Source organism: Lutra lutra, chromosome 7 (genome assembly GCF_902655055.1).
Source record: "Lutra lutra chromosome 7, mLutLut1.2, whole genome shotgun sequence".
Lineage (NCBI taxonomy): Eukaryota > Metazoa > Chordata > Mammalia > Carnivora > Mustelidae > Lutra > Lutra lutra.
The window spans coordinates 132,335,797-132,457,692 of NC_062284.1; the positions used below are offsets into that span (position 1 = coordinate 132,335,797).

Sequence of the window (121,896 nt, forward strand, 5' to 3'; positions counted from 1 at the left end):
AGGCTCGTAGGGGAAAGGGCGTGTGGGGTGGGGCACGCAGTGTGCATTTGGCACGCAGTGGTGGCAAGCCCTGGGCCAGGCTGAATTTGGAGGACTGTGGGACTCCCCATCATTTATGGTGCCAGTCTGCGTGAGGTCCTGGAACACATTCTTGAGTCCCCCTTCAGCCTCGTGCTTGGCTTTGGAAGCAGGAATGATTCCAAGTCTTTTGGATCCAGTCCCAAAAGATAGTGGGATGAGGTACAACAGCTGTAAACTTGGGCGGGGGATGCCTTTCCTCATTAGGCACTAAGGGGAAGCATATTAAAGATCTTTGAACCACAAATTTAATTTCATTTGGAGTCAAGAGTTTCCCACTTACTAAAATCACCACCATTAGTAGAATCAGCTCCTCCTACAAAGGGAGTGTCCCTAATAGGCTTTTCCCTAGGGGTGTCCCAAGGGTACAATCATTTTAAGGTTTGAAGTTGATGAGAGAAAGCAGGGGATTCTTAGGGCTGCAGAAATAGAGAGCCAGGAGAGCAGAGATGCTCTCATCAGCCCACTACCCAAGGAGCAGGCAGCATCGAGGTCTGCATGGCACTGGGTCTCCTCGGCCTCATGTCTTTTCTTTCTTGTGGGTCTCTCTGGGAATGCAGGTCCCAGATTGCTTCTTGGAAGTTGCCAGCTTGACGTTACAGGAGTTCTTCAGGGCTGTCTCCACGGGGAAAGACTCAGATCCTTCCTGGAAGAAACCCATTTATAAAATTATTTCGAAACTGGACAGTGACATCCCAGAGATATTCAAATCTTCCAGCTATCCCCAGGAGCTGTTTCGGAATTAAGATCCCACAAAGTGTGGAGCAACTGGCCAAGGTTTCCTAGATTTGTCTTAAATGACAGTCAGTATAGTTGTAGTCATAGAAAAAAAAAGGGGGGGGGAGCATAAGGAGAACCCCCCACAGGTAACAATGGCCATTTCTGATCATTTATTTCCTTTTTCAGAATCCTCAGAGTCTTAAACCTAACCATAAAATATATCAACCAAACGTAATGGTGTGCTGGTAGCATATTATAAAAGGGACACAACAGTTTGCAGTTGGAACTGAAATCTCCATTGTTTCCCGGTGTTGGGGACCTTGGGACCTTGCCAGCATTCTGCATCTGCAAAGCCAGGTCGTGAGGACGAAAAGATATTCTGACCTCAAGGCCTCTGTGAACTGTTACTCACTACACAGGTGTTAGTTTTCTCCCCCTTGGCTTTCAGATGAAGTTATCTCGTGTGTGTTTTGTTTTCACACATTCCCAGTTCTAGTTACCTATTTATTGAGCTCCGCCTGTTGGCTAGACATGTGCAAAGACATTATCTTTAAGCTTTCCAGTTGGAAAAGGAGATGTTATCTTCATCTGAAAGATAACCGAACCCAAGTTGGAGAGCTGTGAGGCAGCTTGCGGAAGTATAAGGCTCGGGCGCTTGGGTCGGCGGGGATGGTCAGGAGTCTGGAGGAACCCGAGCCCTTCTGATGCCGGACTATATGCAGGACCACCTCATGCTGCTTTTTGTGATCTCAAACAGGCCACTGTCCCCAGGAAGCATCCAGCACTAATGGGGCACTGTCATCTGACACCCTCTGCCTAGTACTCAGGAATGCCTCATCAGCCAGGATTTCCGCTGATCGTGCCAGCATGCAGAAAACAAACTTTCTGCTGCCCTTGAGCTCTGCTGTTCATTCATTCGTTGGCTGCGAGTTTATCAGCGGGACAACCCAAGTAGGTGCTAGAAGACCAAAGCAGTTGATGCCCCAACCTCTTACATGCAGAAGAAACTGAACGTCAGACCTGGGAGCTGGAAGGGGCCTTAGGAGATCATCTGGCCCGCCCTGCCTTAGTTAGGAAGGAGGGAACTGAGGTCCAGACGGGACCCTTGCACAACCTGTGCAGAGTCCCACAGACGATGAAAGGCATAACTGGGAAGAATAGAGCATGACACATGGAAACAGAAATTCTCCCACTCCATATGGAAACTATGGTCAATCTTTCAGATGAAAGAATTCATGAAATCAACATTCCGCCCCTACTGGCCCAACACAAAGTGCGACTGATTCCGAGTGTCTAGGCAAGACCTGTGCAAAGCTGAGTCACTGCACCTGTCTTCACCACTAGGGGGGGTCAAGTCTTGTAAGCACTGCAAAGGTGTGCAAGCTGGGGTGGGGCCACGCAGAGCTCAGGGCCTGCCCTTCTAAGGAATGTCTGTGACTTCATTAGCTTACTTCTTCCCCATCCACACAAAACAACTTTCTCTATTCAACTTCCCTGACTTTTGTGGGGGGTGGCTGGATCAGAGCCAATAAAATCCCTAAACTATTGCTAGATGCATCAATGTAAAAAGGTATGAAAATTGACTTTCTTCTTTTGAATTTTCTCTTACTTCAAACAGCTTGGAGGGAAACTAAAAACAGGTGGATTCAGCCCAAACCAATCTTTTCAGGTTGCTTTAAGGTTATTTGTAAATATCCTTTGATACATCCGGTTGCACTCAGATTACCTTTGCCATATTTTCTCCCATAATATTCCCTTCAAAAATGAAGCAGTCTCCGAATCTAAGTTTTAAAAGCAGGCAAGCACTGAGTACCCCAAGCAAGGGCAGTTACCAACGGTTGGAGATGGCAGAAGGACCCACTACCCAGACTGGAATTACATAGTTCCTAAAGATATTCATGGGAAACAATTCCAAGTTCACATGATTGTCTGATATGGGGCAGCCATTTCTGGGACATTTCTGTCCCAAACCTGAAATTCATTAGGGTGTTTGAAATATTAAGCCAAGCCACTCCAGGGCAGTGAACCTGGTCCCAGGGACCAATTAGATGAAACGTACAAGCTCAAATTGAAAACATTTGTGTCCTACGGTCCTTCCAGGAAGCGTTCTCTACCCACTGACCTAAACACAGAAGAATGTATAAATACACATGCTCTGCCAACAGAAGAATTCTAATTTTTTATATTTTTGTTTCTACCAAGTATATCTCTTTCTCTGTTGGGAACACATTCTGAGCTGGTTATTAAGTTCTTTTAGCTGTCCTAACATTGCCGGAGATCTGGCCATTCTTTCCATTAAGGTCTATGTGGGCACTATTCTCTCCCAAATCAGACATTTTCCAAGTCTGGTCAAACACTGCATAATTGTCTAATCCTTTAATAGTAGACAGTAGGACCTGGACTGGGGTTTATGACGATGGCACTATGAGGGAGTTAATGCTCAGTTAGTAACTAAAAGCAGGTAGCTAGTTGGCATTGCACGCAGGAAAATGTTCACTAGGAATCTTATTTCAAACATGGCTTCATACAGGATACACAGCTCCGAACCAGATTTGCACAGTGAGGAGGACAAAGGCACTTCCTGGGCATATGGACGGAGCCTGCCTGAAGTCTTTCCTTTCTTTCCAAGGAAGGGCAAGGAACCCAGGGCAGAAGGAACAAAGCCCTCTTTAATAGGATTTTGTACCTCAGCCCTAGCCCTTTATGGAAGCCCGCGGGTCCACTCTAAAAAAACCTTTTGTTTTTAGTAACAAAATACAGAATCATCAGAAAAAATAATTTAAAACGAGACTTCTATAGCATAACTTTATACGTATCTTTAGAAAATATTTCTTTTAAAAATCCTTGTAAAATTATGGTAATGAGTTTCTTGAAGTCCTATATATTCCAGATTTTCATAATTTTTGATTCTAGCTCTTTTCTTTATAGTTTTGACTTTTTGCACTGTAAAATAGATACAAAGTTTCATGATACCTGCATTCAAAACAAAATGGAAATTTAAAAAACCCTTTGATGTTTTTTATACACACTCTATGAGGCATTGGCACGTAATGCAAGATCATTTTCTCAGGACTGAGAGAATAAAAAACAATAATGAAAGTGTGATGGGTAGGGCAGAGAAAAAGAACAGGTTGGCTAAAATAAGTTACAGTTCTATCAGGCTGATGTTTAAATTATGCACATTTAAATTAGAGGGGTGCTCTACAATTCTTAACAATTGCTTCTGGGCTTGATGCTTTGGGGGAGAACATACGCTTGTGAAAATATAGCAAATATAATACGCATGAAAGTATAAACATATTCTTGGCCAGATTTAAGTATATATGACACACACTGTAACGAATGAGCTCTGGTTACCTATTTCAGAGTATTAATAATACATATTGTATCTCAGAGGTCGATCATGGTACTTACAATTGAAAATTATGTATTAAATGCTCACCTGTGGAAAAAGATAACTCATGAGGAGTATTTTTCAGGGGTACACAATTCCTATAGACCAAGAAGGAACTCTTCCAGACTATAGAAATCTAAGTATGCAGGAGTTGAATGCTCAGTCATATAAGACAACAAGACAACAAGAACCCCCAAGCCCCAGATGTTAGCCTCCAGAAGAAGGGACTGTCTGACGAAACGTTGAGGGCAGGTAGACATAATGAAAACAGTAAGAGAACATCTATCCCAAGTCTCACCAGCTCACACATCTACCCACTCTCTGAGGAATCTGCCTTCTCCTTCACCAAGAGTCTTCCGTGCTGTTTGGTTTCTCACAATTGTACCCTTTCATGCTCACACTTTTGTTATTTCCAAATTCTCCAGTCACCCCTCACACACACACATCAGGTCCTAGTCTTCCCTTTGAACCCCCTTCCCTTCCATTTACTGATTTCTGTGGCTCAGACTCTTATTCCTTGATAACCACTTCTGGCCTGGAAATTGAGCTTTGGTAAAGAACGCTGGCTCTAACCTAACCTTTTCCCCACCTTCTCCTCAGGGATCTGATCTGTCACCCCCAACCCCTTCACTTTCCTCTCCATCAGTACCTTTCTTGAGAAGAGTTCTGCAGTTCAGTGCATGAGTCCTGGAGCCTGGTTTCATCCGGGCTCCAGCACCTACCAGCTGTGGATCTCTGCAAGTTACTCAGCTTTCCCCCCAGTAAAAGAGATAAAATAAAATAGCTCCTACCTCACAGTGATGTTCAAAGGTTTAGGTAAAATATGCGTGAATTTCTCAGCCCATTCCTAGTGCACAGCATGTTGTTAGATATATTATTACTTAGCAGCCCTGAACTGTTAGAGTCAGGAATTTGCACAGCTTTACAGTGGAAAAAGAATTCTTAGCTTAAGAACGACACTCATGTGTGATGTTATGGATATAAGAAGTATTCTGAATTTTGTTTTTATTACAACCATGCAATAAAATGCACAAATACCTGTGGTGACAGCATAAAACTAAGCTTTAAACTGAGATGTTAACATTTTCTGAGAGGGAAAGAAAATCCAGCTAAAAAAGCCTTGTGCTATAAAGTCCATATGCTTTCCCTCATCTCCTCTTTACAACAGTCCTGTGTTGATGTGTCTACTTGGCACATGACATAACTACTGTCGCTATTTGCTGGTTGGTTACTAAAGGCTTGTCTTTTACAGGCTGATACATTGTAGTCGGACACCCTCTTAACCATAAGCTTAGTGACTAACGAGGTATTTATAAAATTATTCAATTTGCCATCTTTAACAACTGTGTATTGAATAGGCTGTATGGCTTGAATATTTTCTTGATTAACTCCTGGATGGTTGTTCAAAACATTTTTGCAGTTGTTCCACTCCTTAGAAAGTTGGATGGGAACTTAGCGGGATCCTATACTGACACAACCATACTTTCCCTCTCCTCATGTTTAAAATCCATGCTCAGGATCACATTTTCATAAAGGTAAGCTTGCTTTTTTTTTTCTTTTTTAAAGATTTTATTTATTTATTTGACAGACAGAGATCACAGGTAGGCAGAGAGGCAGGCAGAGAGAGGAAGGGAAGCAGGCTCCCTGCTGAGAGAGAGCCTGATGCGGGGCTCGATCCCAGGACCCTGGGATCATGACCCGAGCTGAAGGCAGAGGCTTTAACCCACTGAGCCACCCAGGCGCCCCGTTGCTTTTTTTTTTTTTTTCCTTAAGAATTTTATTTATTTATTTGACAGAGAAAGATCACAAGTAGGCAGAGAGGCAGGCAGAGAGAGAGGGGGAAGCAGGCTCCCTGCTGAGCAGAGAGCCGGATGTGGGGCTCGATCCCAAGATCCTGGGATCATGACCCGAGCTGAAGGCAGAGGTTCTAACCCTCTGAGACACCCAGGCACCCCAGCTTGCTTTTTTATTACAAATAATCTGGTCCCTTTTCTGTGTGTGTGTGTGTGTGTGTGGTTTGTTTGTTTCATCTTATAGTCATTAATGTTGATCTCCCTCCTCTGCTTTTTCATGGATGTGGGTTGGTGATGATCTTTTTCAGAATATTTAAGACTCTTAATGTTTTTTGGCCACTCTGTTCCTAAATAAATTGACTTTTTCAAATCCAGTGTTATGAGACATTGGGATTACCAATTTGATGCTTTGCTGAATTCTTACTATATTAAATCCCTACAAAAACCCCACAGTTATGCCTGGTGGCATGTATTCTTTACCCCAAAGCTGCTTTTGCTCAAGATGATTATCTTGATGTTTAGACACTTTCTCATCGCATACCCCATTACTTCATCAGAGATGAGCTCACTGGACCAGCCGGAATTTTCCAACCAATCAAGTCCGGAACTCTTCTCTCCTATAGAACTCTGGCTAAAAATGGAGTCAGAAATGGGTTTCCAAGAAAGATTGGGGTGCAGGTATTGGAACAAAGCATACCTATAAGCAGTTTTGCTAGACTGTAGATTTATCAGCAAATCCTGGGAACAAAAGGTTTAATGACATGGAATTTACATTCCTAAACACCTTGGTTTTTATATACTAGGTGCAAAGACAGTTAAGATCCTCATGCCATGTAAATGGTAGGATTATGTATCCTTAAACTCTGGAGACGGCAGTTACCAACAAAACCTAAGTGATGCAAAGTTTAATATACTGACAGTGCTTAGAAGATGGTATTGACTGTTTCCATTTCCTTATTACAGAATCATACCTGTTCACTTCAAACACATCAGGGGTTTCCCTCAAACAATCTTCTGTTTGAGGAACTACACGTGTGCACCATTTATTGAGCAAGTCTCAAATGCTCTAAAGCTTGGCAGAGAAGGAACTTTCTAGCATTCAGTCCATTGCTGTTGTGCCAGAATTGGTGGATTTGCCCCCAAAGTAAAGACCAATAACAGATGTTTACATTCGGGGGTACAAATTTTTCATTTCACGTCCTTCACATAAAGTGACCATGATTTACCTCCTTAAAACACAGTCCTTGATGAATACATCTTTCTTGATGATCACATAAAGAGAAAAGTCACTTTCTGTTGCAAAAACTAAGGTACCTACATCCAAAAAGCAGCAGTCCCCCAAAATACGAAGTCCTGAACTCAGGATGATGATGGGACTACAAGCAAAGTGACTCATTCCACACCCATTAATAATTCTTCAAACCCCACATGGAGCACAGTATCTTGACCACAGTGGTGTTACATGAAGCCATGTAGTATAACACTTCACAGAACACCCCCCCACACACACACACACTTTTAAAGCTGTAAAAATCTGGGGCGCCTGGGTGGCTCAGTGGGTTAAGCCGCTGCCTTCGGCTCAGGTCATGATCTCGGAGTCCTGGGATCGAGTCCCGCATCAGGCTCTCTGCTCAGCAGGGAGCCTGCTTCCTCCTGTCTCTCTGCCTGCCTCTCTGCCTGCTTGTGATCTCTCTCTGTCAAATAAATAAATAAAATCTTTAAAAAAAAATAAAGCTGTAAAAATCTGAATAACCTCTGTGGAGTATTCCAATGTCAGTTTCTTAGTTTTGAGATATCTCTGATTTATAGATGTTACCATAGGTGCAGACTTGGTGAAGGATGCATGAGAACTTCCCTGCACATTTTTTGCAACTTCCTATGAATCTGTAATTTTTTCAAAATACAAAGTTAACACACACACACACACACACACACACACACACATATAGAATTAGAACCTTTGATAGAATTCTATTGAAGGACTGATGTAAGAAGCAAATAAAAGTCCATGCCACCATAAATGAGTGCTTTTATAAGGACATTTAAAACTACAAATAACATTATCTTAAATACCAAAGCAGGTTAATTTAATAAAGTACATTCTAGCTTCTTGTTTAAATACTAATTTTCATTTTGTTAGGGTTTATTTGGTTTTGTTCTGCTGTACACAGATAATCAGAACTATCAGCTAATTCTGCTCTCCTCAGAATCAGAAGAGTCCTAGAAAAATACCCTGTCCTGCCTACCCACAGCACTTGTCTTCTCCCAACTAAGATCTCTACACATCAGTCTTCTCTAAACTTTCCAGTTTAAATAACATTGTACCACAACTCACTTCTATTGTTAGGAAACTTCACCACAACTGGAAAGGCTGTGGCTTGTTTTTAGGCCCAGGGGCACATATGTGTTTCACATTAAAAGACATTTTAAGTCTTGGCTTTATTTGTTCCCAGGAAGCCAGATTCTCCATCTGCCTAGACAGTTTCTTGTCTAAAGCATCTTTGGAAACTGCATTAACTTTCAGGCTATATGGATTTTATTTTACACTTAAAGAGTTTCATTAATTGTTATTGTTATTAACAAGTATCTTTCCAACATCTCCAACATCTTCCACACCTACAAAGTACTAACACACCAGGGCCTTTGGAAGTTATGATTGCTGAACTTATCTTTAGATGGAGATGGAATAAAATTAAACATCTCCTATAGCCCTCTGGTTCTCAAACTTGGCTGCACAATGGAACTACCTGGTGGGCTTTAAAAATTACCGATGTGGGGGTGCCTGGGTGGCTCAGTCAGTTAAGGGTCTGCTTTTGGCTTAGGCCATGATCCCCGGACCCTGGGATCAAGCGCCGCATCAGGCTTTCCACTCAGCAGGGAGCCTACTTCTCCTTCTCCCTCTGCCTGCTATTCCACCTGCCTGTGCTCTCTTTCTAATAAATAAATAAATCCTCAAGAAATAATAAAATCTTTAGGGCTAACTTGCATTAAAAAATATAAAAATTACCAATTGGGGGGGACTGGATGTCTCAGTCAGAACATATGTCTCTTGATCTCAGGATCATGAGTTCAAGCCCCCCATTTGGTATAGATATTACTAAAAAAAATAATCTTTGAGGGATGCTTGGATGGCTCATTTGCTTAAGTGTCTGACTTTGGTTTGGGTAATGATCTCAGGGTCCTGAGATGGAGCCCTGCATCAGGCTCCCTGCTCAGCAAGGAGTCTGCTTCTGCCTCTCCCTCTGCCCCTCCACCAACTCATGCTCTCTCTCCCTCAAATAAATAAAATATTTTAAAAAGAAAAAACTTAAGGGGGCACACCTGGGTGCATCTGCCTTTGGCTCAGGTCATGATCCCAGAGTCCTGGGATCAAGCCCTGCATCAGACTCCCTGCTCAATGGGGAGCTGCTTCTCCCTCTCCCTCTGCCTGCTGCTCCCTCCAACCTCACTTGTGTTCTCTCACTCACTCTCACAAATAATAAAATCTTAAAAAAAACCTTAAAAAACATTTTTTAAATTACTGATGCCCGAGTCCCATCTCTAGACTCTTAACTGTTATGACTACATGTTATGACTCTTAACTGTTAACTACATGTTACATGTAACTACACTTAACTTTTAAATACATGTTACATAAGTACATGTTACATGTAACTACATGTAGTTAACATGTTAACATGTAGCTTGAGCCTTGGGAGTTTTAATAGATTCCCCACATAATTTTTTTTTAAGATTTTATTTATTTATTTGACAGACAGAGATCACAAGTAGGCAGAGAGGCAGGCAGAGAGAGAGGAGGAAGCAGACTCCCTGCTGAGCAGAGAACCCCATGCGGGGCTCAATCCCAGGACTCTGGGATCATGACCCGAGCTGAAGGCAGAGGCTTTAACCCACTGAGCCACCCAGGCACCCCTCCCCACGTAATTCTTAGATGTAAAGTTTTATAACTAATTGCTCTACCATAGAGCTTTTCGCATGGAGCACTATTTATATTTCGCCATTCTACCAAACACGCATGCATAGAGAGTACTCTTATGTTCAAGTGCTAATGGAATCTAACCAATTATTCAACTAGAACCTTACCAGCTCTTGGTTTAAGGCCACCATTGCCAATACGCTTCCCTGACAAACTTTAGGAATGCCTTCCAGATCTTGCAGAGTCCCTATCGACACACTCAGATTCACATCTAGTGAAAGCACAAGGCTCTTATAAAAAACAGAACATCCTCAAAGTATATCCTTAAAAAAAACAAACAAACAACCCAGACTGAGTCATGTTGGGTTCATAGCAAAATCAAGCAGAAGATACATAGATTTCCATATATTACCTGCCTCCATATAAGCACAGGCTCCTTCATTATTAACATCCCCACCAGAGTGGTGTATTTGTCACAACTGATGAAAGTACATTGATACGTCAGCATCACTCAAAGTCTATAGTCTTCATTAGGGTTCACTCTTGGTCTTGTACATTCTGAGTTTGAACAAGTGCAAATGACATGTATCCACCATTACAGTATCATACAGACTAGTTTAACTGCCCTAAAACTCCTCCCTTCTCACTAACCCCTAACAAGCACTAATCTCTACTATCCTCATAGTGTTGCCTTTTCCAGAATGTTGACATTTTCCACTTTCTCAGATAGTTGGGATTATATAATGTGTAGTATGTGCTTCTTCTTTCATTTGCCAATATGCATTTAAGTTTCCTCCATGTCTTTTGATGGCTTGAAGTCTCTTTTTTTTTTTTTAGTGTTGAGTAATATTCCATCGTTTTGATGTACCACAGTATACTGATTCTTTCACCTACTGAAGGACATCTTGGTTACTTTCAGATTTGGGTAATAAATATTTAAATTTAGGGTTGCTATAAACACCCATGTTCAGGTTATTGTGTGGCCATAGGAGTGTGACTTCTGGATTATATGGTAAGAATATATTTATTTTTCTAATAAACTGCCAAACTGTCTTCCAAAGTGGAAGTATTCATGTTGCATTCTCATCAGCAATGAATAAGAGTTCCTGTTGCTATACATCCTTACCAGCATTTGGTTTCATCAATGATCTAGATTTTAGCCATTCTAATGGTATATGTTGATACCTTGTTGTTTTCATTTGCATTTCTCTGGAGACATATGATATGAAGTATCTTTTCATATGCTTACTTGCCAACTGTATATCTTTTTGATAACCTACCTGTTAAAATCTTTGGCCCAATTTTAGGTTGGGTTGTTTTCCTATTCTTGAGTTTTAAGTGTTCTTTATACATTTTGGATAATAGTCTTTTATCAGATATGTATTTTGCAAATATTTTCTCCTAGCCTGTGGCCTCTTAATTCTCTTGACAGTGTCTATCATAGAGCAAAATTTTAATTTGAATCAAGTCCAACCTACCAATTCTTTCTTTCATCGGTTGTCTTTGGTAATCAAAAAAGTCATCACCAAACTCAAAATCATTTAGGTTTACTCCTATGTTATCTTCTAAGAGCTTTATTGTTTTATGTTTTACATTTAGTCCTATGATCCATTTTGAATTGATTTTTGTGAAGGGTGTAAGGTCTGTATCTAGATTCAACATATTTGTACACTGATGTCCAGTTGTTCCCACACCATTTGTAGAAAATACTATCTTTGCAGGCACATGGGTGGCTCAATTGGTTAAGCTTCTACCTTCAGGTCAGATCATAATCCTGGAATCCTGGGATTGAGCACCACATCAGGCTCCCTGCAACAAGAGTCTCCTTCTTCCTCTCCCTCTGCTCCTTCCTCCGCCTGTGCGCTCTCTCAAATCAATCAACCAACCAATCTTCAACAAAAGTACTCTCTTTGCTCCATTATATTGTCTTTGCTCCTTCGTCAAAGATCAGTTGATTATATTTATGTGAGTCTACATTAGGATCTCATTTCTGGTCCCTTTATTTCTGCCTATTGTCTATTTTGTCTGTTTTTGTCTTGAGTACCGTAGCTCTATAGTAAGTAATGAAATCAGGTAACATCAGTCCTTCAGTTTTGTTCCTCTTCAATATTGTGTTGGCTATCCTGGATCTCTTGCCTCTCCATATGAACTTTAGAATCAGTTTGTCAATATCCACAAAAAAAGTTGCTGGGATTTTTACTGGGATTGCAGTCAATCTATAGACCAATTTGGGAAGAACTGACATCTTGACAATATTGAGTCTTCCTATCCATGAACATGGATTATCTCTGCATTGATTTAGTTCTTCAATTTCTTTCAACAGAATTTTGTAATTGTCCTCATATGGATGTTGTACACAACTTGTTAGATTTATACTTTAGTAGTTTGTTGTTGGGGTGCTAATATAAATGGTATTACTTTGAATTTGAAGTTTCACTTGTTTATTGCCAGGTACATAGGAAAGCAATTGACTTTTATACATTAACCTTGTATCCTGTAAACTTGCTATACGTATTAGTTCCAGGAGTTTGTTGATTCTTTTGGCTTTTCTACATAAATGATAGTGTTTTCTCCAAACAAAGGTGGCTTTATTTCTTCCATTCCAATCTGTGTATCTTTTTTTTTCCTTTACTTGTCTTGTTGCATTATCCAGGACTTCCAATATAATTTTGAAAGGCAGTGGAGAGAAGGGACTTCTTTGCCTTGTTCCTGACCTTGGTAGGAAAGTGTCAATTTTCTCACCATTAAATATGATGAAATATGTTAGCTGTAGGTTTTTTTGTAGTTACTCTTTATCAAGTTAAGGAAGTTTCCCTCTATTCCTATTTCATTGAAGGTTTTTTTAAAAATCATGAATGGATTTTGTCTAGTGTTTCTTTTATATGTTTATGTGTTGTGATTTTTCTTCTGTAGCCTGTTGTGATGGACAACATCAACTAATTTTTCAATGTTGAACCATATCTTGCATACCATCCCACTTGGCTGTGGTGCATAATTCTTTTTACACATTGTTGGATTCAATTTGCTAATATTTTGTTAGAGGTTTTCACATATATGTATGTTCATGAGAAATCTGTAGTCTACAGTTTTCTTTTCTTGTAATCGGTTTTGATATCAGGATAATGCTGGCCTCATAGTATGAATTAGGGGATATTTCATCTGCTTCTATCTTCTGAAATAGATCATAGGAAGTTGGTATAATTTCTTCCCAAAATGTTTGATAGAAATCGCAGTAAACCCATCTAGGCCAGGTGCCTTTTGTTTTTGAAGGTGTGTAAGTATTGATTTGATTTCTTTAATAGATACAGACCTATTCCAATTGTCTTTTTCCTTTTATAGTTTTGGCAGATTGTGTCTTTCATGTAATTGGTTGATTTCATCTAGTTGATCAAATCTGTGGGCAGAGTTGTTCATAGTATTCCTTTGCTATCCTTTTAATGTCTATGGGCTCTTTAGTGGTATCCCCTCTTTCATTTCTGATATTAGTTATTTGTGTAAGGAATGTTTTTTTAAAATCTATTATTTATTTAAGTAATCTCTACCCCCAATATGGAGCTCAAACTCATGACCTGAGATTGAATGGCATGCTCCTCCGACTGAGCCCCCAATATGTTCTTTTAATACCTAAAAAAATTTAACTAGATCTTCTCATGTAAAATGGGTATTCCAGATTTGACCAAGCTAATACTTCTTCTTTTATAGGGTATGAAAACTTTTATTTTCCAGGATTATTCAAACTAGTGTTAAACAAGATGTGTGATGTGAGAAAATATTTTCATAGCACCTGTGAATACAGTTGTCATAATTCCAAAGGGAGGAGAGAAGGAGTTGAAAAAAAGAACTTCATGATTAAGGGAGATAATCTTCTCAGTTGAAAATTTAATTTCTCTACCATTGAAACATAGCACCTATTCCCAAAAGCTTAATAGTCTTAACCTATGTATGGCTACTACCTCGAACATATTTTGCTTATTCTTATACTTATTAATTCCAAATTTATTCAAAAGATTGAATTCAAATGAGAGCAGCATAAAAAACTGGATTTTAAAGTACCAAGAAAATAAATTTTGATATCCCAGCCATTAAGTTAGGACTCTTTCTTAAGCACATGTACAGATAATTATTAGGAGGACATAAAAGGAGGAACTGTTTCCCTATGGCCCAATATTTAAATTCTTCTGTATTTCCCTGGAAAATTTGAAACTATGCCCCAAAAGGGCATTTACAAGAATGCTCAATCTAATATTGTCATGACAGTGAAAAAGGGTTACAAATAAGAGAAACAATCTACATTATATAGATATCATGTAATACACACATACACACATGTATACTTATATATACATGTGTGCATATGTATACACACAGACAAAAGGGGTCTGCAGACATGTAAAGAATATCACTCATGTAAAAAAAAAACAATTAAACCATTTCCTTACTGGTATATATATATATGTGTATATAAATGCACAGAGAAAGATTTGGAAAGCCACACAAAAAAATTATAACAGTTATTACCTCCAAGATTTTAAAATGTTTGTTGCTTAGTGGGGGTTTTAGAATTTGTAGTATTTTTCTTTAAATTATGAGAACGAACAAATTTGTACTTTATGGCTTGAATAATTTGAAAAAGTTAATGCCTCAAGACATACTTTAAGAAATCAAACATAGCAAAAGTATACCCACCTTGACATGGACAGGTAGCAACCAAGAAGCTTTAATGACATACATCCTCTTTCCCCAGTAGAAAGAGTAGAAAGCAATGGAGAGTTATAAGGACATTCTGGTCAAATTCACAGCTGGGTGTGGCTGTTCAGCCACTCTGCTTAACCAAAGGGAATTCTTGCTGTCTTTTTTCTCTGGGATAAGTGTGTGCACACTATTTAATTGTGCATACACAGATGCTTACCTGCCATCTTGATGAATGCAGGCACGGAAAGGATGTCACCCAAGGAGGAGGCAAACAGACATGTATTCCATGTGACAGCAAGCAACGAACAAAAAATAACCTACTGCAAATTCAACATCCGTGTATTATGTAGGTATTGCTATCTGGCTCAGTGAAAACAGAATTATTTACTCCAAAATATCAGTCACAAGGTACTGATCAAAATATTTACATACAATCTATGTAATCTATGTAATATAACCTGATGTTTCCTCTCTTAGGGACATCTGTACCAGTAATTGCCTTTCAGACATCTTTTATGAACCATGTCAGAAGTCCCAAAATGATGGCCTATAGGTAATATGTGGCCTCCAGCTGACTTGCTTTGCCACTACTCTATTGTCCTCAGACTATTTTGAAAAAACCACATCTCATAAAAATCCAGCTTTCCACTTTTATCTTCATCTGGTTACATGGTCTACCTTGCCTCACAGCAACCACAGGCTGGAGAAGAGCAATCTCACTGGGATAGGGCAAGCACTCTGCATCCTCTCAGTCCCTACAGAGCCCTACTGCCTTCCCAGGCTGAGAGCCAGCTGCCATTATCACTCTGCTTCCACTGCTGAATTTCTCACAGTCAAGTTAAGAAGAAAATGAACACTTGGACTTTTATCTCTACCCAGTGTGGGAAAAGTAAAGATACATAGTGTAGAATGTTTCAGGAAAAATTGGAAAGAGGACATCTTCCTGTGAGAATGAAGAATATTCCTACATGTCTAGTTTGCAAAGTCTGTTCCTGATGAAAGAACAGAACATGCCATTATGAAACTACTGGCCAATTCTCTCACTTACGTCTTCCTGTCTATAGCAGGCATTTGAACTTATGGTGCATGGTTTATGTAATACTTATGGAAATGCCACCAACTGGAAGATACAGACGCAGTGAAAAAGCAAACTCAAGAATTTGAGTTGTGAGTTACACATATATTGACCCATCTGAACTTTGTATTTAAATCCATGCATCAGTTCTGAATATGGTTGAGCACCAGCTGTACATAACAGGTATTGCATATTAGGGATTCTACAGATGGAAGAAGAGCAAAAATATAGTTCTAACCCTCCAGGAGTTTGCATTTGGAAATGGGGAAGGATGGCGCAGAAAGACAAGACAGGCTTATAAGTTATTCTACTAGAAAGATAAATTAAGAGATCACAGATCTATGGATGGACACTTGGGCTGCTTCCATATCCTGGCTAATGTAAATAATGCTACAGTAAACACAGGGGCGCATACATCTTTCCTTTTGGGGGAGGGCATAACTACCCAGTAGTAGAATTACTGGCTCATTTGATAATTATATTTTTAATTTTTTGAGGTACTTCCACACTCTTTTTTCCCACAGTGGCTGCACCAATTTGCATTCTCATCAATAGTAAGATGGTAATAATGTTGTTTGGTGATAGATGGTGACCACACTTACTATGGTGAGCACCGAGAAATGTACCAAACGGTAGCATCATTATATTCTATGCCTGAAACTGTGCATATTAAATCTACTTAAAAAAATACATGTGGGGCGCCTGAGTGACTCAGTGGGTTAAGCCTCTACCTTTGGCTCAGGTCATGGTCTCAGAATCCTGGGATCGAGTCCCGATCGGGCTCTCTGCTCAGTCGGGAGCCTGCTTCCTCCTCTCTCTCTCTGACTGCCTCTCTGCCTACTTGTGATCTCTCTGTCAAATAAATAAATAAAATCTTTTTTAAAAAATTAAATACATGAAAGCCACATCCAAAAAAGAAAAAAAAAAAAGTGACCATAGGACAAATCAAGCAAAATCCTGTGAGAGCTGGAAGGAGGGAGAAAACAAGAGGGTCAGGGAGAGCACAGCTTCAGGGAGAATGGAGCATGTGAGCTGGGCCTTAACACATAATTCCTAAAGGAAACAGGAAATTTGAGGGAAAGCTGAAAGTACCATAAATCACAGAGTGTGCCTGCAGTATAGTGCACATGTGGTAAGAAGAGTGGAAGAGAAAGCTGGCAAAGTCGTTGGGATCATGTTACTGACAGAGTTGACTGCCATGCTGATGAGTTGTCCTTAACAAGATGGGTGATAGGGAACTTCCAAGTGAAAGAGGTTAAGATGCTTGTCCCTGGAGCTAGAGCAAATAGGCCAGTTATAGAACCTAAGGAATTACAAATTACAGAAAACCGTAAAACGTGATTTCCTCTCCTCTGTTCTTACATAGTAATTCAGTACTCATCAAATTTTTAAACTTCTGCGATTAAAAAAGAGGTATCAAACAAGCTAGTAAGCAATAAATGAGACCCCAAGTGTACAGTTATACTGTGGGAGTGCAAGGAAGATGGTTTCAGAGGTAACCAACTGAATCACATATTTACATCAGAATGTACTTCCAGGTCCACAGACATTAGTCCACAGACAGGTGCACATGCACCTGTGCACGCACAGACAGCACACACAATACTGGAACGGTCACCACCCTAGAACTTATGAAGGCTTCGGAAAGAAGGTATCATAGTTAAGGAAAAAGAAAATGCCAAGTCAGCGACCAGGAAACCCAAGTTCTAGCCTTGTTTGGTCGCCAAACAACTGTAAACTTTGAGTAAGTAATTTGTGTCTTTCGGCCTCTGAAACTTCCTCTCTGAAGTGAAGGGATTTGACAGGAATGAGCCCTAAGGTCTTTCCAACCTCTTCTCGAAATATCAAGAGTTTCAAACTGGCAACCTTCAAGTTGGAAATGGCAGGCAAACTACTCAGGCCAAAGCATTTGCAAAAAAAAAAACCATACCCAACCAACCAAAACAAAACCAAAATAAATTCTTAGTGCCTAAACACTGATTTCACATAAAAACTCAGATTTTACACTTTTCTTGAAAACCCAGAAAATCTGGCAACAAGAACCCACATCCCTATATGGCCACAGTCCACTATGGCTGACCAGGCGCTGCCTCCCCTTTAGCCAGACCTACCTTGTTCTCCAGTTTGCCAGTCTCCACCCTCTGACTCACTCCTTTGTTACCTGTCCAACTGAGTAAACGTGTGACTATGCCACGCTCATGGCGGCCAGCTCCTCTATTCATTCAAGAGCTACTTGAGCCACGCACCGAGCTAGCTAGATGCTGTAAAAGAAATAAACATGAGACATACCTAAGAATTAGAACTCACCATCAGACCTAATAGGTGTCAGAAGGATTCCAAGTATGGTGGAAGAGACTGCTTCAATTCTTGAAATATAGGAGAAGGATCTGCGATCTAGATCAATATTGTCAAAAACAAGAATGTGCATATTTGGTAGAAAGTGCAGGCTTCTTAAGTAGAAGACTCAACGTCAAGTCCTTCCCTATACGATAAACCATTAAATCTATAAGCTCTTCATAGGATCACAGATGCAAGGTCCTGCTGGCAGGCAGAGGGCTGTGAGTAACTCCAGAAGCTCAGCCCCACTCAAGAGGAGGCTGGTGGACTGTGGTTTAACGTGAAACCAATTCCTGAGAACGGAATCCCACCAGTCACTGAGGTGCACAAATATCCGGGTACAGGGGACAGTGGCCTGAGGATTTAACTTTCAGTCATGTGTGGACCAGGGACTCATCAGTCTCTCTGGCCCTCTAAGATGCATCATGATTCTTTGTCAGAATCCTATCATGCAGGATTTTCCAGGAAATAAGATTGGCCTTTGTCATTTCACTACGGCCTTCCTTCTGATAGTGCCCCCCTGTGCTGTGCTGGCTCTTCAGTGCCTGTCACCCTCTGAGGATGTCTACGTAAAGGATGCCATTGATACTGTTCCTTCATTTCTAGAAATCAGGCAAGCACAAGGAAGTGGCAGAGCGATGATGATATATGAAATTCAAATTTTACAAGAGCAAAAGACAGCATGGATATCCGTCAACAGAAATCTGCTATGTTAAATCACACGTTAAGGACATAGAGTCGTCTGCAGCTGTAAAAGGAAAAAGGGATGGAATGCTACTGAGCAATACGAAGGAACAAAATGCAAACAGTCAACTGCTACAGCTTGAATGAATGCCAAGAGAATTATGCCATGTGAAAAAAGGCCAAAAATCCAATAGCAAAAGGTTACATCTTAAATGGTTTCATTTATATAACATTCTTTAAATGTTACAACTATAGAATTGAAGAACAGATTAATGGTTGCCCTGGGAGATGGGGGGGTATGAGGAAGATGGGGGTGGATACACAAACCTACACATGTGACGAAACTGCACGGAGATACACCTGCAGAACATACATTCCATGCCATGAAAAGAACAGAAATATAAATGAAGCAATTGCTTACAAATTTTCAGTAAAGCTCCTTACAATACAAAGGTACCTTTGGGAAATTAAGGAAGGAGGGAGGGTGTGAGAGGGAAGAAGGAAAGAGGAGAGGATAGAAGGGGTAGAAGAGAGGAAGAAGAGGAGGGGGAATGAGAATCGGAATGTTCCACACACAACATCTGAATGACCTCCAAGACACACTATTGAAAAGAAGAAACAAAATAAGGTGGTTTGTGCAGAACTGTACCATTTGAGTAAACAAAACCAAAAAATGCTAATACTTAATGCTTATCCACAAAACCTTTCTGAAAGGAAGCAAAAGAAACAGGCAACACTGGTTACCTCTATTGATGGGATGTGGAAGGCTCAGGGTTACGAAGGAAGGGAGACTTTAATATATATGTCCTTCAACCTTCTGAATTTTATACCAGATGAATGTATCACAAAATTACCTTTTTTTTTCCCCTTCAATTTATGAAAAAGCAAATCCCTGCTTTAGTGCTTTCACCTTTGTACACACCTGTGGACTGGCCACTGCTTCCTGTTACTACTTAGTACTTAGCCTTTGTACCAAAGCGTCTTAAGCGGCCATATTGGTTCTGAAGGTCAGTTTCACCGCTTACCTGAAAATGCTTCTGAATTATTACTCTTCCAACCCCCCGCCCCCACCCTCACTGCACTATTTCATATGGCATAGCTTGGTTTACAGTAGCTGGCTATAAAAGGTGATGATTATCTTCAAGCCAAGTGAAAATTTTTGATTTCAAAAGCAAAAAAGGGAACAAACCAAGAAGTAATAACAAGTAGTAATGACGATGATGATAGCTACCAGTTTTTTACTGGTACTGAGCCAAGCAGCTTACAAGTGTCCTCTCAATTGACTACTCACAGCAACCTTTGATGGGCAAGTTTTGTTATGTGCACTTCATAGATGAGGAAATGGAAGCTCAGATAGGTTAAATGATTTGCTTAAGGTCACATAACTTCTGAGAGAGGAACTAGAACGTGTACCAGGGTCTGTCAATACTAACAAGGAGGAATCATTCTTCTGTGGCTTGGTACAATTCATCTCAGTTTTGGTCGCTCTAAACTGTATCTGAAAGAGCCATACAATTGCCTTGTAGCTGACGGCGTATTACTTTCACAGTCCTACCAGTGAGCCAGGATCTAGACAACAATATTACCAAAGTACCTACAATTTATAGTCAACAGGATAAAATACTTAACATAAAAGCTGAGGCACCACCAAAGTAAGAAAACCTAGGTTAAAATTTTCAGTCAATCCAATTCAAAATTTAATACTCAGTTTGTCCAAACAACCACCAGAATTCTTTCACAAAGGAAAGAAATCCAACCAGAAAATTTAAGATTTTTGTCTCTGTCAATAAGCTTCTGAATTAATCACTGATATCTAAAATCAAACGTAACTTCTTGAAAATTATATGAATCAAGTAAATGTCAACAAACTACTGCGTATAACTGATGACTTTTGATCCCGTAATCAGTCACGATATATTCTGAATAAGCCGACTTAACCCTAAATAGAATTATTTCTAAATAGGAAAAATCTCTGCATCTCATCAAGCACAGCTGAATCACTAAAGTGAGATTTTTCACATTTCGTTTAAAAGATGTGAAACATTAACGATACCAGGAACTTTGCCCAACACCAGATTATTTTGTACTAAGACACAACACAGGATTTTAAATAAACTTAGTATGATTAAAATAAAATAAAAAACTTAAAACACATAACAGTTTTCTGAGATGATAAGGAAAACAATGTTAATAAGACAACTGTAACATGCTAGCAAATAAATGTAACCCAAGTTTGGTCATCTGCATTCCACGAGATATTTTAAGTATATTTGTGTTATCAAGGCATTTTCTACAAACACCAAATTTCTCCAAGCTATTCTTGGGCTTTTGATTCTATTCTCCATCTAGTGATAATGCAAATTCAAGAATTTTTTTTAACAGTCCCATTAGACTAACAAAGTCAAATACCAACTGACAGTCTCCATTATTTTCTTTTGGGGGCCCAATCTTTTTTTCATTAATCTTCTTTCATTGAGGTTATTTGTTAGACCAACTTTCTAAAGTAGCCAACTTTCTATGTTCATCCCCTCTTGTTAATCTGTATCTTCCAAAAACCAGCAGAGGCCATTTCTGACTCTGTTCCCTCTTCCCTATCCCCTTTAGTGTAAGATTGCAGACACAAAGCCATGGCTGTAAGGCAAAATATGGCAGATTTAAAGTGATTCATGAGTAATTACCACTTCTTATTTCATTGGAATTCTGAATACTGTTAGAACACAAAAAGGTTAAGAAAACTAAAGTAAAACATCCTCTATAAGAACATATATATGCTTCCATTGTCTTCTGAGCTAGAGAACACATTCTGGAAATACACTTTTGGTAAGAAAAGACATTTGGTAGATTCAAGTGAGTCTACTGTACAAACAGTAATTCTATTGGCTATCTTGTCATATACCTTCACTCAATATCATAAAGGCAGCTGAGAAAGATGGGTCCATAGAAGTGCACTGTGGGCCGATAAGCAACCAAAGCAGCTTGTTCAATACTACAGACAGTGGAAGTTATCCAATGCAGCAAATTATACATTCAATATTGACTTGTTAATGATCTCAAAGCCTCTTACATGTAAAACATTCAGAACTTGAGTGGACAGAGAAGAACAGAAAGTTTTCAGGATTCCCATTAAATTAGTCTTCAGTACTATAATTTCACATTCTTGAACCCAAAGCGATATATACTATCTGAATGCTAATAAATATCATTTCTGGTCACACAGTCTTTAATGTAGGTCATAAAATTAAAAGGTTTTTGTCCATAGCCCAAAAGTGAATATTACAAAATATTCAAGACTTTTGCGAACAAATTTACAACTTGCTGAGTTGGATTACAAAGTGGAAATGGTGTTTGAGTAAAAAAGTTCCTGTCTTCTCTCATGTTAGAAAAAGATGTTTCTTTCTTTGCAGAATGGAAAAGGTAAAAGAGGATTTTTGTTTTTTTTTGTTTTTTGCTTTTAAATTGGAATGATATTTGGGTGTTAGGTCTGTGAATTTCTAGGTTCCACCTCATAGTATCCACAAGAGAGAAAACTCTGTGCAGAAGTCCAGGCTTTCCAATAACGAGCAATCTGGCAAGAACCTGAAAACCTGACAGGCTTAGAGGCTGCCTGCCAGAGGGCTGCGCGTCTCCGTACTCGTCCTCCCCTGCAATCTTGATGAAAACATCAACGATTCAAGTTTAAGGATAAGGCAACAAGTTCCGGAGTTCTATGGAGTACATCAGTTCTGCCCACCAGGAATCAAAGCCAGATGAGGGGAAAAATCAAAGCAAAACACAGCATGAAGGGACAAAGTGGAAAGAAGGAGGAACAAGAGGATCCAAAAAATAAAACAATGAAACATCAAACTGTAACTGAGGTACTCCAGGGAACCGACACTTGGAAGAAAAGGAGGACAGGATACTGGCAATCATCTCTACCAGTCTTCAAGACGCAAAGATAGAGAACGAAATCAGCTATCAAACAAAGATCACTGAGAGCCCTCCTTGTGCTTACAGTATGTGCTATGGAATCACTAAGCTATATAACATTCAATGGGAAAGAGGTTTTGGATGTTTGGCTAGCACGTAATTAGAACACACCATATTAAAAGAGCAGTAAAAAATAAAATTAAGAAAACAAGAGAAAGGGGCCCATGCTGTATAGCCCATGAATCTCATCGGCTTTATCGTGAAAGTTTATTGTTTTTAATCCTAGTACAATCAGCTACCAGTTACATACAGTAAAAAACAAAAACAGCCACAAAGCAATGATGATAGAGATAGTCTGTGACATTGTACAGCGGAGGAAATGTTTTCTGGTGGAATCCTCCAGCAGACCCTCCACCTGGCTTCAGCAGTTAAGCTATCACTCCCTCCCTCCCCAAAATAGTTAAAAAGAAAAATTAATGTCTTGCTTGGGTACAGCAAGATTCTAATACCTCTTGGGGACACTGGAGAACTTTAAAAAACTAAAGTGGTAGAAACAAAACAAAAACCGAAACGTGGAAGGCAAGGTGACACACAACGAAGCTCCATGAGGTTGTGGCTTCAGATCACCTCAAAGCGAACCACCTGGAAAGAAAAGAAAAGGCTGTCACGCCATGGAACAGCAGGCAGAAAGTCCAGTAGACTCCAGCATCACATCATTCCACTCCTCAAATCTATAGAATCCAAGCTTTTCTCAACTCTTATATTAAGGGAGCCAGGTTGCAGAAAATTGCTCCCTTTTCCAACACCATGCACTGTAAATGTTGGCAAGTAGCACATACTTACTTTTTTAAGAACCAGAAAATAATACAAGAGAAGCATTTTTAGCAAAGCATGCTGTCTCCTTTATCTCAAACCCTTCAGAACAGCCACCCGGTAGAGGCTATTTATGCAACTGTGCGATCTTACCTTAGAGGAACAATGACTCCGTTCAAAAACTAAGTATCATATATATTTGGTTCGATTGAGGGCTTTCTCAGCCAGGTGACCACTTTCATCTGTGATCTTCTCCCAATCAGTCTGTCCGACCACAAAACCTATGGCCCTTTTCCTATCTGCGTCCTTCTTTTCTTCCAGGTCCGCCCATCTCACCTAAAAAGAACACAGCGTTAGGCTGGGCTTTAGGGAAAATAAATATGGAAAGAGCTTCTTCACTCTCTGGATAGTCTAAGGGATAGGGTAACTAATCTGAAACCAAGAGATAAAAACATTAGGAATTAACTGGGGAGAAGCAGAGAAAGCCATGTAAGTTACAGAAAGAAAACTCTGGTGAGTTACCAAATCCTAACCCTTCTAGCTCCTGAACAGTTCAGCTCTCAGCTCAGTCCTGGCGCCTACCTTTCCTCTGTCTCTCTCCTTCCTGGTTCGCTGATCTTACTTTTCCCTCTGCCTAGTCTTCCTACCTTACACGCTCAGTCCCTCCAACCCATTCTGCCAGAGTGATCCCAAAATACACACGGTTATGACTCTGACCTGCTTTAAATCCTTCTCCTGCCTAAAAAATAAAATCTAAGCACACCAGGTCCCTCTGGATTTGGCCCTGTCTACTCTCCAGTGGTGTTTCTGGGCAGTGCCTACAGCCTTTTATATAAGCAGTACGAAATTACTTCTAGCTCTCAGAGCACCTTGGGCCATTTCCCATCTCTGTAATTGTGCATATACTCATCTCCTTCCTGAAATGCCCTAACCCTGTCCACCTGCCGTAAGTCTACTCAGCTACCCCTGCTTTATCTTTCTTGTTCTTTGCCAATCAAATAATTAATCAATCATTGCTTCCTTAGAGCTACTTCTGGATTTTGACATGTTTACTTTTGAACTTTCACACTATAGTGCAATGATCTATTTATAGACCTGTCTTCCCTAAGAGACTAAAAATACCCTAGATCAGTGGACTTTTATTTATCTCTATACAACAAATATTTCTTGAAATCTAAACTTAGAAAATAGGGAGCTGTTACTATTTTCATTCATGGGATAAAGAGATGGACTCAACTGCTAGCATTTATGGAAATATGTAGATTTTAACTACAAATACATAGATCAGGGATATTTCCCTTGGTTGGTATTCTGACATTTTTAGAATATAAGCAAATACATTTTCAATTTTAGTAATATATCAAATATAGATTCTTATATAAACAATTAAAAAATAAGTAGATATATTCTGCATAAGCTGAAATACTTAAGGAGAAACTATGAACTGTGGACATAGCACCAAAGTCTGCAGAGATTATATATATATTTTTTAAAGATTTTATTTATTTATTTAACAGAAGGAGTGAGCACAAGTAGCAGGAGCATCAGACAGAGGGAGAGGGAGAAGTGGGCTCTCAGTGGGGAGTCTGACACAGGGCTAGATCCCAGGACCCTGGGATCACGACCTGAACTGAAGGCAGATGCCCAACAACTGAGCCACCCAGGAGCCTCATGCAGAGATTGTATTTTTTAAAAAGATTTATTTGAGAGAGAAGAAGAGAGCATAAGCACACAAGTGGGAGGGGCAGGGAGAGGGAGGGAGAATTTCAAGCAGACTCTGTACTGAGCTTGGAGCCTGACATGGGGCTTGATCTCACAACCCTGACATCATGACCTGAGCTGAAACCAAGAGTTGGACACTTAACTGACTGTACCACCCAGGTACCCCTAAGATTGTATTTTATTATTTATTTATTTTTAAAATTTATTTATTTGACAGAGACACAGCGAGAGAAGGAACACAAGCAGAGGGAGTGGGAGAGGGAGAAGCAGGCTTCCCACCAAGCAGGGAGCCTGATGTGGAGCTCGATCCCAGGACCCTGGGATCATGACCTGAGCTGAAGGCAGCTGCTTAACAACTGAGCCACCCAGGGGCCCCATAAGATTGTACTTTAAATTTAGCTTGTGATTTATTATCTGTGACAAGAAAACCAGAGCATGCATACTCCATGCTCTTCATACTGGACATAGAAATGCATTACTGCTCTTAGAGGTGTACTGACCTTCCCTATTTCCATTTACAGGTGCACTGACCTTCCCTATTACCATAATGAATGACTAGGCTTCTCCAAACAGCAACCATTTGGTCAAAGAGAACATAAGTAGTAATAGGAATGGGAAAAATTGGTAACACAATTTAAAAAAAATTTTTTTTCTTTAAAGATTTTATGTATATTCGACAGAGAGAGAGAGGGAATACAAGCAGGGGCAGGGACAGAGGGGCAAAGGGAGACGGGGAAGCAGGCTCCCCACTGAGCAGGGAGCCTGATGCAAGGGTTGATCCCAGGACCCTGAGATCATGACCTGAGCCAAAGACAGACACTTAAGCAACTGAACTACTCAGGCGCCCCAAGCCCAACTGTTTTTAAAAGCAGATTTTTAGTGGGTAAAAGACGTAAATTTCCTTCATGGACTTTAGAAAAAAAATAAATAAATAAACAAACAAACAAACAAGCCAGCCAGCCAGCCTAAATAATGTGGGCTTTTTGTATACAGAGCTCTCTGGGCTTTCTGCTATGGATTTATGCTGACTGTATTTATTTTGATAGATTCATACACTCTCTCAGTTGCCCTTGGGATCAAGGGGACACATTTTAGCAAAAAATGATTATGGTTAAGGGGAATGAAGAATGGACAGACTGGGGGCACCCAAGTGGCTCAGTGGGTTTATCCTCTGCCTTCAGCTCAGGTCCTGATCCCAGGGTCCTGAGATCGAGCCCCGCATCGGGCTCTCTGCTCAGCAGGGAGCCTGCTTCCCCCTCTCTCTGCCTGCCTACTTGTGATCTCTCTCTCTGTGTCAAATAAATAAATAAAAAATCTTAAAAAAAAAAAAAAAAGAATGGACAGATTGTGGCCATCGAAGAAAGAAATGGTAAAATAGTCCACAGTACATCTTTGGTACAGAGTTAAACACACTGGTCCATCTTACCCTGAACAAACTAAGAACTAACTTTTAAGTCTGTAGCTTAAATTAAGTCTTTAAAACTCAGATAAAATAAAGAACATAGGATTAGAATGAAAAATATGTAATTATTTTTTAAATAAGCAGTATGTTTTAGAACAAATGACCACAATTTTAAGTTGAAATTAAAATATTTTGGGGGGCCCTGGGTTGCTCAGTCAGTTAAGCATCTGCCTTTGGCTCAGGTCATAATTCCAGGGTCCTGGGATCAAGCCTCGAATCGGGTTTTTTGCTCCTCAAGGAGCGGGCTTCTCCCTCTCCCTTTGCCTACCACACCCCTGCTTGTGCTCGCTCACTCTCTGTCAAATACATAAATAAAATTTTTTTTTTAAATTTTATTTATGTATTTGACAGACAGAAACAGCCAGAGAGGGAACACAAGCAGTGGGAGTTGGGAGAGCGAGAAGCAGGCTTTCCACCAAGCAGGGAGCCTGATACAGGGCTCCATCCCAGGACCCTGGGATCATGACCTGAGTTGAAGGCAGATGCTTAATGGCTGAGCCACCCAGGTGCCCCCATAAATAAATTCTTTTTAAAAAATAAAAAACAAAATATTTTGGAAACTACTGTATTTTGTTCATATCTTTAATATGCACTGGTGCTATATTAACATTATTTATTTGCATCTTGGACTCCTCCACTGGAGGTCTGCTCTTAAGAGGCCTCATCTGCAGATCTGACACACACTCAACACTGTAGAATGAATGAATGATTACCCAAACACTAAATATCAGAGCAGAATAATGCTTTCAATTTGAAATGGTTTCTTAAATGTCAGTGCCTCTCTTAATCTTCCTAGCGGTACTTTAACTGAGATTTACCATCTTTTTTTTTTTTTTTCCATTTATCTTAACCATTAAAAAAATGTACAATATAGAAAAGTCTTGACTAACACTCAAAGGTTTGAGGTATATATGTTTCAGCCACTATCATTAAAAATATTTCTAAAATGTGTGAGTCCTGCAAACAAGGGAACTGTTCACCTTCCATTCATCAAAGAAACACAAAGTCCACTGGAGCTACCATTTTATGCCCAACTAAGGAACCAAAATTCTTTTAAAAAAAATTATATTTAAAAAATATAACATTTTTATAAAATTCTAGTTATGATTAACCCTATAGAACTACCTTCTTGTTATAGTGGACATTAATCCTAGCAACCTGCCTGGTATTTGTAAAAAAAAACCTCAATTATAAAGAAAGCAAGAGACTCCAGAAAAGGAATAAGTTATGAATTCTGCATTAGTTGCTACCCGCAGGAGCTCCTTGTGGTCTGGTGTTGATTTGGTGAGTGGTTTTAGAGTTAAAAACTATTTGAAATGAGGATATGAGGCAGGGGAGGAGTCAAAGATAAGCCACTTCAAAGAACTAGGATGTGGGGGTCAAGAAGATGGCAGCAAAGTAGGAGGACCCTGGGCTCACCTTGGCCCACAAATACAACTAGATAACTATCAAATCATCCTAAATAGGGGCGCCTGGGTGGGTTAAAGCCTCTGCCTTCGACTCAGGTCATGATCCCAGGGTCCTGATCCCAGGATTCTGGGATCAAGCCCCACATCATTGGGCTCTCTGCTCAGCAGGAAGCCTGCTTCTTCCTCTCTCTCTCTGCCTGCCTCTCTGCCTACTTGTGATCTCTTGTCTGTCAAATAAATAAATAAAATCTTTGGGGGAAAAAAGTCATCCTAAATACACCAGAAATCAAGCTGAAGACTGGCAGAACAAACCACACAACTAAAGGTAGAGGAGATGCCACACTGAAGAAGGTAGAAAGTGTAAAGAGGCAGTTTGGGAGAGAAATGGAGGGAGCAGTGGTCAGGGAGAAGGGGGAGAGACATACTAACACACTGGGGAGTGCAGGGGAAAACGAAACCCCATCTAATTGTCTTGGAAAGCAAGAGGGGCTGAATTTCATGACTTCTGGTAATGGAGTTTCAAAAGTCAGCAGGCTTGGCTGGAGACAGCCCTGAGGGCACTGCCCTGCTCTTGGAGAGAAGACAGGCAAGCGTGCAGCATGGTAACAGCAATCGAGTGCCTGTGGCATACAGTGGGAAGGTCCTTTGCTCATCTTGGAGCACACCCCCGAGAGAGCATTCACAGAGAGAGACTCCTCTGGAAACAAAGAACTGGCCAGCACCATTTCCCTCCCCTGCCCCGGAAGCACAACAAGCGCAGGACTACCTGTGGGAACCAGCACTGACACCCAACACTTGACACTCACTACCTAACTTGCCTAAACCGAGACCCCTCCCCAACCCGAGACCCCTCCCCACTCTGTGCATGCACAAACTCTGGTGGACCTGCCTCTCCCAATCACCCTAGCCTCAGTCCCAGCAAGCAGAAACCCTCTCCCCAAGACTGAACCAGTCTTGCTCACGCTGCCATCTCCGGAGGTAGGGGTTTTGCAGAGCTTCGGTTCTGGCAGTGGGGGCAACAGGTCTCATTTCACAAACCGACCACAGAACACCTAGTTAAAATGTACTACATTCAGGCCAGGGACCTAACACTGCCCACAACTAGCAAAGAGCCTCTGCAGACAACTAGCCTGAAGGATAAAATGGCTAGGACAAAAGAGCAGACCTTATGCAGCATATACTCCCAGAAGCATATACTCCTGGAAGTGCCAGGCCTTGGGGAATAGGGGATAAAGAGCAGGGCACTACAGGACCTCTTCTTCATAAGGCCATCACCCTCAAGAATGAGAGATGTAGCTGACTTTCCTAACACACAGAAAGAGGCACAGAGAGTTAGACAAAATGAGAAAACAGAAATTTATCCTAAAGGAAAGAACAAGGACAGGGCCAGAAATCTAAGCAAAACAGATATAAGTAACATGCCTAATAAAGAATTTGAAGTAATGATCATAAAGATAGTCACTGGATCTGAGAAAAGAGTGGAGGACATCAGTGAGACCCTTAGCAGAGAGAGAGAGAAGGAATAGCACAGCAGAGATAAAGAGTACAATAAATGAAATGAGAAACATGCTTGAGGGAATGAACAGCAGGATGGAAGAAGCGGAAGAAGGAATTAGTGATCTTAGGAGACCGAGTAATGGAAAGTAATAGGGCTGAACAAAGGAGACAAAAAACAATTATGCAAAATGAGAATAGTCTTAGGGCACTCAGTGACTCTATCAAATGTAATAACATTCTTATTATAGGAGTCTCAGAAGAAGGAGAGAGACAAGAGGGGACAGAAAATTTATTTGAAGAAATAGAAATAATAGCTAAAAACTTCCCTAATCTGGGGAAGGAAACATATCCAGATCCAGAAAGCACAAAGAACTCCCACCAAAATCAACAAAAGCAGATCCACACCAAGACATATTGTAATTAAACTGGCAAAATATAATAATAAAGAAAAAGTCTTAAAAGGAACAAGACAAAAGAAGGCAGTAACTTACAAGGGAAAACTCATAAGGCTAGCAGGAGATTTTTCAGCAGATACTTTCCAAGCCAGAAGAGAGTGGCATGATATATTCAAAGTGCTAAATGGGAAAAATCTGCTGTGGAGAATACACTATTCAGTAAGGCTATCATTCAGAAAGGAGAGATAGAGAGTTTCTGAGACAAACAAAAAACAAGGAAGTTCATGATCAGTAAACCAGCCCTGCAAGAAATATTAAAGGGGACTCTGACTGGAAAGGAGAGCAAAAGTGACAGTATAAAGGTATGAAACACAAAAGCAATAAAAATGAATATTTCTGTTAAAAAATCAGTCAAGGCGGGGTGCCTGGGTGGCTCAGTTGGTTGAGCAACTGCCTTCAGCTCAGGTCATGATCCTGGAGTCCCAGGATCAAGTCCCACATTGGGCTCCTTGCTCAGCAGGGGGTCTGCTTCTCTCTCTGCCCCTCCCCCGCTCATGTTCTCGTTCTCATTCTCTCTCTCTCAAGTAAATAAATAAATAAAATCTTAAAAAAAAAAACAGTCAAGGAACTCACAAAATAAAAGGATGTAAAATATTACAACATATACTTAAAAATGTGGGGAGGAAAGGCAAAAACAATGAGTTCAAACTTAAATGACTATTAATATAGACTGCTACATGCAGAAGAGTGCAAACCTAAAGATAACCATACATCAAAAACCACTAATAAATATGCAAAGAATGAGGAGAATGAAATAAAATACATCACTAAAGAAAATCAGCAAACCACGAGAGAAAGACAAGAAAGGATCAGAGAATACCTTCAGAAACAACCACAAAACATAATAAAATGACAATAAAAACATATTTGTCAATAATTATACTGAATGTAAATGGACTAAATGCTCCAATTAAGACATATGGTGATGGAATAATAAAAAAATAAAAAATAATTAAAAAGATAATAAAAAAAATGAGACCCATCTATATGCTGCCTATAAGAGACTCATTTTAGACCTAAAGGCACCTGCAGATTGAAAATGAGGGGATAGAGAAATATCTATCCTGCAAATGGATGTCAAAAGAAAGCCAGAGTAGCAATACTTACATTGGACAAAATACTTTAAAACAAAAACTGTAGGGGCACCTGGGTGGCTCAGTGTGTTAAAGCCTCTGCCTTCAGCTCAGGTCAAGATCCCAGTGGATCGAGCCCCACATCGGGCTCTCTGCTTAGCAGGGAGCCTGCTTCCTCCTCTCTCTCTCTCTGCCTGCCTCTCTGCCTACTTGTGATCTCTGTCAAATAAATAAATAAATAAAATATTTAAAAACAAAAAACCCAAAGACTGAAACAAGAGATAAAGAAGGACATAATAGTAACAACGAGAGAGACAATCCAAAAAGAAGATATAACAACTGTAAATATTTACGCACCCAACAAGGGAACACCTAAATACATAAAACAGTTAATAACAAACATAAAGGAACTAATCAATAATACAGTAATAGTATGGGACTTTAACACCCCTCTTACGTCAATAGATCATCTAAACAGAAAATCAACAAAGAAACAATGGCTTTGAACGACACTTTGGAACAGATGGATTTAACAGACATATTCAGAACATTCCAGTCTAGAACAGCAGAACACACATTCTTTTCAAGTACATATGGAACATTCTCCAGAAGATACCACATATTTAGCCCACAAAACAAGCCTCAACAGATTCAAGATGAAAGTCATACCATTCATCTTTTCTGACCACAATGCTATGAAACTAAAAGTCAACCACAAGAAAAAATCTGGAAAGAGCACAGATATGTGGAGGTTAAATAATGTGCTACTGTGAATGAATGGGTCAAAAAGGAAATAAAAGAAGAAATTTAAAAAGTACATGGAAACTAATGAAAATGAAAATACAACAGACCAAAACCTCTGGGATGCGGCAGAAGCGGTTCTAAGAGGGAAGTATAAAATATTATAGGCATACCTCAAGAAGAAAAATCTCAAACAATTTAACCTGACACCTAAAGAAGCTAGGAAAAAAAAGAACAAAATATAAAACCAGAAGAAGAAAGGAAATAATAAACATGAGAACAGAAATAAGTGATACAGAAACTAAAAAAACAATAGAACAGACCAACGAAACCAGGAGCTAGTTCAATATCAGTATCAATTAAATCGATAAACCTCCAGCCAGCCTTACCAAGTAAAAAAGAGAAAGGACTCAAAAATCACAAATGAGAGAGGAGAGATAAAAACCAACACAACAGAAATACAAACAATTATACGTGAGTATTATGAAAAACTATATGCCAACAAACCCAGACAACCTAGAGGAAGTAGATAAATTCCTAGAAACATAAAACTACCAAAACTGAAACAGTAAGAAATAGAAAATTTGAACAGACTGATAACCAGCAAAGAAATGGAATCAGGAATCGAAAAACTGCCAACAAACAAAAGTCCAGGACCAGATGGCTTCACGGGCAAATTCTACCAAACACTTAAAGAGTTAATAGGGGGCGCCTGGGTGGCTCAGTGGGTTAAAGCCTCTGCCTTCAGCTCGGGTCATGATTCCAGGGTCCTGGAATCGAGCCCCACATCGGGCTCTTTGCTCAGCAGGGAGCCTGCTTCCTCCTCTCTCTCTGCCTGCCTCTCTGCCTACTTGTAATCTCTGTCTGTCAAATAAATAAATAAAATCTTAAAAAAAAAAGAGTTAATAGCTCTCAAACTATTCTGAAAAACAGAAAAGGAAAACTTCCATATTCATCCTATAAGGCAGCATTATTCTCATAACAAAATCAGAGAAAGACACCACTAAAAAAGAGATCTATAGGCCAATATCCCTGATGAATGTAGATGTAAAATCCTTAACAAAATACTAGCATACTGAATCCAACAGTACATTAAAAAAAATCATTCACCACAATCAAGTGGGATTTATTCCTGGGTTTCCAGGGTAATTCATATTTGCACATCAATCAACGTCACATCAATAAGATAAAGGATAAGAACCATATGATCATTTCAACAGATGGAGAAAAAGCATTTGACAAAGTACAACATCCATTTATGATAAAAACCCTCAACAAATTAGGTTTAGAGGGAACACAACTCAACATAATAAAGGCCATATATGAAAAGCCCACAGCCAGTATCATCTTTAAAGGGAAAAAAACGGAGAGAACAGAAACAAAACAAGGATATTCACTCTCACTACTTTTATTCAACATAATTCTAGAAATCCTAGACACAGCAATCAGACAACAAAAAGGACAAAAAGGCATCTAAGTCAGTAAGTAAGCAGTAAAACTTTCCCTATTTGCAGACAACATGATACTACATAAAGAAAATATGAAAGACTCCACCGAAAAATGCTACACGAATTTAGCAAAGTCACAGGATACAAAAATCAATGTGCAGAAATCTGTTACACTTCTATAAACCAATAATGAAACTGCAGCAAAAGAAATTAAGAAAACAACCCCATTTACAACTGCACCAAAAAGAATCAGATACCCAGGAATAAACCTAGCCAAAGAAGTGAAAGACCCGTACTCTGAAAACTATAAAACACTGAGGAAAGAAATTGAAGATGACACAAAGAAATGGGAAGACATTCCATTCTCATGGATTAAAAGAACAAATCTTGTTAAAATGTCTATACTCTATCCTAAGCAATCTACACATTTAATGCAATCCCTATCAAAATAGCAACGTCATTTTTCTCAGAACTAGAACAACAATTCTAAAATTTGTATGGAACCACAAAAGATCCCAAATAGCCAAAGCAATCTTGAAAAAGCAAAGCAAAGCTGGAGGCATCACAATTCTGGACTTCAAGTTAAATTAAAGCTGCAGTAATTGAAACCATATGGTACTGGCACAAAAACAGACACACAGATCAATGGAACAGAATAGAAAACTCAGAAATGAATCTACCTACCTACCTACCATTTATAATGGTCAACATAAATTGACCATTAATATGGTCAACTAATCTTCAACAAAGCAAGAAAGAATATCTAATGGGAAAAAGCCTCCTCAACAAATGGTGTTGGAAAAACTGGATAGCATCATGTAAAAGAAAGAAACTGGACCATGTTTCATACACAAAAATAAATTCAAAATGAATTAAAGATCTAAATGTGAGACCAGAAACCACAAAAATCCTAGAAGAGAACACACACAGTAACTTCTATGACACAGGCTGTAGCAACCTCTTCCTGGTCTTCTAAGGCAAGGGAAACAAAAGCAAAAATAAACTACTGGGACTACTTTAAAACAAAAAGTTTATGCATAGCAAAGGAAACAATCAACAAAACTAAAAGACAACTTATGGAATGGGAGAAGATATTTGCAAATGACATATCCAATAACGGGTTAGTATCCACATTACATAAAGAACTAATAAAACTCAAGAACCAAAAACCAAATAATCCAATTAAAACATGGGCAGAAGATATGAACAGACATTTCTCCAAAGACACACAAGATGGCCAACAGACACATGAAAAGACGCTCATCATCACTTATCATCAAGGGAAATGCAAATCAAAACTATAATAAGATATCACTTCAAACCCGTCAGAATGGCTAAAATCAACAGCACAAGAAACAACAGGTGCTGGCAAGGATGTGGAGAAAAAGGAACACTTACACACTATTGGTGGGAATGCAAGCTGGTGCAGCCACTGTGAAAAACAGTATGGAGGTTCCTCCAAAGTTAAAAATACAACTACCCTATAATCTAGCAATTGCACTACTGGGTATTTATCCAAAGAATACAAAAACACTAACTCAAAGGGATACATGTACTTCTATGTTTACAACAGCATTATTTACAATAACCAAATTATGGAAGCAGCCTAAGTGTCCACCGATTAATGAGTGGATAAAGATATGGGGTGTGTGTGTGTAAATAATGCTAAGCGAAATAAGTAAGTCAGAGAAAGACAACTATTATACGGTTTTACTCATATGTGGAATTTAAGAAACAAATGATCAAAGGGGAAAAAAGAGAAAGAGACAAATAAATAAAAAGACTCTTAGAGCACTTGGGTCACTCAGTCAGTTGAGTACCCGACCCTTGGTTTGGGTTTGGGTCATGATCTCATAGGTCCTGAGATCAAGCCCTGCTTCGGGCTCTACGCTCAGTGCAGAGTCTGCTTGAGATATCTCTCCCTCTTTCTCTGCCCCCGCCCTACGTATGCTCTTTCTCTCTCTCTCTCAAATAAATAAATAAATAAATAAATAAATAAATAAATAAATAAAATCTTTAAAAAAAAAAAAAAAAAAAAGAAAGAAAAGAAACAGACTCTCAAGTATAAAGGACAAACTGAGGATTACCAGAGGGGAGGTGATGGGGGGTGGGGGGAATGGGTGAAATAGTCCATGGGGAATAAGGAGTGCACTTGTCATGATGAGCACCAGCTGCTGAATGGAAGTACTGAATTACTACATTGTACACCTAAAACTAGTATAACATGGTATGTTAACTAACTGGAATTAAAATAAAAACTTAAAAAAAAAAAACCCAACAACTAGGATGTGCACAGCCTAATTCTCTTTGTTCACCCAGCTTACACAGTAAATTACATGGGATTACATACTCCAGAGAGTAACAGTTATTTGATTAAAAATAAACCAGAGAAAATATTTCTCATTTGAGATCATTCATTGTTACTGAACTATACCAAATTATTATTCCCAAGGAGGAGCTATTTCTAATTCTTTTTTTTCCCTCCAAAGGGAGTTTTTAAATTTTTTAAAATTCCTTTATTTGTCAGAGAGAGAGAGAACACAAGCAGGGATAGAAGCTGGCAGAGAGAGAAGCAAGCTCCCTGCTGAGCAAGGAGCCTGATGCAGGACTTGATCCCAGGAATCAACACAGGTAGTGCCTGGATGGAGTGAGGCACACAGAAGGCCCCTAATCACCCTTTTCCCTCCTTTCCAGGTACATAGACACGGGTGGGCCTAGGGGCCATCTGAACTATTTAAAAGAGCTTGGAAAACTGGAGTTCTTTGTAATGTTATCCAGTGTAATGAACTGTTACTGGCATTTTTATTCTCGTACAATAAATACTCTTTCAATATTAAAAGTACTGCAGAAATCCATAAAAAAGAAAAGATGTGTAAAGATAAAGAAATGACACACAACGTCATCTTAATTAAGGAAATGCAGATGCCATTTTTGTCTTACCTATCAAATTGTCAAAAGTTTAAAAGTCTGATAATAGCACCTTCAGTGTAAGTGTGGAAAAACAGGCATTTACTTACATGTGGGTGTATGAACAGATGTAATCTTTTTGGAAAGAGAGCTCACAGTATTTGTCAAACTGATAGAAGATTGCAGCTTTAGTGCTTTCTACCCTAGGGATATACTTTCAAAATGATGCCAAGAACATATGCACCATAACTTTCCCCATAGTATTTACATTAACAATACAGTGAAAACAGCATAAGTATCCATCAGTTAGGGACCTGATAACTGTACAACCAAGCATTAGGTAGCTATTTAAAAAGAATGGTAGGTCTGTATATACTTAAATAGGAAGACCAAGAGATATTAGCTAGACAAGGCATAACATGATTTTTTACTTTGTTAATTTTGTTTTGTTTTGTTTTTTTTTTTAAAGATTTTATTTATTTATTTGACAGACAGAGATCACAAGCAGGCAGAGAGGCAGGCAGAGAGAGAGGAGGAAGCAGGCTCCCCGCCGAGCAGAGAGCCCGATGCGGGGCTCGATCCCATGACCCCGAGATCAGGACCTGAGCCGAAGGCAGCGGCTTAACCCACTGAGCCACCCAGGCGCCCCTGTTAATTTTGTTTTAAAGGATATACACAAAGGTCACTTTTCCTAAATTTAATGTCTGTACAATGTTTTGGTTACATTTCTCTGCTCCTTTTCATAGCAAAGTTCATCAAAAAGGTGTCTCCATCTGCTGCTCATCTGCTCCATCCATCCCCTCACAGTTCATTTCCTGTTACTTCTTTAGTCTGCTAAAGAAGAGAGTTAAAGGGCACAAGCCCTTTAACTCTCTAAGAAAACTTGACTGATTACTGATCAGTGATCTCCATGTTGCCAAACCTAATAGCCATTTCTCTGTTCCCAATTTACTTGCCTTCTCTGTATCATTTAAGAATTAACTACTCTTGGGGCGCCTGGGTGGCTCAGTGGGTTAAGCCTCTGCCTTCGGCTCAGGTCATGATCTCAGGGTCCTGGGATCGAGCCCCGCATCGGGCTCTCTGCTCAGCAGGGAGCCTGCTTCCCTCTCTCTCTCTCTCTCTGCCTGCTTGTGACCTCTGTCAAATAAATAAATAAAATCTTAAAAAAAAAAAAAAAAAGAATTAACTACTCTTTACTTCTTAAAACATTCACCTCTACGTGAATTTCTAAATTTTGAGGTCCTGCGTCTTATTATCATTTCTAACTTAAATGGTCCCTCACTGACCTCGTTTTTTAGTCTCAAACTGGACTCCCCTGGTTTTCTCTGACTCAGTAAATGGCACCACACACATGGCATGCTTACAGCCAGAACCCTGAAGATTCACCTTTGTTTCCAGCCACTCCTGGACCCTCTATATCTAATCCACTAGGAAATCCTACAGATTCTTGGGGCACCTGGGCGGCTCAGTTGGTTAAGCATCTCACTCCTGATGTCAGCTCAGGTTATGACCTGATGGTCATTGGATCAAACCCCTCATGGTCATGGGGCTCTGTGCTCAGCAGGGAGTCTTCCTGAGATCCTCTCTCTCCCTCTGCCCCTCCCTGCCCTGTACTCACTTTCTCTCACATAAATAAATAAATCTTAAAAGAAAAAAAAAAAAAAAAAAAAGAAAGAACTCCACAGATTCTCTTCAACACTTTCCTCTGCACCTGGCTATTGTGCCCCAGGACAAAACAGCACAAGTGGCCACTTCAAATTCCGTTAAGGTTGACAATGTGCTGGCCATGAGATTCTGTTCTCCATTTTTAAAGTTACCTGTGCATTTTAACCTGATAATTTATAAGGTCTTGACTCCTTCTTTTGATCTGTAATATGATATAGTATAAATTGAATCACTCTAAAAAACAGCATTCATATTCTTATCTGCCTATAACTTTCTAAAACCAGCTGCCTAAAGGAACCCTTCACCTAATGGCAATTATTGACAAAGTCTCTTACCCTCTTCTTCCCAGGTTCAGAAGCACGAGTGTCATAATCATCAGGGAGCTGAAGATAATCCTCCATTCTGCTGGCAATTGCCTCCCAGTCACGTTTCCTTTTAGTACCAGTTCTCAAGCCATCCAACTTGTCTGAGGGACAAACACAGAGCCGCAGAATTAAGGAGGAGTGTGAGTTTGCACACAACACACAAACAAAGGAAAAGAAGTCTGGAACACTGTCAGAGGGCAGAGCCACATTTTTGAGAGCAGCATCGCTTGCAGATCCAAACTATCTTCTTGGCCGAGGTAACAGTTCTGGGCAATTTCCATTGTTTATCTGGTGTTCACACTGGCAGGCATTACATTACAAAGTTGGTTTAAGTAACAAACACGGACAGGGCAAGAAAAGTCACTTGTCTCCTGGCCTCCCACACCACCAAATCACACTTTAGCTCTTGTGTTCTGAAGGAAAATGCGAAGACGGGTTTTTCTAAAATCTATTTCTTCTACTTTTTTTTTTTTCCTTTAACGCAATATTAACACCACCCGTATTTGATCTGTAATCATGTGTGATACCGTGTCTTATGAAAAGTAGGTAGTACCAACAACTTAATGAGTCAAGCTAATGTTTAAAAAGGTTTTAGATTAATAGTTCCTTGGGATTTTGACCAGTGTGCAAGGATTCCCCATGAGTTAATGTTTCTGAGTAAGCTGACTGTACGAATCACCACATTCTTTGGTTATGCTGTGAAGTGCTACTGACCATTCTGAGGCTAAGAGTTAGTCCACCAAAGTGACCAGATCTAAATTTTCTTTCTGAATCCTCAATCTGAGAGGGCTAGGTTTCTCAAGGGCCCCAAACTGTAACCAATTAAAAGAAGAGAGATTGAGGATTCAGAAATTCTGAGACATGAGTTTAGGTGTCTTCAAGAACACATGATGAAAATGTGTAGTCATTTTTAATTGGTTAATACTGATTTGGAATTCCTTATGTGAAATATTACGAGTTAGTTATATTTTTAGCTACATTGAAGTACTAAACTCTTGAATCATCTGTGATTACATACACACACTATTATTAAGAAAGTCAATAAAAGAAAACCGAAAAATGTCAGAAATACACAATAACCACACTTCATTAAACTCCATAAAGGGTGCAGTGTATATATGATAAAAAATCTGTTAGGCACCAAGTTGGAGAGAACTTGATATGAAAAGGAAAATACAATGGAAGCAGTGGCAGGAAAAGAGGGTGAGTTTGTGCTTCAAATGTGAAAGATTCACACACAACTAACTGTACCACACCATAAAGGCTTAAAAAACCAGTAAGATTTCGCATACTTGGCAAAGCTTTTATTTCCTAAAACCCTCACCCATAAAAGCAGTATTATTGAAAAATCTGCAAGCAAACTACAACACTTTACAAAACTCAATAAATTTTTATCATATCACTTTGGAAAAACTTTTAACATGAATGAGTTCAAAAGAAACGGTTTCCTGATCTCTTCTGTAAATCACATGCTGTACCAAATGGCTCTATCTTCACGGGTATGACAGGCTGTAGTATACAAATTCTTAAAGTGATCCCTTGACTGCTCAGGGACACAGATTACGGTATTAGAAAACCAATGAAGTCCCACAAACAATAAAACTGTTCTAGTTCAACAGTATACAGTATTACTAGAAGAGTAGGAAGCTCTAACACGCTTAGTAAATAAACCTCAGACAATTTCCGAACTTAAGATTAACTTTGACATTAACATACTTGAAAGGAAAAAAAATTCATATCTGAATTCCAAGAATAGAGCATGGCCAAGGCAGCAATGCAGAAGGGCAAGGGTGAAAACTGCAAGAACGTTTCCTCAGACACCGGGTAAGTGACAGGAGTTACAGACCAGGAGTCCCATATTTGCAACATGGAAGATCAGAAGAGCATGTACTTCTAGTCTGAACACCTTTGTTTGTAATGTTTAATTGGAAATTTCATTGTGCACAGCATGTTTAAAGCTTCCTTCTTGGGGATGAAGAAAGGTTCATACCTCTTCCACATGGCATCCTGGAAACCCAAACACACAGATGTATGGCATAAGGTGAGGGAAGAGGAATCTGGGGTGTTAATTACAGAAGACGGCTGGTGTCCCATACACCCATACTAATGACTTTCAGAGGCCTGAATTTCAAAAGATGAAGTTTTAAGATGAAGATGAAGGTCTAAACATCCAACTTAGCAGGTCACAGAACTTTCCCACATCTTCAGAACAGTAAATATTATATAGCACAACAGAAAATTTTTGTAAATACATCTATGCATTTTCTAAATATAAATGGTGTTTCTGAAAATTCGTTCATGGTAAACATACGAGGGGTATGTGCCTATATGAATAAGTGCATTCCAACTATGAAGAGATGAATCTGCCTGACACGTAGCAGGCTAATACACAATAACCGATAAGCAGAGACAAATGACAGATGAGGAAAGCAAAAGTACTGGTATGGAGAAACCTATAATAGAATAACACTCTCAGACCTTCTCTTGGTTTCTCACAGTTGGAGAATTTAAGTAGCTTCAGTGCCGAATCCGAGCATCTGAGGTGGCACGTAATACCCACCCTTGTATGAGGGTGCCTGTGCCCCAGCTGAGAAGGAGCCGGTCAGGGGCAACTGGAGTGGGCCACAGGCTGTCGTTACAACTCCACGACACCCGTGCCAGATGCATTTCAGGCCGGTTCTGAATCTTTCTAAAATTACGCCACCCCTGATTTAACACTTAAACATCAGCTGAACTGCATACTGTACCTAATGAACACAGATCAAGAATCCGCAATGAGACTGAACCAGCTGCACGAAAGGTGAACGAGTCCTTTCTCATTGGTAGACTCATTTGTGAATCAAAACTCCCCAGGTACAGATGTAGCTCTTCTGGCTCAGTGTGTGACACCGATGAAGCTTAGTATGTTTCCATCTCGCATGATCATGTTACCCAAAGTAATTCAAGAATGTTGGTAGAGTACTCATAAAAATTAATTGGACCTGGTAATCAATCTATTGAGTTTGTTGTGCTAAAGAAGGCACCATAAATAGGTTAATTCTCAGATGAAAAGCCTCATTTTTACAGAAGAATCTCTGTTTCATTTGGCTACATGGACCAATCTCAAAGAAGCCAGCACTTTCGAGAATGCTCACACTCAATCTGCATTCCTCCACGGGTAGATTGGCTCTTAAGGTAACAGAGTGGTACAAGATGTGAGTCATTACATGAAACATCACTGTCACTCTTATTAAAACAGCAGCAGCAGCAAACATGGTGGATTTATGTTCTGAATTCTTACTGGACCTGCAGTGCCTTTAACTGAAGTGCCTATTTATCAAATCCATTTCTGGAATTAACTACCTAACAGTCTTTCTTTAAGATGGACTGAATTTGTATAAAATGTATTTTCTGAGAAGCAAATGGTAGACAGGCCAGTATTTTTTCCAAAATCAATACCAAGTTTAATATCATATTTTCTTGAATATTCATCAAAGCTAAATTCCATTATCTTTTCTCTTTAGAAATTAGAAGAATAGAAAATGGACTGGCTGAAGTTTAAAAAAGCATTATCATAGATCATATATTACACAATGCCTCTGAATATTATATGTTTAGTTAAAATATGGATCACTTTTACAATCCTCTTGTCTCTTTATTTATGATCTTTTTGCCCCAAAAGGTAATTGCTATTTAGAGAACCAGAAGAAGGAAATGATCTTGCAGTCTTATAGGTTATTCTCAAAGTACAGTACAGAACTTCAAACAGACTTAATTTAATATCAAAATAAGAAGATCTAAAGCATTATTATTTAGAAAGTAGTTTGTGATTATTATTTTCCTACGTATTTAATCGCACTTAAACATTTATAAATGCTTTAAAAGTTTAGAGGAAGAGATCACTGACAAAGATTTCCCAAAGAGGGAAGACTAGTTTAAGAATATGTCAGTAAGCACGCATAATTTTCACCTGTCACACATTAAAATAAAAAATCCTGGACATTATATCACAGCACCTATCCCAATAACAGAGTAATACTAAAGTTTATGGAACTACCTTTTACATAGGACCTAGTGAACATCAATTGCTAACATGATCAGTTGCGCAAAATAAAAGGCAGAAACTTATGCAACTTGTGCAAAATGCACTCCTCTTACATCAGAAACACAATGTATCCCAAACAGTGAAGCAGCTAAATGACTCAGATTTGTTCTATGAACTTAAGATATTTAGATGGTTACTTCAGTTTTGGAGTAACACCATGATACTAGAAGAGAAACGCAGAGACTGACAGTTACACTTCATACATTAGAAAGGTCAATCTTCCAGAAAGCCCTTATCTCATTTTTTAAGATTATTTATTAATACATCCTAATCAACGTGATAAATGATCCTCTTTAAGTGAAGTGGAAAAAAAAGAAAAGAAAAAATGTTTTGCAATTATTACCATGAAATACTGAAGAAAATCCACTGGATATGTTTGATTTTCTATTTGACAGACAACCTCACATTAAGCAACTCCAACTTTTGATTTAGACAGTAATTTTAACCAGTTTACCTTGTAATCTGCCACTAAAAACAAGTTGAAGGTAAGAATCTTATAAAGTAGGCTCCTCAAAAACCTGAATTACATATCTACCTCCCCCCACCCAGAAACTCTATTTATTATACAAGGAAAATAACTGCCTTTTAAGGAATGTTTAAACTTCAATATTTATTATTATTACTACTATTATTTCCCAAAGTATTCATCATCAGGTTCAGCTTTGGACTGCAGTTAAATACTCTTTTAAAAAAGCAGAAATCTCATCAGCACTAACATTTCTGATTAATATAACAGAACGGATTTTAGAAGTGACAGTATTTTATTGCTAAATTCATACTTCCCCTTACTCTAAAATCTTGAAGTGACAGTGAAGGCGATTCTTCTAAATATTCTTCTTTCACTCTGTCACAAGATGAAACTAATTAAACTGAAAGCTAGCGAAATAGACTGAGGATGTAAGATAGGCCAAAAATCTTGGTTTAAAGCAGAAATTTGGGGAAATTTGTTCTTCTTACAGCAGAAAGATCTATGACCATTACCATCAGGTATCACATATAAAAACAGGAAAAAGGAGATACCCACCTAGCTTGGCCTCAGATGTGTCCATCTCCCATTTGCTTTTCGGAATGTAACCCTAAATCGCACACAGAGAGAAGCTCGAAGGGTTAGAAAGAGACACATACATGCATATCACTGTTGAACTGGAAAAGCATTAAAACTGGGAACGGATTCAGTTTCCACTCACTAGTTTTATATATATATGTATGTATATATATATATATATATATCTCCTTAGGGAACACACAGTCTCATTATCTCTGAAGAAACTGAATTACTCAATTCACCCCACTTCACTGCCCAGATTTCAGAGTAGTCACTTCAAAATAGTATCATGAAGGCGCTTTGAGGCAGCTACAGTTCGGGACACACAGTTGTAGTCCGAACAACAGCTGGACAGCAAATATGGTGAGAACGTACGGTCGTTACTGCGCTAGTATTAATACCATTCAGAGTAGCAGAGCATTTATAATAACTAGCTAGCTTATTTTCTAAATACAACTGTGGTTCTCAAGTGATGGTACAAAGAGTGTTCTTCGAGACAGCTACTTTATATCGCAGTGTAAGTTTCAGTACTCGAAAGAAGAAAACATGGTATCACTGAACACAACTACAAAGTTCCAACTTCATTTAAAAATGACTCAACCCATTTACCCGTTAGATCTTACAAAGGCTGGTTTTTACTGAATCAACGTGAAAGCATTTCTTTTTCATTGGTTGGAACCTAGATTATTATTTTCAATGTCTTTTAAAATGACATTTTCCTAATATACAAAAAACCAGAAATCCCCACAGGTATTTATATTTTATTTAGTAAAAAAAAACAAAACAAAACAAAAAACAAACCTGGTTTATTTCAAACAATGTCCTGTAAGATTTTCAAATTTCCCAATATACCTATTTTACTATATAGTAATCCTTTCTGCTTATTCACCTAGCAAGTGTACGGTTGTGATTCCTCTTTTCCTTTACCTGGACTCTGTTCTCTATTAGATCCTAACATACAGAACTTTAGTATTAGGGCTTATTATATAGAACAGATTCATCACAGGTGTCAGCATCTTCTTTTAAGAATTAGTATCTCTACTCTTGGGAATATTCAAGTTCATGGAACAGACTGACACAAAGGTAGGTTGGAAAGGATGCTGAACGCTTCATGACAACAACTGCTGTGTATGAATACTGGAGCATCATAGTTCTTCCAGGAAACCTACAGGTGTGGCACTTTTCTAGTCTTTAAGCCAGACTAATAATTCACTTTCACTTATTAGGTAGTACTTCAGATAAATTATACCATCTTTCCCAAATGCATTTCTAGAACAAACCAAGACAAACCTATGCTGAAGTGATTGGCGCTAAAAGTACTGATGCGATCTGTACAAGTCATATCTCAGAAATCACCTGAAAACCTTAAGCATCACTAGAATAACATATTTATAGATTGTGAATCATATCTACTAGGTTCACTGAAGTACTAAAGAAGGAAAAATATCATACCAGTGATCCCCCAAAAGGATTCTCTTAACCAAGAAAAGGCTGGATTTTGCCCAGTTGCAGTGATTAGTACAAAGCAGAAAATGCAAAGTTTATTGAGAATTCCACTAAAATGGTCCAAATGACATGAGACTTGCTCTTAACCCTTTGGTTAAAATTCTCCAAGAATCTTTTACTCTTGGAATAGAACCCAATAGCAGAAGATCTGGATTTGGCATTTTTGAATGGGTTAAGAGAAGTTTTAGAATATAAAGATATGCAAAATGAGTATATTAATTTCCTCCTGCTGGAACCACCCTGTTCTTCTTTAAAATTGTATCATCTTCTCACTGGTTGAAATATTAAGCCACTTGGAAATAAAAGAGATAGTCCAGCAGGGTAGAGTTCTAAGACTTCCTTGCCATGTTTTTTGATGTAATAATAGAGTATTACAGCGTGTTTCACTTTTCAAAATAAATAGTACATTCAATTAAAAGTTTCGAGCTTTGACCTACACTTAGACAAGTAAGATGTTACGAACCATATCCTGAACTGAAATCTCCACAAAAGGAAGACGGATCTTCAGAAAGCTAGCATTATAGATTTATCACATGATCACTTTCTAGGACACACGCTGCAAGTAGCCACAGGTCATTAGCCATATTCCACAACAGCGTGGGCCTTTAAATGAACTTCCTGCCTAAGTTTTAGATCATATATGTCAAAAAAACAACCTAATTAAGAAAAATGTTTAAAGAAAAAACATACTGAGACTCAAATGCAATTAACTTTAAAGCTTATTTTTTAATCCGCATATGAAATCTAGGAATGTAAAGGTTGACACCATCTCTATGCACACACAGTTTCTTTTCAAAGTCCTCTGTATCACACATGGGATTGATGGGACCACTCCTCAGAGAGTCTATATTCTCTAGGGGTAAGAATCAGGGTTCTCACTTTGTACATTTCCGGAAGAGTATGAGAAGCAGCTTTAGCAAGGGCTGATGTATTAAATAAACCAAATGATATTTTGAATTAAAAAAGCAACACTGTTTCAAGACATTGCTAATCTCTGTGCCTTGTTAGCAAACACTGAAAAGTAACATAATTCTACAGGTCGCATATTTTTCAATGACAGGGTAAGGCAAACATCTCTACAGAGGTGTGATCAAAAGCATTTACAGTAGGTACACAGGAACTTTGAACTCACACTATGGAAGCCTCTAATAAGCCTCAATAAAATGCATTGCCTACACACTCAAATCATTTTCCCCATCACTGAAAAGGATAAAATGCAGAAGAACAAATTCAGCAGTCAGTGGCAACCCTCTGCCTTCTCATTCTAGAAGTTCTTCTGCCTCAGTTGACAGAAACTCAATTTTGAAATCTCGTAGCAAAGAAGAGACAATTATGCATACGTTGGGTAGGCTGTACCACATATCTGCTGGAGTGTAAGAATGCCCTTTCATATGTAATTGATTTTTTTAAAAAGTAGACTTCCCTAAAGTCACCCACAAGTAGATGAGTGAGTACAGGGTAAGTTTCTTAGCATTCTTAAAATTTTCATGTAACAATACAGTAGAGGGTTCTTCTGATCAGGGGAAAAAGAAAAAGTACCAGAAGTCTCCTTGAAGATGATTATAGAAATTTCTACCATTAAGGTGTAAATCAACAGTAGGAATCTGACCATAGATCTGAGATTAAACCCTTAAAAATTTTAATAGAGACACTTTGTTCAAAGTGGTTGGTCTGTCTCCTACCAGTTCGCTTTCCTCTTCCTCTGCATCTTTCTTTTCTTCCTTCTGTTCTTCGATATTTGCATCAAAATCCTCCATCTCTACCTACACCACCCCAATAATAATTAAAAAAAAAAAAAAGAAAGAAAAAGAAAAAAAAAAGATGAGTTAACATTTAGGAAAATGTTGAGTCCCTCAGTGAGATCTGAAACAGCAAAGGTGCCCAAAGCAGGGCAGCACAGAATCACTGTTACATCCTAATTTTAAAACCCTAAAGTTTGAAACAAAACTTATAAAAAGACAGAATGATAGTCCTGCCTTTCATTTTCCCAGGATATCCATCTTTATAATTTCCTATTAAGTTGAATATAATAATATATGCTAAGTTGATGATTACTTGTTTTGAATGCCTGTGATTACCAGGATTTCTCTTCAAAACCTCTAGCAAGTATTTCTCCAATCCACTAAAACATGTGTATGATTCAAATTTCAAAATGTAAGAAAGGGTATCGTGAAAAATAAGATGATAATAGCTTGGCTCAGAATGGTAGTGATGCAAATAGAGAGTAGATGGATTAGAGAAGTATTTATAAGGTAAAATTGACAAAACTTGTAGACTGACTACATGCTGGAGGGATAAGGCTGAAAGTTTGTATAACACAGAATAAAGAGCAAAAAAAAAAATAAATAAAAAGCAAAAGAATAAAAGCAAAAGCAACAGAGTAGAGTCAAGGTTTCAGCTACCAAGTGATTGGTGGGTCTAATCACTAAGAAAGAGAATACCAGAAGAGGAACAGGTTTGGATGAATTACATAGTGGACAGGCTGAACTTGAGATGTGCTAAAGTAACATGTTTTTGGTAAAGAATTTGGAAAATAATGGTAGAATTATAAAAATCACCCATAATCCCTCTACTAAGATATAACTAGTGTTAAGATGCTGATAAAATTAATTTGATTCCTCACAATTTAATATTAAGGGCACATATGTGGCAATCCAAGCTATCTATATCAAAAGTACAGAAAAGATAGAGCCCTAAAGAACTCCAACATTTAGGACTGAGTAGGAAGAAAAGCCATCAAAGGAGACTGAAAGGAATGGCCAGAGATGCATGAGGAAAACCAGGAGAAAGTAGACTCTCAGGAGCCAAAAGAAAAATGTTATCAAGAAGGTGGACATGGTCAACTAAGTCATATGTGGCTGCAGGATTAGGCAACAGAAGTGAGAATTCTCTATTTTCATGGAAATCTTTGCTGAGAATGTATCGGAATGCATGGGGCAGAAACCAGAGGAAACTGGTAGACGAATGGCACTGGGAGGTAAAAACACATAAAAACACAATGACAACATTAAGTATAGAAAACTCTCATTCACAGGAGCTCAAACCAAACAGAAGTACACAACTGATTAAAAGAGAAAAATCTCTCCTTTTCATGATAAAGATTTACTTCCACCAAAGTAATTCCACCACAGCATTCCTGGTAATGTTTAACTTAAAATGAATCATGTTTTTGCTTTGGCACAGCAAAGGAAACAGTTAACAAAACCAAAAGACAACTGACAGAATGGGAGAAGATATTTGCAAACGACATATCAGATAAAGGGCTAGTGTCCAAAATCTATAAAGAACTTAGCAAACTCAACACCAAAGAACAAATAATCCAGTCAAGAAATGGGCAGAAGACATGAACAGACATTTCTGCAAAGAAGACATCCAGATGGCCAACAGACACATGAAAAAGTGCTCCACATCACTCGGCATCAGGGAAATACAAATCAAAACCACAGTGAGATATCACCTCACACCAGTCAGAATGGCTAAAATTAACAAGTCAGGAAATGACAGAAGCTGGCGAGGATGCGGAGAAAGGGGAACCCTCCTAACACTGTTGGTGGGAATGCAAGCTGGTGCAACCACTCTGGAAAACAGCATGGAGGTTCCTCAAAATGTTGAAAATAGAACTACCCTATGACCCAGCAATTGCACTACTGGGTATTTACCCTAAAGATACAAACGTAGTGGTCCGAAGGGGCACGTGCACCCGAATGTTTATAGCAGCAATGTCTACAATAGCCAAACTATGGAAAGAACCTAGATGTCCATCAACAGATGAATGGATAAAGAAGATGTGGTATATATACACAATGGAATACTATGCAGCCATCAAAAGAAATGAAATCTTGCCATTTGCGACGACATGGATGGAACTAGAGGGTATCATGCTTAGCGAAATAAGTCAATCAGAGAAAGACAACTATCATATGATCTCCCTGATATGAGGAAGTGGAGATGCAACATGGGGGGGATTAAGGGGTTAGGAGAAGAATAAATGAAACAAGATGGGATTGGGAGGGAGACAAACCATAAGTGACTCTGAATCTCACAAAACAAACTGAGGGTTGCTGGGGGGAGGGGGTTGGGAGAAGGGGGGTGGGGTTATGGACAGTGGGGAGGGTATGTGCTATGGTGAATGCTGTGAAGTGTGTAAACCTGGCGATTCACAGACCTGTACCCCTGGGGATAAAAATATATTATATGTTTATAAAAAAATTTAAAAAAAAAAAAAAAAAAAAAAAAAAAAAAAACGAATCATGTGAAAACAACCAGACAAACCCAAATTGAGGGGTAGTCTACAAAACAACTGGCCTATACTCTTCAAAAATTCCTTGTCTTGGGCGCCTGGGTGGCTCAGTGGGTTAGGCCGCTGCCTTCGGCTCGGGTCATGGTCCCAGGTCCTGGGTTCGAGCCCCGCATCAGGCTTTCTGCTCAGCGGGGAGCCTGCTTCCTCCTCTCTCTCTGCCTGCCTCTCTGCCTACTTGTGATTTCTCTCTGTCAAATAAATAAATAAAATCTTTAAAAAAAAAAAAATTCCTTGTCTTTCCAAACAATGACATGGCTGAGAAAGTATTTTTTTTAATATTAAAGGATGATCTCCTGGATTTTTAAAAATTGCTATAAAGCACATTATGGGAACGTTTAATGAAATGTAAATATGGATGTTACATGAGATAATTCAGGAAATTTAATTCAGGAAATTTGTACTACTTAATATAATACTTTATCAATGTTAAATTTCCTGAATTTGATAATTGGGACTTCTAGTTTTGTAAGAGAATGCCCTTGTTCTTGGGAGATACATACTGAAACACTGTATTAGGGGTGAAGGGCTAAGGGTTATGAGGCTTACAACTTAACTCTCAAACAGTTCTACAATCACAGTGATAACAATAGTAGGAATAAGAAGACATATATATCTATGTCATAGCCATCAAAATCCTAGAGAACACAGGCAGCAACTTCTTTGACCTCAGCCAGAGCAACTTCTTGCTAGACATGCCTCCATATGCAAGAGAAAGCCAAAAATGAAGTATTGGGATTTCACTGAGATAAAAAGTTTTTGCACAGCAAAGGAAATAGTCAACAGAACCAAAAGACAACCGACAGAATGGGAGAAGATATTTGCAAATGTCTTATCAGATAAAGGACTAGTATCCAAAATCTATAAAGAATTTACCAAACTCAACACCCAAAGAACAAATAATCCAGTCAAGAAATGGGCAGAAGACATGAACAGACATTTCTGCAAAGATGACATCCAGATGGCCAACAGGCACCTGAAAAAATGCTCCACAGCACTCGGCATCAGGGAAATACAAATCAAACCCACAATGAGATACCACCTCACACCAGTCAGAATGGCTAAAATTAACAAGTCAGGAAACACAGATGTTGGCAAGGATGTGGAGAAAAGGGAACCCTCTTACATTGTTGGTGGGAATGCAAACTTCCCAAACTGGTGCAGCCGCTTGGAAAACAATATGGAGGTTCCTCAAAAAGTTGAAAATAGAATTACCCTGTGATCCAGCCATTGCACTATTAGGTATTTACCCCAAAGACACAAATGTAGTGATCCAAAGGGGCACCTGCACCCCAATATTTATAGCAGCAATGTCCCGAAAGAGCCAAACTATGGAAAGAGCCCAGATGTCCACTGACAGATGAATGGATAAAGAAGATGTGGTATAATATAAACGATGGAACATTATTCAGTCATAAGGAATGAAATCTTGCCATTTGCAACAACATGGATGGAGTGAGAGGGCATTATGCTAAGTGAAATAAGTCAATCAGAGAAAGACAATCATATGACTCATATGTGGAATTTAAGAAACAAAACAGAGAAGCATAGGGGAAGCGAGGGAAAAATAAAACAAGATGAAATCAGTCTTAATCAGAGTTTCCTGTGATTAATCACAGACTCTTAATCACAGGAAACAAGCTGAGGGTTGCTGAAGGAGAGTGGGGTACCTGGGTGATGGGCATTAGGGAGAGCACTTGATGGAATGAGCACTGAGTGTTATATAAGACTGATGAATCCCTGACCTCTACCTCTGAAACTAATAATACACTGTATGTTAATTAATTGAATTTAAATGAAAAAAAAAAAAGGACATATATATCTATATAAAGAAAAATGTGGCAAAATATTATCAGAAATCTCAATGAAAATTGTATAGGTGTTCTTACACGATTCATGAAACTTTTCTGTAGTTTAAAGTTTTTTCCAGATAAAAAAGCTGCAAAAAAAGGTCCCTTCTGTGCTGCTTTCATGGCAGAGGACACTCACCTCCTCAATAGCAGCATCTTGCAGCAGTGAACGAATGTCCAGGCGCATCATATGACGAGGTGCAGTTCCCAGTGGTCAGCCATCTATTGAAAGATTCAGGAAGTCAAGTCATCTCGGGAAACTACTCAAAGACGGACCAACTGCGCATTTAAGACAAATTTAACTAATACTGTGAAGTCTAACAGGCCAGTTCCTGGAAGAAGGCCACACCTTTTTCGCTAAAGAAGGTAGAAAAGATTTTCTGAAAGTAAAGAGGATAAACAAGAACTTCCAGACAACATTGATCATACAGACAAAATGAAGCTGAGGATACAACACCTCCTGTTTCCAAAAATCACCTTATTTATTTCTTTAAGTTTTCTTCCATGAATATTTCTCTTGCCACAAGTCTGGTTATCTGCGCTCATTTCAGCCAAATATACCTAAGAAAGCATGAACAGTGATTAAGCAAACAAATGTGACACTTACATGATAATATAAAGTACTCCAAAGCTGTTTTACCTCAAAACCCTTGGTTTTTGCTGCACTCCAGAACTGGTCAAAATGTCTCACTCTGTCATTGATGGCATCCAGGATGATAAAGGGGAAGAAGCCGTCATCCAGAGTCTTTTTGAAAGTTTTGAACATGCTGGTGCGGTAGGTTTCCTCCATCTCGGCTTCGTATTCATATTCCATGACCTAGTGAGACATCCCAGAAGAGATACGGAGTTAGCAGAAACAAAGAACCATCCTAAACCTCTTCCCTGGGTAGCCTCTGGATAGAGATAACTTTGTAGTCTTTCCTTCACACCTAAGTACTAAAGTTTGTGTTCAAAAAAGACACAATTAGTCTCTGAACACGTTTTCCTCTCAATATTATTAATGAATCAGAGCACAGTCCGAGAGGAATAAGCCATACCTTCTTTTTCACCTTCTTTCCAGAATCTGGGTCTTTTTCTTCTTTTTCCACTTCAGTGATGAAGTAATCATCTAAGCTTAGAACTCTAGGTGCAGGTCCTCCAAATTCTACCTCTTTATCCTAAGAATCATATAGTCAAGAGAGTTAAAGAGAATCCAAAGAATAAATTAATGAATGCTCAAACCAGAGTTCCTTCTCATGGCTACGTAACAGGCAATCTTCTGGTGGTTTCAAATCAAGCAAAGGCAAAAATATTTGTTTAAGCGGAACAAAATGTTTATGGGACAGCATCTCCCACATGGGCCAATAAGAATGAATCAAATAGGAAATACCAGTATCAATATCATACAAGAAGGAACAAAAGCAACGGATTTTTTGGCTTTCCCATACTCACTCGAATAAGCTTTGCAACATGTGTCTTTCCACTGCCAGGCAATCCTCTCATTATAACAACAATCTGAAACATAATGAAAAACCAAAAAAAAATCACTCAGAGAAGATTTTTTTTTACAATGATGTCTTATAGTTAAGTGACATACCATTCTCCAGGATACACCATATGATAGGACATGAAACAAACCTTAATACGTTTGAAAGGACAGAAATAATATAAAGTATGTCTCTGACCATAATGGAATGAAATTAGAAATAGTAGGAAAATTTTGAAAAATTCACAAGTATGTGGAAATTAAACACCACACTCCCAAATAACCAATGGGTCAAGGAAGGAATTTAAACATCAGAAAATACTTTGAGATAAATAAAAATACCAAAACTTATGGGACGCAGCTACAGCAGTGCTCAAAAGGAAGTTTATAGCCATAAACACCTATATGAAGAAGAAAGATCTCAATTCGATAACCTAACCTCCACCTTCAGACATTGGAAAAAGAAAAACAAACCAAACCTGAAGCAAGCAGAAAGAAGGAAATAATATTAGAGCAGAAGTCAATAAAATAGACAACTGAAAAACAATAAAGAAAAATCAATAGAACCAAAAACTGGTTCTTGAAAAGATCAACAAAATTGACAAACCTTTAGCTAGACTGACTAAGAAAAAAGAGAAAAGACTCAAATTATTAGAATCAGAAATGAAGGATGGAACACAACTGGCAACTTAACAGAAATAAAAAATTGTTTAAAGGAATACTACCAACGGTTGTATACAAACAAATTAGACACCTTAGGTGAAATGGGCGAATCCCTCGAAAGACACAGACAACTGAAAATGACTCAAGAAAAAATAGACAATCTGACTATGCCCATGACAAGTGAAGAGATTAAACAAGTGACTGAAAACTACCTGCTAATGTACTGTATGGTGACTAACATAACACAATAAAAAAAAAAAAAAAAAAAAAGAAAAGAAAACTACCTGCAAAGAAAAGCTCAGAGGTCCATATAATTTCATCACTAAATTCCAACAAATATTTAAAGAACTCTTTACAAGCTCTTCTAAAAAATAGAAGAGGAAGGAACAACTCTCTACTCATTTTATGAGGCCAGCAATTCAAATCAAGCAGATACTCTAAAACCAAACACCAAAAACATCACAAGAAAACTATAGATTATCTCTTATGAATATGGATGCAAAAATCCCCAATGAAATACTGGCAAAGGGAGTCCAGCAACATGTAAAAAGAATTATACACCATGACTAAATGGGACTTATCCCAGGGATCCAAATTAACATCCAAAAACCAATCACTGTAATCAATACATCATTATCAATAGAGAAAACAAACAAAACACAACCCCCCAAAAATCACATACAAAAGAATAAAATCACACACATTAAAAAATAAAAATCACAAAAATCTCGATGCAGGAAAAGCATTCAACAAAATCCAACATCATTTCATGATAAAAACATTCAACACACTAGGAATGGAAGGGAATCTCTTCAACCTAATAAATGGCATCTACTCAAAACCCACAGCTCACATCACACTTCATGGTGAAATACTGAAAGCTTTCTCTCTAAGATCAAGAGTAAATAAGGATGTCTACTCTTACCACATCTATTCAATACTGTAGTGGAGGTAAGCAAGAAAAGAAAAAAATTAAAAGGCATTTGGAATGGAAAGGAAGTAAAACCCTCACTATCTGCAGATGACATGATCTCGTATATAGAAAATCCTAGGGAATTCACTAAAAATTAGTTAGAATAAATGGAGTTTAGCAATGTTACAAGATCAATATATAAAATAAGATCAATATATAAAAGTCAGTTGTATTTCTATACAACTGGAAACCCCAGAATGGAATTAAGCTAACTATATCAATAACAATATTAAAATGTGAGTGGCTTAAACAATCCAATTAAAAGGCAGAAGTTGTTAGACTGCATTAAAAAACGTGATCCAACTATATGCTGTGCTAATAGAGACCTACTTCAGATTCAAAGACAAATAGCCTGAAAATAAAAGGATGGAAAAGATAAATCATGCAAATAAGCAACCACAGGAAAGCTAGGATAGCTATACTAAAAATAGATGAAATAGATTTTATGACAATGATTTATGCAGTCAAAACATCTGATGGAAATCTCTAGTATCAACTGAATTAGAATCTAACTATTTTGCAATATAAATTTAAGAATGTATACATTTGACACCTGTCAGAATGGCTAAAATCAACAACATAAGACATGGCAGGTGTTGGCAAGGATATGGAGAAAAAGGAACCCTTGTGCACTGTTGGTGGGGATGCAAACTGGTGCAGCGCTGTGGAAAACAGCATGGAGGGTCCTCAAAAGTTAAAAATACAACTACCTCATGATCTAGCAATGGCACTACTGGGTTATTTACCCAAAGAATACAAAAACACTAATTCAAAGGCATACCTGCACTCCTATTTTTACAGGAGCATTATTTACAATAGTCAAGATATAGAAGCAGCCCAAATATCCATCTGGACAAAGAAGATGTGGTGTATATATAATAGAATATTATTTAGGCATAAAAAGAAGAAATCTTGCCATGTGCAATGCATGGACGGAAAGAGCACAATGCTAAGTGAAATAAGTCAGTCAGAGAAAGACAAATACCGTATCACCTTACTCACATGTAGAATTTAAGAAACAAATGAGCAAAGGGAAAAAAAGAGGGAGAGAGAGAGAAACAAATCAAGATACAGACTCTTAAGAGAACAAACTGATGGTTACTAGAGGGGAGAAGGGTGAGGGGATGGGTTACACAGGGGTAGGGATTAAGGAGTGCCCTTGTCCTGATGAGCACCAGGTGACGTATCGAAGTGTTGAATCACTATATGGTACACCTGAAACTAATATAACAGTTAACTAACTGGAAAAAAAAAATACACATTTGGAGGTCACTAGGAAAACAAGCCCAAGCAAATCAAGTCTCCTAATTCTCCCTCTTTTTGTTTCACATGCCATAAAACCAAATCCACCTTCCCCCTCTTCAAAATAACAGAGCAATGAATGGACCTCTTATGAACTGGTTTCTGAAGTTTTCAACATCTTTTTCTGCCAAGCTATTAATCTCTAATTTCCTAAATTCTATAGGGTAAGCAATTTGAGATTATATAATGACTTGGAGATGGTAAGATGCCTTGACTCTGGTACTACCATGTCACAGAAAAATCGAGAAATTCTACTCAGGATATTTAAAAAAAAATTTTTTTTTAGATTTTATTTATTTATTTGACAGAGATCGCAAGTAGGCAGAGAAGCAGGCAAAAAGAGAGAAGGGGAACCAGGCTCCCTGCCAAGCAGAGAGCCAGATGTGGGGGCTCGATCCCAGGCCTCCAGGATGATGACCCGAGCTGCTTTAACCCACTGAGCCATCCTGGCACCCCTCTACTCAGGATATTAAAAAGATCTCCTATCAGCTTCTGATTGACAAAAAAGTCAACTACATAGGACTCACTCGCTCAGGTCGGCTCTCTCGGCCAGGGGGTTTCAAAATATCATCCACGTTCTTAGATTCGGGTTTCTTCTCAACCCGTGGAGCTGGAGGTGGCTGGTGGCTTAGTGAAGGAGCTGGCAGGGGCATTCGTTCCTCTTGGTAAGGTCTTCGTTCTCCTAGGATTCCAGCAGTTGAACACAATTACTATTTATGTGGTAATTATTTTAAATTTTAACTCTCTTCACTCATGCTAAGGTAATATAATTCATCATTTTTGGGGGGCCACTTTTAACCTTAATGAGAGAAAGTCTAAAGAAACATAAATCTATTAAAATCAAAAAAATAAAAAGATTCAGGTACGATTTCAGGCAAACAGAATGTCCTGAAAAATACTGAAATCATCTTTGTTTGTATTAAATTTAGCAAAAAGAGAGCCCGATGCGGGGCTTGATCCCAGGACCCTAAGATCATAACCCCAGCCAATGGCAGAGGCTTTAACCCACTCTGCCACCCAGGCGCCTCTACACTGCTACTTTTGATAATAATGTTGCCATCTCTGAAAAATCTGTGAGTACATTTTACTCTGAAAGTTTATATCCATAGCTGATTTGGATACAGAAACATCTCCACTGATTTGCATTCTCAACATCCTCCAAACATACCTCCAAACATGGATGGACCTTCGTAGGCTGGTCGGTCAGACTTCCGGTCATAGGATGGCCTATCAAATCCCCCTCTTCTGGATGAGGAATGGTCTTTTTTGTCTCGATACGACTGAGTCCTGTAAGATGTAACAGGAAGTGCTTTAGAAAATTAAAAAAAAAAAAATTGGAGGTCTCTGTCTTACAATGCAATATTTACTATCTGCCCAATTTTCTCCATGCATAGCTACTACACAGTCAACATTTTCATTTTTATTTTGCTTTTCCATTTAGATCTGCCTTGCATATACACATCTAAAGAGCTCATGAATTGCAAAAATACACTGTTTGCCTACTACTTAGGTAATGACTACACCTTTACTAACAATATTATTTCTTTTCCTTACTAGATATCTCCATCTCCCATGCAATTCTCTGGAATTCAAGCTCACAAAGTTTAAGCAGACTATGTACCTAGTCTGGAACTGCTCATACCTTTCCAAATTATACATACATATGTACAAGAAGAACACATCATTTACTGAATTTCCTTTAGATACAATGACTTTTGCTGAACTTAAGTCTATGATAATTTGTACACCTGGCAAAAAGATATTTTTCATAACATACCTATCATCTCGAGGTCGGCGTTCTCTATCAAATCGATCCCGGTCATAGTCAATCACACCCCGATCCCGGTCTCGGTCTCTGTGTGTCTCCCGATCCCTTTTGAAATCTCGATGATCTGCCATGACATTACTCGGACGATCAAAATAAGGCTCACGGTCTCTGTCTCTTTCATAACGATCACGTTGGCCTGTGTGCTCTATGAAAACAATTAGTACACAGTAAGAGCTACATCCCCTTTTCTGAAATAAAAGCGGAAAGGTGCAAATTTAACTTTAGAACTGGTATAAATTATGATTCTAAACTCAACTTATGAATCTTTTAACTATATGTAAGGGAGACCCAGATAATTTACCAAAAGGAAAATCACATGTAATTAGGTCCTAAAAGGTTTAAGAATATTGATCTCTCAAATCACCTCACACCAGTCAGAATGGCTAAAATTAACAAGTCAGGAAACAACAGATGTTTTCAAGGATTTGGAGAAAGGGAAACCCTCCTACACTTCTGGTGGGAATGCAAGCTGGTGCAGCCACTCCGGAAAACAGTATGGAGGTTCCTCAAAAAGATGAAAAGAGAATGACTCTATGACCCAGCAATTGCACTACTCGGTATTTACCCCAAAGATACAAATGTAATGATCCGAAGGGGCACCTGTACCCCAATGTTTATAACAGTAATGTCCACAATAGCCAAACTATGGAAAGAGCCCAGAGGTCCATCGACAGATGAATGCATAAAGAAGATGTGGTATATATATATAATGGAATATTATGGAGCCATCAAAAAATGAAGTCTTGCCATTTGCAACAGTGTGGACAGAACTAGAGGGCATTATGCTAACCGAGATAAGTCAATCAGAGAAAGACAATTATCATATGATCTCACTGATATATGGAATTTGAGAAACAAGGCAGAGGATCATAGGGGAAGAGGGAAAAAACGAAATAAGATAAAACCAGAGAAAGAGACAAACCGTAAGAGACTCTTAATCACAGGAAACAAACTGAGGGTTACTGGAGGAGGGGGGTGGCGTGAGGGATGGGGTGGCAAGGTGATGGGACACTGGGGAGAGTATGTGTTGTGGTGAGCACTGTGTATTGTACAGGTACACAGACCTGTACCCCTGAAACAAATAACACATTATATGTTAATAATGAAAAAAGTACTGATCTCTCTGACTCCTACCTGTCTCAAAAGTTGATCTTTCAGGTAATGGATCTGGGCGCAAAGTTATTCTTTCTCCATAAGGTATCTGCTCAACTTTATTAGTGGACATATCTGGTGAACCAAATCAGGGAAAAAACACTGTAAGAATGAAGGTTAAAGAAGACAAAGGTGAAGCTAACAACTTCTTAAGAATCCCAAATACAGACCTGTCACCATCACTTACCTCGGCCATGGCCATAATCAACAGTCTGCTGCACTGGCGGTGGCTTGGACATTGGTGGCATACCCATAGGCAATGGGCCAGGAGGAGGGATAGAAGGGTGAACATGTGGAGGTGGTAATACTGGAGCAGGTGGAATTGTTCCAGTTTCTGGTTTAAATTCTGAATTCAGTCCTTGTTCATCATTTGTATCCCAGAGACCATAGAAAGAATCTTCATCCCAGCGTTCCTGTTCCACAGCTGAAGTCTGTGGCTTTATTACTGGAGGAGGAGGTGGAGGTGGAGGAGGTGGTGGCGGCGGTGGTGGTATTGGGATAGGCGGCCTGGTCACAGGAACAGACGATCTTACTGGTGGAGCAGAAGGCCTTATAATCGAACCTGGTGGTTTACCCATAGGAGGGGGTGGTCTATAGGACCCTGGAGGCTGGAGAACAGAGTAAATGCTTTAGTGGACAAGCAGACCACCATGTTTTCACACATCAGTAGAAATTAAAATCCGATTCTCCATCCATAAAAGAAAAAGTTGATAAACTGGAGTCACTCAAAATTAAAAACTTTTTGTGTTTTAAAATACACCATCGGAGAGAAATACGCAAATCACGTATCTGATAAAGGACTTGTATTTAGAATATAAAAAAATTTTTCTAACTTAGTAAGACAAACAATAGAAAAAAATATATAGGCAAAAAATTTGGACATTTCTACAAAGAAGATACCAGAATAAGCACTTGAAAAGATCCTTAACATCATCAGTCATCAGGGAAATACAAGTTAAACCATAATGAGATACCCTCTCAGACCCAGTAGAATGGCTGTAGTTAATGAAACAGACAATAGCAAAGGATGCTAAGAACGCAGAGAAACAAGAACCCTCTTAGATTGCCAATGGGAATGTAAAATGGTGCAACCACTTTGGTAAATGGCTCAATAGTTGCTCAAAAGGTTAAACATAAATTTACCATACACCCAGCAATTCCACTCCCAGGGGTCTATCCAAGAGAAACATACCCACTCAAGGACTTGCACAAGTATTCATAGCAGCATTATTCAGTAACCCAAAGGTCTATCAGCTGGTGAATGGATAAACAAAACATGGTATATCCATACAACAGAATATTCTTGGCAATAAAACGAAATGAAGTGATGATCCACGCTACAACATGGATGAACTTTGAAAACATGAGGCTACTTGAGAGACATGAAAGACCACATATTGTATGAATTCCATTTAAATGACATGCCCAGAAAGACAAATCTAGAGAGTCAAAAAGTAGATTAATTGTTGCCTGGAACCTGGGGCAGGAATGAGGATTAACTGCAAACTGGCAAAAGGGAATCTTACTGGGGTAATGACCATGTTCTAAAACTGGGTTATGGTGATGATTGCACAGCTTGGTAAAATTTATTAAAAATCACTGAGTCACACACTGAAAATGGGTAGATTCTTTGTTATGTAAGTACCTCAATTAGGTTATTTGGGAAAAAGAAAAACAATGGTCTTTGACCTTTTGCTAGACTGGGCTGGATGGCTCTCGATATTGCAGTGGTGACCCACCTCATCCTGTCTGATATTCTTACATCTGGAGATCTTCCTACTTCTCTAAGCTCTCCCACCTAGATACACAAACCCAGGGCCTTTCTTACAATCTCACTCTTTGGGTGCCGAGGTGGCTCAGTCTGTTGGGCGAACCCTCTTGATTTCGGCTCAGATAGTGATCTTGGGTTGTGGCATCAAGTCCCATGGCAAGCTCTGGAGTAAGCAGAGACTGAGATTCTCTCCCTCTCCCTCTGCCCCTCTGCCTGCTCTCTCTCTGTCTCTCTAATAACAAAACAAATAAAATCTTAAAACAAACAATCTCACTCTTCAGTTTTTTCTTCCCTCTACCCTCAACTCAGTAACAGGAGTACGGACCTGGCTCAGCCCCAGTGTCCACCTTGCCCTGATGCACCCAATTCTAGGGACTTTTCTCCAATGCCTGAGATTTACAGGCCTGAAGAAAATCATGCATCCTTGCAAATGTCATCTGTTGAGACATGCCACATGGAGACCATCTCTCCTCTTCCTCCCTCCACGGATCCGTTTGTCCAGGACAGTCCGATTCTTACACCAGTCCCAGAGTAAAACTACTACCCACTTCTAGAGAGGAGAGAACAGCGAAGAAGGAAGATATGGCCTTGGCCAAGAAACCAAAGATCAGAATCCTGTTCTCTCAGACCCAACTACATACACTCAATGACGAATTTCAGAGACAGAAATACCTCAGTCTCCCAGCAGATCCAAGAACTTCCCAATTCCGAACATTAGCTACAAGCACATTAAGACACGGTTCCAGAAACAGAGAATGAAATGTAAGAGGTGCCAGAAACACAATTGGCCAAATAGCAACGGCATGACTCAGGACAGATCAGCAAATACAGAACACCCAGGCTTCTCTTCCTGTCACCAGGGATAACTGATGAACACTTCCAGAACCTTTCCATAGGGAGCAACCATTCCTGCAACAGTCAGACCTGGTGTCCCCAGGCCTGGAACAACGATCCTGGAACAACCAGCTCCACAACTGTGGAGAAGAATCCCTGCAGCCCCAGATCCAGTTCTAGTCAACTCTGGTCAGTGATGTGGAGCCTATCTTAGAAACGGCTGGGGAAGCTATAGAGTAATACAGCAAACTGCTAAGTACCTTAGCACCCAGCAAAGAATGGATTTATTCTCAAATGACTCTGAACATACAGCCTGAAGATGAGTGACGATGAGTATATTATTCAATCTCAATTTGGGCACATCTCCTAGGATCTGTCTTTTAGGGTCCTGCATCTCTGCCTTGATATTGTTTCTCACTATGCTGTGTCAACTGAGGGGGTACAAATGGAGTCTAATCAAAGAGGTTTCAGTAGCATTGGCTGCTATGGACAACATAGCATGCTTCTGGCGAAAGATAACTAGATGCAGTGATAATTTGGATATCTTTAGTCTCTAAAATCTAATCTCAAGAATTGGAAGTAAAATCACAAAGGTGTGGGGTGCCTGGGTGGCTCAGTGGGTTAAAGCCTATGCCTTCGGCTTGGGTCGTGATCCCAGGGTCTTGGGATCGAGCCCCGCATCAGGCTCTCTGCTCAGCAGGAAGCCTGCTTCCTCCTTTCTCTCTCTGCCTGCCTCTCTGCCTACTTGTGATCTCTGTCAAATAAATAAATAAAATCTTTTTAAAAAAACACAAAGGGGGCGCCTGGGTGGCTCAGTGGGTTAAGCCGCTGCCTTCGGCTCAGGTCATGATCTCAGGGTCCTGGGATCGAGTCCCGCATCGGGCTCTCTGCTCAGCAGGGAGCCTGCTTCCCTCTCGCTCTCTCTCTGCCTGCCTCTCCATCTACTTGTGATCTCTCTCTGTCAAATAAATAAATAAAATCTTTAAAAAAAAAAAAAAATAAAAAAAAAATAAAAAAACACAAAGGTATGTGATGAAGGATTATTTGTATTTTCTGACATTGTGAGGCTTTAGTTGTTAATAACCTCAGTTGTTACAGTGAAGCGTTAAGCTATAAAGTGCTTCATGGGTTTCCCCTTGTGTTGTTTTACTATAACTCCTAATTTGTTCATTATTCTAGTATTTGCGGAAAGATGTTTTGTATTTTAATGTATTATGATAATAGTACCAGTTGGCTGGTTGGTTTATAGGTTTAAGTATAAATAAATAAAATACCCACTTCAGGGGCACCTGGGTGACTCAGTGGGTTAAAGCCTCTGCCTTCTGCTCAGGTTATGATCTCAGGGTCCTGGTATCGAGCCCCACATTGGGCTCTCTGCTCAGCAGGGAGCCTGCTTCCTCCTCTCTCTCTCTTTCTGCCTGCCTCTGTGCCTACTTGTGATCTCTGTCTATCAAATAAATAAATAAATAATCTTTAAAAAAATAAAATAAAATAAAATACCCACTTCAAAAGCATTGGGCGTTAACTAATGAATCGCTGAACACTGCATCAAGGACTAATTATGTACTATACAGTAGCTAACTGAACATAATTAAAAAACAAACAAACAAAAAAACCTTGTCCTCAACATTATCATCCCCTCCCCACAATGTACCACCCTCTTTTTCTCCTTCCTGAAAAGTTAGGGACTTAGCTATTTAAATATAAATGTCCCAGGCCCACCCCACACTTACTGAATTTCCACAGGGTGTAAGCCTAGCATTAGTTAAAAACAAAACCTCTGTGAATAATTCTGACGTTGACTCCTTGGCTAAGAACCTCTGCTATAAACTATCTTTCTCACTCTGGTGACCTCTTGCTACAAAGAGAGTGAATTTCCAGAGACAGAAATAAACTCTAGCTAGCCTCCTCATTTCTATTCAGTTGTCTGGTTGACAAGAGTAGTTTGTGGCAAGATTGGTACCAACATACAACATCAACACCAGGAAACAACAAAACAAAGAAACTGAGTGGGATATTTGGTAACCTCCCCAAGAGGGAGTGCCACTGTAGCGTGCAATGTTTACAATGGTTTTCCCAAAGCAATCACCAAATGTCAACAGAAATGTGTATTAAAGAGACAGTGAAACCTCTTGACAGGTCCTATCTACTCAATAATGAACCCCAGTTGTCAAATTTTATTTTAATCTTCGCAAGCTTGATTCAAATGCTCACTACACTTTTCTCTTAGTTCATTGTTTCTGGTTTGTTTATTCTTTTAATTTTTTATTTTTTTATTTTATTTTTTTAAAAGATTTTATTTATTTACCTGTTTGTTCTTCACGGACAGCTATTTTAGACCTTACAGAGACCAGCCAACAATATATGTTACTTACATATTTACTCATGGATGGGTTGTACTTTAAAAACAAACTTTTTGAGTAACAAATGGATTTGGCCAATACACAAGAAATGTTGTTTAATTAGAGATCACTATAGGCTGCAGTTAAAGACAAAGGGTTACTACCTAAGGGTAAACATTCAATTATGGCATTTTAAACTTGAAGAAAATGCCAATATAAGACAAAAACTATTGTGTCTGGATCTATCCAGTCCTGTTTCAAATATCTTAAGAACTCTTGGGACCATGTCTATAAATAAAATAGAAAATGTTTTCTTCACACTACACAGTGAAAGCAATATATATATTTGTAAAAAAAAAAAAAAATCCCTACAGTATTTATATAAGAAAGAATTAATAACTACATTAATAATAAAATAAATTGCTAAGAAAAACCTCAAGAGTCAAAGAGATAAATGGGTAAAGAACAAAGTAGAATTTTTACAAGAAGAAATATGGGGAAAAAACCTCACATTCACTAATTATCAAAAATGCATATTAAAATATCTTATTAAAACTATTAAATCTACTAAAAATATTAAGTAGCTGACACTTGCAAGGTTCTAGTATACATGTTATACAACTATTTTCAAGAGCCATTGGCTGTATTCCAGGAATCATTAAAAATGTCCTTATTCTGTAACTGAAGTATCCCACTTCGGGAATTTAAGATGATTCTTCTTATTTTTTAAGATTTTATTTATTTGAGAGAGAGAAAGTGCACAAACAAGCAGGGGGAGGGGCAGAGGGAGAAGCAGACTCCCCTCTGAGCAGGGAACCCAATGTGGGGCTCAATCCCAGGACCCTGAGATCACGACCTGAGCCGAAGCAGACACTTAACCAAGTGAGCCACCCAGGCACCCCATGAGCTCTGTTTAAAAGGAAAGACTAGCAAGGTTAACAGACAAACTACAATAGGATAATGGCTATGACAGAGGCTTGTACAAGATGTTACAGGGGTACACGTGAAGGCAACCATCTTACACAAGTGGAAAAGATACAGAGCTGAGCTCTAAAAAATGAACAAGAATGAATGAGGTGGAGAAGGGGATAAGAAGAGAAAGAAAAGAAACTGGCTTTAGAAAACAACACGCATGTGCAAAGGGATGGAGAGGTAAGAGCCTGGCACACTTGCAGAGTTGTAAGAAGCTCCATGTGGAAGAAAAGCAGAGTGTAGGAGAGTGATAGTAATGGTAAGTAATGGTAAGCGGAGATCAGACCAGTTCAGGAAGAACATAAAATGTTCTAGATTTTATCCTGAAAGCCATGGGGGAACCGGGTGCACACAACATAGTGAGGTTTATGTTTTTGCATGTCCATCCGGCTAGAAGTTGTATCAGTGCTGTCTGAAGTGAAGCAGAGGGGTAAAGAATGGCACTAGAGAACCTTGGGGGGGCAGTAATAGAAATTCTGTTCTTCTTTGTATTTGTCAAAACTCAAGCCTACGTAGGCTTAAAATGACTTATGACATGTAAACTATACTTCAAAATTTGATTCAAAAATACAGTAAAATAATTACTCTAGCAGCAGAATGGAGAATGGATCAGAGGGGAATGAGATGGGGAGATGAACGAGGTTGTTTCTGGAATAATCTAGGCAAGAGCTGACAAAGGCTAGGACTGAGGTTGTGAGGAAGTGCAGGACAGTATATTTGAATAATATTAAAAAGGTAGTAAAATCAGTCAACAGAATGACTGAAGATGGAAGGGCAGGACAAAGGAAAGAGTTAAGGCTGATTTTCACGTTTCCATATTGTGCAACTGGGTGATGGTGAGGAGAAAGAACAAGTTTAGTGGAGAATGATAATGAGCTTCGATTTGAATACGCTGAGTGACAGGACACACATCGGGAAGCTGATGGACGCACACATAGGTCGGGACAGGAGACACAGAGAGGTGAAATCATGGCGGCCGTTGGCGTTAACAACTATGTATGAGTTTTATCTGTTAGACCAGGATGAAAGGGAACACTGAAAAATGAAGAGTTAACCTCATGAAATGGTTTGAGTTTTTTTCTCTCATTGTATTGTTATAAAGTTATTTGCATGACAACATTTTTAAAAGCCCATCACTGGCGTAAAGGTAAAAACAACAAACAACAAAAATGAATGGAAAACAAAGGGAGAACTTGGTCAAACAAGTCTTTAACAGAACTTTACCGCCTGAACTGGGGCCTGATGTTTGATCCCTTCCATAGCTGAGGAACCAGTAGGCCAAGGAGGTGGGGAGACCAGGAGGCTCACAGGAACAAGGTTCATGGGGAGCCCCTGCAACTGCCCAGATGAAAAACAGGACTTTTTGAACAAAAGAGATTATTAGGAAAATTCTACAGTTTTGTGATCATGAAGCCATGTAGCTCAGGCATGCTTGGTGTACTTATCAAAACCTAGGGAAAAGATGCACTTGTCACACTTCTGACCACACTTAAAAGATTTTCGAAGGTCAATTACCATTAGCTTTTTACTTTCCCCAAATTTACATTTTTTCTAGAGGAAATCTGATACTCACTACAACAGAAAAAATCAAACAACATAGAAACAAACAAAGCAGGAACACCTTCATTTCCTGAGCACATATTTTCCCATACCGGGTACATTCCAGGCCTTGAAGATGCGTTCTGCAACCTCGCGTCCTGGGGCGGCAGATGGTCAGGCATCTGTGGCTCCGACCCAAAGTCCTTCATCTTCTGAAGCTGTTCTTTCTGCTCCCTGTGAACAAATAAAATTGCCATGGTCCATTAAGGCATGTTTACTCCATTCCTAAGTGACTACAATTGTTATCACAGAACAAAAAAGAGACCTAAAAACCTTGCTCTAAAACCCTCTACAGTGCTCACAGAGCACCTGCAGGGTAACACTCTCTTGCCTTTATACAGCTAACTGACCTGTCATGTACAATCTATAAATGACTACAAAGTATTCAAGGATCTTCATGGGCAGACTCTACAATCTGCCTCATGAGTCTATTCTAAAATATTATCTACTTGTCATGTGTTTCTTTCATTGAACAAAAAGTTCTCCCGCTATATTTTTTGTTCAAGACTCTAGACCAGAAGTTGCAAAATGGTGGCCAAAAATGGCCTAGAAATTTTTTTGCTTTAATTTGGCTTTCATATCAGTTTTTAAAATCTGAATTAGCTGCCATTATTTACAAAGCAAGATATTTCACATAAAAATTCACATATAAATTCACATTTTAAAGGGGTTTGGTAACAATGGGCCTACGTTTCCTCATGTCAACAATGAACTGCCTGGAGTAGTGGCTGTCCACTTTACATGAAGCAGTTTGCCACATTCCTCACCACACCCCAGTTATACTGGCCCACTTTTACTCATTTTTAGTTACCTGTGTGGTTCTTGTGGGTATTTTAATTACAGGCCCTGCTGTGTACAGTGAGAACAAATGTCAGTCTAGACCTTTAAAAATGACATTTCACATTCCTAAAGAGTAATTTTGTAACTCTTTATGCTTTTCTTCAAATCTCTGATCAAATTCTTTTTTTTTTAACTTTTCCTTAAAATGCCTACTTTAATCAGGTGTAACATCTACTATAACCTCTTCAGACCTTCTATAATCTCTTCCCTACATTGGGTGTAGTGACTCAAATAGACACAAAATAGGGGTCAATATAGTTTATCTTTTGCCTCATATAAATCATATTATGGCTGTACACCAATACAACATAGCTTACATGTATTCAACTATGACAATTCTTACCAATCACCTTCATATATTTTAATTATGTTTATGTTGCCTAGAAAGAGCTTTATAAAAAAAGATGGTGAAGAAGAAGCACCTTTTATCCAGCATTTCCATATAAAGCAATAATGGATGACAAGGAAATTTTAAAAAGAAAAGGAAAGAAACCTTGGCAGCTTGCTAACACCAATCAGCTTGGTGTTCTCCATAAACAAAACAGATTTTAGAGCTGGACAGACTGCATTCAAATTCTGGGTTTGCCACTGATTAGCCAAGTGGACTTAACCTCTCTGAGTTTTAGTGTCATCTGTGAAGCGAGGATATGGATGCGGATGCGTCTACTTATCTCTGCAGGCCTTTGAGATAAAAGGATTTGAGACAGGAGGACTGAGATAATACATACTAAGTTATTAGCGCAGTGCCCCGCACACAGTGGGGGTTAAATTAAAGGTGTCTGTAACTTAAAACTAACAGTGTAGCAACTAAATGTTCTCTACCATGTTTTCACACCTTCTTCATGAGTCATCTGGAAGCGTCCAATCTCTCAGAGCATATCTTCTACAGACAGAAATCTCCTGTGCTGCCCAAGGTACCAGATCTTTCATCTGGACCTACAGGTACTTTTCCTCATTACATTTTTCCAGTCATAAAGCTGCAGTTATAATTTCAACTGGTATAATCCACAAATGTAGACCAGAATTGAAAAATGAAGGAAACATAATACACTGGAATATATCAAAACCTAACCATTACTTTATTTTTTCAAAACACTGTTAATTCCTAAGAAATTACTCAAAGGCTTACAATCTATCAATGACTCCTAAATTCTCCTCTCAGGATACAGTTGGTTTAAGGATTAAATGAATATATACAAAGTATTCAATACAGTTCCAGGCACATAGTAAGCATGCAATGTTACCTTTTTAATTTTTTTTTTATTTTTTTTTATTTTTATTTATTTTTATTGCAACTACCTGGGAAGCATTATGTAGATCCCTATACATAGGTGATTGCAAATCAAGAAATCCAAGTTCTAGTCTCCACTTCACAAAGAAAATATTTGATTATGCAGAAACAAGTAACATCCTCAAGTAGAGATATCTGCTTCTAGTTATAAGGAAAGATAAAACACCCCAGAAAGAAAGTATCAATGGTTAGACAAATCTGAGGACACTTTCAGGTAAACCATTCTTGGCTTCAGCAGAGAAAAACCTTACAGTACTTTCCAAAGTTTTATCGAAGATTAGCGAATATGAAGTCTATGAGATCTAATACCAAAGAACAAAATGCCTCTGGGAGTGGTGGGGGGAGAAGGTGTTACATATGAGCTCTGTGAAGTCCAGAGCACTGGAAAGTTGAAGTTTGACACTTGAAACATGCACAAGTATACGGTATGTCCGCAACACATCTATACAAGCCAAGAGTGGCTACCAAATTTTCACATTTCAGGACATAAGCTCACAATTAACACAGTTCCTAAATACATACCCTAACCCTAAAACAGCACTGAACAGCCAGGTTACAAATTAAAATTACAAGATAAGAACTTGAAGCAAAATTATTCCATTCAAATATATCACATCACTTTAAAAGAGCAGTCTGCATGTGGTTTTGACTAAAAGAAATGATCTTAAGTAGTCAACTTACCGAAGCATTTTCAGTTCTTGTGCAGCTTTCAAAATGATTTCGTGCTGCCTCTGACTGAGAACCATTACCCCTCCAAGGCCTTGGTCAGAGTCTAAGTTTGTATCCGACCCCATCATTTCAGAAGAATGATGTGAGGAGGGCATATGTTCCGCCATGGGGGAATGTCTATCCACATCAGATGGGTACCATCTGTCTGACAACCGTTCTCTTTCCCAGTCCATTCTGTCAGGGATATAATCTCTCTTTTCCCGCCATGTATCTCCTCTTTCTGGATACTCTCGGATCCTCAACTCACCCCTATCACGAAAATCTCGATCATACCCATGGTCTCGATTTCTTTCTTCTCTCCATCTATCATCCCGATATCTATCCAAAGGTGGAAGAGGTGGGAGGGGTGGTAAAGGTGGAAGAGATGGAATATCCCGTTCACGAAACTGTGATTCTTGTTCATCCAGTGGTCTCCCATAATCTCTGTCCCACTCATTATCCAAATTTCTATCATACATATCCATGGGTCTTCCAATCCGATCCACATCCCTGTCCAAGTCCCTGTCCATTTCCCTGTTGTAGTCCTCATCCATATCCTGATCTCTCTCCCAATCATCCCACCAAGGGCCTCGTCTATCTCCATCATGAGACCGAGATGGTGGTGCTGAGAACCTGTCCTCTCTGTTATATGGATCTAGTGTTTCTTCTTGATAGTCACGTTCACATTCTCTCCAATATCTTTCTCTATCCCAATCATCAAGTCTTTCTCGTTCCATTGGAGCATTTCTACCATCTAATGGGAACTCTTCGTGCCCTCTCTCTTCTCCATGGTTCCATGGAGCCCTAGGAGGCTCATCTCGGTGATATGGATACATTTTTTCCCCACCATCTCCTGGTTCTGGTCTAAATGGACCTCTGTCACGAACAAAATCTGGTCTTCCCAGTCCCCTTTCCCTACTGCCAGGCCCTCGAGGTGGTCCCCTCTCCCTACTCCCGGCTCTTCGTGGTGGTACTCTCTCCCTACTCCCAGCCCTTCGAGGTGGTCCTCTCTCCTGACTGCCGGCCCTTCGAGGTAGTCCCCTTTCTCGGCTGCCAGCTCTACCCCTGTCCTGGCTGCCTTGCAGACCACCTGGCACTTTCTCTCGACTGCCTCCTGGCCTCATCAACCCTCTGTCTCGATTGCCTTCTCCTCTATTCATCTTCTCTCGACTGTCTTCTCTTCTACCCATCATTTTATCACGAAAGTCTTCTTGCTTGACCAACCCTGGGCCACGGCTGAGTGCCTGGCCTCGACCTCTATTTACTAGTCCTTTTTCCCGTGTGTCTTCCATCCTGCTTTGCCCAGGACCTCTGTAAGATGAGCTGCTGCCTCGATTGCCTTCTAACCTATTATCTCTGTTATCTGGCCGAGGCAGCCCCTTCTCTTGGCTGTTTTCTGAATGGGGCAGACCGATACCCAAAGGTTTAAAATCATTATCTGCAGTTAATGACGATGACGTTGTCATTGCTGCTCCTCCCTCCATCCCCCCTGGTTTTGAGGGAAAAGCAGATTGAGAAGGTAGAGGTTTATTTGCAAGGGATACAGGCTGAGTAACAGCTTGGGCTTTGTCCATTTGAGTCTCCATACTTTGAGAATTCTGGTCCCAATCAGAAGGCTCTATGGGCCCTTCCGAGACTTCGCTTTTAGGTGGCTCTTGTTGAGAGTCGCTTAGATTCTCATTTGACTGAGCCGCCTTGGTGTCCTTTACATCTGCAGCAATGGAAAATGTAGCTGACTGCATTTTAAAATTCTTCTGCTGGTTACTATTGGTGTCTGCTAATTGTTCTTTGTTTCCTGAAAGAGGTTCTGCTTGTGACTTAGGTTGCTGCTGATGTTGCTGTCCAAAAGCTGGCTTGGGGCCTTTCCACTGTGGTCCACTTTGTCGAGGACTGAGGGACGTATTGGGGGTAATATAAAACTGAGATGCTGGCCCCCGGGGAATCATTCCCCATTTGCTTTTAGTGCCCTCTGGTGGGTGACCTTCATATCTGGGTCTTGGCCCATCGGGGCGATTTCCTTCAAAACGAGGCCCTTTGGGTCTCGGTCCTTCACACCTTGACCCTAAATCCTCAAATCTTCGAGGACCATCAAATCTACAAGTAAAACAAAAGATATTACTCAAGACAGTAAAGCAGAAAAAAAATATTCTCCATGTAAGAATATTTAAGGCAATCGTGCCTTAGAATCTGTTTATACAAAAATGACTCTTTCAGTCATCATATAAATCCTGAGGCATCTACCTAGAATCAGTATGCTAAAGTGGCAGTGCTCAGAAGGTCTCAGGACAGGCTTTGGAATTCACGTCAGTATTATTATAATTCACTTCAAAACATCTCCTGCAGCAAGTCACTGATACACTAAATTGTTAAAAAGCAAATATAAACATTGTGACTTAGTAGATGGAAAAGTCCACTCATTTTTTTAATGGGAAAAAAAATGCCACAGCTAATTCTGAGCGTACTTTTAGAATTAAAATACAGTCAAAAACTAAATAGGAAACAATTACTATTATATAAGGGATGATTATAAATATTGTTGGAACTAATATCATCTGGACTAACTGAAAAAATTCAAAAAGACAGTAGCCAGCTATATCTTAGGAGTGCACCCTGACATTTTAAAGTCTGGACAGGGCCCTAAAAATCTGCTATGGACCTACTTGCTCATTCTGTAAATTTTTAGTGCATATCCCCTGCAAAGCACTATGGTACATCCAAGGGATATACAAATAAAATGTCATCTGTTGCCTTCAAAGGGTTTACAATCGAAGAGAAAGAGGATCTAAGTGTAAGTAAGTGCCCAGAGGTACAATGACAGAAGTCTATCTGCATTTAACAAAGGCAACAGAGGAGGGGATGGTCATTTCTAGCAGACTAAGGGGGTACGGGCTGCTATGCAATAAAGGCTTTACACAATAGATGATGCTGACATTAAGTCTGGAAAGACAAATTCTCTGAGGCCAGGCTAACAGAGTGTATTGGAAATAAGGGAAATGGGTGGTGAGCGCATCGAAGGTTAAGGAAGCACTGTGAGGAAAGGCAGAGAAACACACAGCAGCATGGCATGTCTGCAAACAGTTCAGCATGGCGGCAGCCAAGAGGAGCCAGAGTAGGTGAGAGCCAGGAAAGGAGTGCAAAGGGAGGGAACGAAGAGACAAGGTAAAGAGTAGGCAAGAATCAATCTCCAGGAGACCTTGTATGCCTTGTGCAGAGACTACTGGTGCTCCTCTAGTAGTCATTCCCCCTTTCCCTTCAGTAACTAAGACTCTTCATTTTTAGCTGGACACAAAGCTAACCAAACTAAGGACTGACTCTCCCAAATTCTCCTGCGGCTAGAACTTGTAGCCATGTTCTTGCCAATGGGCTGAGAGTGAAAAATGACTGGTGCATTCTTCTGGTTATACCTTCCTGGGTTATAAGAGGAAGGGCACATCTTCCTCTTCAATATTTCCTTTTTCATGCTGGCCCTGACATGGTGGGGAAGCATCTTGGACCATGCAGATAAGGGCAATACACGAGGGGATGAAAAGTAACAAATCAGAAGGAACCTGGACTCTTGACATTGTACAGCCATCACATAAGTGCTGAGAAAGAATAAACCTCTAATTTATTAAGGTATGTGACTGTGGGTTTGTTACCATAGATGAATTAATTCAGCTGGGTAAGAAGGTGGGAATTACTTAATGAGACTTAGAGCCAACTACAGACGGTCTGATTTTTAAAAGATTGCCCTAGCAGAAAAGTAGCAGATGGATAGGTGGGAAAAGTTTTTTGTAGATTGTTTCTATAATTTGGGTAAATGAAAGTGAAGCCTGTTCTATGGCAGTGACTGACATGAGGATGTAGAGGAGATAAAAGTGAGAGATGTGAAGGAAGGTAAAATGGATCGGATTTTCTAACAGGTGAGATTAAAATGATAACAAAAGAATTTAGGATGATTCCAAGGTTTCTGGCTTAGGCCTCAACCGATGGTGATACCTTTCATGCTTTTAATGAGAAAGAATTTTTCTCTTATTTGCTTGGGAAATCAGTGAAAAATAAAAATTTCGGTTTTGGATAAAGCATTTATCTCCTATCCCTATCAGGAATAGGCATCAGGTTTTGCTGGTCTAGAAGTCTTTTAGTATCAAAGGGAGGAATGCTCTCATCAGGGGACACAACAATAACTCCATTAAACTCAAGTTGAGACTGCTACCTGGCTACTTTGGGTTCTGATCAAAGGCAAAGAAGGGACTTACTATACTGGCCGGGGGTGACTTGGCCCTGAGCTGCAAGGGGAAATTGGGTTACTACTGCACAATGAGGATAAGGAAGACTGTGTCTGCAATGGAGAGCCTCTAGAACACCTCTTAGCACTTCCATGTCCTGTGATTAAAGTCAATTAAAAATTACAGTAACTCAATTCAGACAGGCTTGTCAATAGCCCAGACCCTTCAGGAATGAAGGTTTGGGTCACTCCACCAGGCAAAAAACCAGGACCACCTGAGGTGCATGCTGAGAGCAAAGGGACTATAAAATGGGCAGTGGAAGAAGGAAGTTATAAATACCAACTATAGTTACATGACCAGTTGCAGAAAGAACTGTAATAGTTATGAGTATTTCTTCCTTAATTTGGCATGTTTAAATATATACATATTATTAGTCAAATATTGTTGGTTGATTTTTCTTCCTTATCATCTAACATGAGATGTATAAATAATAGTTAATTTTGTATCTCAAGAGTTTAAATTACAGAGTGTCAAAGAGAGAGTGTGAACCAGCTAGAAGAATGAAAATTTCTCCAAGGACAAAAAAGGGACTTTATATCCTCTTCCGGGAAATAGGTAAGAATCTTTTTTCAGTTGTCCAGGGATAAATATTTCATGTCAGATGCAAAAATCTCCCACCCTAATCAGAAACATATAAGGGAACTCTGGGAAGGGTACTACAGCCTAGCCAAACTGACACCACACAGAGTTATCACAAGGAATTTTGATATACATAAATCCATTATAAACAGAAAGGAGACCAACAGCAGATGAGAATTTTGTTTTTAAATTCTGTTAGACAAAGAGCAAACATGAATGGTAACATATGGAGCAAGGAGAAGCTGCAGTTTAGAATGATGGTAGTAGAAGGACATTAAATAAAAATGGGGCTGGTTTGCTCACAGAACCCTAGAGAGTCAACATTCTCAGATACCATGAAGGACAGAAATAAGACTTGAGGGCTAAAATATGTAAATTAAAATCTATATTCAGAACCATCAAAACAGACTTTCTTTAGGCTGAATGTCCCTAAATTTTTGAATCTGAGGGCCCTCTAACTTTAGCAGACAGTTCTTTGCCCTACCACCTAAAACAAAGCCTGAATTTACTGAATGAGAGCAAGGATACTTGATATGCCCCCCATATGCACACAGAGTTTCCAATTAGCTTGTCTGTGTCCCCCATTCTTAAATATAAATGGATATTTATTTTAATATCTAGATATTTGAGGAATGTCTCTAAAACAAAAGGAAGAGACCAAAGGTAAACGAAGTCCTAAATCTGGAGAAAACAGAGATAATGCAAAAAACACAAGAGAACTTAAAAAAAAAAAAATATCCTCAGAGAGATTCTTAAAGATATTGTAGCCATAAATCAATTTGCTATATATAAAAAAGGATCAGAACCAAAAGAACTACAGAAATTTTTAAAAAAATTATCCAAACAAAATGCAATAAAAGGATTAGTAGTATCTCAAAGTACAACCAAATGAAAGAGAAAAGAGACAAATAAAATCAATCTAGCAGGTCCAAAAGTCTACTAACAAGGGGTTCCAGAAAGAGAAAAACATAAAAGAAGAAAAAAAAATTAATGAAGAAATACCATAAAAATTTAAGAGTTAAGAGACTCTCATATCCAGACAGAAAGAGCCTAGCTCACTAAGTACCCAGTATAATTAGTAAAACAAAACAAAACAAACTATGAACTTTTAGAATACTGGGGGAAGGGGGGGAGGAGTTTCTGGCAATAGGGAGAAGTCATTTAAAAAGGACAAGAATTAAAAAAAATTTTTTTAATTAAAAACAATAAAAAGGACAAGAATCACAACAGTACAGCAACTACACTAAGTGACAGAAGAAAACAGAATGATGTTCCTAAAACCTTGAGGAATAATTACGTTCAACTTCAATACTTAAATGGTATTAAACAGTTTGGTACTGGCATAAAAACAGACACACAGATCAATGGAACAGAAGAGAGAGGCCCAAAATAAACCTGCACAAATATGGTCAATTACTTCATGACAAAGGAGCCACGAATATACAATGGAGAAAGGACAGTCTCTTCAATAAATCATCCTGGGAAAATCATCAAACAGCCACATACGAGAGAATGCAACTATGGAGCTATCTCATACTATACACAAAAACTAACTCAAAATGGATTAAAGACTTGAAAGTAAGACCCCAAACCAAAAAACTCCTAGAAAAAAACAAGAGGTAAGCTCCTTGGCGTAGGTCCTGGCAATGATTTTTTTAACCTGACATCAAAAGCAAAAAGCAAAAATAAACAAGTGGGACCACATTAAACTACCAAGCTTCTGTACAGCAAAGAAAACCATCAATGAGGGCACCTGGGTGGCTCACTCAGATAAGCATCTATGGCCTTCGGCTCAGGTCACGATCTCAGGGTCCTGGGATTGAGCCCCACATCGGGCTCCCTGCTCAGCATGAAGCCTACATTCTCCCTCTCCCACTCCCCCTGCTTGTGTTCCCTCTCTTGCTGTCTCTTTCTCTGTCAAATAGATTAAAAAAAAAACCTTAAGAAACAGACAAACAAAATGAATACCATCAACAAAAACCAGAAAGGCAACCTACTGATTGGGAGAAAATACTTGCAAATATTATATCTGATAAGGGGCTAACATCCAAAATAAAGAACTCATACAACTCTGGCAAAAATACAGACAATCTGATTAAAAAAAGGGCAGAAGATCTGAACTGATATTCTTCCAAAGAAGATATACAGATGGCCAGTAGGTACATGAAAAGATATTCTACATCTTTTGTATGCATCTTTCCTTCATTAAGGAAGTGCAAATCAAAACCACAATGAAAGGCGCACCTGGGTGGCTCAGTGGGTTAAGTCTCTGCCTTCGGCTCAGGTCATGATCCCGGGGTCCTGGGATAGAGCCCCACATCAGGTTCTCTGCTCAGTGGGGAGCCTGCTTCCCCCCTCTCTCTGCCTGCCTCTCTGACTACTTGTGATCTCTGTCAAATAAATAAATTTAAAAAAACAAAAACAAAAACCACAATGAGATATTACCCTACACCTGTTAGAATGGCTATTTTCAAAAAGACTAGAAATAACAAGTGTTGGCAGGGATATGGAAAAAAGAGAACTCCTGTACACAGTTAGTGGGAATGTAAATGGTGCTGCCACAAGGAAATCAGGATGAAGGTTCCTCAAAAAATTAAAAGTAAAACTACCATATGATACATCAATTCCACTTCTGGGTATTTGTATGTGAAGAAAACAAAAAACTAACTTGAAAAGATACATGCATCCTCATGTTCACTGCAGCATTATTCACAATAGCCAAAATATGGAAACAACCTCAGCGTCCATCAATGGAAGAATGGATAAAGAAAGTGAATACTGAACTGAATATTATTCAGCCATGAAAAAGAATGTAACCTTGCCACTTGTGACAGCATGGATAAACCTCGAGGGCATTATGCTAAGTGAAGTAAGTCAGACCAATACTGTATGAGCTCTCTTACATGTGGAATGTAAAAACAAATAAATCAATAGAAAAAAACCAAGCTCATAGATACAGAGAACAGGCTCGTGGTTGCCAGAGGCAGGTGTGGGGTTAAGGGGGAAATGGGTGAACTAATTTTTTTAGTTTAATTACATCAAAAAAAATTTTAAATGCTTAACTTCAAATTCTATATCCAAATGATTAATCAAGTGTGAGGTTAGAATAAAAATATTATCACACACACAAGACTCAGAAAATGTACCTACCTCCAACCCACGATCTCTCAGTAAGCTACCTGGGCATGCACTCTGGGGAAAAAGAGGCACTAAACCACAAACAGGAAGCCATGAGATTCAGTAGAAAGTGAATCCAATCCAGGAGGATAGTCAAGGGAAATGCTGGAGTAACAGCCATACGGCAGAACTTTTGAGCAACCAACCACCCAACCCGCGCAGGTGAAAAGCAAGAAGATGAATAATTTTGGGTAAGCGATCTCCTCAGGAAAAAAAGAGCTGGTGCTTTTGAGACGAGGGTTGGAGAATTATTTTAAATATTTTTCAAGAAGACAATTGGAAATTCTAGAAAAGTCATTACACTAAAGAATATATAATTATAATACACTGCTTACCTCTATAGCAAACCTGGTTTACTTATCTAACAACAGTGATATAAATGTATTAGATAGATGGGGTTGGAGTAGTATAAGAATTAAATCCTTATCAGACCTGGAAGCAAATATATAACATCTAAAATGTGTAAGTCAAGAAAGCCGGAGCATATTATTTAGTAACAGGAAGGTAATTACCAGAAGAAACAGCTAAAGAATTAAAAGATGTCATTAGAATCTAGGCTGGCTGCTTTGCCTGATCTTTCCAAACTGTATGTATGTACCAGTTGGATAAAAATGTAAAATGAATTTAAGTGGCACAGAGAGATTACCCCTAACCATGAGGAAGAAGGACTTACTCTGAGGCTAGAAGAAGAAAGATGAGGATAGTAAGATAAGGTAAACAGAAGGGCAGGAAGTGAGTTTCACTGGGCCTGAAAGCCTTGATTTTCTCTAGGAGACAGGAAGCTAAAATAAAGATACAAAGCAAAATAAAAATGTTTGTGGAGACAAAGAAAGCAGCACTAGTGCAGATGGTCTCTGCAAAGTGGTGAAGGCTTGGCATCGTTATTGTCGGGCAAAGGAAAAGGAGCTGACCAGAGACGTGTCAAAGGATACACCACAATGCTTAGGATGGAGGTCACTTATTTACTTATTTACCTATTTATGATACTGTTTCACGGATTGTGATGGTTTAATTCCTTTTCTTGAAGTTACATTTATTAATTCAAAGTGCCTGGAAAAACACCTGAGATCATTAAAATTGTGTAAAGCCATCGGCTTTGTATTCAATTCAATAATCACTAGTTCACTTAAGTGTTAAGACTATCCTCCACAAGGTACAAGAGTAAGAACACTTGTGCATTTGTTACCCAGTTTTATCAACAAATCTGAATACAAATGAACTGCCTTCCTACCCAAACTGTGAACGCCTTCAGAATTTTGTCCATAACCGAGACATTCTGGCATAAGCAAGACTGATTGAACACCTGTCAGGACCTGTCAGCTCTAGAAATAAACGGATACATAACTCCAGTTCACAGTCCACGAGATGAGTCAGGCAAGTAAACCAACAATTAGAACACAATTTGATCAAATGGGACATGTTGGCCTTGTTCACTGAGGGATCCCCATGGTCTGACTCACTGAAGGATCTCAACACATAATTACTAAAGGGCTCCCTGCCCCTAGGGCAGGAGAAATAGGAAGCAGTAAAGCAAAAACTGACAGAAAAGGGATTCCAGACAAAGAGAAGAGCACGTGTCAAAGCCAGAGGAAAGGAAAAACGAAGCCAGAGGCACTAAAAGATGTGCAGATAAGGAAGAAGAGAACACAGTGGCAAGCCTGTAAAAGTTAAGGAACTCATTACTACAAGCGTCATGCCCGCACACACAGTATGCAGTTTCCTTAAAGGGGAGGGCGCTTTGCTTTCAGATTAAATTGCTGATCAACAGCGAAGGGTCATCATTTTATTTTTATTTGGGGAGTAAGAAAATGTTAAAGCAACTGAAATCTACTTTCAACACTACACGTAAATGGCAATTATTTATCAGCACTGCACTTTCACATGTTTAAAGCTTGAGGATGTAACAAAATGTAAGACTATCAAAACCTTTTGTATTTATAAAAGTAAAGAATTCTTAAGCCTTTAGAAGAAATATATTAAGAGATATTCAATTTAAAAGTATGCACAAAAATAAGTCATGTTTACATCAATACAATGAAATGCTATGACCTTTTTAACATATAAAAACATTTGAAATAAAGTACAAACATAGTATATATTCACTGAATACAATCACATAAAAACACATGCATTGCCCATTGATTTGATGAAAAGAAAAACAAATATTTGGTATTTAAATATTTAGAAAATTTTTGTACAGTTAGGCATTCCATAAACTTCTAAAAAATAAGAAACCCCAAACTAGGTATGAAACCATTAGAGGTATTTATAAAACTTTATAAAAGATTTGACATAAAAAAATAGACTCCAAATGTTGGTATAAAAACTTAAGAGGTATGCAGAAAAATACATATACCCTTAAACAAGATAACATCTTATTGTCACAACAGTTACATAAACATACTCAAATCAGCTGACCATGGGAATTACAAAATACTCAATACTGGAACCAAATTCCTGTCCTTTTAATTTTCATGTGAGATAATTTTTCAGTTATTTTCTAATATGTACAACCAAGATCCTAAAATCAAAATTCCCCCCAAGAGTAATCTCTATAAACAGGAACAACCATAACAAATGAAAGCAGAGTAAAATTATAGTGTTTATAATCCCTTACTAATCCTAATAAGATAGGTACAGAACAGAAGAGGTCCACAATTCCAACCTAAAAACCAATCAAAAAGTATGTGTGACAGATCAGAAGCCGAGATATTACAAAGATGGCAATTCTTGTGCAAAATGGTCAAGAGATTCTATGCAATTTTCATCAAAATTCCAGCAGGTTTCTGAAAACTGACAAGCTGATTCTAAGCATGACGTGAGAAAGAGAGAGGACCAAGAACAGACAAGTCAATCTAGATTGGGGGTCAGTAAACTAAGGCCCATGGGGCAAATAAAGTTAAGAATTATTTTTTTTACATTTTTAAAGGTGAAAAATAAAAGGAAGAAAGAAAAATATTTGACAGAAACCAAACGTGGTCTACAAAGCCTAAAAATATTTACCATCTGGCCTTTCACAGAGAAAGTTTGCCAACCTCTGATCTAAAGACACAGAATTGGAGGACTTATACTAAGAGATATCAAGATTTATTAACAAAACTACAGTACTTAAAACAGGATACTGGTGCAAGGATGGACAAATAGAGTCCAGAAATAAATTCCCACATATAGTCATTTGACTCATGATGGAGTTACTACCAACATAGCAAGGAAAAGATGACTTTTTCAATAAATGGCTCTGGGGTCAACTACACAGCCATATGAAAAATAATAAACCATGACCCCTACCTCATACCACACATTAACGAACAATCTATTCTATATAGATTGTTGACCTAAAAATAAAAGGTAAAACAATAAAAGACAGAAGATAAAATAGGATAATGTATTTATGGCTTTGTTGTAAACAAAGATTTCTTAAAGTGGGACACAAAAAAGCACCAACCATGAAGGAAAAGATCAACAAATTAGACTATTAAATTAAAATCAATAATGCCTATTAATCAAAAGACACCATTAACTTTTGAGGTTCCTCTGGGTTCACTGGATCCTAATTTTAGAATTGTTTTGTTTTGTTTTTAGACAGTCTAGTATACTCACAACCTATGAGAATGGCTAAAATCAACAACACAAGAAACAAAAGCTGTTGGTGAGGATGTGGAGAAATGGGAACCCTCTTACACCATTGTTGGGAATGCCAGCTGGTACAGCCACTATAGAAAACAGTATGGATGCTCCTCAAAAAGTTAAAAAGAGAACTACCCTTTGATCCATCAATTGCACTACTAGGTATTTACCCCAAGAATACACAAGTACTAATTCAAAAGGATACATGCACCCCCATGTATACAGCAGCATTTTCTAGGATAGCGAAATCATGGAAACAGCCCAAGTGCCCATCCACTGATGAATGGATAAAGATGTGTGTGGGAGGTGTGTGTTTGTATATATACATATACATGTGTATGTGTAATGGAATATTAGTCAGCCATAAAAAAGAATGAAATCTTGCCATCTGCAACCATGTGGATGGAGCTGGAAAGCATTATGCTAAGCAAAATGTCAGAGACAGGATTACCAGATGATTTCACTCAGTGTGGAATTTAAGAAACAAAACAAATGAGTAAAGGGAAAAAAAAATGGACAAACCAAGAAAGATTTTCTTTTTTAAAGTAGGCTCTACTCCCAACACGGGGCTTGAACTCAACCTTGAGATCAAGAGTCCCATGCTCTACTGGCTGAGCCAGCCAGGTGCCCCCCTCACAAGAAACAGACTCTAACTCTAGAGAAAAAAGTGATGTTACCAGAGAAGAGGTGGGCAGGGCTGGGGATGGGATAAATAGAGGACGGAGATTAGAAAGCGCAGCTGCTATGATGCGTACCGGGAGTTGCATGGAAGTGTTGGGTCACCATATTGTAATACCTGAAACACACATTACACTGTATGCTAACTAACTGGAATTGAAATAAACTCTTAAAAAATAAACAGTTCTATTATGAGGATTGCTATTTCATGACTTTTTTCTTATAGGCTTTCCCGAGAACAAAGAGAAAATTTACCTCTTAAAAAAGAGAATAAAACTTACATTATCATGCAATTACTATATGGGTCCATTACAGCCTTTCATAAATTTAAGACACACTATGGGATCCTAAGTGACTTTCTTCTATATCTTAAATTACTCACTCATCATTACTTATCAATTATCCCCAACTATGACAAAGAAGATTAAAATACAAAGGTAATGAAGGAATGATGGATTTGCCTAAAAGATGAAGCAAAGGTGAAAACAGCTGTCACCTCACCCCACTTTGTATTGCCCAAAATATTACACCCTAGTTTTAGGCTTCATTGAACACAATTGAGAATTTAGAAATTTTCATTTTCTGACCAGCATGGCAAAGAAAAGTGAGAGAGGAAGCTGTGTCAAAATAAAAAAATAAACACAGAGAGAGAAGCACTCTAGGCTCTAATAAAGCTGTGAAACCAATCATAAAAGTGAAAACTCCAACTGTTAAGTCCTCAGATGACAGTACCCTAGATTAATATTCTCAAGCTCAAGATTCGATGAGTGAACAATAGATTTCTAAGGACAGAAAGGAAATGTAATGTCATCCGCTTAGTCATTAAACTGGAAGGATATCATCACATAGTAATTTGTGCCAAGAACCTGGACCATTTTGCTTTGCCAGGAGAATGTGTGACAGGATTATTTCATCTTTTATGTTTACGTTTATGTGCCAAAATTTACTTGAGGCAGAGCTCTACGCTTGTAAAATATTTATAAAAATTCCTATAAGTTGTTCTTCACTATCCCTTTATTGTTACTTCTGTAAGTTATTTGTAAAATTCCTTTAAAATGTTAAAAGGGTCCACTGGATCAATATGACACTTTTTCAGTACAGTGAGGATGAGAAAGACAAAGGGCTGTAGAGTGAGAAATAGTTGAGACAATCTAGATACAGAATGATATCTAGCATACATTAGGAATTCCTACAAATCAGTAAGAAAAATACATAACCCAATAGAAAAACTGGGAAAAGACCTCAATCAGCATTTCATAAGAGAGGAAATTCAACTTAACAATAATCAAATGGAAAGACAAGTTAACCTCATTTGTAATCAGGGAAATACAAATTAAAGCCATGCCACAACACCACTAGATGTCCACCAAGATTGCTAAGATTTAAAAATTTAACAATACCAAGTGTTGATGAGGATGCAAAAAACCCGCTGGTGAGAATGTACATGGATACAATCATTTCAGAAAACTGTTTGACAGTATCTATCCAAGCAGAACCATACCTACCCCCTAATGAAGCAATTCCAATCGCTGGTACATTTCTAAACAAAACACACACACACACACACACACACACACACACACACACCCCTAAAGGGACACATACAGCACAAAAAGACACAAAGCAGTGCTTTTCGTAATAACCAAAAGCTTAAATGATCATCACTATTAGACTAGATAAACAGATTGTGGTATAGTCACAAAACAAAATACTGTAGAGAAATGGGAATGAACACACCAGGGATGAATCTCACAATAACATAATGTCAAATGAAAGATGCCAGACTCAAAAAGAGTACACACAGTAGGATTCCATTTATATAAACTTCAAAAACGGGCAAAACTAATCTATGATATAAAAAGTTGGTCTAGTGGTTATCTTTGGGGTGAAGGAAAATGGGAAGGGGCATGAGAATACTACTCAGACACTAGTTATCTTCATGTCTTGATCTCAGTAGTGATAACACAAGTGTGTTTACTTTGTGAAAATTCACTAAGTTATGCACTCAGGATTGTGCATATCTCTGTATGTCACCCTTTAATAAATAAATCTTATGACTGAAAAATAAAGGGTTCTGGGAAACCAACATCCACTGACCTAACAGTTTTAGAGCAGTGGTAGTCTTCTAGAAGACCTGATGAATCAAATGATACACATACATACACACAAATTTAAAACAGCTGCCCCAGATGCTCCAGTATGGAATTTACACATGATGCAGTTCTACCACTGGACTTCTTGGAAACCTTCACAGTTTTTAGAAAGCAGCGTAAATCTGGATTTTGCAAAAACTCAAAGTAATTTACATTACTTTATTTTGATAGCGTGTTATTGGTAAGTTAGTTATCTGTGTTCTCCATTCTTGTTTCTCTACCCAGCTTTCACAGGTTTCCTTGGCAGTGTGGATTATTCCTACCTCAGTCTCTTTCATTCACTTACCAGCTTCCCATTGATTTTTTTTTTTGTAACCTAGGTACACAGGAGGAAAAAGAACCATGCCTAGGCAACAGTCACAAATTAAACGTGATATGAGCTAAGTGAGCAAAAGAACTAGAAGGATAAGAGAAATGGAAATGACATAAGCTAGATTGGGGAAAGGTTTTAGAAACAGGGTAGATAATGTGAGCAGGATCCAATTCAAAAACCAAAAAAAGCCATCCTTATCAAAGTCGCAGGTGAAAAAGCCGGAGAGGAACGTGTAAAAGCAATATAATCAACATTTATTAAGATTGCAGCAGACCAGAAAGTTGGCCCAAACCCAACTAGATGAAATGTAAAATAAAGTCTTAGAAAAAGAGAAAAACAAAACAAAAACAACTATACAAGTTCGGGATGAGAGAGGCTTGCCCTAGTAACGGCTAATGTGAAAAAGACCAGGGAAGCCAAACTGATGTTTTGTTCAGCTACACAAGTACGTTATTTATAACAAAGCTGGTAACAGGCTCTATAGTTCCCTGCATCTGAAGTAAGTGTTCATTCTGAAGGAGACTGACAAATTCAAGGCCCTTCACGAGACAAGGAGCAATGTAGCAGGAGGAGGCCAGACCCAATGTTAGTGTGAAAAGAAAAGAAGAATCTGAGTTTCTGCGATGGCAGAGAAGAGCAGGTAAGGCCTGATGGGGGAGACAGGAGAGCGGTGTTTAAAGAACGGCAGGGACATGCTATAGACGGGGATAGGATAATTATCTATTGTACCATAGAGCCAGATCTAGAATCAACAGGCAGAAGTGACAGCAACACATTTAGGCACAACTTTCCAGAAAACTGTCAATACCTTATTATACTGGTATTCCTTATCACAGTGCCAATGTTTAAGAAGAGGCCATCAACTACTTGTCACAGGAAGTAAAATGAACTCAAAAGTGGATCGGGGCACCTGGGTGGTACAGCTGGTTGAGTGTTTGACTCTTGGTTTCGGCTCAGGTTATGATCTCAGGGTCATGAGGTTGAGCCCCACACTTGGACTCCATGCTCAGTACTGAGTCTGCTTGGGACCCTCCCTCCCTCTCCTTCTACACACAACCCCACACCACTGGCACAGGCTCATTCTCTCTCCCTCAAAAAAAAATAAAAATAAAAAATAAAAAAATAAAAAAAAATCTTTAAAAAAAGGGGGGGGCGATCAGAAGGCCTTGGATTCTAATTCCATCTCAATCATTTACTAGCAACGTCATCTGGGGCAATTTATTTAGAATCTCTCCAAATCTTAACTTCCCTTATATGTTTACTTCATGAGATCACAGAGAAATAATAAGAGAATATGTGCAAGACCCAGGATGACAACCTAAAATGCAACACAAATATCAATTGCTATAGACGGGATATTGTGCTAGATAATTGCTAAGATCTGCCTAGAAGTGAAATTATTAGCTGTACCTTATGGTAAGAAAAAAACTGAAAATAGGTCCTAAATTTACAAGATTTGGTGGGCAAAAGACAGAAAACATTAATATGATAGGGAAGAAAGGGAGCAGGAAATCTCTGTTTCTTAAGGTGTTAAGAATAATGTACTTTTCTGACAGCAAATTCATCACCAGATCCAAAAGGCAATGCTTAATCTAAGAGGTAAGTGGGAATTCTAATAAAAAAGTTACACATACCAAGTAAATCAAGACTACAAAATGTACTTGTAATCACTGACAGTATGAGTATCACTGAATCATGGCATTAAATACAGTTAACTAGTGCTTTTGCTTTGGGAGCCCCCTGGACTCTGCTCCCACTGGGTGTGGACTCAGGCTCTACTCTCCCAGTTACATGATGCTGAGCAAGTTACTCAACCTCGCAGGCCCAGTCTCTAAAAGGTAAACACAGGGTATGAGCCTGCCTCATTTACAGGTTGCTGAGAAGACTCTACGAGATAACATAATGCATGTAAAGCCTCTGGCAAGTCTTCTGGCACCCAGAGGAATTCATGTTAATTATGTGTTAACCACAGAGGCAGATCTAGAATCAACAGGTAGAGGTTACAGCAACACATTTAGGTTCAATGCAAGAAACAAGTTTTCTAGAGAACTGTCAACCCCTTATTCAATGGTGGAGTTTTGTGCCATGTTTTAAGAGTTATAAATTTGGGGAACAAATAAAAGATATATTTTGTTTCCAAAAGTCAAAATTCAGGTTAAATTAAAATAATATAGATAACACTGACACTGAGATGGAAAACTAACCAATGTACTGATGAGTAGAAAAAGTTTACAAGATAAAATGCTCAGTATGATCCCATTTTTGATGACATATATATTTTTAATTATTATCTCTAGATTGTGGAATTAGGTGAATTTCACTTTTTAGAATTTTTTTTTGTACTATCTAAATTTAGTATAAGGAGTACGTATTTCTATCACAATTTCCAATTGGGAAAAAAATGTGATTGGTAAGGTTTTTCTACAGGAAAATTAACATTTAGGTCAACCTGCAGGGGGGGAATATACTTTTACAAACTTGGAAAATGAATTTAACACCTTTTAAAAAGCAAAGTAAAAACAAACAAAAAACAAAAACAAAAAAACTTAAGACTACTAGTAAATTTCTGTGTGCTTTTCTAAATAAAAATGTGGTTCAGACAAAAGGAAAACATCTCCCAAATTCAGGGAGATATACAGGAAATAAGCTCCATGGGGGCGGGGATTTTGTCTGCTCGGTTATATTCATTGTTATAAGCACAGAGCAGGAATAAATATTTGCTAAACAAATGGGTGAAAGTCCTATTTACTCTTATACTAAATTTTGTTGCCTATTTCATTAGAATATTGGCTTATTCATCTTTATCGCCAACAGCAGGCATATTACCTAACAAAGAGAAGTTACCGATTCAGTTAATTCTGAAATTAAGAAAAAAAAAAAAAAGATAAACTTAATAAATACTACTTCTGAAGCTAAAAAGTCAGCAAGAAATTGAGAAGCATTACCCTTAAACAGGACATTCATTCTGGACTATGATCTCTACATGTAGGATAAAAGCAGTGACATCAAAGAAATGGGGGCATGTACTACTTCTAGATTTTATTATGTCACATCTGAGAAGTGAACAATACTAACATTATTAACTGTAAACCAGGAATGTATATAGAAGTACAAAAGGAATATAAAAATCGTATAAATAAAGTTTTTTATACCATCAAGGCCTACTTAGCCTAAACAACAAAAAAGCCAAACCAAACCAAACCAACCAACCAAACAAAGGCAGACCTACCTTGGGCCTCTTGGGCCTTCCAAGTAACTGCTTCTAGGAGGATCTGGAAGCAGTCCACCTGACCTCACTGGCATATCCTTGACTCCAGTGATTGGCTGAGATGGAGCAGCTGAAGACTCCCCAAGTCCTTGCTCAGATGAGAATGAACTATATGGCAGAGTAGACTTGCTCAGAGGAGCTTTAGAATTCATTTGTTCTGATGGGCTAACAGCTGATTGCAATGGAGGGTGGTAGGCTGAGGGCGGGCCTGAACCAAAAGACACAGGAGTGGGAAGCAGTGCTGGTCTAGGTTTCTCTGGAACCTGTGAACTCTGAGAAGTGGAGGCTGGTGGGACTGGGGCTGATCCTAACTGAGGAGGCATCCCTTGTGGAACCCCCGGGGGAGGTAATCCTGGAGGAGGTGTGGCTAAAGACAATGGGGGGAGGGGCAGGACAGGTGGAGGTGCCGTTGAGGAGAGGGAAGGCGGGGGAAGAACGGGCGGTGGCCCTGCAGAGGAGAGGGAAGGCGGGGGAAGAACTGGCGGTGGCCCTGCAGAAGAGAGAGATGGAGGCATCCCAGGTGGGGGCACAGAGGTTGGTAGAGAAGGTGGCATCACAGGTGGGGGCATGCCAGGCGGTGGCACTGAGGCAGGCAGGGCAGGGGGCATCACTGGTGGTGGCAATGATGGAGGCAATACCGGAGGGGGCATTGTCGGTAGAGGTGGAGGCATCTGAGAATACGGAACGAAAGGAGGTGGCATTGACATGTTCCCCATATACTGGTTCTTCATGTTCTGAAAGGAATTGACTTTCTCCTGGAGATAGGTCTGAGTCGCTTTCATATGTCCCTGCCATGTTTTCCACTGCTTCTCATACTCCTGAAGCTGATCTTTATGAGGATAAGAATGGAGCTGCTCCTCCCACAGCTGAAACTCCCGCTCCCATTCTTGGTAGAGATGTTGAAACTGTTGCTGCTGCATCTCATAATGCCGCAGCTGCACGTCTACAGACATGGTCTACGAACAAAGGGTGACAATTATTTCAAGACATTCCTGTAAGAGAACTGACCCTAAAGTTAAAATATTAACGAATCAAGGGCATCTGTAGTCTTAAGAAATTAAAACGCTAAAGACTTCAGGAGACTAGTAAGGATAAACTTGTTATATCTCCTTAATGACGATCATTCTTTCTTCCTTTGACTCATTTCTCTAAGTTATCATAGAGCTGGAGAAACCAACTAAACACTAAAGCAAATACCTATCTCAGTAATAATTGTTTTCAAGTTTTTCGTACTACCATGGATCACTTTAAGAATTTAAAAAATGATTTATTACTATAGACATACAGACACAAGTTTGTGTCTTCCGGATATAAAAAGAGCAGTTATCTTTTGCTCTGTTTCTGGTTTCTGTGGTGATTGCTATGATTTTTTTGGTGGACTTTTTGCTTGTCTGTCACTGAAGTGATTTGTAGGCAACTTGAAACTACATGATAAGAATCTCTGGTTCTTAAAATCCTTAGCAACGGTCCTTTAACACCTGCCTGGGTTGACATGACCAGAAGTCTGCACTACACCTGCCCCATCCCAAGGGCATTTCCATAAAGCTGTACTTCCCAAATCCCCAGTGATGTGACAGGTAACTACTTGGAACCCCCGTGGAAAGATCAAATTTAATTTCTCTCCTTCACATTTAGATCTCTTTCAGGAATAACAACTCCTCCATGACTTGGGGCAACTTCCCACGTGTGAGCTGAGGCGGCACTTGCCTGCATATGTGGCGGCTGCTGGATAATCTGCTGGTACTGCTGGAGGATCTGCTGTAACTGAGTGTGCTTCTGCATTATTCCCTGATACTGGAAGCCAACTCGATGCTGCTGGTGCTGCTGCCAGTGCGCGGCTGCAGCCTGCAGCTGTTTTAACCTAGCGTCCTCTTCCGGGTCTTCAGACTGAAAGATAAAAGACAGAATACACTTTTATATAAGTAACAAAACAGCAACCAAATTAACAAAAGACCCAAATATTTTATTAAGTATTGTATTACTTAATAGTCCAGAATAGTCCAGAATCTCTACAACTCTGGCTGACTGAGAAAAGTTATTTTGTGTTTAGATAAAAATCCCTGGCTCTGCTTACACTGTGGCTCATGAGTACTTATATAAAGGACTTTATGAATCCCACAGTCTTCACTGGAATAATCATCTCACTGTTCCTGAACAGGGCAACCATTTCCCCAAAACGGTCGCTTTATAGCTATGTCCTTTGCACTCTATGAGAAACCTTTGGGGCACCTGGGTGGCTCAGTGGGTTAAAGCCTCTGCCTTGGGCTCGGGTCATGATCCAGGGTCATGATCTCTGCTCAGTGGGGAGCCTGCTTCCCCCGCCCCTCTCTCTGCCTGCTTCTCTGCCTACTTGTGATCTCTGTCAAATAAAAAAAAGAGAGAGAGACCTTTTTCTTTTTCACATTAGCCACTTTCAACTAAGAGATTACAATGTCCTCATTACGGCTCAATAAAGTCTCCACACAGGCTCTTGGGAGAACAAATACCTTTGGACCAAAGTGAGAACTTTCCGTGTGTCAGCTGGTGACAAGGGTGATCACACTGAATGCTTCAACAGCTCTGTAAGATAGCCACTGTTTGAATATACCCATTTTGCAGATGAGGAAACTGCAGCACGGAATGGCTAACCAACTTGTGCAGAGTCCCCCCCACCAGCAAGGGGCAGCGCTACCCCTGCCGCCGGAGCAGCTGAACGACAGACACGGCAGCTCCTGAGGGCTGCCCTGGCTGCCAGTGTGACGGCTCCCGGGCGTCCCTTCAGTGCTTAGAGAGCCTCCGTACAGAAGAGTGTCTAATTCTCCACTCACTTCAACTATCAGAAAAATGCCTTTTCTAAACCCGATCAGGCATTTATCCAATTTCCCATATCGGAATTTTACATGTTTAAAAAAAAAATACACACATATATTCATATATTCATTTGACAAAGGTATATACAAAAGAATCAGAGAAAAGCTGAACAATTCCTTAAACAGCAGGTAATTAATTTCATGGTTACCTGGGGTTCCTCAGGTGGGAGAGGAGGCGGTACCTCCTCATTAGGTGGTGGCAACGGGGGCTCGTCGGACGAAGAGGGTTCTGGTACTTGACTGGTGGCAGGTACTGTAACTTCTTCTTTCACCGGCTCAGGGGCATCCTTTGCTATGACGGGACCTTTCTTGTGTCCTGGCAAGTGCACTTTTGTCCTCTGCTGCAAACTGAGCAGGTGCTGCCGATACCAATACTGCTGCTGTTCCTACGACAGAGGGCGGTTTTAAGAACGGTAGTTGAAAATCCCATGTATTTGCAACTTGGTGTTGACAGAGACCTGCGTTTGTGTGTGTGGTCACGTGTCTGTACGTAAGAAAAGGCAAAGCTGGACTGAGAAAGGCAAATAAGTAAACATAATCTTTCAATCCCCACCCCCCAAGTATATACATTAAAGCTAAACCACATATATTAATTCAACATACTTCTCTACTCTTTCAACACACATACTTCTGGAAGTGAGAGCAGTCTTTCTGGTAAATGCTCACAGGAAATCCTTTCAGTATTCACAGCTGCTTGCTTTTAACCTGCCATTGGCTGCTGTGGATTTATCCAAGGAGTCTCATAATTAATGACACAACCAAACAGTGCTGTCTCCTCTTTGCCTTCTCTCTCCTCCAATGCTCATCCCTCTTTTGAACACCTGCTGTATGCCAGCTCTATACACATAAATGAGAATATACTGTGTTTTAGAATACTATTTATTTTAAAAGTCTCAGCTTTGTCCTCCAAATTATACTGTAATTTAACTTTCTGGAACCTTGTTTTGTGCGTCCACTTGAAAAACGTTACAACAGTAACAAGTCTAATGCAGAAATAATTAGAAAATACAGCAGATCCTCATTATTCACAGATTCTATATTTGCAAATATGCCTACTTGCTAAAGTTTATTTCTAACTCCAAAATCAATACTCGGGAAACTCTGGCTGTCATTTGTGGACATGCGTAATACAGCACTGAAAATTCTGAGTTGCCAGACTTGCACATTTCCTGCTGTGGCAGAACAAGGCCATGCTCTGCCTTTTTGTTTCGCTCTCATACTGTAAATAAGTGTCCTTTTCATGGTCTATTTAGGACCACATTTTTCAGATTTCTGTGCTTTTGGTTGGTGACTTTGCTGTTTAAAATGACTGCAAGCATAGTGTGGTGTGTGGTCTGGTGTTCCTAAGTGCAAGGAAGCTGTGATGTGCTTCACACAGAAAACCTGTGTGTTAGATCAATTTCATTCAGACATGTGTTATGCTGTTGGCTGTGAGTTCACTGTTAATGAATCAACAAAGTATATTAAATAAGGTGTCATTAAACAGGAACACATGTAAAACAAGGTTATGTATTAACTGGTTGATGAAAATGACACCAAACCAAAGGCTCACAGGAACCTAACCCTGTATTTCCCCCTGGGAGCAATGGTTTAGTATTCACTAATTCAATGTTCTTGGCAACTTTATGGAACACAAATACCTCAAAATAAGAAGAATAGACTGTACAAATAAGCAATAACTAATTAATTAAAATCAATTAAAAAATCTCACCACTCAGACCTAACTACAGGATCTTCATTTTCCCAGTATTTATTATATATTTCCCTATGGTTACAAGGTTGCATACAGAAAAGAGTTGTCATAACACTAAAATATTAACACATGTACTACCCTTTATACTTCCATAATTAACAACAGCATGTATTTCTACTACAATTATAAAGATGTAGGATTTTATGAAAGTGATGTTGGAGAACTTTGGAACCCATTACTGACAGCTGAGGATCTAGCAGAAGTCCTGTCAGTTAACAACCAAAACATTTTTTATAATAGGAATTGCAAAAGAGAATATGAATATCAAAGTCTGAAAACAGCCCCTAGGAAAACTGATAAATCTCTACTTTCTTCTTCAATATATCCAAAACCAAAATAAAAGACGACATATAATGCTGCCATATAATTGTGTTGGTATTATAACTAAAAATTATAGTACAGAAACCAAATCAACACTATTCTTTGTTCATTCTAACACTCAACTAACTATTCCTTATGATTTGGGGCTTTGTTTTTTAAGATTGTGTCCCAAATCAAATTTTTTACTTTCTACATAAACTTTGGGTACCTGTGTTGAGTGGATTCATTTTGCTTAGATTCACGGGGATTCACTATCTTTGGATAACCAGGATTTTCTATATTGCTAATATTTTATTGTACATCCTGTCCAGTTTCCCACATGCAAGCAAAATGGATAAAAAATATATAACATATACTCTTTTCTCACTGAACATAATGTTTTTTCACTCTTTTCAATGTTTTTTTCACTCACAGAATGTAATTTTCTTGGGAGAGAGCTGTCTCATGCTTTTCTTATATCCTACCTGGTGCTTAAGCATAGTGCTAGAGCACAGGAGAATGTCAGTAAAGGGTTATTGATCAACTGAAGACTTCTTTTCCACTCATTTCTATGACCTGAAACTTGCTTCAAACTATTCAGAGGAATAAATTCCATCTCACTACCTACATCTTGAAGTCTGGGTCATGAATGAGTTATTATGTTTTTAATTACCATGTACATAATCATCAGCTCCATAAATATAATTACTTTTCCTATTGAACATTAAAAAAAAAAAAAATCCAGCACACTGACCATGATAGTTGACAATAATGTACCATTAAAACATTTTCAATGTCTTCCACTATTTTATGAAAATAGCAACAGGCTTATCTTTCAGCTTAAAAAAATTAATAAAAAAAATTAATAAACTCAGTCTCTTTCAAGTAGAAGTTAAAAGTTTCCCTTGTTTTTAGTTGCTTTGAAAGCATCACTAAAAGATACAAAGATGCAAACCATCTTTCATAAACCAGAAGCCAATGGCTACAGACATGGAGGACTGGACAGATCTAGATTCTTGATGAATTTGTATGTATCCACCTAACTGTCAAAGCTTCCCATCTTTGTCTAAGACCTAGTCTAAGGTTAAGAACCTTATTAGGAGCTTGAGTACTTGTTGATTTGCTGACAGTAGCACTGTAGGTCAATTTCTACTTCATATGAACCCAAGAAGCAGAGTAACTAGATCTAATTCAGTCCTAGGACCAGTCTTCTGCACATTTTTAAAGCTCTACAGATGAGCATCATTCAGACATGTTCTCAGTGACCAAGAGAAAAGTGATTTATCTCTATTTTAGAAAGGAATAAAACCTGCTTGGACTTACTAATGAAGCCAAAGCCAAACTAGTAGCCACTTTTTCTGACTGTCCCATCGTACCAGACAACTCAATCTTACATGGGATGCTAGTTCACAGATAGAGGAAAATCAATGATATGTCACATTCAAAAAGAGATTGAACGAAGAGAGTTCAAAAGGATGTAAGAATTATTTGTCACAAATATCATTATCAAAAAGATGCTAATTTATTCAGCAAGCATTTACTAACCACTTGCTACCAGTACAGTAATGAACTAGGTACTAAATGATTTTCCAAGCAGGGAAATATAAAGCAGAGAATGTGTGAGGTGGGGCAGGAAGGGAAGAGACAGAGAGGGAGAAAGAAAGAGAGAGAGAGAGATGTTTTAGAGATCAATTTCAGAAGGTTGCCTTTCCTATCCAGGTTATTATCAATGCCTGTAACACTCAATGTACTATGGCCTACATCCTAAAGCAAGGGGTGGGGAGAAATCTGGCAAAATAATGATTTTCCATTTTTTAGTCTTATTTAAAACCTATTTAGTTTTAATACTTTTGAGGTTCACATTCCACTCCAGGAATAAGGTCACCAGATAATCTTAGTCCCATCTAAAAAAAATTAGAACTAAAAAAGAAAGCTCCTTTACTTCACCTCTTCCTCCAGCTCCTGCCCTCATTCTCTCTCTCTCTCTCCTTCAGTCAAACTTCTTGAAAGAGTTGTCTATACTCACCATCCCCATTTCCTCACCTTCCATCACTCCTCAAATCAATGCAATATGGCTTCAGTCACTATGAAACTGCTCCTGCCAAGGTCAACAATAATCTACATGTCAGTAAATGCAAAAGATAACTCATGGTCTTTATCTTGCTTGACCTCTCAGTGGTAGTGACACAGCTGACCACTCCCTCTTCCTAGAAACAGTCTTCTTTGTACTTCTGTGGGACTGCACTGTCCTGACTTTCCACCTACCCCTTTGGTCTTTCTTCTGTTGGTTTCCCTGGATACCGAGATTCTGCGGGACTAGGGCTCAGTGTCCTTTAAACTCTATCCTTACTCTACACACATTCCTCAGGAGACCTCATCTATTTCTGTGCCCCAAATACCATTTTTATGCTGATGACTCACAACTCTTTCATGTCTCTGAGATCTCACTTCTAGACTCCAGACCTATACCTAACTTTCAACTGAACATCTCCATTGGAATCATGTGGTTCACAGACCTCAAACTCGGTAGGTCTAAAACTACACTCGCCCTTTCACATCATTCCCAGACCTGTTCTTCCTCCTCTTCCAGGTTTTCCTATTTTATTAGTAAATGGGACCACCATCTACCTGGCAGTCGATTCCAGAAACTCAGGAATCCTCTTTGACACCTCCCTCTCCACTACTACTCAATCTCCAATTACATCCTAGTGCACAAATATTTCTCCAGTCCTTCCACTTCTCTCCATCTCCACTATGACCATCCAAGTCCAAGCCACTGTTGTCTCTTGCCTGGATTATTTTATTAAGTATTGTCTCTAAATCACCCTTGCTCTTCTCAGTTTCACTCTCCAGACAGCAAACACAATAAGCTTTCAAAAATGCCCACATCTGTCATATTCGACTATACAAAACCCTTTAATGGCTTCCTACTGCCTCAAAGTCCTCATAGGCCCTCCCGACCTGGTTTGTGTCTACCATTCTTACCCTTAGCTTTCAGTAAGCCTTACTTTGAATGCTATCTGGTTAATTCCTACTCGTTCTTCAAGTTTCACTTAAATATCACTTCAAAGGGAGGCCTCTTCAATTAGGTTATAGCTCTCAACTATATTCAATTACTTAAAAAATATTTGTTTCTCACCTACTACATGCTAGACCCTGAGCAAGACACTGCAAATATAATGGTGAGCTTAAAACCAGAAAACAAAACAAAACAAAAACCCTGACCTTTTCCCATTCCTCATGGAACAGTCTAGCGATACTGTGTATTTTATAATCCCACAGCACCTTGTACTCCTCTTAATTACTTATTAAATGTCTTGTTCTTCCCATTGGGACAAGTCATTGAGGGCAAGTGTCATGTCTTACTTTCTTCACTATTTAATCTCTGGTACTAAACTAAGCACAGCACTTGGCACATAATTGCTACTCAATAAATACATGAATATTAAATAAATGACTGGGGCTCCTGGGTGGCTTAGCCATTAAGCGGCTGCCTTCAGCTCAGGTCATGATCCCAGAGTCCTGGGATCGAGCCCCGCATTGGTTCCCTGCTCAGTGGGAAACCTGCTTTTCCCTCTCCAACTCCCCCTGCTTGTGTTCCCTCTCTCACTGTGTCTCTCTGTCAAATAAATAAATAAATAAAATCTTTAAAAAATAAAAAAATAAGTGACTACAAATTCTAATCCAAGTCAACAGCTTAAGTTTTGAGAATAAAAGGATTAATAAAGTCACAAGTTATGAATAAAAGGCTAGTATACACTCTACCTAGCCAGTCCCTTAAACATAGAAAAGTTAATTCTTCAAAAATACACATTCCATTAAACCATCAATGCTTTACCCTGAAAACTAGAAATTAAATGGAAGAATATGAAGCACTTATCCTACCCTTCCTATACCAACTGTATTTCCAATTAAATAGTTCTAGTTCATGAAAGTTTTTCTTTACAGAATTCCATATAGTAAATGCAGAAGAAATGGCAAGAAAAAAAATCACCATGTAATAACTTTCAGTGAAGAACTAATTTACTCAGGCAAAGACTATCAGCGGATGAATCACCAGATGGAACATTAGAGGCAAAATTGACAGGACAATGGAGGGACTAGACTGTTAACCCCTGATCAATCTTGGCTCCACTAACAGTGGGACAACCAGGCACCGTGTGTCTCTTCATGGGATGCAAATGAAGTACACAGTATCACCCTCGTTATGAAGTACACTTGCCAAAAGAAATGTGAACTTAGGGGCACCTGGGTGGCTCAGTTGTTAAGCGTCTGCCTTTGGCTCGGGTCATGATCCCAGGGTCCTGGGATCGAGCCCCACATTGGGCTCTCTGCTCAGCAGGGAGCCTGCTTCCTCCTCTCTCTCTGCCTGCCTCTCTGCCTACTTGTGATCTCTGTCTGTCAAATAAATAAAATCTTTAGAAAAAAAAAAAAAAAAAAGGAAATGTGAACTTAAATCTAAGCTTTCAAGAGTTTACCGGAAACGTGAAAGGGAGTGGGACAAGTCAAATGATAAGAAACCAAGAGAAAGCAGGCAAATCCAGAATGTGGGACATTCTGCAGAACAAGTGAGACAGATTTCTCATCAGGTTCAATGGCATGGGATAGAAAAAGAGAATAGGAGAGACTAATAGGCATTCTTAACTGAGGGTGATTTTAACCCCCAAGGGATATTTGGCAATGTCTGGAAACATTTTCATTTCCCACTGGAGGCTGCTACCAACATCTAGTAGTTATAGCACAGAGGTGTTGCTAAACATCTTACAATGCACAGGACTGCCTTCCGTGACAAAGAATGATCCTGCTTCACAATGTCAGTACTGGATCCTGATCTGAATAAACCATTAAAACATGACTGAGTTCACTGGGGAATTTTAACATGGATGATACCAAGGAATTTTTTAAAATTAGTATGATGAGACAATAGGGGAAGTCTGAATGGGTCAGGTATTAGATGATACAAAGAAATTGTTGTTACATTTTGTAGGTGTTATAATGTATTTAGCTAAGAAAAGGTCCATTAAAAAAAAAAAAAAGATTTATTTATTTATTTATTTATTTAACAGAAAGAGCAAGAGAGGGAACACAAGCAGAAGGAGTGAGAGAGGGAGAAGAAGGCTTCCCATTGAGCAGGGAGCCCGATGCGGGGCTTGATCCCAGGACCCTGGGATCATGACCTGAGCTAAAGGCAGCCACTTAACAGCTGAGCCACCCAGGTGCTCCGCAAAGGTCCGTTTTTTAAAAAGATGACTAAGAATGTAGAGATGACATGACATGACATCTAAGATTTGCTTTAAAATATTTCAGCAGCAATAAAAAAAAGGCACAGGTCAAGTAAACATGATAAAATCTTGACAGTTTTTGAATCCAAATGATGGGTTTAAAGAAGAAACCATACCATTTTCTCTACTTTTGGGTGTGTTTATAATCTTTTGCCATCAAAATTTCTAATGACATAATCCAAAAATAAAATATGAACAAAAGAATAATAAATTTGCAGAAGGGTTCATTGTCAGAGATCAGTACTGGCATGAAGAAAACCTGTGTAATCTAATAAGCCAAAGTATCCTAAGTCTAGAACATGACAACTCTCGTAGCTTATTCAACAAATCTCCATGCAGAGTCTACAATTTGCAAGGCACTGTCCTAGGTGCTACAGAGGATAAAAAGATGAGTGAGATGGTCCCTGTCTGCAAGGGACTTAAAATCTGAAAACCAACCAACCAGATGGGTGAGTCAGGGATGGCTTCACAGAGACCCAGATATTTGAGATGTATCTTGAAAATAATACAACTAAGGCAGGGAGAGAGGGTTGAGAAACTTGGGGTGAATTCTAGGCAGAGGTAAGAAAACCTAAACAAGCTTATGAGGCCCTTCTTGGTCTGCCCCCTACACTTCTCAAGCCTCATCTTCCACTCTTTTTTTCTGGCTCTCACCAAAGAATTGGAGGCAATGAATACGCAAAGCACTGAAAGAATTTCAATACAGACAAGGGTGTAAAGGCAGAAAAGCAAAACCAGCAAACCAATGTTCATGTATTTGTATTAAAGACGGGTCTGATTCCTCCTCCCCTCCCTCCAAAAACAATTCATTTGTCTCTCAAAAGGCCAGAAAAAGTCTAGTAGAGAGGAGGATATGGATGTTGTACTTTGGCATGGACTAACTCCAATAGTGTTTTGACAACAAAAACAATGGGAATTTCAGAATGGGTTGGGGATGGGGACAGAAATTTCTTCTCTATAACAGAGGAATCTGGGGAAAATAACCTGATGGGATGGTGTAAGCCCACAGAATATCTTATTCTCCTATTTTACTCCAATATCACAAGTGTCTTCTCCTGATGATGTGTCAAGCACAACATCTTGCTTACTTAAAACAACCTGTGTTCTTAATTTCTAATGGCAAACCATTAGAGCACCACATCCCTATCTTCTGGAAATCTTTTATATGTAAATCTGAGCTTGCAGACTAAGACTCTCTTTTCATTAGGGAATCTAAGGTAGATTAGTAATTGCTAGAAGTGTCTATTGTAACAAGTCATTAACAAGTTATTTACTCCACTTTAGTTCTATCTTCTTTCTTAAAGGAGGAATTCATTTGTTACTGCTATCCTGTCCATCTGTGACTGTTCTGTAGCAAGCATCACTTAAAACAGAAGTTTATAGGAATGACTCTCTCATGGAGGAAGATATATCAGTAACTTTTCTTCACCTTGGCCAAATTCCAAGGCAGTTACTCTGGAGCGAATGGTAACAATGCATTGCAGCAAACTGGTTATGTCTTAAAGCTTGCTTTAAGTGATGTGGGAAAAGGATGAATGGGTCCATTCCTTAAAATAACCAAGAGACTCCCAAATGGTCAAAGGTGAAGAGACTTCTTATGTATCGCATACACATCTATACACATAATTAGGATGCTCCTGGTAAGAATAAGATTTCCATTCCTCATTTGCTAACATTTGGAATTCACGAAGCTGACAGCTATCAGTGGCCCCTGAATAACTTCTTAAAGAAGCTAACTAGTCATAAGGTTTGTATACATTTCAAGTAACAGCCTTTGGGAAACTTTTTTATGCTGCGTCTCAAATGGAAATTTGAGGTTAAAATACAATTTTATAAAAGAAAGTGCTTTGTAAAAGCAACAAAATCTAGGAGGTGGGTCAAAGGGAACCAAAGAATATGTCTGAGAAGTAATTCTTCAGCCACCCCACTACTCTGTGGTGTTCAGAAACATCCTCAAACACTGTTCTTTTAATAATTCACATTTAGCTACTTGAAAAGCAGAGATGTCAGACTTGACTCTTAAGGAATCCTTTGGAGTGTAAATTAGCTATTCATTGTGTTGGAATTAGCCTCAGCACAGGTTAAAGCCCTGAGGCCTGCTCACTTAGGGCCCTCTAGGTGAAAGATGCAGCTCAGGCAGATGCTTTCTTACCTGTGGAGTCATTGTTGAGGGATCTGGCTCTGGGGCAGCTTGCTGTTCAGCACTCTTGTTCTTGGCCCCACTCTCCAAAGGCTCTTGCTGGACAGTTGTCTTATTCCCAGAAGGGGCGGACGGTGGTTGTGGAGCTAGTAACTGGGATTTAGAATGGCCCTGGGAGGGGCGGGAAGGAGATGCCTGAGAGGAGGGCAAGTAGGACTGGGAATGGCTCAAATAGGATTGCGAGGAGGAGGAAGAGGAAGAATAAGAAGGGGTGGGTGCCAGGTAGGACTGGGAAGGTGGGGACTGAGAAGGGGACGGCTGAGCGGGAGGTAGGTAGGGCTGAGACGAGGCCGGGGGGTAGTACGAGGGTGGCGGCTGAGGGGGGGGCATGTAAGACTGAGAAGGGGGCATATAAGATCCCGGCGGTACAGGGGGAGATTCAGGGGGGGAATCCAGCTCCATGGGAACCAAACCAGGAGACCCATCTCGTTGGTGGTGGAGCATCTGGTGTTTGTACTGCTGCTGCTTCTGATAGCTGAGGGCCGGCCCAGGCGGGGGGGGCATCGGTGGCGGCGGTGGCTGCCAGTCCCCGTAGCCGCCCCCCGGCATCACCGGCGGGGGCGGCAGGGGGGGCGGAGGAAGGTGATGGGGCTGGAGCACGCACTGCATTTGCTTCTGGTGCATCTGCTGCAGCTGCTGGAGCTGCGCCAGGTGCTGCTCGCGGAAGCTCATGAAGCCCGAGGAGGAGGGGGCCGCGGGAGTCGTCGAGCTCGAGTACCCGGGCCCGGGCGAGGCCTCAGGAAGCGCCACCGGCGGTGGCGGCGGCGGGACCGGCGGCGGCGGATAGTGGCTGCTCCCGCCATACCGGCCCCAATTCGGGTACATTTCGGAGAAGGCGGCGCAGGGCTCGTCCCGGCGCCGTTACTCGTCGCAACCGACCTCCAGGAGCTGCGGCGGCGACGGCGACAGCCGGAACTCGCGGCGCCTACAGGCCCCGGAGCGTGTAAACGGAGCGCGCCACTGCGCCGGCGCTACCGAGCTGGGCCCGCGACCGGGAAGGCGGGGACGGCACTGGAGCGACTACGCCTGCGCAGTAACCACAGAGATGAGAACAAAGGCGAGATAGAGCGACCCTTTGCTTAGTGACTCTCGGTTGCCATCTTCCTTCAGGTTCGGATAATGGACGTGCGAGTAGAATATTCTCATAGAACCAAGGAACCATAGAGTCTCACCGCTAAAAGGGTTGGTAGAGATCCTATCGCTCCAAAGGTTCATTTTTGAATGAAAAAAAAAAAAAAGGGGGGGGTCCATTCACAATAGCAACAATCTCAACAACAACAAAAGAGACATGAAACAAGTAGGAATAACTCTAATAAGAAATATGTAGAATTTATATGAAGAAAACTACAGAACCATACAGAATCATATCCGAGGGGAATAAATTAGACTTGAAATAATGGAGAGGCTTACCATGATCCTGAATGAAAAGGGAAAAATTGTAGAGATGTCAGCTCTTCTCAAATTAAATGAGTAGAGTTAATTCAATTCTAACAAAAAATCCAGTTGGGAACAAAGCTGTGAAGAATGGAAACATTTTGAAGACAGAATGTAAGACTACACCAATCCCTACAGGTATATGAAAGATAACGTCTGCTAAAGGTGAAGAATGGAATTTTTTAGAATAACTCAACGCATAAAAATTCATGTTGAAAAATCTCAACTAAAGCAAAGATAGCAAAAACCAGATTCAAAGGTTGTCCGGAGAGGGTGACCTAGAAAATAATCCAATCTGTCAACATAATACTCAACTTTGGCTTGAATGAATCACTGAAAAACAAGGCTGATACACACTGAATTCTGGAGAGAAAAAAAAAAAAAACTACCTAACTCATATTAAGTGTGTCAGTGTGTCAGTTGTGAACCACTTAAAGATTTGACCTTCCTTCCATCTTAGCAACCCAGATCTTCACCTCTCTTAGGAGGCTGATGTGAGTGGAAATTGGGGCATCTAAGTATCTTTCAGAAGAGCTTTCATTCTCATAGGAATTTAGCTGAATTTCTCTTAATTTTTTGTTGACATATAACATATATACATAAAGTTAAACATCATAAGTGTACAGGTTAGTGAATTTTCACAAACCAATCACACTGTTGTAACTAGCACCCTGATCAAGAAACAGAACATTAGGTCCAGGTCAGATGCCTGCCTGCCCTTGTGCCCCTTCTTTTCCCAAAAAGAGAAGAGAGAAAGAAAAGAGAAAGAGAACATTTTCCAACTCATAAATCCCACTTACTTGGAATTTTAATATTTCTATCAAAGTTCTTTTGAAAAATATTAAAAATACATGCAACTTACTATAGTGACAGCCTAAAGGAGAATATGAGATGACTGTCTCATTAGATGAAGAAAAAGCGTATGACAAATTTCAACATCTGTTCACAATTTTTAAAAATTTTAGCAAACCAGAAATAAAAGGGAACATCTTAATCTTATGGAGTATTTGTTTTTAAAAACTACAGCAAACATCACACTGAATTGTGAAAAGTTGAAGTTTTCCCACTGGGAAAATAAGGTTGTTCAGATGTAATTAGTTAAGATAAGATCACATTGTAGTAGGGCCAATCCAATACGACTAGTGTCCTTATAAAAAGATGGTCATGTGAAGACACAGACACACAGAGACAATGCCCATGTGATGCTGAAAACCAGGATAAGATTTATGCAGCTGCAAGCTAGAGTGGAACAAATGAAATTCTCATACATTGATGGTGGAAGTGTAAATTTAGGGCAACAATTCTGAAAAACTATTTGTCAGTACTTACTAAAGCAGAACAGACGCATAGCCTATGACCCAGGAATCCCATCACTAGGCACATAATGAAAAGAAATGCATGTATATGTTATACAGAAGGTATGTACAAGAATGTTCATAGCAGCACTATTTGTAATGTTTGAAAACTGGAAAACAACACAAAGGTCCACCTCCACTAGAATGTATAATGAAATTGTGGTACATTTATACAAAGTACATTTATAAATGTACATTTATACATTTATACAAGAACAATGAAAATGAACAAACTATAACCACATACAACAACTCAGGTGAATCTCACAAACATAATGTTGAACAAAAGAAGCTAGGCAAAAAAAGAATATGTACTGTATGTTTTCACATATATAAGTTCAAAAAAAACATAATGATATGCAACATTAGAATTCAGGATAGAAGTTACTCTTGGGGTGAAGGGATAGTGATTTAAGGGGGGCATAAAAGGCAGCTGCTGGTAATGTTCTGCTTCTTGATCTGATAATGTTAAAAGTGAGTTTAGTGGTTGCCTTTAGAGAGAGGGAAAGGGTAGTGGTTAGAAGGGGATACAAGTAGGGTTTCTGAAATGCTAACAATGTTCTATTTCTTGAACCAAACAGTAATTCCACAAACATTTGTTTGTTAAAACTCACTGAACTGTATGTTTATCCTTTGTGCTTTCCACTTTGTGTGGTGTACTTCACAGTTTTTTAAAAGCTAAAAAAAAAGTGGGAAGGAGGAAAGTGATAGAGAAAGATGAGATTAGATGGAAGGAAGTAGAAGGTTTCTCTTTGTCTTTTTCTTTTCCACCTGGCATTGGTAGGTTCTAGCTATTCCATCCTCTATTCCATCCCTCAACAACCATGGGTTTTTCAGCACCTACTTGGGAGACAGCACCTATGTTTAAACAGGCCCTTCCACATTCCCCTCATTATTTCAAGATAAAGATCCAACTGGGAATTGTTTTAGATGCTATGGGAAATCCTGTCCCCTACATTCTTACTCTCAAGGAACTAACATATAGTTGGCCACTCAAAACTTCTAGCCTGCACAGTTTTCAGAAAATCACAGCCATCTTTAGGATACAGAACCCCTATCCATACCAGAAAATTCTTGAAGAGAAGATCTCCTCAAGACATCTTATTGACAGCGACTTCACATTATATGACCAATCCCGGGCCAAGTCTTTAGAGATGAATTTTACTAATCTAGTTTGAAAAAAGTAACAACAAAAATATAAAGTGCTCCTTCAAAATGAGCTAAGGTTTGAATTAAAGCACAAATCATGCAGAAGGTTTTGTGTGGGAGACTCCAGAGGGGGTTAGCTCTTAATTGTCAGTGCTGTCAAAGTCAACTTGCATGAGTCTTCTCTGGTGTAGGTTTATAACCCAGCTGTACTTCTTTCCTGTTACGTTTCATTCTTGCTGTTGCTAGGGGGACTTGGGGGAGGGCTGGGAAGAGGAGGTGGCATTTGATTGGTTAATGGTCTGAGGTCATATTCTGATTGGCTGATGGCTTACATACCATCTTGAGGAATACAAATCTCTGTTAGCTCTTGCAGCTCATATTGCTCTAAGCAACAGGATCTAGAGGCAGATTGTCTACTGTTGGACCTTTGTATCCTTAGGCAGGCAGTTCACCAGGATTTTGGATGGATAATGTCTAGACTTACGAGTAAACTGGTCACACATAACCTTGGCCATGTCAGTGCTTCTTCCCCTCCCTATTACGCTCTCCTCCTCTATTGTTCTCATTTTGTCTTAAAGAAACCCATAGGTGTTCATATGTAATCCCAGTTAACATGTAGCAAGTCCTTCCAACCATTTCCAATGGATCGCAGTTTAGAAAAGCCTAGAATTTAAGGGTGGTTGTATCCATTACAGTTCTTTTGATGTTATCCATAGCAACAGCTGAAATTTTTTTTTTTAATGTGTTGAAAAGATACTGTGGGAATCACAAAATAGACAAGAAGGTCATTTAACTAGATCTAGAAGTAGTACAAAGCCGAGGCAGGAGCTATTCTATCATCAAAATTCTGAATGCTGTAAGAAACAAAGTTCGACTCTTTTTTTTTCTTTAACTTTTAGCCACTCGGTGCCCTTGCAGATGTATGGGCTGGTAAGAGAAAGGATCTAGAAGAAAGAGTCTCCATTGTTCCCCTTATCTTCTATAGCAAAAGAGCTGGATACTCTGATCTAAATCCTGCAGACTGTGGAAAATGCAACACTGGGGAAATTGCATACAACTGGGGAAAATGTAACATTCAAAACCAAACCAAAACAAAAAAGTCTGGGTGCTGTTAGGAAGGAAAAGTGGATGTGGATAAGCAACAACAAACATCCACTACCCTGGGCCACTGTTGTCAGGCTAATATGCGTAAGGACAGGAGCATAAAAAGGAGTTTAGCAGTATAGATCAAATGCAAAAAGAACATCACCAGAAAGATCTTGAGAGAGAACAAACACAAGCCCTCTGAGCAAAGGTGAAATTGGGAATGACTTTAAACTGAATAACTAATGTGTTAATTAGGATGCAGTCTAAGATGCTATAACAATGAAACACTATAGTGGCTGAAACAAAAGTTCATTTTTTCACTCATTAAACAGTTCAGAGGTAATCAGCCCAACGTTATCCTCTTCAATATAAAGTTTCCATTTCTGGGTTCAAAGTGGCTACTCTGGCTCCTGCCATCAAATCTGCACCTGCCTGTAAGCAAGTAGATGGGTTAGGGAACCATACCTTTTAAAAAGCATACCTTTTTGGCATCACAATTCCAGACTTCAAGCTCTATTACGAAGTTGTCATCATCAAGACAGTCTGGTTCTGGCACAAAAACAGACACATAGATTAGGGGAACAGAATAGGGAGCCCAGAAATAGACCCTCAACTCTGTGGTCAGCTAATCTTCGATGAAGCAGGAAAGAACGTCCAATGGAAAAAAGACAGTCTCTTCAACAAATGGTGTTGGGAAAATTGGACAGCCACATGCAGAAAAATGAAACTGGACCATTTCCTTACACCACACACAAAAATAGACTCCAAATGGATGAAAGATCTCAATGTGAGAAAGGAATCCATCAAAATCCTTGAGGAGAACACAGCTGCAGCAACTTCTTCCTAGAAACATCGCGAAAGGCAAAGGAAAAGGCAAAAATGAACTATTGGGACTTCATCAAGATCAAAAGCTTTTGCACAGCAAAGGAAACAGTCAACAAAACCAAAGACAACTGACAGGATGGGAGAAGATATTTGCAAACGACATTATCAGGTAAAGGGCTAGTATCTGAAATCTATAAAGAACTTATCAAACTCAACACCCAAAGAACAAATAATCCAATCAAGAAATGGGCAGAGGACATGAACAGACATTTCTGCAAAGAAGACATCCAGATGGCCAACAGACATGAAAAAGTGCTCCATATCACTTGGCATCAGGGAAATACAAATCAAAACCACAATGAGATACCACGTCACGCCTGTCAGAATAGCTAAAATTAACAAGTCAGGAAATGACAGAAGCTGGTGAGGATGCAGAGAAAGGGGAACCCTCCTACACTGTTGGTGGGAATGCAAGCTGGTGCAGCCACTCTGGAAAACAGCATGGAGGTTCCTCAAAAAGTTGAAAATAGAGCTACCCTAAGATCCAGCAATGGCACCACTGGGTATTTACCCTAAAGATACAAACGTAGTGATCTGAAGGGGCACGTGCACCCAAATGTTTATAGCAGTGATGTCCACAATAGCCAAACTATGGAAAGAACCTAGATGTCCATCAACAGATGAATGGATACAGAAGAGGTGGTATATATATACAATAGAATACTATGCAGCCATCAAAAGAAATGAAATCTTGCCATTTGCAACGATGTGGATGGAACTAGAGGGTATTATGCTGAGCGAAATAAGTCAATCAGAGAAAGACAATTATCACATGATCTCCCTGATATGAGGAAGTTGAGAGGCAAAGTGGGGGGTTTGGGGGCTAGGGAAGGAAAAAAATAAAACAAGATGGGATCAGGAGGGAGACAAAGCATGAGAGACTCTTAATCTCACAAAACAAATGGAGGGTTGCTGGGGGTAGAGTGGGTAGGGAGAGAGTGGTTGGGTTATGGACATTGGGGAAGGTATGTGTGATGGTGAGTGCCGTGAAGGGTGTAAACCTGGCAATTCACAAATCTGTACCCCTGGGGCAAATAATACATTATATGTTAATTAAAAAAATTTTTTAAAAAGCATACCTTTTAAAGTAAGGACCCAGAAGAGATACATATCACTTTCAGTGACATCCTGTTGGCTACACCTTAGTTGGTTGGCCTTCCCCAGCCTCAGGAAGGCTTGGAAATAAAGTTTCCACCTGGGCAACACAGATAAAACTCATGAGATATATTATTAAGGGAAGACAAAAGAGTATCCGGGGACAATTGGCAGTATCTGCATTCAAGTATTGAACTTGACAATACCAAGTTCTAATGAGGCTGTGGAGCAATGGAAGCTTACATATGCTGTTGATGTGAGTACAAAGGTGTACAGAAAGTGTAATTTGATAATATCTATCATCACTGAAGATATACAGTGCCTTATGACACAATTTCACTTTTAAGTATATATTGGGAACTAGCGATACTTTTATACATATGTACAAGGAGGCATGTAAGAGAATGCAGCCCTGTTGGTAACAGCAAAAATTGGAAACTCCAATGACCATCTAGAGGAGAATGGATAAACAAAATGTTTAATATTCACACAATGAAATATCATGCAGCAAAGAAGGTGAATGAACGACAGCTCCACCTATTACCATGGATGAATCTTAGAAACATAACAACAACCAAAAGACTATATATATTAAGAATATGCCCAAAAGAACTGAAAGCAGAGACCTGATGGGATATTTGTAGACCCATGTTCATAGAAGCATTATTCACAACAGCCAAAAGGTGGAAACAACCCAAGTGTCCATCAACAGATGAATGGAAAAACAAATGTGGTTTATGCATACAGTAGAATATTATTCAGTCTTAAAAGAAGGACATTCTGATACACAAAAACATAGATGAATCTTGAACATTATGCTAAGTGAAATAAGCCAGAAAAGGACATATACTGTATGGTTCTACTTAAATAAGGTACCCAGAGTACTAAAATTCATGGAGACGAAAATAGAATCATGATTGATAGGGGCTGGGGGAAGAGAGGAGTGGGGAGTTGTTGTTTAATGGGGACGGAGTTTTAGTTTGGGAAAATGAAAAAAAATTCTGGCATTGGCTGGTGGTGATGATCTCACAGCAATGTGAATGCCCTTCATGCCACCATACTGTCCACTTAAAGATGGTTAAAATGGTAAATTTTGTGTTACCACATTAAGAAATACTACATATGATTTCATTTATAGGGAGCTCAAAAACATACACCTTACAAATATATAGTCAAGGTATTCAAATAATGGGTAAAACTATAATGAAAATCAAAAGGACAAAAATATAAAATCCAGGACCATGTTTATCTCAGAGGGGGGTGGAGTTGAAGACAGGGCAATGTAATCAGGGAGAATTACACAGAAAGTTTCAAAGTTATGGGTACTATTCTTTTTCTTAAATTAGGATAGGGTACAAGGGCATCTATTTTAGTAATATTCTTTTTTTAAAAGATTTTATCTATTGGAGAGAGAGCGCACATGCACAGGAACGGGGGTGAGGGACAGAGAGAGGGATAAGCAGACTCCCTGCTGAATAGTGAGCCTGACCCCAGGTCTCAATCCCAAGACCCTGGGATCATGACCTAAGTTGGAGGCAGATACTTAATTGACTGAGCTACCCAGGTGCCCCTAGTAATATTCTTCATACCTTAAATATACTCTATATATCCAATATTTATATCATACAATTTGTCATAATTCAAAGGCATATTCAAATATGTAACATAAATGCATAAAGTATTACATTCTTTAGTGTGGGAAAATTAAAGGAGAATAGAGAAATATTAAAGTGGGTTGAGGGTGCGCCTGGGTGGCTCAGTCGGTTAAGTGTCTGCTTTCAGCTCAGGTCCTGATCTCGGGGTCCTGGGATCGAGTCCCACATTGAGCTCTCTGCTCAGCAGATAGTCTGCTTCTCCATCTCCCTCCCTCTCTCTCTCAAATAAATAAAATAAAATAAAAAATAAAGTGGGTTTAGGAAAAATTAGAAAAAAAAACTGTTGACATTTGTTCTATACTCTAAAACATAGTTTCAACTTGTGTAACTCTACCTCAAACACTCAAGTATTTGAGAATGAGGTGCCCATAGAACATCCATTTCCTTCCTTCTTCCTTAATAAAATTTCAGTTTTGCTCAGGTGTTCACAACTCCCCATATATATCCCATGTCACTCAGAAAAAGCTGACCATCTTTGGCTCCAAGAGTACGTTCCAATTAGTTTAAGTCAATCATGATTATATCTTCCCTCTTGCCATTTATTGGGAGATTCTGTAGTAACCTAATCAGCACGTGACATTTCTTTGGCCACCTAAGGGTTGGCATCTGCCCAAAGTTGGTACAATCATACTAAAGACAAGGATTTTTATTACATAATTGGGAAAGAAGCCCTCTTTCTTTCCAATGGATGTGAACAATGAGCTTGTTGCTCCAATCGCTGTTTACAGCCAACTTGGGGCTTTGATGACAAAGTGCAGAATTGAGGGATGTAGAGCTTCTACTGATTGTACTGTGCATAGAGCTACACTACCTTTGAAATTCCTGTTATTTAAGATTTATTTCCTTATTTTTTGCACTGAAAGCACCATAACTGAAATCTGGATATATATTCTAAGGATACATATGGTAACAGGTATCTCAGACACAGAGCTGGGCCCATGGAAACTCAGAAACTCCACTAGGCACTATCAGATGGGCTGCATATGTGGACCTTACAGAGATGAGAATGTGTTTCAGGATCTCAATGGTACTTAGGACCCAAAGTAGATATAGCTGTTACTCCCTCAGCATTAAGAGGTTCTTGATCAATTCCTACCCCAGGATCTGACATTGTGGTACTCTGGTATTAAATGCACCACTGCTTTTATGTATGGCTTCTATTCTGTCTATGACTATTCAACTCTTCATGTCTTTGGATCTAAATTCCCCAAAGAGAGGATCTACTTTAGGACAAAACTTTCTTAACAGCCCACCTCATGATCTCTTGGCCAATCTGTCCATTGGATATTTGTGGGTAATTTGCCCATAACTTTGACTCAATTCACAGAATCAAGTTTGTGATCATGAAGGACCAGTTTGGCAATTTGTATTGAAGGAACCTCTTAGAATTGGCCTATGTGGGTGCTACTTATGCTAGGGCTTCTGTTCAGCACATAGGTGGATTAATCACTGAACAACCTAGGCTCAAAATTTTTTCATCATGTCAATCTCAAAATCTTTATCCACCATTGGTACCTGTACAGCAACATACATCAGTCCTTATCTTTGCTGGAACCTCTGATACTTTAATTACATATCTCAATCTTTTAAAAAAAGATTTTATTTATTTATTTGACAGAGATCACAAGTAGGCAGAGAGGCAGGCAGAGAGAGCAGAGGAAGCAAGCTCCCTGCCCAGCAGAGAGCCCGATGCCGGGCTCGATCCCAGGACCCCGGGATCACGACCCGAGCTGAAGGTAGAGGCCCAACCCACTGAGTCACCCAGGTAACCCAAACTTCTGATACTTTAATTACATATCTCAATCTTTTTTTAAAAGATTTTATTTATTTGTTTATTTGACAGACAGAGATCACAAGTAGGCAGACAGGCAAGCATAGAGAGAGGGGGAAGCTGAGCAGAGAGCCCGATGTGGGGCTCGATCCCAGGACCCTAGGATCATGACCTGAGCCAAAGGCAGAGGCTTTAACTCACTGAGCCACCTAGGCACCCCACATATCTCAATCTTTTATTTCTATAGCCCTCTCAATCCCCAATTTTTTATACACATTAGTCAACCTTCTTGGGCCCTAGCCCCTTGACTGATCCTTAAGCCCCAGTTCACTGCTCCTCTCAATGGTTTTACTTCTTTTCCTATCAGTTCTTGAATCTATGTTATGTCAATTCGACCTCTTTTGCATGCATCCTCAACTCTGTTCTACTGTGGTACTTGACCTGTAAATTTCCCATATAGCTTACTGAACTTTCTTTTACTGAGTGATTATGGAGAAACCACATAGCATGCCATTAGGACTACTACTAATTCAGGCTCTGCAGTCCTGTCTGGGTTCTCATCATTACTTTGCCATCATTTTATGTCATCGACCTCTCCCACTCAGTACAGTAGCTATCTCAATCCTTCACCACAACCTCAAGCCTTGTCCCTCAATAAATGGCCTCACTTTCAACTTTAAAGGGACCAATAGGCACAAACTCCTTCAACTTCTGCTCACTCTCCTACATACTAGTCTTTACTGGCAGCCACCCCAGCCTCCTATCCTCCAGTTTTGAGTGGCTCTTCTCCTGTCCCAAGTTAATGCTGGTCTTTATGTTCTAGATTCCATCCCTTGACACTACTCTCAGTTATATTTTCACTCTACTGTGTGTTTCACTTATATTATTTTTTCATGACTTTCTATTTTGAAAAATGCCAAACCTAGAGAAAAGTTGTAAAAATAGTAAATAAACACCCCTCTACCCCTCATTTAGGCACACCATTTGTTAGCATTTTCTCACATTCTCGTTCTTCCTTGTCCTTTCTCTCTCATCTATTTATGTATGTATGTATCTATCTATCCCTCTTTCTTTCTATCTATCCCTCTTCCCCCAAACCATCAGTTACTTGAAGACACTGTAACTCTTCATACATAAACATTCAGCATGTATTTCCTAAAACAAGGGTATTCTTTTTTTAAAAAAGATTTTATTTATTTAATAGACAGAGATCACGAGTAGGCAGGGAGGCAAGCAGAGAGAGAGAGGAGGAAGCAGGCTCACCACTGAGCAGAGAGCCTGATGTGGGGCTCGATTCCAGGACCCTGAGACCTTGACCTGAGCCGAAGGCAGAGGCTTAACCCACTGAACCACCCAGGCGCCCCAAACAAGGGTATTCTTATATGTAATTACAATATAATGTTCATGCTAAGGATATTTAACATAAATACAATTATGCTATCTAGCAATCAGTCCATATTTAAATTTCCCTAAGCGTCCCAATATCATTTATGGCTTCTTGGTTTTTTGGTTTGCTTTTGTTTAAAGATTTTATCTATTTGAGAGAAAGTGGGGGAGCAGGTTGTGGGGAGGAGCAGAGGGAGAAGAAGCAGCAGACTCTGCTGAGCACAGAGCCTGATGCAGGTCTTGATCCCACGACACCTGAGCAAAAATCAAGAGTTGGACACTCAACCGACTGAGCCACCCAGACACCCCTGTTTCGTTTTGTTACAGGGCTTGAACTCATGACCCTGAGATCAAGATCTGAGCTGAAATCAAGATGCTTAAATGACTGAGCCACCCAGGTGTCCCATTCTTCTTCTTCTCCTCCTCCTTCTTCTTCTTCTTCTTCTTCTTCTTCTTCTTCTTCTTCTTCTTCTTCTTCTTCTTCTTCTTCTTCTTCTTCCTCTTCCTCTTCCTCTTCTTCTCCTTCTTCCTCTCCTTCTCCTTCTCCTTCTCCTTCTCCTTCTCCTTCTTCTTCTCCTTCTCCTCCTTCTTCTTCTTATCCTTCTCCTCCTCCTCCTCCTCCTTCCTCTTCTTCTTCCTCTTCTTCTCCTTCTTCTTCTCCTTCTTCTTCTTCTTCTTCTTCTTCTTCTTCTTCTTCTTCTTCTTCTTCTTCTTCTTCTTCTTCTTCTTCTTCTTCTCTCTTCTCCTTCTTCTCCTTCTTCTCCTTCTTCTCCTTCTTCTCCTTCTTCTCCTTCTTCTTCTTCTTCTTCTTCTTCTTCTTCTTCTTCTTCTTCTTCTCCTTCTTCTCCTCCTCCTCCTCCTCCTTCCTCTTCTTCTTCCTCTTCTTCTCCTTCTTCACGTTCTTCTTCTTCTTCTTCTTCTTCTTCTTCTTCTTCTTCTTCTTCTTCTCCTTCTCCTTCTCCTTCCTCTTCCTCTCCTCCTCCTCCTCCTCCTCCTCCTCCTTCTTCTTCTCTTTTTAAATTCAGGGTCTTGTCTGAAGGATAACAAAGGATAACACTTTGCATTTAGTTGTCATGCCTTGCTAGTGTCCCTCAGTTCACCAGCCTTTTTTTTTTTTTTCTCCCTCCTCTGTCTCATGCTATTGACGTTTTTAAAAATCCAAGCCAATTCAGGTCGTGATCTCAGATCATGATCTCAGGGATCAAGCCCTGCACTGGGCTCTGCACTCAACGGGGAGTCCACTTCAGGATTCTCTTTCTCTCTCTGAAATAAATAAATGAATCTTTAAAAAAAAAGAATCTAAGACAATTTTTGCAGACTGTCCCTCAATTTGGGGTTTGATAGATAGTTTCTTCATAATTAGATTCAGGTAAAAAAAATTTAATTTGGGGGACAAAAATATTACATGGGTATTGTATCCTTCCATACATCACATACATTATGCTAGTTTAAACCCTGAATAGAAATATCCAGCTTGATCATTTGGTAAAGGCAGTGACTGCCAAATTTCTCTATTGCAAAGGTGTATATAACTAATCTATGTGGTGATACTTTCAGGTTCTGGAAGTATCTTGTTCCCTACAGTCTTCCACCAATGGTTCTAGCATCCACTGATGATTCCTGCCTGAAACAGTATTACAATGGTGGTTATAAAACAATGATTTTATATTCCAGTCATTCCTTCCACACTTAATAGTTGTCATATTCCTATATATGAAAGCTCTCCTATCCCATTTTATTTGTTTATTCTTAGTGTCTTATGGACTCATGGATTCTTTATTTAAAATCAGAATGGGGGGGGCGACTGGGTGACTCAGTGGGTTAGAGCCTCTGTCTTTGGCTCAGGTCGTGATCCCAGGGTTCTGGGGTTGAGCCCCACATCAGGCTCTCTGCTCAGTGGGGAGCCTGCTCCCCCCCCCCCACCGCCTGCCTCTCTGCCTGCTTGTGATCTCTGTCAAATAAATAAAATAAAATCTTTTAAAAAATCAGTATGGGGACACCTGAGTGGCTCAGTTCATTAAGCATCTGCCTTTGGCTCAGGTCATGATTCCGGGGTCCTGGGATTGAGTCCCACATTGGGCTTTCTGCTCAGCGGGGACCCTGCTTCTCTCTCTGCCTGCCACTCCCCCTGCTTGTGCTCTCATTCTCTCTCTTTCTGACAAATAAATGAATAAAATCTTTAAAAATAAATAAAAAATAAAAATCAGTAATGTATTAACATGTCATACACCTTAAATTTACACATTGTATGTTCAAATATAGTTTAAAAATCAATGTGATAATCCATTCCTGTCATTATTAATTTTGATGATTAAATGGTCTCAAATTTGGCCAGAAGGAGCCTTTCCAAGCTGGCTCCTATTTCTTTTCACAAGTCCCCATCCATTTTTGAGCACTTCTTTGCATTTCTCTATAATTAAAAAATGTCCTTTTATGGAGAAAGACCAAGACACTGATATCAGAGGTTCCTGAACTTTGCTCTTCCTGTGGACGCACGGAATGTACACACAAATTTGCCTCCGAGAGAAATTCAGAAACTGGCTGAGAGACTAGCATACATCAGGCAAATGAGAAATACTCACCCAAAAAAGGGTAGGAAGGGCTAAGCCATGCTGTCATCGTGAAGCTCATTCTCAGCATAGCACCAAATACTTGGGAGGGAGCCCCCAACTCCCAGCTTCTTCCTGAGGACTGAAGGGTTTGCACTACACATCTAGTGCCCCAACTTTTAAGGGCTCCCACACCAGGGATGGGTCCCCAAAACACTGAGATCCGAAACCCAACAGGGCTTAAGTCCACAGGCCTATCACAAACAAAGCAGCAGTTCTTAAAGGGAATGGGACTTCCTTTGATAATTAAACTTTCATTTCTCACTGTGTATTTCTTTGATCTTATATCTATTTTTATTGTACTAAAAACCACATCACATTAAATTTACCATCTTTTATCATTTTTAGGTGTACATCTCGTGTTAAGTATATTTACATTGTTGTGCAACAGATCTCTCCAACTTTTTCATTTTGCACGATGAACTCTATCCACTAATGTCCCCTACCCACCTCTCTTCTGCACTTGGCAACCATGTTTCTACTCTCTGACTCGATTTTAGCTTAATTTAGATACTTCATGAGTGGAATTATATAGTATTTGTTCTTTTGTGACTGGCTTTTTTGCTTAGAATAATGTTTGATATTTATCCACGTTGTAGAATGTAACAGGATTTCCTTCTTTTTAAAATCTGCATAATAGTCCGTTGTGTGTCTATACCACATTTTCTTTATCCCTTCATCCATCAGTGGATATCTGGGTTGCTTCCACCTCTCGCTTATTGTGAATAATGCTGTAATGGACATGGGCGTGCAAGTATCTCTTTAAGATCTTGCTTTGAATTCTATTGGATATATACACAGATGTGGGAGTGCCAGATCACATGACAATTCTATTTTTCAATTTTTTGAAAAACCACTATACTGTTTTCCATAGAGGCTATCCCATTTTACATTCCCACCAACAGGGACAAGTGTTCCATTTAATCGGATACCGATTGCACCCTTGCCAACACTTATTTTCTGTTCTTTTGACAGTAGCCATCCTCATGGATGTGAGGTGGTAGCTCACCGTGGTTTTAATGTGCATCTCACTTATAATTAGTGATGTTGAACATCTTTTCTCTTGCTTGTTGGTTCTTCAGATAGTTGTCTATTCAGGTCTTTTTGCTCATTTTTAAATTGGGTTATTTGGTTTTTTGTTGTTGAGTTGTACAACTTCCTTGTAATTCCAGATTTTAATCCCTTGTCAGATATATGATTTCTAAATATTTTCTCCCATTCCAAGGTTTGCCTGTTTACTCTGTTGATTGTTTCCTTTGAAAGAAGGAATTGTTTAAATTTGATGTGGTTCCACTTGTCTATTTTGGGTTTTGTTGCCTGCGCTTTTGGTGTCATATCCAAGAAATCATTGCTGAATCCAATGTCCTCAAGTTTCCCCCCATGTTCTTTTAGTTTTAGCTCTTATGTTTCGGTCTTTGATCCACTTTGAGTTAATTTTTAAAAATTAATTATTTTATGATGTAGGAGTCATTTTCCCTTCTTTTGCATGTGGATATCCAGTTTTCCCCAGTACCATCGGTTGAAGAGACTTTCCTTTTCCAATTGTGTTGTCTTAGCACCCTTGTCACAAATCATTTGGCATTATACCAAGTGTTTATTTTTGGGCCTTTTATTGTGTTCCATTGGCCTATATCTCTGTTTTTATGTCAATAGGACACTGTCCTGATTGCTATTTGTTTATAGTTTGTTTTGAAACCAGGAATTGTGAGGTCTCCAACTTTGTTCCTCTCTCTCTCTCTCTCTTTTTTTTTGTTCTTCTTTTTCAAGATTGTTTTGGCTATTTGGAATCCCTTGGAATTCTATATAAATTTTAGCATTTTTTTCCCTATTTCTGCAAACAAATGTCATTGGGATTTTGATAAAAATTGCACTGAATCTGTAGATCGCTTTGGGTAATATGAACATTTTCATTATACAGAGTCTTTCAAGAACACAGGATGTCTTTCCATTTCTTTGTATCTTTTCTGATTCTTTTAGTAACATTTTGTAATTTCAGTGTACAAGTCTTTCCCCTCCTTAGTTACATTTATTCCTAAGTATTTTATTCTTTTTGATGCTATAGTATATTGGATTTTCTTAAAATTTTTTTAATTGATCATTGTTAGTATACGGAGGTGCACCTAATTTTTCCATGTTGATTTTGTGTCCTGAAACTTTGCTGAAAGCATTTTAGTTCTAACAGTTTTAAAAGTGGTTTCTTCAGTACACTTGAAACTAGTATTACACTGCATGTTAACCAGAATGAAAATAAAAACTTATAAAAAAATGGTTTCTTGGGGCACCTGGGTGGCTCAGTGGGTTAAGCCTCTGCCTTCACCTCAGGTCATGGTCTCAGGGTCCTGGGATCGAGCCCTGCATCAGGCTCTCTGCTCAGCGGGCAGCCTGCTTCCCCCTCTCTCTCTGCCTGCCTCTCTGCCTACTTGTGATCTCTCTCCCTCTGTCAAATAAATAAATAAATAAATAAATCTTTTTTAAAAAATGGTTTCTTTAGGATTTCCTACATATAAGATCACATCATCTGTGAAGGGAGAGAACTTTACTTCATTTGCTATTTGGATGCCTTTTATTTTTTTCGTCTAATTTTCTGACCCAGACTTTTTAACATGTGCTTTATCAGTTGATACAGGCTAAGTTATGCTACAGTAATAAAAACAAACAAAAAGCCAACCCAAATCTCATAGCTTAAAATAACAAATGCTTATTTATCATTCTCTCTACTATTCCCATCATTAGGCTGGGATCCAGGCAAAGCAAGTTTCCATCTTTGTTTTTATGACTGTCAGGAAAAAAACAAAGGGGCCAAAGCTAATCACACAACAACTTTGAAAGCGTCCGCCTAGGAATGAGTATGTCATCTTCACTCCAGCTGCCACATCTAACTTCAAAGGTGGTGGGGAAGAGGAGTCCTACCCTGGGTCCCTAAAACAGAGTTGGAAATGTTTGCTGAACAGCACAAACCAAACACTACACTCCACCCTTTAAGTTACCAAATGTTGAGCTCGCTTCCTTACTTTCCTTACCAGAGGCCAATCCCCTCCCCCGACAGAGACATCCTCAAAATCTTGTCCAGTCATGACATCATGCTCAAAGTCCAAGATATCCAGGTAAAGCACATGTATATGTAGTAGACCATTATGTACTATATGTAGTAGTATCATTATCAGCAGGTGTGGCTTTTTTTGATCTAAAGATCAATGCACCAAGAGGGCAAATTATCTGCCCTCATATACCAAACACACAAGTGTTGGAACAGGAACAGGACAACTGCAGTGAACACTCTCATTCAGAAAAAGAAAGAAAAAAAGAGTACATAGAAATGACCGGTTTCTAGCAATTCTGTCTACAAGATAAGCCACGCAAGGTCATCTCAGTTTCAGGACAAGGAATTCATAAAAAAAAAGCTAAAAATAAAAGGATTACCAAAGGAATATAAGACAAATGCACTACAAAAAAAGAAAGAGAAAGCAGAGATTCTATTCTCAGTATCAGAAAAAATAGAATTCAGGCCCAAATGCATTAAATGAGACAAAATGGATACATTATAATGCTAAAGGTTACAATCCACAAGAAATATATCAGTTATGAGAACCTATGCACAAAACAACATAGTAGCAAATTTCATCAAGTGGAGACGTTAAGAAGTGCAAGGAGAAATAAACAAAACATACCAATATTAGGAAACGCTAATACATTCCTCTCAGCTTGAGACAGATAAAAGAGTCAAAATAAGAAGACAGAAGATCTAAACATCAAGTAAATCTTATGGATAAATAGCAAAACTTTTACTCTGATAATATCCTGATAATGGAGACTGTACCTCCTTTCCAAGTGTACATGGAATGTTCATGAAATTGACATTATGCCACTAAAAACCCTCTACATTTTCCATATTGCATATTCAAGCAGCATATTTTTTGCACGTCTTTTTCTATCTTTTAATTTACTTAATTATAATCTATGCACAACAAAACACATTCATTTTGTGTACATGTCAATGCATTTTGACAAATCAATATATCCAAGTAACCATCACAACAAGAGAAATATAGAACACTTCCACAGGGGTGCCTGGGTGGCATCTGCCTTTGGCTCAGGTCATGATCCCAGGGATCAAGCCCCGCATCAGGCTCCCTGCTTGGTGGGAAACCTCCTTCTCCCTTTCTCACTCCCCCGCCTTGTTCCCTCTCTCGCTGTGTCTATGTCAAATAAATAAAATTCTTTTTTTTAAAAGATTTTATTTATTTATTTGACAGAGAGAGTGAGATCACAAGTAGGCAGAGAGGCAGGCAGAGAGAGAGGAGGAAGCAGGCTCCCTGCTGAGCAGAGAGCCCGATGTGGAGCTCGATCCCAGAACCCTGAGATCATGACCTGAGCCGAAGGCAGAGGCTTAACCCACTGAGCCACCCAGGTGCCCCAATAAATAAAATTCTTAAAAAAAGAGAGAGAGAACACTTCCATAACCCCCCAAATTCCTTTGTATCTATATACAGCCAAACTGCCATCCCCACCTCAGGCAATTAATGATTTACCATCACTACAGGTTAGTCTTTTCTAGAATCTCATATAAATGGAATCATATAGTATATATTCTTTTGTGTCTGGCCTCTTTTGCTCAACTTGATTATTTTAACATTCGCCTGTGTTGCTGTATCAGCTCATTCCTTTTATGGCTAAATAGTACTCCATTCTGTGAATGCACCACAGTTTCTCCATCTACTTGTCCACAGATACTTGGGTTGCTTCCAGTTTTTATCTTTTATGAATAAAGATAACATAAACACTGGCGTACAAGTCTTTGTGTGAATATTGTTTTCATTTGGGTAGATTTCCGAGGAAGTAGAATTGCTAGGTTGTGCAGTTAAGTGTAATTTCCTATCATTTCCAACTGTTCTGTGTCATTCTGTTTTAGGCATGTTTTGTAATATCACACAGTCGTAAGATTTAAAAAATATCCAACCTGTGCGGTTGTATTTTTTTTTTTTTTAGGGTTTTATTTATTTGAGAGAGGGGGAGAGGGAGAGAGAGAAAAAAAAGAGAACACACCAGCAGGGGGAGGGGTAGAGGCAGAGAGAGAAGCAGACTCTCCACTTAGCAGGGAGCTGGATGTGCGATTGGATCCCAGAACTCTGGGATCATGACCTGAGCCAAAGGCAGATGCTTAACCGACTAAACCGCCCAGTCGCCTCGTGCACTTGTCCTTTAGTAAGAAAACTTATATAGTCACATTCATCATAACTACTGTGCATTTGAACCTTTCTCTACCATCTTACTTTGTTTTCTATTTACCATTATTTCTTCTTCCCTCCCCTGTTCTGTATTTTCTTCTTCTTCCCTTTTTCGATTTACAGATAGCAAAATATGCAAATCTCCAGTGATGCAGTTCACTGGGTTTTGACAAAATCTGTTTTGTTTTTTTGAGTTTTTTTAAATGATTGAGTTCCCTTTTCCATTTTTCCTCTCTGTTGGTTGAGGAGACATATATCCTACATTAGTTAAGGTTAAGTTTGACAATGCAATCAAAGTAAAATCCAGGTTGGTTTTTCCAATGTATTGGCAGATATGATCACTCAGTTTCAAAGCTTACATTAGCTAACAGATCTCCAGTAAAAGCTCTGGTTAAGACTATTTGGCTTGAGTTTGATCTCCCAGGCTTGAAGTAATTGCAGTGGCAAAGGGTATAAGAATATTCTGACTTGGGGCACCTGGGTGGCTCAGTGGGCTAAACCCTCTGCCTTCGGCGCAGGTCATGATGCCAGAGCCCTGGGATCGGGCTCCGCAGGGAGCCTGCTTCCTCCTTTCTCTCTCTCTGCCTACTTGTGATCTCTGTCTGTCAAATAAATAAATACAATTTAAAAAAAACCTTAAAAAAAAAAAAGAATATTCTGACTGGTTTAACCAGGAAGATGAAACATCCATATTATGTGCTGGGATAGCAGTGAGCCATAATCCAGTCCTTTAACAGTGGATTTCTCTAAGAGTAATACTGTTAGCAGAGAAGGGAGAATAGGAAAAGAATTATTTTCAGACCTTTTTCTATCCATGTATGTTTATTACCATATTAACAGTTACATAATTTTGTGGTTTAAAAAAAAAAGTGAAACAGGTATCACACCACACCTAATTGTTCTACGAGTTGCTTCTTTTTCTTAACATTAGGTCAAGTAAGCAATATAGCTCTTACTATTATTAATTGTGATAAAATACACATAAAATTTACCATTTTAGCCATTTTAAAGTGTATATAGTTCAATATCGTTAAGTATATATACAATGTTGTACAACCAATCTCCACAATTCTTTTTGTCTTGGAAAATTGAAGCTCCATCCCCATTAAAATCCCCATTCCCCACTCCCTCCAGCCCTGGAACCACCTTTCTACCTTGTCTCTATGAATTCAGTTATTCTAGGCACTTCATGTAAGTGGAATCAGTATTTATCTTTTTTTTTAAAGATTTTTAAAATTTATTTGACAGACAGAGATCACAAGTAGGCAGAGAGGCAGGCAGAGAGAGAGAAAGAGAGGAGGGAGCAGGCTCCTCGCTGAGCTGAGAGCCTGATGTTGGGCTCGATCCCAGGACCCCGGGATCACGACCTGAACTAAAGGCAGAGGCTTAACCCACTGAGCCACCCAGGCACCCCTATCTTTTGGTGACTCTTTTTTCGCTTAGCATAACATCCTCAAGGGTCATCCATGTTGGAGGATGTGTCAGAATTTTCTTCCTTCTTAAGGTTGCATAATATTCCATTGTACGTATATACCACATTTTGGTTATTCATTCATCTGTAAATGGACACTTGGATTGCTTCCACCTCTTGGCTATTGTTAGAAGTGCTGATGTGAACACAGATGCGCAAATATCTCTTTAAGATCCTGAGTTGATTCTTTTGTACATACTCAGGAGTGGAACTGCCAGATCATATGGTAATTCTATTTTTAATTCTTCCAGGAACTGCCATATTGTTTTCTCCAGTGACTGTACCATTTTATATTTCCTACAGTGTACAACAGTTCCAATTTCTCCTCATCCGTGTAAATACTCATTATTTATTTATTCTAAATTGTAGCCATCTGAATGGGTATGCAGGGATACCTCATTGTGATTCTGATTTGCACTTCCCTAATGATTAGTGACGTTAAGCATCTTTTATGTGCTGGTTGGCCATCTGTATATTTTGTTCAGATAACTGTCTATTCAAGTCTTTTGCCCATTTTAAAATCTACTTCATTCTTTTCAAATGCTCATGACATTCCACAGTATAGTTGACCCTTGAACAAAATTGGTTTGAACTGCATGGGTCCACTTATATGTGGATTTTTTAAAAATACAGTATCAGAAACATATTTGCTCTTCTTTATGATTTTCTTAACCTTTTCTTTTCTCTAGCTTTTGTCATTGTAAGAATACAGTGTATAATACATATAACATGCAAAATATGCAATAACTGTTAATGCTACCACTAAGGCTTCCAGTCATGAGTAGGCTATCAGTAGTTAAGTTTTGGGGAAGTCAAAAGTTATACTCAGGGCACCTGGGTGGCTCAGTGGGTTAAGCCGCTGCCTTCGGCTCAGGTCATGATCTCAGGGTCCTGGGATCGAGTCCCACGTCGGGCTCTCTGCTCAGCAGGGAGCCTGCTTCCCTTCCTCTCTCTCTGCCTGCCTCTCTGCCTTCTTGTGATCTCTCTCTGTCAAATAAATAAATAAAATCTTTAAAAAAAAAAAAAGTTATACTCAGATTTTCAACTGTATGGGGAATCAGCCCCCCCAACCCTTGCTTTGTTCAAGGGTTAACTGTAGAGATGTAACATAGTTAAGATTCTTTTGATGGAACTTTACGTATTCTTCTCAGTTTTTCTCTATTATAAACAGTGGTGCAGTAAGACACTTCTAGATGCTTCTTTGTACCCATGTGTGAATGTTTCTTTACACATTTATATTGCATTTATGCCCTTATATCACATTAACCATGTATATTAAAGAAAACCACCTGTATACCTATAAGTAACCCCAAAATATAACTGGGTTGTACCCATGTGTGAATGTTTCTTTACACATTTATATTGCATTTATGCCCTTATATCACATTAACCATGGATATTAAAGAAAACCACCTGTATACCTATAAGTAACCCCAAAATATAACTGGGTTCCTTGGATATCTGTAATTTTTATTTTAAGGGCTCCTGCCAAACTGCTACCTAAAACAGTTATATCCATCTGTACTCTTCTCACCACTGCGTGACTACTCATTTCTTCATACCCTTGTTAAATATATTGGAGGATCTTTTGGTCAGCCACTTGCCTTAATTTGGGAGGGCTGCCTTCCGCAGAAATCTATAGTTTTAACATAGT

At 39.2% G+C, this 121,896-nt stretch overlaps 2 protein-coding genes and 1 pseudogene across 2 annotated transcripts in view; 2 read left to right on the forward strand and 1 right to left on the reverse strand.

The window, feature by feature from the left end:
* The window catches only part of PROX2 (prospero homeobox 2), a 10,652-nt gene extending 8,402 nt beyond the window's left edge, over nt 1-2,250 (forward strand). The window contains 1 exon segment of the mRNA XM_047737096.1: nt 639-2,250. Coding sequence (XP_047593052.1) covers nt 639-824 — 186 coding nt within the window. The 3' untranslated portion in view covers nt 825-2,250.
* A 20,570-nt stretch (nt 2,251-22,820) lies between these two features.
* On the reverse strand, nt 22,821-100,129 carry YLPM1 (YLP motif containing 1). Its single transcript, XM_047736138.1, is given in 22 exon segments — nt 22,821-23,237; nt 23,562-23,744; nt 38,123-38,253; nt 43,261-43,312; nt 46,470-46,550; nt 51,074-51,141; nt 51,144-51,156; nt 51,412-51,495; nt 51,575-51,751; nt 51,972-52,091; nt 52,366-52,428; nt 55,865-56,019; nt 56,506-56,624; nt 57,115-57,310; nt 58,300-58,392; nt 58,505-58,925; nt 65,889-66,009; nt 68,648-70,768; nt 86,699-87,693; nt 88,445-88,624; nt 89,736-89,972; nt 99,074-100,129. Coding segments are annotated over 21 exon segments (6,447 nt in total). The 5' UTR covers nt 99,947-100,129; the 3' UTR covers nt 22,821-23,237; nt 23,562-23,597.
* LOC125103763 (homeobox protein NANOG-like) lies at nt 59,400-61,249 on the forward strand (annotated as a pseudogene).
* Nucleotides 100,130-121,896: the final 21,767 nt, after the last annotated feature.